Source organism: Harpia harpyja, chromosome 5, assembly GCF_026419915.1.
Source record: "Harpia harpyja isolate bHarHar1 chromosome 5, bHarHar1 primary haplotype, whole genome shotgun sequence".
Taxonomy (NCBI): Eukaryota; Metazoa; Chordata; class Aves; order Accipitriformes; family Accipitridae; genus Harpia; species Harpia harpyja.
The window spans coordinates 46,628,756-46,750,651 of NC_068944.1; the positions used below are offsets into that span (position 1 = coordinate 46,628,756).

The 121,896-nt window shown below is 38.4% G+C and overlaps 1 protein-coding gene across 3 annotated transcripts; it reads left to right on the plus strand.

Moving 5' to 3' along the window:
* Nucleotides 1–61,556: 61,556 nt before the first annotated feature.
* Nucleotides 61,557–107,692, plus strand: PKIA (cAMP-dependent protein kinase inhibitor alpha). Of its 3 annotated transcripts, none has more exons than XM_052787609.1 (4): nt 61,557–61,793; nt 79,736–79,841; nt 99,876–100,053; nt 105,158–107,692. In XM_052787609.1, exons 3-4 carry the CDS (start codon nt 99,903–99,905, stop codon nt 105,235–105,237), a joined length of 231 nt encoding a protein of 76 aa, XP_052643569.1. In that variant the 5' UTR covers nt 61,557–61,793; nt 79,736–79,841; nt 99,876–99,902; the 3' UTR covers nt 105,238–107,692. The 3 variants fall into 3 exon arrangements, with proteins under 3 accessions (XP_052643569.1, XP_052643570.1, XP_052643568.1); XM_052787610.1 differs by having other exon boundaries at nt 79,741–79,841; XM_052787608.1 differs by lacking the exon at nt 79,736–79,841 and having other exon boundaries at nt 61,560–61,793.
* The last annotated feature ends 14,204 nt before the right edge of the window (nt 107,693–121,896 follow it).

Below are 121,896 nucleotides of genomic sequence, written 5' to 3' on the forward strand. Positions count from 1 at the left end.
ATCAATAACATTAATTGACACTTATGACAATAGAGTTGGGGGTGTCCATGAATGGAGAAATGATTGTTTTCCATGTGTTGCCTCACAACTTTGCCTCACTTCCAAATACGAAAAATAATTTGTAATATAAAGAGCATAAAAAATTACCTGTGTTGTCCCACTATTGGTCATTTCTAATGAAACTGCCAAATAAAATTTAAAATAGTATTAGATGTGTTGGTGGGGCTTGTGGTGGTTTGGGTTTTTTCTTTTTTTTGTTTGTTTTGTGGGCACTGATGTGCCATGGAAGTGATTGAAAGCATCACCATGAGGAAAATATCAGCCATTAGTTACCTGTGATGTGGCGTTCAGCATGCCTAAGCAAAGTGTTAGTTTTCTTTAAGCACCTAATTATGAAACCAGTTACACAGCACAGTTCACTACACAAAACAAGTCAGGACACAGGTTTTAGCTCTGCTGCAGCAACATGTGCAAATGATCTATCTTGTCCTCTAAGTGTTTGTTTATTCTCACCCCTGCACCCACGTACATTTCCTTAAATATTTTAAACTCTCGGGTCTGTAGACTGCCCATCTCCAAGCACTTCTACAATATGTAGGAGAAAGCACCTCCAGAGGATATACAGTCATAGTTAGCACTATTCTTTTTTAAACTATTGCTTCAAAATACAGGAATTATCTAACACATTAAGTACAGCAAAAATATTGAGGAATTCTTATTTTTTCTTTCTTTCTGCCAATATATTTTTATATTATCTGTGACTGTTTCAATGATTTTATTTTATTCAGATGCTGTTGACACTATTCACCACTGGAAGACAGGTGAGCTTAGTTAAACTTCCATAACCAGCACAGAATTACTGGGCACAAGAGAGTCACATTAGATAAGGAAGCAGCATTTTGCAACATTTCTATTGTTTTAATAAGTTCAAGGCTGATAAAGTGTTAAATGAAATTTGTGACCCTTGAAATTCTGAGGTTATTTCAATGGTTGCTTTCTAATAAGTGAGGTAAGAGAATAACAGCAATATACCAACGTAGTTGCTTCCAGTTCAAGATCAAGATAATTCACTCACTGTTGAGAGATTGGAATAACAAATGCTTTTTGTGAATCAAATGGTTATTATTATTATTAGCATTGAAATATTTCAGTCATTCTGTACAAGAAGAAATGACTGGGGAAAAATTCACTAAATGAAAAAAGTACAATTTCTGGATAATGCCATGCAGTTTTATTTAATGCTCAGAAAGAATTTGCAACATACATGACCAAACAGATACGTAATGAAGGTAGCATTTTTAACAGGATGCAGCATCTGTTTGACATCTCTTTCTTTGACATCAGCATTGTAATCAGCCACCAATGCTGCCATTTCAGCAGACAGTACAAAATTACCAGTCAAGAGAGAACAAAAGGAGGCAGTTGATCTTTTTATAATGCTTTTAAATAATGTTACAATTCACAAAATGAATGCTCATGTGGTGCATCATGTAGTACAGCATAGTGCTGAGAAGCTTCCTTAACAAATAAAATATTTTTAAGCTAACTGCTCTTGAAGGTAGCATGATGTATAAACTGGCCATGGTCTGACTACAATGACAAGTCCTGGAGAAAAACAGTTTTCTTCTTTAGGTAGATCAGTTTGCTTTTGTTTTGGTTTCCATACCTATCTTTTCAGTGTAACTAAATACTTGACATCTAAAGCTGCAATACGAGGGTTTTTTCTGTCACAAAACCTTTCTGTGCAAAAAAAGTCTCTAACAGCTGCTTCTTCACCACGCATCTGGGTATGAGAATATGGTGCATATGATGCTGGGGTTTAATAAAAACCATCTATCACTATAACAGACATGATTCTGTAACAAAAACACTATCCTAGTACTTAAAATTTTGTATCCAAAGGTAGATCTTCCAATATTTTGCTACTTTGGGTAGGAAGAGAGTGAATCAAATAGAAAATAGAAACTACTCATGATCCAAGAGTTTCAAAAGAAAACAATAATTTTGAATACTTGATATTTTGTTGATTCCAATTGCTGTAATATAGAGGGAACTGAATTTCAGAAAGTACTGAGAGCTCTCTGCTGTACACAGTGTATTTTAATTGCAACGTGTTTAGGTAACATGTGCCATGATACATGCAGAAGCCGTTAAGACATTGTAAATATGCTGCTGTCATAGCCTTATTGGTCACAGTCACCACTGATGTCCTGAGTCACTGCAGTAGTAGAAAAATCTGCTAAGTGAAACCGGCCAGGCAATTCCATCGAGTGCACTCTAGCCCACAGTTAAAGTGAGAGGCAAAATCCAATATGTCTGTGTGAACTTGACCTTGCAAACATTCTTAAATCAAAATCTAGAGATCAGTTTAGCCCTAAATGACACGTATCAGTCAGACCTCTGAGAGTTTCTCAAATGCCAATAAGAACTTAAGCACTTCTTGCCCATGTTTCAACGTCTTGTGCTCCAGAAAAAGGTGGAAAACATAAAACCCACAAACCATACTGAACATCGGAAAGGTGGAAGAAAATCCTTCCTGGCCACTGCTGGTAGCCCTGAAATATATGTTACAAAAAAGGTATGAAATCCTCCTTCCATTCCTCTTGAAATAACAACTAAACTAACACCCAAATATTTCTGAAAGGCAAGTTCACGGTAGAGCAGTGATTTGGGAGCAAGCCAGACTGCTCAGTCTTTACAGGCTGGAGTCCAGACCCCTGAGCTGGGAGCATGCTGGTCACTCCTTTGGGGCTGAGGGCTGCTGAATTGAGCTCCTTACTAAGGAAGTGTACAGCACTATTCAGCTGAGAGGATGCTGATACTTGATTTAATGTCAGCTGAAAGAACCTTCAGGCTCTGCTGGTGATGTTGGCTAAATCTCCACTGATTACAGTGGCAGCTTAGACACCCAGTGCACATACAGACACTTGTATGAAGATACTTAAATGTAGGATTCCTAACTTTGAGTTTACTTCCATCTCTAGCTGTAAAGTTAGAAAGTGGGACTAAAAAAGTAGTGGCTTTTTTCTCAAAGAAAATACACTGTTGACACTAGACATATTCCATAATGCAAACATGACTTGAAGTCACTGAGCTTGCGGTTTGGTCATTAAGACACCACAAATAAAAAAGGACCAAGTGAACACGTGTCGCATAAGCGGCATCCACATGGACAACTCCCAAAAACACAACACAGAAACCACTCTCTTTACTTACTAAAAGGTTTTGCCAGTCTCAAGCTACAATGCATATAAAGTGTATTATTTCTTGTATCATTTGTGTCTCAGATATACCATATATTAATGTCATTATGTTTTCATAACGCCCTATGTTGTAATAATGCCCTTTTAATGCCTGGGAAATGGTGACTGCGGCATAGTCTGATAAGGAGGATAACCAAGCGATTGTATTGGCCATAAACAGCAGGGCACAATCTTGCAACCTGATATAGACTACCATAGCATATCTTCTCTGTGTCTAGCTTTTGCTTAGGAACACCCAAAGTATTTGTCTTTTTTCTTGAATACACAGTTTGCACAGGCTGGGACCCACCAATAAAGCTGACGAACAAGAGATAACCAATGAGGACACAGGCCCTCTGCCAATAAAAAGGCAAAGCATATTTATGAGTAAATGGTTTGCTGGATCTTTTTACTGCTTTAAGTTTTACTTGGGAGCTTTGTTGGGTTGACTCCTCACTAAACTTACAATATCAAGTAGAAAAACAAAGCTACTCACAGCTACTTAAGAAGCTGAACAACCACAAGTGGAAAAGGCCAAAACTTAAGCATCAGCAGTTAGGAAGCTAACCATTATTACCTTTAACACTGCTGGAAAAACTCATTCCAGACTGGTATCTGGATTCTTACTCATACAAGAAAAATGATTACATTAAGTTTTCTTAATATTGTAGTCTTTGTGTAAATGAAATGCGATGTTAAAATGTCACCTATTTGGAAAAAAATGACTTAGTGTATGTTAGACAAGCATATTGACAGAATGATATTTCCTGCCTGAAATCAAAAAGGGACCTATGTTCCCATGGGAATGTATAATACAACTGGAAGAAAATAAATAGTCAATTGTAAGTTAGGGTGTGTGGGGGTGAACTTTTCAATAAGGTAGTTATTATTTTATTATTTTTAGGTGAACTGTTTTCAATGATAAAATCTCATTTAAGGAGTTGATTGGCAAGAAAAAGTGAGTCATTACTTTGTGTATAAGGTTATTTCTAGCTTTTTGAATGATTTTTTTTTTCACTTTCCAGAATTTCCAACACAATTGAATTTTTATTTGTTTAAGACCTGGAATAGCTTTAAGAAGGCTAAAAATTGGGGCTGCTTACCATGAAGTAATCCCTGTTTTCCTGCAGGGATTGGATGGTTTCCTCTGAAGTCCAGAGAAAATTTCCTACCTTTGCCTGCTACCTAAGCTAGCTGTGTTTCACTTACAAAGGTAATTAAGTTTTCTACTAAATGTTCATCTAAAATATGTCATGTCTACAGAGCTCTAGAGCCCTCTAGTGCCTGTCATTCTGCTTCCTCTGTATCTCCTGAGGAATAATTCCATTGATTTTAATGGTGAGATTAATTCAGCCTGCCCATGCACAACTGTGTGCTGCTGCTTTCACCTAAGTTGGTCCCACAAGAAAAGCCAATATGAATCTGATGATAGGGAGATGGTAAGGCTGGAACTGCTGGAGCTTTAGGGTGCTGTAAGGGTGTTCTGTAAACAGTGCTAGAGACACCTGGATGCTAGTATACTGCCTTTTGGAGCTGTGCTGTCTGGGGAAGAACAAAAACTGCTTCTGTAAATTGTATATTGTATTGTATATGTATAGATTATTTACAGGGGGCTTTTCAAGGCTGTTTGCTCAGGAGTTTGAATAAACCTTATTTAAAATATAAGAACATTTGAAATAAAAATTGAGAAGGATGTGCTCAGTGAGATTTTTAAAAAAAGAAAGCAGGATGTTCAGATGAGAATATTACATATATACTGCAAGAAGCATTTCCTGGTGAGCAAGAATAATACCTTAATTCTGGAATATAGTGTTGACTACAGGAGTGATATATCCTAGTTACCTGCAGACCAGATTGCTCAGTCTGGAGCAAAAATATTCACTTTTGGAACACTGCAAATCTAGGAAACAATGCAGAAGGAAAGTGGAAGACCATTGTCATTTGTGATCTACAAATCCCTGACCAGACCCCAGACTCCCAAAGCACACTAGAGGGTTGATTCATCTCTCCAGGTCCTTAAAATGTTCCTAAGGGGCTGTCAAACAACACTGGACAATGGAGAAGCAAACCATTTCCCTGGTCAGAAGCTCCCCTCCAGCACATTGCCCATACTCGTGGAATCAAGATGGAAAGAGACTTCACTGGAACTATCAATCTTGCATTAATCAGAGACACCTTCTCAAGTATTCAAACATATACACACATATTCCAGTGGAATTTTTCAATGAACAGTTAAACAAGACCATGCATTATGCTTTGTCAATCGAAAATCACAAATTTTATATGCATATTTATAGTAGTCATATCCTTAACAAGAAAATAATGGGCTCCATTTGCTGTTTATGTTGCATTTAGAGGAATTCATTTCTAAGGAAAGCCCAAAAAGCAAAATTGTAGTTAGCATCTATGCACTACTAAAGCTACCTTCTTGGTGTAAGTCTGGATTCAGACATTTATAACTTGGAGAAATTCCAACCATTTGGACTTAATTTCTCAGGTCATATTCAAGCTAGTATTTTTTTAGAGGAGTAGGAACACAAGATATCAGCCATTTCTGATTACAAGATGAGAGGAATCATTCTCGGGGTATCATCAGCTGTAGGTACAGCAGCCATGCCCAGCCTTTTGGAAGTGGAGGGGAGGCAGACTCATGGAAACACTCAAGGTGGTTCATATGCCACGTCCCTTCTCCCCCACATTATGTCACTCAAACAAAATGAAAGGATTTTTTTTGTTGTGTGACCACAACACATTTTGTAACATCAGGGAGACAGGAGGATCACACATCAGGTCTCCTGATCAGGTGTTGTTCATGTATTGCATATGACATAGGAGGGAACACTTGGTAATGCATGAATGTACATCCAGAAGAGTGGAAGAGTCATGGAATGTTTGAATAAAAGGAGCTGAATTGCTCTCATGAGTTATAGCCAACCACCAGAAAACAGAGCATTCTTGGTACAGAATGTCCATAATCCAACTGTTGCAAGAGCTGAAAGAAGATTAAAGAGGAGACATTGAATGGTGTTTTGGAGGCTTGACTTCTAACCTTGAAATCCACTGAAAAATCTGCTGTTCACGTGTATTAGATTCACACTGCTTTGATTTTGAGAATGAATCCCCTGAAAATTTCCTTTACATTGGACAGACTTCCACCAAGGATGAAGCTGTAGCCAGTTGCAGGCCATGCTAGTTCACTTTTCTGGTATGTGTGTTCCTCCTGAGCCCAGAATCAGTTTTTTCCCCACTCTTTGCAACATAGAGAAATAAGCCACATGCTCTCAGTATAAAAGAGTCAGTCAAAGACACGGGAAAGAGAGAAGGAGAAGTGGCTATAGTAGATGAGAAGAGATTCTGGAGGGTGGAAGAGTGGGCTGCTACTTGAGGCTAGATGGTTATGGGAGTGGGAAACTAGGAGTACTGTTGGGCTAGGATTAGAGTGCCAGGCCTGGTAGAGTACTCTGGGACTGACTGAGCAAGTAGAGTTGTTTACACACGTATAACAGGAAATGGTAAAATAAAAGCAAGGAAGAATCAGGGCAAAGGGGCACAGAGAATTAGATACTGGAGCAAACTAGAAATTATTTAACAAGAAAACTGGGAAAAAATGGAAGATGGGACACAAGATGAGTATGAGTAACCTGGACAGTGGAGGCTACAACCTGGGAAACTGGGAAACTGTCTGCTATCTCTGCCTGTACCACAGAGTCCCTGCATATAAAAGGTGCAAATAATGAGCAGGAAATGAGAGATGTGGAGCCATGCATTATACTAAATAATGAAAATGCTTTTCTATCATTCTAGAAGCATAGTTTTAGAGTGTTGTTGACCATGGTAATCATTCAACAAAAGGCTTTTGACATAATAAAATTCAGTGCTGCAGTGCTTAAAAGTTATGCACTCAGCATATTCAAAAAAAGGAATTCACAAAGCTGAGTCAGACATCCAACTTTGTCTGGAGGAAAAATTAAGTTCCTAGATTGGGATTCAAAGCAGACAGTATGTGGAACATGAAGGTACATGGTCCCACTCTATCAGACAGCATCACTGTGCCTAAAATGTCGTGCCTGGATTTAAACACCTGTTTCATGGTCACCATTCAGTGTTCCAGGTTCTGAGTGCCTGAAATCACTTCCTGCATTTAGACATCAGTTTGCTCCCAGGGTAGTTTAAGTATTTGGTCTTTGATGAAAATGAGAAAAAAGAAGCTGTGCAGGACTAGAACCCATATGACCCTTCCTGGCCAAATGCCCAAACAACTATTTACAGGGCAAGGCTCCTACTATCTGGTCTGATCAGCTTTCCCTTTCTGGCTGTAATATATCTCAGTGATAATAGGAAGAGAAGCTAAGTCATGGTCAGATCACTCCAGGCACTGTCGGTACAGATGCTCTCCCAGAACACAAAAGCTGGATGTGAAAATCCTCTTACAGTGAGGAGCTAGATCAAAGAAGTCCTTTGGCAAACAGTTGAATTATTAGGCCATCATGCAAATGCGGACAGAAACATCAACTTCCCCCTGCACCCATGCAGTCAGATATGATCTCAGTGTTTCTAATTAGCTGTTCATCTCCAGGGTCTGTCATACACTTTTGCCTAACAACGTGTATATCTAGGGTATATCTCATACACCCCAGGACATAAGAATAAGATTTTTGTAAACTTAAACTCTCAATTCTAGCTAAAAAGTTCTCTGATCATGTGTTTAAATTGACCCTGTTGGTCTGACTGAACATCTAGAAAAAATATATGTGATCATGTCATTAAGTGAGTGCTTTATCCTACCTACACTGTCGGTACCAAAAAGTTGCACATGCAGCCTAAACTGCATTTTTAACTTTTGAGTGTTTGTCTCTTCTACAGCGAAAGAGGAGTATACTGTGATGCTTCTGTGCAGTAGGCTAGAGAGCTAAAAACATAGCAGCATTAATATCAATTACATTAATATCAAAGGGATATAAGAATAATTTTATACAGTACCTGTGCAGTGAGAATTAATAGAATGAAATAAAGAAAAAGAAAAATTAAAAGAAAAAGCACCCTGAGCATTAGAACTATTAGACTGCTGAATAATTTCCTATGGGAAGTAGTAGGTCTTCTGTTGCATTTTTATAAAAAGTCCAGTCAAATGCAAATGTTCTATATCAAATGTTCCTAAATGAAAGAAGAAGATGTACTACATCTTTTCCACATATGCATCTACTTCCTGTTTCAGTGTTTTGAGTAATAACTCAACTCACTTAACTTATTTATAGTGACATAAGTCTGTGGGATATCTATTGACTTTAGAAGATGCAGTACCCTATTTTGCAAGGTGCCAAGACCCTCTTCCCTAGCTCTAAGTTTGTACACATAGATTGCAAAAATACAGAAGTTTTTCTGTTCTTCGCTGCACTTAGGATTACAGTTCAAAGGTGGTTCAGTGCACAATTGTGTAATACTAATATTGATTTCCTAGCTCAGTGATAGCAAAAATGACATGGAAATACTACAAATGAAGCTTGAGTCAACACCATCTCTCTATTGGAGACACTACTTAATTAGCAGATATCACATTTCCTACAGTTTTCTGCAAATAAGAAAAAAGTTGTTAAGTAAATAAATGCAAAGATAGAACATAATCAGTGATATTCAGGACTATACATAAAGAGTTTGAGAAAGTTCAACTGGATCTAGACAACCACTGAAAATTGTGGAAGTCTCCACCAAATATCAGATTCTTTCAGATTAATTTTTCCAATAAAAATACTGATGAACAACCATTCCTGTTTGTTGATTGCAGATCTCATGAGATTCAGATCTCGACTGAAAAGTATATTTTCTGTGCATCCAGAGATTATTTGAGATAAAACATTTTTTCCATTAAAGGAATATTTAAGTCTCTAGGAAAGCAAAGGAATTATTGATTCTTCTGCATTGTTTCTTTATTTAAAAAAAGTGTCATGTGCGGTAGCCAAAGTCTGGGTGTAGAAACATAAAAGCCCCTGCCGGACTTCTCTTACAACAGTCTACATCATTGGAAATCCTGGTTTATGTCTATCAAGTCCCAATACATGCTGATAGAGCACACTGTTATACACAGTCCATTTTGATATTTACCTAGATCTATCGTTTGTGTAGATTGGCAAAATCAACTCAAAGAGTTGACTTAAAAATGGTAACACTTGATTTGGAATGAAATGGTTTCAAATCTGAGTGCATTCACTCAGTTGGCAGTGGGTGTAGTCAAATAATGACCCAAGACTGCTTGCAGCTAAGCTAGATCTCTGAGAGTTTGCAGCCAGCTACTTAAATTGGATATTTCATATCTGAAACATTTTTAGTTAGAACAAGTATTTGTAGGAAAGAATAGGTTAAATTCTTCTCCTGTACACACAGCCAGAATAAAAGTAGTTATACTGATACAAATCTGACTCAAAACATTAAAAATACCAAGCTTTTAAGCACAGTGGCTGTGCTATAAACTTAACATTTTGCAATAGGATTACTGAAGATACAAAAAATAAAACCCATCTTTCCAGTCATTGCTGTGTTTGGGTTTTTAAGCAGGCTCTTGAAAGTCAGAACACTGGCACAAGAGGTAGCTTCCCTGCATACTCTATACGTTGGACATAATTTTGCTGTTATTTCATTCAAGTGAACAGGATTACATGCAACAGTATGGCATACATATATTTGACAAGAGAAGTTGGGTCTTAGGGATAATCAACTGGACATGTAGATCATTTGAAAGTCCCATAACTTTTCTTATTTTGCCCTCTATTCTATATTGAAAACCAATGAGGGACTGGCTGGCACCATCTCAGAGTACATTGTGGTTTGTTTCCTCATTATGGAAATTTGTGGTTAACTTTGCATTTTGTTTTTTCTTTTCAACATTGTCTCATTGTTCTCTCCCCTTATGCTTAGAAGTATCTTGTTCAAAAAAGAAAAGATACTATTTCCCTGTAGAAATAAACCCAGGCCCACTCATGAAAAGAACTATTCATAATATAGGGTTAGAATTAATCTAAAAAATGCCCATCTGTGTTACAGAAAAGACCTCTGATTCATGAAACTATACTGAATGCCAGTTCAGCCTTCTGAAAGAGCTAATGTTTTACTGTTACAAAGTTTAGACAAACATTTGCTCTCTCTAAGCATTAGTTCAGATATTTAGAGGGGTACTCATACTACGGCAGCTAATTTAGGTACTTACACTATTCTGTTTATCAGTTTCCAAAGGTGGCCAGTCTAGTCAATGGGAAAAAATAGAGCCCTACAAGGGCTAAAGTCAACTATAGGGCTGCGTATCTCTCTCTTCTCACTGTTTGAAGAGTAGTTAACGGCACTGTTAGGGATGCTTGGAAACTAAAGAGAAGAATCACACTGTTGTACTACAATAATATTATTCATTCAAGCTTCTCTGCCTCTTGTCCAAATAAGTGTTTCTTTCATTCCTCTTTTGCCATCATATCAGAAGGAAACTCAGAAAGATTCATGGAGGGCAAGTGCTGTGTCATAAAGTGAAAGGAAACAGATGGTCACCCATGACCTGAACAGTAACATTGCAAATAAGCAGTCAGGGCTGAACATCTGCACTCTGGTTTCTATAAGCAATGGAAGAGACAGGGTTCTTTCCTCAGCTTCATCTGACAGTTTTTCATAGGTTTTACTTCATATTTTATTTATTTGTGGACTAACATATTTATTTATAGACTGAAAGGTAAACTTCAGCTTCCATTTTACAATTGTGTAACCCTACAAAGATTTGAATGGGGCTTTATCCATACAATAAAAGGCAGAATTTGGATCCTGGGAAGAACTCATGTGTGTGTGTGTGCTTGTTCTGAGTCTGTGTATAAATACACATGAAAATAGTCATCTAAACCATGAACTGAACCAGAATTAAAAAACAGAAGCTCACAATGCAAGCCAAAGATCATAAACTCTGTGTCTTATACTTGGGCCATGGTGTATCCCAGAGATACTCTCAGTAACACTGTGCTTCCATGAGGATAACAGGTCTATCCATCTCATCAGAATCTTCATTATACACCATTCCATTATTAATTCAGAGTTTCTGTGAGTCCTTTCCTTTGTATCTCTAGCAAGGAATATGCTGTTCCTCAAAGCGGCAAGTTCTGCTGATCAATATATAAAGTAGCTTACCTGAAGCTGGCAATTTGACTCAAACAGCAGAAATATCACATATCATAACAGTGATTCCTCTCTTAACAGTGCACCTTTTCACAGAGAAAGCAGTTTGGTTCTTTTGTTTGGTCTTTTATTTAAACAAAAAAGAAAAACATTACACTAAGAATGAAGATAAGAAACTAACTTTCAACAGAAGCTGCCAAAATATTAATCAGTAATTTTTTCTACTTCATTGGTCTCATTTTCAATTAATTGCTTTGTACTCGGTACTGTAATTGTACTCAAACTAGTTATCAATTGTTCATTGTCAAAATAGTGGAACATACTGTGTGAGTATCCATGGGGGTCTGCTCCAGTTCTGGTATCCATTGACCTGGATGAGAGAATAAAGAGTATACTTATTAAATGTGCAGATAATTGCATTTTCAGATAAGAAAGAAGACAGGAAGGACAGCCAGGACTTTGGAGTACAGGGTAAGAATTAAAACTCATCTTGAGAAACCGGAGATATGGTCTGAAAAACACTGTGTCAGTAACAATAGTATCAGAAAGAATCAACTTCACAAACTGTCCATGATGCTAGAATAACATTTAATCAGAAGTTCTATGGGAAAATAATACAGGTTTAGGGCTACCATAAGAATACTGAAAGTCTGGCACTATGAGATAATGTACAAATTAGCAGTCTTGTACATCAGGTAGACTCCAAACAAAAGTTATATGTCCATACAGTCGTTCTGTATGCTGGCTGTTTGCCTGTGCATCAGAAAAAAAAAAAGCATTGGTGGCTTTACAGTGAGTAACAGATTCAGCATGTGTCAATAACATCATCCTGCTGCAAAAAAGATAAGCACCATACTGGGATATATAAATAGAATTGCAACCTGCAAAAACTCAAAGAATCAGTCCTTTAACTCCATTCAGAACTGGTAAGTCTTAGCTGGTGTCTCTGCACTTCAAGGGAGGTGTGGACCAAGTGGAAACTGGAAGAAAAGGAGAAGAATCATCAGATATCTAGAAAATAGTACCTATGAGGAAAGATTGAATACATTTAGTTGTTTACAGTGAAGAACAGAAGATCAAAGTGAGAGTATGATAACACGGTCCCCACAATTTCAAAGATGAGAATAATCTGTTTTCTAAGCTTATGGTGGATTGTGTTTAAAGGGCAGAAAAGAAGATTTGGGTTAGATAATAGGAGTAAAAGCCTTTATAATAGTAAAAGAAAATGAAACATTGCAAGAGATTGGCTGGGGAAGTTGTGGAATCTTCCTAATTGGAGGTCTTTAATACTGTATAAACAAGGCACCTTCAGGAAGGATGTAAGTAAAATTGATTATGCTTGAGTTATTGATGAGGCGATCTGGCAACGTACCTTCTAGGACTACAGTTTTGTGAAACAACCTTTCATTCCCACCATTCTACTTAGGAAACATATTTTAATAGATGATTGAGACAGTATCTAAAACTAAATTGTTCAAGATATATATTTTTCTCAAAAAAAAATTAAGTCCTTCTCAATTATCCTTGTGGCTTTGTAGACCCAACCAGACTGTTCAATTCCAGCTCACCAGTAACTGTACAGCTAAAAGAGACATTAAGTAAACAGCAGGGTAATCGTGTACATCTTCCATTTTCCTGCAATGCAGTCATACTCTCAAAAAACCTAAATTAACCGTGTGGGTAGTTCTCATTTTCAGCCATAATTCTGATATTGAGATCAGTGAACACACATGGTGTTTTAAGTGCTGGTTGTCCAGTAATTTAAGTGAGGCCCAAGTCATTAAAATTAAGCTTTCTAAACTGTATTTGGTTGTGTCAAAGCTCAGACAAACTGATTTCCTTAACCTGTCTGCACTTACTATTACGATCAAAAGAGAATGGCTCTTACTGAACAAAACCACATTTTAAAATACTGAGGCAAGGATTAAGTATGAAAGCACTATAACCAGAAAGGTACCACAGTAACGTAGAGAATTAAACTGAAATGATAACATCAGCTGTAGTGTAATTTCATTCTGACACGCTATCAGAAAGTATGGAGCTTTGTCTGAAGTAGCTACTAATGCTGAATAGCACCTTCAGTAACCTCACCAGGAAATTTGGAAACTCTGCCCCAGGAAGTAACAAATCCCAGGTAACAGCGTTTCTGAAGGAATTGTTCAGGGAGATCTCAGGAGTCTGATGTGAACCACCAGTCTCCAGTCACTTGGAACCTGTACTCATCACCATGACAGATGCTACAAGGTCCTGAACCCTAATCCTTCCACTTAGCTCTCTATATATTCTTGATAGGAATGAAAATATATTTTGGGTTGACCTAGATATCTCTATATTACATCCGAAAAATGCTACTACACTTGAATAAAGAGCAATGATTTTTAATGAAGTATATAAATGAATAGGGATGGCTAAAGTGCTCATATATTATTGTGACAGAGGCCAATACAATATGTTAGACAAATGTATCAAATTTTACATCATCAGATTCATCATATTAATAAATTTGGAATTTGTCTTTTTTAATGCACAAACACCAAAAAGGGTGGAACATATGAAGAACCACAAATGCAATTTATCATACAAACAAACTGCAATCACACCAGATTGAACAAGGTTAGCCTTGGAAGGAAGAAGAAATGTATGACAGCAGGGGAGGATTCATCTGATCAAATGTAGACTCCTACAGTGCAAATCTGATCTAGCCAGCTGGATTACCCTTCTTGCTAGTGGAGAAAAACAAGTACACATAAGGTGTTATTCCTCACATCTTATTTAGGATAGGTCAGATTAATTATGTCCTGCAGTGCCTTTGTCTCTTTTAGACTGTAAATGGAGCCTAGGAAAAGTAGTTCAAATGTAGACAGCTAGACTGCAGACTTCTAAAGTGACGTGAGATGAATTCCACTCCTAACAACCAACCGGAAATTATGCAAAAAAAGGGGTTAAAAAGAAAAAAATAGATAAGCAAGAAGCCCATATTTTTTCTTGTAAAGTTTTCAGAGGAAACATTTGAAAAAAAAACATAAACCTGCAAGTAGCAAAATATTTTTCATTATCAGATTTTTAAAAATTAACTTGGTAAAAAATACTCCAATTTATTTTTCATCCCACTTTGGTTTTAACCACTAATTAAGTTGTCTTTTCCTCTCTTTCTCCAAGTGGCTTCAATGGAGATAAAAAACGAAGATTTGGTACTAATGAGAGGCTAAAAGTACAGCTATGGACTCAACTCCATCTTGGTGTGTGTCTTTGTTGACTTCAGTAGAATTCTGCAAAATGAATTTGACCTTGGATGTTTTCAATCAGTGTGTTCCAAATGAGAAAAAATTGTTGTTAGTAAAGACCAAAGAGGGAAATAAATCAAAGACACAAAGGGCAGCCAGTCATCCAATTCCCTCTGATTCTCAGTGGGAATTGGGTGCTTAACAGCCCTTAGTATCCTTGAAAATCTCCTCTTGGGATTTGAAAATGAAAAGAGAAATGGGTGACCTTTTTTACCTTCCAAAAATTGCTCCGTGAGAAGTTAGGCCTTTCTGTTGTTTTCTGGGGGAAGTGAGAGAGAGAGAAGGAAAGACTGAATAATTTTTTACAAATAAAATTTTCCTATTGTGGATTACTCTAGTAAGAAAGGTGTGGGGAAAGGTTGTCATTTGTTCGCTTCAGTTTTCAAAATGTGTGTTCTAGTCAGTTTGCTTTCCTTTGCGTAAAGGCAAGGTAATAAAAAAATCCATGTCTAGATCAAAATAGTTCATGTACTGAAAGGAACATGTAAGGTTCCTGCAAGAATGACAGTCATAGCTCTTAAAAAAATACAAGCATGGGAAGCATATACTTTTGCAGGATTATACAGGTATTAACTCAAAAGAGCTGATCAGTCTAGAGAGCTGTCCCTCTCCCTTCTCATTCATACACTAGATTCCCTGCCTCCTTTCACCAACCAAATTGAAATTAAAACAACAAACATATATCATTTTTCTTTGCACATGGTGTGGGAGGTAGGAGAGCAGAATCATTAATATATATGGACAAAAGTTTAAGATTAAAACATGAATCTCATTCCAGTTGTGATGATGAGTCGGGGTTGAAACAAATTCAAGTCTCTGGACCATTTTGCCTTAACCCAGTCATCCATACGGCAAATTACCTGGAATGATTAGATTGCAGAATTGTACCCATGGGCCCCTTACCCATTAAGCAGGGGGTGCTAGAAACTCTGCCGCTGCTTCAATAGGACTGAAAAGGGCAGCTAACATTATACAGGATGTTTCTGTTCTGCAGCGAGTGCCAGGAAGGCTGCAGTGTCTAATCCCTGCTAGGGAGTTCCCCTGTCCTTCCTCTTTTTTAAATGCATTTGATTGAAAGCTTTTTACTCATTCCTTGCACAAAAAGGAAGGTAAACACAGCTGTAGGATTTTAATGGCCTGAAGATAAGTGCACATATTTTTGTTGTTTTGGTATTGCAGGGTGTTGACTGAATTTCAAAGAAAGCAGTAACAACAGAACAGTGAGGAATTGTACCGACTCAGGAGATGCATTAATATTCAGACCATTCTACCAAATATGCCTGGGAATATTTTCAAGTATAATAAATTCACCACAAACTCCTGAACTGCTATACATTGCATGCTGCTATAGGCAGCTGGCGAAATCTAAGGTAACTGACCAAAAGCATGAATACATACTTTATAAATGATTCAGGCCTCAAGCTCCCCTTGACTAAGTGAGAAGATGCAGCCAGGTATAAAATGAATAGAGGGGCAATGGCCTTTGTTAAAAAAATATAAATGAACACAATCATGACTTGGTTATAGCATGTGACTGTACTCAGAGCATGTTGTACATATCTGATGTCATTACTTGTATTAAGCGCATTGTGTGGATGCTGACAAAGAGGAAAAGGAATTATTTGAGGTCTGTGAGTCTATTCTGTTTTAAAGATCATTTAGCTCCACGCAGTCAGATTACAGCTTGCAGCTAGCATTTCTATTTCTGGGTGATAGAAAGCTAAACTTGACAATATACAGACATTTGGAGGTGCTCTGGGACTCTGCCTATCCCCCCAAAAAAGCAGAAAAAGAAACAGGCTACCAAAATAGACTGTATAGAAGGCTGAATCGGAACTGAGCCATAATTCTCTACATATATGTACATGTACCTAGCATACATGATTTGTCTCTTAGTACAAGAATTTGCTATACATCTCTACTCTTCTCTTATAGATGTAAAACAAAGGATCTTCACTACAGCCACTGTACATCTAGCATGGTTCTGAATTATTACTACTTTATCTGGACCCTTTGCAACTCAGTATCCAAGAAATACCCATTTGCTGAAATTTTCTACAGACAGATGCGCAAAAATCTTGTTCACATCAGGTTCTCCTTTTCCTATTGGAATTCCATTTCAAAGGAGCTACTTGGCTCCTAGAGATAACGGATCCTTAAACATGCAGGAAAATACTTCTGTTTTCCTGGGAAGCATCCAGGTCTATTAGAGATGTCCTCCAATTGGAGCAAAATCAGGTGAAAACCTAACAGAGGTTGCATTTATTCCTTTGATCTGATTATGCCGTTAATCACCCTGTTCAACTCCCTAATCAGAATGAGCAAAAAAATATTTTACAAAAAGAATAAACAATAGGTGATATATTGCATGAGAACAAATAATTATAAACTACACAGGTGACTGAATTTCACAGCTCCCCAGTGAATTATAAAGTAGAAAACATTTACACCTTCTAATTTGAAGGAGAGTGTTCTTTCTGGCCAGTACAACTCTGTATGTTGCAATGTAAAGGGATCACTTATCCTGAAAAAATTGAACTTACAATGGTTGCTCACTCAGGGACTACCCACAGTTTCACTGACAATATTACTCCATATACAGCCACTTCCATATCTTGGACTGGCAAAATAATATACATACCAAGCAGAGCATGGACCGAAGCAATGAATAACTGAGTAAACCTCCATTCAGATGCAGCCCATCTGTATTACTGTCTGTTATGTGCAAAGTATATGTTTAATCTGCCAATTTGTAAATAAATGGAGTAACCATTCATACAAATGACTGATCAGACATATTTATGCATATAATTCTTAAATTCAGTGCCTGCATCTCTGTTTGCCTGAATTAGATGTCTCTGTGTTCAAATATTTTGCACATACAATTGCAAAAATAAAAAAGTATGAAAAAAGCAGGTTTAAAATGCAATAAGAGATAAAAAAAAACTGCTTTAAACACAAAACCAGCATTTCAGGACTGCATCATTCTAGTGTATTTAATTACAGGGAACACTGGAAGCAGTATCTGCTCATGATGAAATTTCTCATGATGTTTTCAGCAAAAGGGTTCACAAAAATCTACCATCGCCTGCATGGGCTGTAAACAGGAGGAAAAAAAAATCAAGCACAGAAATTCGAGCACTTTCAAAATAATAATCCTTGTATACAGGGCTTCAATATTCTCAAACAATTTGGAATGTGAAAATAAATCCTTATTCTGTGAAGCTGAAAATCTTCATGAAAATCTTAACTGCAGTCTTATGGCTACTTCAGCACAGCACAGAGTCAGGACCCAGAAAAAACTAGATGAATCAGCCCCTGATGCTCAGACTACTTTTGTAGCCCTGGCTCCGTTCTCTAGAATGAGATAGCTGCACTTATAAGGAATCCTCTCTTTGGCACACTCTCTTTCCTCCAAATGCTGAATGCAATTGCTTTGAAACACGAAATCTGTGATCAGTTTAATTACATGAAATCAATCAGATAGATACATTGGTTTTCCAGTGATGTCATGGTGACATCATAGCTGGAATTCCCAAATTCCATAGACATGAATAATCCAACAGTTTGTATTCCTAGTGTTATGCTTGATATGGATTTCACCATTAGACTCAGACAAGTGCCTGTAATATAAATAGGAAAGCCTGACTGAAAATACATCAGGCCCTTGGAGAAAATTTGGATTTTGACCCAGATTTTGTGTCTGGTCCCAATCTATACTGGGCTGAGTCAAATCATGACCCGACGTTTGGGCAAATTCCCAGCTGACTTTTACAGTGACAGTTCTGGCTGACCCCTAATCCATTTTCTAGCTTTGGAGATACAATATAGAGGTTGAGGGTTCTAGTTTTCAGTAACATTCTCTATTTCAGGCCCAGGCAAACAGAACTAAATTTAGATAGAACTATGCAGAAAAGTCTTTATCTTCCAAGTACATTTTAGCGTAAAGAAACATTGGAGATAATATCTTATCAAATTGGATATTATTTAACTCAAATTCCTTATAGTACACTCTCAAGACATAGCTAGCAGTATTATCTCTCCTAATGAAATGGCTTCCTGAGAGTTTGATATACAAAGGATTAGAAACACCAATTGCATTGATATCAGTGCATGAATGACAAGTAATGACAGTTAAAAAGTCTCTCATAATAATCACAGTAACTTCCATTGGAAAGCACTCCTATAACCTTAATTGCTTTGTAGTAGTTAGTTAAGAGATGTAAGTTCTGAGGAACAATGTGAATATGTCTTATAATTCTGAGTTTTAAAGGATCTACAGTTTGCTCTGAAGAGATCTTACGAATCTATGAAAGAGTTCATAAGCAGAATTTTTATTACAGTTTATATATTTGCAAAGATTAAGGTGTATAGTAACTACTTTATTTACCAAGTCTTCTACTAGAGGGGCAAACATAATAATAGCAATTAAAATGGAAAACAGCAGGAACACTGAGCACAGCAGTCTGGTTACAATGGAATTCCTGCTGGTAGGACAACAGAACACATCAAACAAGAAGCAGTACTGACGAGAGAAGAAGCCAGCAAAAATAATGAGCTTTTAAATTATAAACAGAAATGGACAACCTTCTCTTTAAACAATGTAAAATAGGTGAATATAAAATTCAGTTACATGAAATAGGCAGAAAGCAACTATGAATAGAAACACCTTAGACAAGTTATTATAGAATGAGGGCTGTTTGCTGCAAGGTTGTCAGTGAAAATGTATTGCTCTCATATTCCTTTCAAAATTAAAATGCTGCATCTGGGGACAGCTGTTGACTGATAAGGAAGGACTGCCTGGATTTCAGTGACATTATTTCTCTGTAACAGCATGTAGAAATTAATTTAGTTAAAGGGAAGACATGAAAATAAAACTGAGATAGAATGGATTTAAAGATGCTCTTCTCCAAAACTCGGAGTTTATTATTATTATTATTATTGGTGGTGGTGTTGTTTTTCTTATTATTTAGTCTTTATTTCCCTTCAGTTTCTGGTGCTGAAATATGTTTCTTTCAGATGATTCCCTCCTGTCTGCAAATCCAAATAACTGAGATGTAATGACAGTTGTGAGCATTAGGAAAAGTATTCTATACATTTTTTGATTGAACATTTTACATTGTGTACCCTATTTTTAAAGGCTTTATATTAGTTGAGTGAATATCAGCCAGTACAAGATTTGTCTGGAAATGGACCAATAGCTGCACTTTTGCTGTCATTTGTGCACAATGCCAAGGGATTTAATGGAATAGAATACCTGCTGTAAATAAAAATACTCATTTTACAACAAAATGAGATCAGGCTTTTTTTGCCACCTAGAATCAGAAAGAAAACCATAAACAAACCAATTCCCCACATGCTCTATTGGTTGACAGTCCTCATACATTCATATTTGGGGGTATTTTTCCTAGAAAAAAATTTGCTTTTGTATTTATCTCACTGAAACTCAGTATCTCTTGCTTGGGAATAATCTCATTAAATATTGCTTAACATTCTGTGGGAATAAGGGTTCCTTCACATCATTCCCAGTGGAAATCTTAATTATAGGTTGGCATGAAAAGCTGAGTTATTAAGACACGCATCACTTTACAGTTCTACAACTTTCCAATTTTAGTTATACTACAAAAGGTGGTTCTTCCAGATGCAGCAAATGCCTGAAAAAATATCCACAGACCAACAATTTAGTATTTAACAGAGGAGACAGTACACTTTTCTCCCACTCAGGAATGGAGCTCAAAAACATAGCTACTGTGATCCCTAGATGTTCTGATTCTGATAAAGTTTTATTGCTATGACAGTGCCCTACTCAAACACCAGTGTCTAGACTCATATGACACAGCATTAATAATTTACTCTTTTCTTTATAAAGCTCGTCCCCTTTCATGAATCAAGATGCTCTAAGCTAACGACCCAAGATGCTCAATCTGTTTTAAATGAGGTCACAATAACTTTTGATAACATGACAAAAGCTTTCAAATGGCAAAGAAATTTTAAAAGCATTAAGTTTGCAAAAGGAAGCACTCGCAAGAAAGGTACCACATAACCTTAACTCTGCCCTTTCTGTATGTCAATGTTGTCTTTCTCAGTACGTAACTACTAAAACAAAAGCGTCTTGCTTTCTCGCTCAGTGCCCAGGATGTATCATGCTCAGGGAACACAAGCTGTTTGAAACTCCATTTGACCTACAAAGTTTATTTACTGCACACCGTCAAAGCCCTTCTCCAGGCTCTTCAGCACAATTCAGTGTTCTTGGCCCTGTTCATTGTCTAGCAGGTACTGGGACAGTCTGATCATGAGCCCACTGAAATCAGCGGAGATCTTTCTACAAATTTCAGTGCACTTGAGTTTGACCTGAAGGAGGTGGAGGTCCCATGGAGGAGCAGAATGTGGTCCCTTAAGCAGGGGCAGTAGCAGGACACATAACAATGGGGCACAGCTGAGCGTGGAGTCATTCCTTAGCCAAATTTATTGTATAGTATAGATTTCCAGCGGAAAATAAAAGACTCCTCTCTGCCCAACAGAAAAGGAAAAGAATAAACAAAAAGCAATTTATCAGTCATTTGCTTTGAAAAGAAAAATGTTCTGATCTGAGTAAAATACATCTTTGTGAAATAACTCCATGTCTATATGCACTGTCATGAGTAGCATGTAAAGAAAAGAATTTTTCTTAAAACCTTGTATTTTTATGTATCTACCTTCATATGCATACATGGAGTCAAAGTAGAGAATCTGGTTCAGCAAAAAAAACATTTTACATGTGCATTATGATGCAGAGGAATAAAAAATTATTTTCCTGAAACTACTGAAAAACAAATCCCTGATGCAGTCCCAATCCAAATCTCAGCTCTCCCATTTACCACAAAAACATCAGATTGCTTCCCTCTTTTGAAAATTAAGGTCTTTTCAACAAAAAGTCCTTCCTCCTCTCCCCTTCTATTAACTCTTTCTCTCCTTGGGGATAGAAGCATACCAGCTTTTCTTGCTACAGTTTCCAGAGTAAAACTGTCTCTCTGGCATGAACCAAGCAAAAATCTTTTAAATGACTCATCAAAAAGGAACAAAAAAGCCTATGAAACTGTGAGATCAATTTAGTCTGTTTAAGATAATTCAGAGCTGCCCATCGAAAGGGATAATCCTCAGTTCCTCTCTACAAGCTGTTTGTATTTCTTCCTTTCTGCTGCGCTGGAATTTGTACACATGCAGGGTACAAGATCATTAGAAAATTAATCCAAGTGAAAATAAAAAAAAAATTAAAATCTGTTCTCTTTTCAGCTGAAGGCCTGGTCTGACATAACATTGCTCATTTGCTTAATATTTATTTTTAGATACTAAAAACCTAATCATACAAAAGAATCCTTATTAAAGGATAGTTGCTCCCTCACGATGTCAGTAAGGAGCAGCTGGCCTCACTTTCTTCTCAAGATCAGGACCTCAACATTATTCAGCCCAGGAAAATTTCCATCAATATAGCCAGGAATTTATATGAGTCAGGAATGAAGAAAACTTCAATAACTGTGTCAGGTTTTATCTGCGCAAACAGTGAAATTCAGAGTTAAACAAAACAAGAGAAATCTTATTAAAATCTATATTAACTATGGTACCTTGAAAAACAGTTTCAAACAAGTAGTTTAGATGTTATTTAATAATTTGAGATAAATATCCCAAAGAATTAAGTTTCACAACAAACAGAAAAGAATTTAAGATAATGTATTAGTCACATAAAATCAGTGAAGATTTTTGGCTTTGACTGTAACAAAACAAGGCTTTGACCTGTGTTTTTAAGGGGCATACTCAAAGTCAAGTTTTTGCCGAAGTCAATCTGTTATGAAACACTAGGCAGCTAACAGAGCATCTTATGTGCTTATTAAATACCCTGCACACCTATTGTTTCGGAAATCCTACAAGTAACAATAGATCAAAATACAGGTCCATGAAGCAGTGCAAATATTAGCTGTCTCTAACTAATATATTCACTGAGCTATCTTCAAACAGTGTCCTTGAAGAAAGCTGCAAAACCAGATGGGTTTGCTGTTGCTTTCTTAGGCTGGCATTGCACTTCTTTTTTCACAGCTAACGTTTCACAGCCTTCTTATAAACAAAAAAGTGTCTGACTCAGAAAAATTTTCTTTTCTCTGTAGAGGAAGAAGCAGCCAGGATTGCTTTCCAGCGTACATCTCTGCCTCTGCTGAGAACTCGGGGACCGACACGGGACCAAGGCACGGGAGTGATTTCTTAACCGACTGTGCCACCATGAGGCCAAAGTACATAAATGCACTAAAAACACACAAGTGTCCGTGGTATCAAATGTTTTTAAAATTAAGAGCCTTCATAAGCACATAGCTTACAAATGTTTGGTTTAGAAATTTTGAAATGCAAGAATTCATAGAGCCAACAGGAGAAAAGCACTATTTTTATTCCAAATTCATTACAAATGGTTTGACAAAGAATAAATTAGAATCAACACCAACTTTGTTTCTCTTTAGTTTCCTTTGTATTTACCTCTATGTGTAAGAGTTTAAGAAATTACAAAAAGTGATGGATAAGAATAAAGGTATTGAAGATTATATGAATTAACGATGGTTGCATTACTGTGAATTTCTTTCCAGTTCTTGCAAATTAAACCTATGTAGCTTCAGCATTTATTACATGCATCAGTACCCTGTGGGGCCCAGAAACTACACATTAACATGTGAGGATCCGGAAGGACTCAAACAGAAGCGCTCAGGTAACATTTAATACATAGTGATAGCATTAAGACAAGCACAAAGCACAGCAGCAGCCATGGCTTCTTGAGAGAGGGAACAGGAGTGAAGACAGAACTCTCATATCGTAACCAAGCAGTTAATGCATTTGCCTACAAATAGGAAGAGTTCCCAGCCCTCATGATCCACGAAGGGATCCAGATCCGCTGCCCAGGAGCGCATCTCTCCCACCATGTAGGGGCATGTAGTGAGGCTGAGGTATGGACTGTGCAGGGAGGAATGAAAGGGGAATAGCAGACAAGAAAGAGGGAGAAAGACTGTTTTCATATTGTATCTGGGGCCTGTTTAACAAAAAATGTAGAGTGGGGAGCAGAGAGCAGAACTCGGGTCTTCCCCTCCCAGCCAGCTGCTCTCGCCACCATGATATGGAGCCATACTGTTCAACAGGAGAAGAATGGTTCTTTCACCCCCAGCTAACAGCATTCCTTGGTGTACATGGTAATCTCTTGGGCAACATAGATTTGAGCCCCTTCAATTCAAAAGAAGCCATAAAACTTGACAGTGGAGCCTGCCCCCCAGGGATGAAGGTGAAGATGAGAAGTAGGAAGATGAGAAAGGTGGTATGCCGTCTCAGGGGCTGGCAGAGTGACTTGTAGATTTAGCTCCCCCCCCTGCAGCATTAGGTGCACCGACCTGCGACATCCTTAGCTAAGCTGATTCAGACCCCAGCTCTTAGCCCCATCTCCTAAGCCTCCAGAGCATCTGCAAGGAGTGAGGTGAGAAGACAGAGAGCAAGATTTACCCTACTCCTACTTCAAATCCCATATGCATTTTTTAAAAGCATGGGCAGTAAAAAGACCATATAAGGAATACATTTCAGACAGATCACTAGGAAGGACATTCAGTTCAAAGCAAAGACAAAGTCACTCACTGTCATTGCCTATGTGCAAGATAAGTATCTACTTTGGGGACAGTCACTTTCCAGGTTCCACCAACAATATGGACAAAAAGGCTCAATTCAGAGGCCTGAACATAGGTATGTAGTGACTTTTGAGACACCACAGGATTTCTGAAACACCTGCATGATGCTGGTAAATGTAACACAAACCTACAGGGAACCTATAGCTGAATCAAAAGGTCTGTGTGGGAATTCTGGTAACGCCCACATTTGGCCAACAGAATTGTGCCCTAAATCTCAGTTGGCTATACTGAGACCTTAGATGTTGAGGATGCATGTAGACAAGGACCTATAGAAAACTACATTTCAGTCTGTTAGTCCAGAACTAATTCCCATATTTAAGGTTTGATCCAGACCTTGCAACTTGGCAGATCATCCAGAGAGCCAGCTAGAGGTATTTAGTGCCTTTTGAGGTGCCTTCAGATACCTCACCTGGATCTTAGCTGCCTCTCCAGAAGAGCTGGAGGTTCCCACAGATTCTCTGTCATCTCTGCCAGTCCATGCAGAAACCTTGAATACCCCAGTGTGCCTCAGAGGGCAGCGAATACCTTTGTGTAGGCAACTAAATAAAGATTCTAATAAACTTAACTCATCCCAGTTGAGATGAATGTCTGCTCATGAAGGCAGCAGCAGTAAACTTGCCAGACCAGAGACTGGACTCAAAGGTAGTCTTCACATAAGATGTAAACATAGCTGAAACATCCACCTCCCTGAGTGAGGGCTCTAACTCTTATCTGTGGTTTTCAGCCTGGAAGACCTGTGATCAATTCTTAAGAGTCAAAAAAAAATATAGCTAGGAATAATAGGCTCATATATAGCAAACTACATAAAAACCTACTTATAAGAGATTTATTTTATGTTGTAGGCCTCATACCTCTAATGAAAATTATTTAGGTGTCCACAAACCAAAACAAATTGAATGCCATTTTCCTGAACCGTCATAAAGAAAGTGAGATCTTCAGCTGCTATTCTCGCCTGAATAAGAAAGCTGGAGGAGACTGTAAGCCAAATGTCTGAATCTTAGCCTAACTGATACCCACAGGGAGACACTCGTGCACTGCTTCTCTGCAAAATCCTTACTGACTGGGTTAGCTGACCCCTTGCTCAGGGGCACCAGTTGTTATGAATCCTACCACAGACATCTGATGCTTCCTATGCATTGTACAAGTAACTTTGGTATCTAGGATGGAATGGTAAAAAGTTTGAGTGATGATTCTCAGTAGAAACCTTTTTTTTGCCTGTTTACATTTCGCAAATGGCCACAAGACTGGCAAATGAGTAAGCTACAAAACTAAATAATTAACTTTTAATTTTCTAAATTTTCATATTCCTTAGTCATAAATTAACAAAGAAAAGAATCTTTGCTTTAATCATTACAGGGCTGTAATGTATCCATTAACTTTAATAAGTTAAAGGACACATTAATTGAGAGGTTGTTCTAGGAAACACGGAAGGTTTTCTATAGGGAAGGGTAGCATTTTAAATTGTATTCAAAGAAGTCACTAATTTTATTCGTTATTGTTGTTTTCATGCAATGTTTTGTAACTAACAACGCACAGCATGCTCATACACACATACACACACACACACAAGGCCTCTGCCTGGAAGTTCTGCTTTAAAAACCAGAGCCAGTATCTTCAAATTTCTCAACTTCTGCTCACTCAGATGGGTTCCTGCCTCCCCATTCTCTGCTGCCTAATGTTTTTGCAGCCCATCTTGGGATCTCTCTTCCTTTGCCAGGCTTTACGTACAGCCTTTTACATGGAATCTCAAAAGACCAAGCCCAAACGCTGAGAAGGCAGAAGAAGCCAGGAGGGTGGCAGGGGACCATGCACCATCCTGGCAGCAACCGTACAGTAGCTGTGGTGCAGTAGCGTGCCCCCCTGTGCGTGCAGCCATGATGTGGGGAGGACTGAGAATTTAGTATGTTGCCACTGGAAAATGGACAAGAAACTAAAGTGGCCCAAATTTTTTCTTTTCTAACAAAAAGATCCTTGAGCAAAGACCTTCTTCTTTATTACATAACTAAAGACAGGAGTCAAAAATAGACTTTTCCTTTTTTTAAAAAAATGGCCCAAAAATCTAGTTTGACTGATTTAACTTTTAATTCTGAATCCCATGTTTAACAGGGATAGCAGACACAGCGCAGCACTATGAAAAGCAATAGCTAGGTATTCTAATGGAAGGAAGCTAAAGGTAAATCTTATCCTCAGAACTGCAGATAAAATCAGAATGATTTTTTAGAAAAAATAGTTGTAGGGAATTCATGTGTATCCATCCACCCCTGTGCAATTCTATCAGAGCTTTTGTTACATAATATTTTTTTTCCCCAGTTTATTTGAATATTCCTTCAATTCTTCAGACTGCCTCAGAAAAGTGCCATTATTTGAGATTACTGCCTCATTTTAATACATCACATTATCTGCATTAGGAATAATGCACAGGACTTTGTGTGGCCATGGTTTATTTTCCAGTAAGATGTTTTTTATAATACATTGGTCTTGACAGCTTTCTGGAGTTTAAGCAAATAAGTTTGTCAGAATTTGGGAAAGACACATCAGGAAAATCTATCATATATGTTACAGCTATGGCCTTTGTTTTTCAGTAAAGGGTACTTTTTCTCACACAGCAGACAGAAATGGATGCAGCAGACTGATGTGTGCACATTGTGATGTGTAAAGAGGTACTTTCCTGCTCGGGTATGTTGGAAGCTTATTAACATTTTATAGTCTTTCTTTCCAAGGACATATCATGAAATAGGCTGTAATTAATTCAGCATGAACATTCAGAAATGAAGCTATCCAAAGTCAGGAAATGCAAGTTAAAAAAGGCTAAAAAGCTTTTTTGTTTTCATCTTGATACCAGTAGAAAGATATATTAGGACCCAGATTGCTCAGTTTATTTTTGCACTTAGTTTCATTGAACGTAATTGAAATTCTCATGAGAGAAAGGCAAATGGATTTGGCCCAGTGTGTTTCTGAACAGACTATTGTGAGAAAATGATACAGACACTTAAATGCATCTCCAACTTCTTTATAAAGATATTATTTTCCACATATATCAAATTTCACGCATACTGATTGTCTCTAGACAATTTAGAGAAAGCCAGTTAGATTTAGTACACTTTGACTTTCTGTTCCCTTTTAAGATTTGACTCAATAGAAGAAAGGCTCTTTGGGAACCATTACTTCTATGGCTAGATCATCCTAACTTTTACAGCCCATGTGGTCAAGCCTACACAGCCTATACTTTACCATTACAACATCATAATTAGCATTATGAAAAATCGCTTGCATCATTGTGTTGAATTGCCCCAGCAGGAGCATGCAAATGAGTCCACCTCAGCCAAGGCTACTTCAGTCATTCTAAGATTCTGAAGACTTTAAAAGGATTTTGGTTTCTTTCTTTAACTCAAAATGGAAGATAAATGTGTTTTTTCTGTCTCGTTTCCACACATAGAATTTCTGTCCAAAAACTATCCTCGCCATCATCCAGAATGGACAGCATTTAGCTCTGACTTCACACCAAGTCATAAATCAGATATTTTATGCCTTGCAAGGGATAGAAATGAGAATTACCAGATTTTTTTCAGCTACCAGGGAGAATACAAAGGTTTACAGTCCAAATCAATATACAGCTATTAATATTAATTATTGATGTGATTAATACTAACATTAGTCATTATGAAGGGCTGTTTGAGTAATTTTTAGATGTCTCTAACAATTATGAATTCCACTCTTTGTCCTTCATGCCTTTTTATAACTAGACCCTTAGCATTCAAGCAGACTTATCGAAGAGGCAGAAGATACTATCTTCAAAAGTTAAAATTAGCTGTAGATCAATTTTCCTGAACATAATGGTATAAGGTGATCCTAAATTGATTTTCCATCCATTTGGGATGACTGCACTTTGCATTTTCCAGCTCCTGTCTAATTTTACATGAATCTGGCATGGTCTTTCAGGGACTGAAGATCCAAGTATTGCCTTTGATTCACTAGGAAGATACTGGATCTAACTCACCATGCATCAGCTACTTTATGTTTTCTGTCTGTGTATAGTCTGTTCCCTTTATCAGTTTAATTTACTTTGAAGCAGGCTCCTAATCAGTTAAAAAAGCTACCTCAGATTGACTGTGGATAGACAGCATGCAGACAAACCACTGCGCAGGACTTGTTAATTCAGACATGCATCCAAGATATTACAGGCAAACAGGGTCACCCTTCACCTTCCCATGGGAATTGCCCTTCCATCATCTCTTGCGAAAAAACTTCAGGCAGCTTAGGCGTCTAGAAAGTGCTAAGTGCTCTAGACTGAGAAGATGTGGCTGAAGGTCCAGTAGGGAAAATAATTGTTGCAAAAGGAGAAAGAAATAGGAACTACCATACAAAACCATTTCTGCCCCGAAACTATTTGTGCCCATGAAAAATGAGACAGTGATAGCAATTTTGGTAACTGAACAGTATTTGTCTGCTTGGGTTATATAGTTATAAGGGAAAACTGCAGTTACTGCAAAATGTTATTTGCAGTTGTAGCTTGACGTTTGAATAGGTAGAAAAGAAAAATGTATATCATGCATTATACAACTGGTCAAAATATTGCTCAGATGTTCTCATTAGAGAAAATTCTCGAATTGTATGGTTAAAGCAGATCTTACTTTGCCTATAAATTCCTAATATTACTTCAGATGCATAATTTCTTTAAATAAGGAATATTTAGTCGCATACAGTCCTCATCCTAAACAAGTACCGACAAAAAGAAACTTGTGACTTTACCTCCCAGCCTCACTCCCATATACACACAGACAAAACTCCTCTTTCCAAATGACAAGAAGAAAGGCAATTAAAAGTTGCACATCAGTATGCATTATTTATATCTCACCTCACAAAGACACACTGTATCATTACCACAACTGCTGTACTCCCCAGACTACTCAGCACCAGTGTAAATCCCAGCCTCCTAATGTGCCCTGCCTGAATTTTCTGTTCTCTTTGCTATTAACCATGGATCATAGCTTAACAGCAGATCACAGCAGCTCCAGAATGAGGGAATGAAGAAGCCATAGCGGGATACACTTAATAAGTTTCTCACTAGCTTTTTGTTTGCTTGCTTTTCGGGGTTTCAAATCTGCCTGGATGAAGTACTCCAGTTCTGAGAATAGGGCTGAAGTGCAGTTACAGTTGGAAGATTATTTTTCTTCAACAGCATAAAGCCTTTGCTATTGTAGAAGAAAATCTGATTGAAAAGAGAAAAAGATTCTAATGTTACCTTCCTGCTCTGAATTTCCCTTGATAACAAACAGTATGGAGGAAAATCCAAAGTCACATATTTACATTTTTAAAAGATCTGTTTTCTATCGGTATTCATTTCTTAATCAATCTTAGAGGGTTTTTTACAGTTCTTAATCATTTCATTCATCAGCAATTTTAAAACACCTGAATAAACTGTATGAAAGGAAACAAAACTACACAGAACCGTAACCTGCCAGAGTGAGAAACAGCAGCTTTTACAGACAACCCGCCCATTCAGAAATGCATGCCCATTCACCTCTCTTCAAAAGGAAGTTTAGCTGTCAGTCCCTGACTAATGCTGTAATTTCAATCATCGGATCCTTGCTACTAATAAAAATTTGTTTGGAGCAGATGAATATAGACATACCACAAGTGGTATTACTATCATTTTGCCACTTGAGGGCAGTCATTTCGTGTCCTCTAATAAAATGCAATTTCTCATGTTTGCAGTTAGGCTGTTCTGAGCCAAACTGTGTCACTGATATACAGAAACAGAAAAAAACCACAAACTATCTCTTCTGAATAGCCAAACTGATCTGAAATTCATCTCGGTCAACCTTTGGGAGAGAAAGTTAATAAGCTATGACAAAATCAGCTCTCAAGGGGTAAGTGCTCAAATGAGAATTCAGAAAGAACAGCTTAAAGGATACTGAGAAAAATTAGATGTTTTCAATCAGATAGGCCTGAAGGATTTGCCCTGAAGTATGTGAGGCACTTTTGCTGAAGCAACCTCAGCATTTTTAGCAGTTGTAGTTGAACAAAATGAAGAGAGGATGGGTGATGTTCCCAAAAAAACAAGAGAAAAGTGAAAAACATGGGAGACCTTGAAAGTAGGGCAGAATTAGGAGAAGCCAGAACATTATGGATTAGCCACCTCACTTCAGAACTGTAAAATACTGAAATAATAAAGAAATTTGTAAGCCCTTGAAAGGTACAAAGGAAATGAGAAAATGCCAACCTGGGCTGCCAAGATAAAAACCTTGTCACACCATCTTGTCTTCTATGATAGAACACAGGGTCTCAGGCAAAATGAAGAAGTGGATGTCAAATATCTTGGCTTTTGTCACATCTTGACAATAGCTCAGATAGCTTTAGTGAAAGAAAGTTAGGAAATCATGGTTTAGCTAAAGCCACAGTCTAGACAAAACATGCTTGAAAAAGTGTACATAAAGAGTAGTTATCAAAGAATTTATAATTTGAACAGTTGGACAGAGGGAGCCCTTATTAAATTTGCAGAGGATGTGAGGCTTAAGGTGAGGTGAAAGGTTTGTGTATCGCAGTCAGAAGTTCATTCAAAACACATTATAGGTCTTTTCCTCTTTAATAAACTTCATATTTTGGATTTCCCATTGATTCTGGCACTCCATTCAACCAACACTCCTACTCTGCTCTCATTCAAAAGTCTCCTCCAGCCACTGCCTCATGGAGTTAATTCAACCACATGATCTTCCTGAAGTACTCTGCAAGGCCCACACTCTACACTTCCAGCTTCTTTTTCAAAATTAATTTCTGCTTTACTGTTAGACTCATTCATTCACAGAAAAAAACAAACCTCCTTTTCCCCTAGCCACTCCTGCTGTCTCTGTATTACAATCTCCACAAATTTTCTTGCCTATCTTGACAGTGAGTTGAACAAATGTCATTTGCTATGAACCCATGTTACTTATCTTAAACTGCGTATACTTTTACATTGCGATTCTTATCTTAATTAAAGGTTTTTTTCCTGTTTTCTAATTATTTGAAATTTTCAGTAGAAAGATACATTAATTTGCAAGATAGCCAAAGTAATTTTTTAAGCAAACTCAAGTTTTGCAGCAATTAAAGGACTACTCTCCTTGTTCATACTTCACACCATGAGTGGGAAACAGTTGTATGCACTCTGTGATAAATGTAAGCTATGCATATACAACGAGGGTAGTCCTTGGATTTCATCAGTCATTTTCTGTATATAGAAGCTAGTGTAAAGGTCCTATTGACACTAGGCAAGAAGGCGGCAATAGGAGGTGAATGGATGGTAGAGACCCCTTAATTTCAGTGACAATAACTGCCCTGAACTTTGATCCTGTACTGTAGCTGAAAAAGTGTGAATTCAGTTCCACTAATGGAAATAAACTTGGAAAGATTATTATTTTGAATTAAGGATAGTAATAAATTTTACTAAAATACTAATATTGTAATGAAAAAAGAAGGCAAATGTTTTTCTTCCTTCAGAGATACCAGATTCTATAATATGAAGCATCAGAGGTTAGAGAAGATGGTCAGATTTTTTACTTTCATAGTTCCTTAAATGACCTTCAGACAATCTATTGAAGAGATTTCCTTTCTCTTGAAGGGACAAAGGAAAGCTTGTGACAGTGTGAGTGCCATCAAGTCTCTGGAAGGCTGGGCAGCTCTTGATTGAAGGCAGCATCACATTTATTGACACTGCAGATATCTACTGTTCAAAAGGATTCAAGGATCTGAAATGCTGGTCAGGTTAATAAGGTTTCATATTGTATTTAGAGCTGCCACTTAATATGAAGTAAGGATATTAATAAAATCTGTATTGTATTTGCAGTGGTAGACTATCAAGGTTACCCAGAACACTGGGAGGGTGGGAGGGCAAAGAGAGGAATTGTTTGCTTTTCATGTTGTTATCCCACACCAAAATGAACTGCAAAATAGTTTCAGGTAATCTATCTGTAAGACTGAAGGCTACACAGTTTTAATAGGACACCAGACAGGCCAACCAACCCAGCAAAGACCGGACATTATTGCCTTACCCAGGAAAGACTTTAGCACTGTGATTTTAAAGAATCACACTTTCTGAGCTGACCCAGTTGTGCTGATTCATTGCTAAAAGAAGAGCTCAGTGGCTCAAAGAGTTTTTAATATAGTTTGCAATCTTCCTTGAGATGAAGGAGAGTGACTGCTAAACTTAGAAACGTGCCTTCTGAAAGCCCTGAAAATAGGTGGGAAAGCTTTTTGAACAGAGATAATCAGCTTGGCCATAGTGTAGTCTATATCGTTTAGATACTCTGGAGTTCATCCACAGCAATGGTGCAGCTAACTACTGTTGCAAGAAAAGTGTTTTAAAAGGTGTTTATATAGTACTGAGAATAATATAGTTTATATCGCATTATAAATAAGCACTCGCTAACAGATAATTATTCTTAAAAACTCCAAATCACAAAACCACATTGCCCCAAAATACATTTCCCCTTCCTTATAACTTATTAATCTTATTCTCCTATACTTGGTCAAATAAACCTATTACTGAAATCTTTCCCAGGCAGAACTATGGTCCTTTGTAACATGCAGAAACATGTTTCATGACTGGTTTAATCTACTGGGTGACTCGATTTAATTCCATTTAGTTTGTGAAATATTAAATGATATGCCTCCCAAAGTATTATATCTCATTAGTGTTAAACTTGGAAAAAAAAAATTCAAAGGAATAGTCAGAACAGGTGTTCAAAATTTTGGCACTAATAATGTTTCCACAGTATTATAAAGGGCTATTTCATCACCTTTATAATTTTTGTTAAGATTTAATTTACAGCTATTTTTGATGCAAATTATGATGCTTTTTGACATTTTAAAGGAATGTCATCAAATACTTATTCACAAGTTCTTACTGTATTTTGGGTTATTGGCAGCATGTATATTCTCATGTATCTATTTGGGAGAAATAGAGCTAGCTGTATGTCATGTGATAGAAATGTATCACCGTTTTTAGTAAAACGGATGTATTAGCATTAATAATTTGAAAGCATTCTTCCCTCTCCAGGATATTTCAAGAAATATTGTATGACTGGTTTAGATCATTAGCTAATGTAAGCCTATACTGTCTTAGGATGGATTCAATAATTCTGAAGTGGAGGCGTGCCTTATCTAATATCAAGCAAACGTGGGCCAATTATACATTGCTCAAAGAAAAGTGTAGTTTATGCTATCTATCTGAATAAGACCACATGCTTCCTATAGAAAGTCAATCAAAACACAGATTTCAGAGAGAAAAAAATATTTGCATTACTAATAAGTCTAATAATTCAATAATTAAGAACTTCATACAAAATAATGAACAAAAGAAGAAATAAATTATTGCATTCATTATGCTGAAGTGGGAGGAAAATTATAGGTCATTATATACTGCAAGAGACACTAGTTCTTAGGTTTAAAATGTGCTTTAGTGAAAAACTAGTGGGTTTTGGATAAAAGCAGAACTTGGTGAAAGAATGCAAAAACCCATTAGCCTCAATTTATAAATCATTCTCTTTTATATTTGAATATACCAACACTGACCATATTTAAAAGTGCATTTGCCCTGAACAGTGGAATTCATGCTGTTTGGAACACATCATCCTGAGACATCTGTTGTCCCTTTATTGTGGATTAAGGGAAGTGGTGAGGGAGGTGGTCAGATGTAACCACTGTGCTGTGGCAAGTGTTATCAGCAGTGGTAGAAAACAGTTTTGAAAGAGTAATCAGTAGCTGGATTTTCCATACCTGAAAATTAAATTCCTGTCAAATCTACCAGCATCTCAGGCTTTATAATACTTATTTTTATCTTTACCTTAACTGACATAAAACATGCAACAAAATACATCTAAGTGACTTTTGCCCTTGTGAAGAGTAAGGCTGGATACAGCCAGATATTATGGTCTTCATTTTTGTCACCAAAGGATAGCTCTTGCAGACTTGCCCCAACTCTAAATAGGAAAGGATGGTCTTAGTTGTGAAAGCTACCTCATCCTCCCCATCCACCCAAGACCTTCACTGGTGCTAAATCAGAAACACCACATGTTGCTACACAATGCCCATCTTTGAGCTCAGAGTGCTGCTGCCAACTGCTCACGAGACAAGCTTCACTGTCTTTGATGCTTCAGATGCACAGCTGTACAATGGGCTCCACACCATTTTCTTTAGTCAGCCTTTGCCTGTCTTGATTATTCAGATTGGTAAGCATTTTGGGCAAGAAAGCAGCCCATTCAATGTCAAGCTGGCTATTGAAAACTCAGTATTACAAAGGCACAGCTTTGACACTGCTCTGCCATAGCCCACAGTGCCCAGCTGCTAGCATGCTCCCCGGCATGAATTTGGCTGGAACCAACTAGCTTTTTCACAGACAGTGCCCACACTTAGTTTAGAGGACAGTATGAACCAGGCTGGCAGAGTACATGACACTAGCCTGCTTGGGGAGAAGAGGAGGAAGAGTTCACCCACACAGAGCAATGTGCAGTGAAAAAGCCTCGAAACCCCAACTTGATTTTGTTTCTACCACAGATGTAAACAACTGGATTCTTTCAGTCTTGCTTCTTCCAACTCAGCAGAAAAAAAAAATTAAAATGTTAAAAGTTGACAGAATCTTTTCTCTATTTTAAAACTGAAAGCAGGCATTTTCTTGAAGAAATGGAATAATAAAAATAAATGTACACAGAACATGCGAAATAAATGAAAGCATATCCAAATCCACATTATCAGTCTCATTGTGAGCTATTCCTAAACATCAGAGTTTGAGAATAGCGGATGGAATGCAGAATTTTTTCTATCACTCCCATCTGGTAAGTATTTTAAAAAGAAGGAGCTTGAAAGGAGAAAATTATAACATTTTTTCATGACACTGAAATAAAATTGTTTAAAAATTTGAGACAAAATTTTGCCTCAAGTTATTTTTTATTACCGATTTTAACTTTTTCTTGGCAAGAACAATTTTGTGTATAGAGTGCATGAACAGTTTTGTACATGTTTGCACAGAAACTGTTAGAGGAAAATATATCATGCCGACTCCAACTGCCCAAGAGAGGGGAGGCTGCTGCAGTTCCATGTCCCCAGGTCCAGCCAGTAGGGATGCTGAAGATGTATTTCCAGTAGGCACACACACATTTACCATGTACACACATACACACACACATACACACACACATACATACATACATACATGGCCTGCCAGCCACACAGATCACAGACTGTCAGAGCACTCACATGAACACAGATGGTGCCAACAGTTCCATCCTGTCCCTGTCTCTGGCTGAGCAGGACAGAAGTTCTGTTGAATCAAGGTTCACCAAGGCCAAGTGCCAGGTCCTGCACTTGGGTCACAACAACCCCACACAGCGCTACAGGCTTGGGGAAGAGTGGCTGGAAAGCTGCCCAGAGGAAAAAGACCTGGGTGTGCTGGTTGACAGCCAGCTGAATATGAGCCAGCAGTGTGCCCAGGTGGCCAAGGCGGCCAACGGCATCCTGGCCTGCATCAGAAATAGTGTGGCCAGCAGGAGCAGGGAGGTGATCGTTCCCCTGTACTGGGCGCTGGTGAGTCTGCACCTCGAGTACTGTGTTCAGTTTTGGGCCCCTCACTACAGGAAAGACATTGAGGTGCTGGAGTGTGTCCAGAGAAGGGCAACCAAATTGTTGAGAGACCTGGAGCACAAGTCTTATGAGGAGCGGCTGAGGGAACTGGGGTTGTTTAGCCTGGAGAAGAGGAGGCTGAGGGGAGACCTTATCGCTCTCTACAACTACCTGAAAGAGGTTGTAGTAAAGTGGGTGTTGGTCTTTTCTCCCAAGTAGCAAGTGATAGGATGAGAGGAAATGGTCTCAAGTTGCATGAGGGGAGGTTTAGATTGGATATCAGGAAAAGTTTCTCTGCTGAAAGGTTTGTCAAGCATTGGAACAGGCTGCCCAGGGAAGTGGTGGTGTGACCATCCCTGAAGGTATTCAAAAAACGCATAGACAAGGCACTTCATGACATGGTTTAGAGGGCATGGTGGTGTTGGGTTGACGGTTGGACTCGATGACCTTAAAGGTCTTTTCCAACCTAAATGATTCTATAATTCTATGATTCTAAGTTCACTAGTGAAAATACATATATGCATATGTACAAGGTGGATCCCTGCAGCAACTGGGCTCAGACAGTGTCCTGGTTTCGACTGGGATGGAGTTAATTTTCTTTCTAGTAGCTGGCATAGTGTCATGCCTTGGATTCTGTATGAGAAGAATGTTGATAACACACTGATGTTTTCAGTGGTTGCTAAGTAGTGTTTATATTAAGTCAAGGATTTTTCAGCTTCTGATGCCCAGCCAGCAAGAAGGCTGGAGGGGCACAAGGAGTTGGGAGGGGACACAGCCAGGGCAGCTGACCCAAACTGGCCAAAGGGGTATTCCATACCGTGTGACATCATGTCTAGTATATAAACTGGGGGGAGTTGGCCTGGGGGAATTGCTGCATGCGGACTAACTGGGCATCAGTCAGCGAGTAGTAAGTAACTGCATTGTCCATCACTTGTTTTGTATATTCCAATCCTTTTATTATTATTGTCATTTTATTATTGTTATTATTATCATTACTAGTTTCTTCCGTTCTGTCCCATTAAACTGTTCTTATCTCAACCCATGAGTTTTAACTTTTTCCTTCCGATTATCTCCCCCATCCCACTGGGTGGGGGAGAGTGAGTGAGCAGCTGCGTGGTGCTTAGTTGCTGCCTGGGCTTAAACCAGGACAGACAGTCTGCCCAGTAGCTTCCCCTGTATTCCAGTCTCCCCAGTTGCTGGCAGCTGGGCATACAAGCCCCTGAGGCTGCAGCCCCACTCCAGTTGCTAGTACAGACCACCACACTCTCGCACACACACATGCACAGAGCTGGCCAGGACTGCCCCTGGTCCCATAGCTGACCCCCTGTGCTCTCTGACCTAGTGGCACACAGGCACTCTCATGCTCACAGCTCGCCCTTACAGACCCACTCACCCCCTTGCTCCCAGACTACTTCACCTACCGACCAGCTCATCTGGCTTGATCTTCACTAGCGATCACACACTCATTCACATATGCACACTCGCTCCAGTCACTGCAGCATGGACACACGGGACCTCCAACCCATAGCCTGACTCCAGTTGCTGCACTCGTACACAGAGGGATATAATAAGAAGACAGGACAGACTGCACTGATAAGGCACAGGGCATGGCTGAGCAACTGTGCCAACTAGCCAAATATTTACATTTTACTGGCTTTTTTTATTCCCTTATCCCTCTATTTCCCACACTTGCTCCCCCCAAGTCACCTAAATCCCTCCCTTTTTCACCTTTGTTTCCTCCCTGAAATCCCATAAAGACTCGTGTAAGTCCAAGATGCTCTTTCCCTGCATCCCATCATGTGTCCCACCACCAGGCAGCAACCCCCCTTAGTCTGAAAGGTGAGCTGGAGACCTGCTCCCAAGGACTCACGGTGTTGAGTTTCACGTGTGGATACTGGGGCTGAGGGTCTCCTAGGGCAGTCCTCGCAGGGGCCCAGACAAGGCGTTTGCTCCTCCAGAGTCCTTAATCTGGGTTCCTGCCTCCGTTGTGCCTCCGTGCTTCTCTAGGCTTGTGAGGATGAGTCTTTGATGGGCTGATGGCTCCTGCGATGGGCCTGTGAGTAGCCCAGCAGGGTATTATTTGGGCTCCCCTGACCTGCTATAGTCTCTCTGTGCTCCTTTGCGAGTGTGCAGATGAGTGCCTACCACGTAACCTGACATAAACCAGCACAATGGGACATCAAACCTCTTGGACCCCGCAGCTGGTGCATAATAACAGCTTTTGAGTGTCTCAGTACAAAAGACTGTGACTGAAAATCTTATCACCTTAATTGTATTTCCCCCACAAACATATACACAGTGCTGTTTGCATGCTAATACTGTTTGTCTTGTTTCAGTGTTGAGATTACTGCAAACTAGATTTAGTGTAATTTTGACTGAATCATTTCTTAATTACTAACTGATGCTTCTGCAAGGTGTTCTGATGGTATTAGAAATAATATAAATGCACTGAATCCTGAAGCTTTACTTTTTGTTGTTGAAGGTGAGGGAAGGTCCAGAAAGACTAACATTTGCCATATATCTGTGCTGTTCAACCATTAGAGACAAGGAAAGCCCACAAAACAGCTTATGCCAGTTTCAAATACAGGTATATTTTACAATGATTGGCTGATAAGAGGAATATGAAGCAAAAATAAATTAATAGATAGTTTATTAAATGGAATGCACTATCTATTGAAGCATTACTATCTGCTTGGAATCTGTTCATTTATCTAGATCTTGCAGCATCATTATTTTTTCTCATGCTTCTACCTTATTTGTGTTGCTCAGCAGTCACAACAAGCCGGAGCAGCCGAGAGCTCTGCTCCACTTTTTGTCCACATTGTAAATTATGAGCTTTATTTAACATACACTTCAGCAAACCATAACAACAATTTTTTAATTGGCTTATGGCACATAAACTTAAATAATGGTTCCTCCCAGCTTTCCTTACCTGCTGATTTAAATTCACGTAAGGCCCGTAAATTCAGTAGGGCCTGTTGCAATAGGACAAGTGGTAATGGTTTTAAACTAAAAGAGGGTAGATTCAGACTAGATATAAGAAAGAAATTTTTTACGATGAGGGTGGTAAAACACTGGAACAAGTTGCCCAGAGAGGTGGTGAATGCCCTATCCCTGGAAACATTCAAGGCCAGGTTGGACGGGCCTCTGAGCAACCTGACCTGTTTGAAGATGTCCCTGCTCATTGCAGGGGGGTTGGACTAGATGGCCTTTAAAGGTCCCTTCCAACCTAAACCATTCTCTGATTCTGTGATTCTATGAATTAACAAAACCAAATAACAAATGTTTATGACCATACCGTTAGCTGAATTAAAGTGTTGTGTGCTACAGCAGGGCTTGCAAAGTGCCATAACTATCCACCCTTTGTTTGAAGGACTCACCCTTATTTCAAGAGACCACCTGTATATCCTTTGTTGGTAGCATGAGGAAAGGAAGACTGAAAAAAAATTACAGTTTTGCAAGGTAGCACTATACACTATAACAGTTAGAGGAAATCAGACTGAGGAAACCTAGTTCCTTAATAAAAATCGACCACAAAGCTCTAAAAAATGTCCTCCTTTTATGCTGTCTTAAATCTGTACCTAAAATAAAAATCATTGATCTGGCTCCCTGGTTTGAGACTCTGCATGTTAGAACTTGATTTTGCCCCCAGGTTCTGTTTTTTTTATGTTTATAACCAAGGTAACAAAACTGGCATATAAAAAGAAAAATCTGGAAAGTTCAATTAATCACTGTGTAAAGAGCTAATATGAGCAATCGTACATTTTACTACAAATGTTTAGTGAGTATCACATATAGGGTAAAGCTTTGAAGAGGCCACAGTTAAAAGAGGACTTAAGCCTCCTGGGACAGCCTCCACTGTCTTGTACAAAACTAATGAAGAACCAAAGGACTCCAAAACCAGGCACTGGAGCCGGATAAGAGATGATGCCCCTTTGGGCTCACAGCTAAGACTAGGTGTGCATTACAAGAGATTTTTAGAAGAGAATTTGAGCTGGAAGACTACTTCCCTCCCACTCTCCACTGTCACAACTGGTCGAGAACTGAAGCAAAGAACTAGGGATGAATGATGTTGTGCATCTTTAGTGAGCCAGAGGTCCGTCTGACAGGCTGCATCTAGGCTATCTTAGCCAGTGACTACTTCATCACCCAAGTATGGTGCTCAATATCAAGTGCTATCTGCTTGATATTGATATTGAATAATATTTCATGTGCATACATCTCTAAATGACAGGGAACCTTCAATTTCTTTAGGATTTTTTTTACAGAAATTATTAAAATCATCATTTTAAAAGATTCTTTTAAAAATACCTTTCCAGAATACAAAGCTGCCTACAAAGCTGTAGATGGGATAACCCGATACATTCAGCTAGTTAGTGAATAAAGATTTCTTTCTTTGTATTTTTCATAGGGTAAATGCTATCTATTATAGACTACACTATCTGTGGACTATCTCTCTAATATCAATCAATTACAGAGATTGACATGGCAATAATAATCAAGGTAGAGCCAGGTATGACTTATTTTTATGTGCTTAAGTTACACCATCCCATGGATCATGAATGTGACATTACTAAAATGTTATGAAGTCATGCCTTAAAGAGAAGATATACTTTGAGGAGAATATGCTTTGCTCTTTCAGTAATGACAAACATTTTGTGATATGTATGGCTATAGTTTTTGCTATACTTTATGCAGCAGTTTCTCAATTGCTCACGGGGACTGTTTGGAGTAGGACAGCATGCAGGCAATGCAAATCCTCCAAATAATTCTAACATAGCATCTAGGAAAAAAGCTCTTGGTTTTGTGTTTTTGTTGGTTATTGCTAACAAATGTGAAAATGCAGAAGCTCACAAGGTGGCTGCTGCAAAAGCAACTCAGTATACTGCCATATCATTTGGAGTCATTCACATGAATAATTTGATTCTAATAATAAAGTAGCATGGTTTTCTAAGAGCACCCTTGTCTAAAATACTACCTCTTCATATCACAGGACTTTGTTATTGCCAGTTTTCTTTTAACTAAGAAACTCATTAAGAATAGTTGAAAAAAACTATTTTTCTTTGTGGCTATTGGTATATACACGGCCATATAGCCACTTCAAACAATAAATATATCAAAATAATTTCTGATAGTCCTTCATTATTAATACTTAAAGAAAAAAAAATCCACTATTTGATGGATTACTTTTTAAAAAAACAGTGAAACTGCAGCTGAAATTTTGAAAAAATAAAAATCATACTGCATTCAACTGGTCTGCACTTTGACAGAGAATTGTCATCTCCAGCTGATACTGTTAACATCAACTCTGTGAGATATTACTCTGTCTGCAAATTAATGGAGAATAAAAACAACTATTCACTTCCAGCTAATCGCCCATTTCCTACAGAGCAAAATACACTATAAGTCATAAAATGATCCTGCCAATGATGTAATAATACACTTCATCTTCCTTTCTTATCTTCCAAAATTTCAGGATAATGGGAGCTATGTCATTTTGTTAGTTGTAGATACTAAGAAATGTTGTGCATGTCCCTTTATCTCTACAGCTGAAAGCAGATTAAAATGTTTTGTCACTTTCCAATATTGCATTTGTACCAAGAGAACTGCAATTTTTAGTCTCCCTAAAGATGAAGATGGATTGGAAGAAACTTTCCATGACTGAGAACTATTCCTATTTCTTTAATGACATAATGCATTAATTGATGGTTAAGTACCAAAGGAAAGTTGATGACAAATTATTTTTTCACAAATTTATTATACCTTAAAAAACATATAGTAAACAACAACAAAAAATACCAAAAAGTAAAGAAACTTATTTTAGCAATATACAGTAGCTCTCAAACTTAACATTCAGGAGTCAGAAAACAAAACAAAACAAAACAAAAACAAACTCTAATACAATGTAACCATTTTATCTAAAAAGTATTTGTTATTTATTTTATTTTTCATGAAATTATTAGAATTATTATAGGGCTGGAGCCTGACAAAACACTTACTATGGATTGTTTTCATAAGGAATATTTCAACTGAGATTCAGTAGATTCAATGAAAATTAGGAAATTAATAATTTTTCTATCTTGAAATCAGATTTCCTCAAGTACTTAAAAAGTATAAAATTTACTATGTCTACTCCTACCTCAAATGCAGTGCTCAAAACAATTATTTTCCTAATAAATAGCCTTGGAAAAATTGCAGAAACTTGCTAAATATTAATTCTGTTAAGTTTGAACATCAAACTAATTTCAGCTACATATATAAGTTATTAAATATTTTGTGGTTTTAAAGTTTTGAAATGTATTAAAACTGGAAATTATTTTAAATAGCAATTTGTGACATGTTGACTTATATATATACGAGCAAGAAAAAATAGGTATGAGGAAAAGTCTTAATACGCTGGAGGAAATGTTTTTTTTTCCATAATGTCCTTTTAAATATAATCTATTCTTCAATTTTCCTTGTATCTCATCACTTTTTTCCCATCTCCCTACAAGTGTTCCTGAGACCTCTGCAAGATCCCAGTAGCTCTGACAGCAATTCCTAACCATGCAGACACTGATTTTTCAGTGTTCTGTGAATTAAGAATCAGTCAATGATGCATCATTACTACTATATTGCAACTTAGCAAAGTTAATTATAGATCAAGATTCTGTTTTACACCTTTTTTTCTTCTTTAATACCAGTGTCTACCAGCTCACTAGATTATAGGTATGAGGATTTTACCACAAAGGCAAGTTCATTGCTCCTTTCAGCCAACACAAACCAACCAATTCAAGTCCTGTTTTTCCCAAGGTGCCATCAGTATCAGCTCCTGACTTTGCCTCAGGTTTTGGCATATGCCTTTAACAGCTACTGTAGTACCGCTGTTCATTTGATGTCACAACAGAAATACTATGAATATTATACTTTTCAATCTTCAAGAAAGTTACAGGAATATAATCTCATGTACTTTTCTATAACAGTGTAGGGGTCTCCAGGCTTGCACTTTTCAACAAAGTTGCTGATGATATAAAGAGCTTAAAATATCAATATGGGCTGAGACCATGCTGAGTGCTTTTGGGTTTATACGTAGACAGCTTTGTCTTGTTTCTGACATTACCTAGGGAGTGTACTAATTCTTTCATTTTTTTACTCTTTCTTTGAATATCAAAGAAGGCAGACTATCACATCTATCCATTAGTTTCTGCATTACAAAAAGAGAAACCCTCCTGAGAGCATGAACTGGGGAATGGGTAGATTCCATCAGCTACACTCTGTACAAACAGCATATTCACAGCGAGTCAGCTACAGTGCTCTTGCTAAGTCTTTTTGCAAAAATTATGACCAAATACTAACTAAGGTTTTGAGAGTCGAGCTAAATCTTTGTTACTTCCTGTTACAAACATACAAGCATATGGACTATGAACGTAATAGTAAAGTTAGTATATGAGGATATATTTTACCATAAAAGAATTCATTTTTTCTTATTAATGAACAAAAAAACCCAATTAATACTATGGTGTATTAGGTTTATAACATTTTTAAATATTTAGTACATTTATAAGCTAACCACTAAGAATGTTTTAGCATCAATTTTCCATGTTAATGAAGTTTGGATGTATTTTCTATAATTTTCAGAAGGTATATGTTTGAAAATACCACATGCATATTGACAAAGGAGACATAAAACTGCAGTTTATCAACAGATTAAGGATTACTAAACATGGCGCAAGATACATAACCAGTGACTTTATTTTACAAATATATACATCAATGAATTGCCTGGGAATAAATTGGTATTTTAAGGGCTTAGTCAGAGAAGAAGGTGGTTTAAAAAGAGGCATTTTAAAAAGAGGTTGCCATATTTTAATTCTAAAAGTTGGGTTTCTCTACTTCTCTCCACCACAGAACTACTTCATCATTATTTTTCCTTATGTTTTGGACATTATATTTATCCATATATTTCATTTAAATGCTCCAACAATAGGTGTAACTCTACCACAATAACAGGCGTAACTTCACCACAGTAAACTAAAAATGTATATCTGTGTGGGTTTTTTTTTCTTTTACTGAACAGATTATATCTTTCTGAGGAAAATGGGATTTTTCTAGCAACATGGGCCCATTAATTAAATATAATTTTTTTTAAAGCTAGTTTTCGAATTGTCTTTTGCTGCACTGGTGCTATTCCTTCCAAGGTCTCTTCTGAGCTGGAAGATTCTCTTTTGTCTATGGTATATACATTCTGCTGACTCTTGCAGTTGGTGCAATCCTTTGTAGTTATGCTACCATTTTACAGACACCAACATTCGCTGATCTTATGCTAGGTGGTGTGATTTTGGCAACACGATTTTCATGGACTCCAAATTTGAGCTTTGCTTCCCCTTTTTGTTTCAGATTCTCTTTTCTGTGGGATTTTTTTTTCTTTTTCTTTTTTTTTTATTCTCTCATACGCATGCTATCCAAGAACTTAAGTTTCTTCAGTAAGTTTTCATGTGGGCTGACAAATTTCCTTTGCTTGGCAATTTTAATTACTTCAACAAAGATTAGTTCTTTGTGTTTGAGATCTGGGACAAGTCACAACCTGATCTTTTATAAAACCCCCAGCATTCTTGTGTCATTAGGTCAGCTGTATCCTCTTTTTCTATCTTGCTTTTATACAGACTTTAAAAAGGTTCGTTTTTATGTATACTGTTCTAGTCTTCCAATTTACTAAAAAAAAAAAAAAGAAAAAAACAAAAACCCAAGGGCATATAAACTGTTTTGCCATGTTCATATATGGCATTCCTAGAGGAGTCAACGACCCAAAGTATGGTAGCTTTGAAGTAGAAACATGTCACAAATACCACTCTGTACCTTTCTCAGCTGCTGCCTGCGCCTTGTGCTTTTTTACACTGTGGGTTGGTGTGACGGCCGCACCACTGCGTGAGTGAACCGCGCTGTGGTTTGGGCATCACCACCAAGCGGGCTTGACTGAAACCAGCCCTGCTGTGCAAACCGTCAGAACTGCGCGGGGCCACATCTTCTCGGGAACTAAGGAGTTCAGGCCGTCTCTTATCAGGAGATAAGAGCCTAGGCTTATCCCAGCCTGAGCTGGGACCAGCCAGAACTAAAACTGCTACACCTGCACACCTGCACATACGCCAAAGTGGGGGTTTGCCTATGAGTCAGTCACTTTACACTATAAAAATGGGTCGTCCCTGGGAGCCCACTGACCTCTCCGGCGTTACCCCTCAAGGCTGAGAGACCCCTTACCCGGCATCTGATATCTATAATGAGGTAAGCAACATTTTACATTAGGCCTAAAAGTATATTGTATGCTAGTGACACTTATATATATACCCAGCTATAGCTTAATTATTACAAGTGTAGTAAGTAGTAGAGTGTTTGCTGTCTAAATCGTTGTCTAAATCATCATCTAATCACCATCTAAATTATCATTTAAATCATTGTCAAATCATTCCCAAATAATTGTTAAATCACTGTTTAGTTAACATGAAATTATTGCTTAACCACCATTTGATTACTATTTGATTTTCATTCAATCATCAATTAATTATCATTTGATCATCATCTGATTATTAATAAAACCCTTTTAGTTAACCCCACAATGATGACTTCTCTTAATAATTCATCTGTGACAGTTAGACATTTTATTGGAACAGACTGATAATTCATCTTTTCTTACTTTACTAGATGTCCCAGGAAAAAAAAAAATCTTTAGCCAAAATATGAATTTATAGTGCATGTTGCTACCAGACAGCAAGGTCTGGTTTTCATGATTATTTTGCTCCTTTTCCTGAGGCTTACAGAGGTTAGCAGTAAAATATAGATTCTGATGCACATAAAACCTTCAGAATAATAAAGCACTGGATCTACAGAGTTCAAGACAGACAAGGCATCCACTGTAAAAATACTCATGCAAAGTGTTCAGACAATACATATATTGTAAATGAAACAAGGGAGGAAAGACATAGAGCTGCCCAGTCCATTCTAAGAGAAAAAACATGCTATTGTTTTCCCATGGCATTGTTAGAGACAAAGAATGCCGAATAAGTGATGAACTTAGCTTTTTTGTGATTGAGTGCACCAGCTGTATTTCCGAATTTTAACAGTCAACTGGATGATTTTCAGTAACCTTTGTAATTAAACATTTGCCTTAATTCTTCCATTATGTTCTTTCACATAATGTAAATTTGAATAGCCACATACATCAGCTACCTATTCTAGAACAAGTGAGAGGTTTTTAATGTCGTGCTCCTTCAAATCAACATCATTTGAGATATCAGGCATCACTGAAATTATGCTTATGGAATATGACACTTCATAAATTAATGCTAAGCAGCCTAAAAAATACCAGTGTTCTGAGTCTCTTTATTACGTGTTACTGGCATTATCAAAATAGGCTAGGACTTTCCTATAAAATCAGGAGAAACAGCCCTTCCCAAAAGACCATTTCTCTGAACAGTAAATAAACAGAGGCTACACAGGAGAAATAATTTCGTCAGGGAATGTTCCCTACATAAATAGGGTTTACAAATTATTCACATATACATGCACACAAATATTGCATAATATTAATTCTACCAAGACTATTTTTTTACTTGCTCAGTTTTAGTTTCCTCAGTATTCTCTCACAAAGGAAAGAGAGAACACCATAAAGCTCCCTGGTAACTTGCAGGGAGAAACATCTTGTCTTCAAAGGGAAGAATGACTACATTCAATTCACTGAAGACATGCTGGTTCCAAGGCCTGATTTTCATATGTAGGATTAGGATAGAGATGCTTCCACTGTAACCCTTTTATATAAATGTTTCCTTTCCTGAGGCTGTATTCAGTTTAGAACTGGAATAATGAAGATTCGATAGAGGCCTGACAGGGACAGACACATACGGATAAAATTTTGCCCTGTCATTATTTTATTTTTGGTGAAGCTTTTGAGAAAACTTTAGGAAAAGCTTTAAATTCACACCCAGCCATCATATCTACCTAGAATGGCAAGCTGAAGCAGACTTTTTCAGCAGATTCCAAACCTTTAGTGGCTGAACTCCTATCAAAAACACAGAAGCAATGTGAATGCCAGTTACCTTCTGCAAAAATAAAGATTGATTCAGGCTTGTCTCTGCTTCCTGGGACAGCCTGAATATCTATGCCAATGCTGAAGTGATGCATGTGTTGAAAAAAGTCTTTGAATTATGGAAGACACTTCATTAGCAAAACCAACCATTTGGAGGGGTAAAGTGAGGACCTTCCTTCTGATTTGCTGTGCCTTGAAATAACAGCCATAACAAGTTTTATCAGAAGTTCATTACTTTGAATAAAATCAGAAAATTATCTAATTCCTAAGATTTACTAACTAAAATTAAAGATCTTCATACATAATTGGATGACGTAAGCTAAGTAAAATGGAAGAACCTATTCAGGTTTGGTTGCTTTTTCCTTAAAGTTGATATAAACCTATTCTGCTACTTAATCATATACTACAAGAGGGGATCTTGTTCACAGCGGAAGTCTCACCAATAGAAAAATTTGATGTGTGTTGAAAAAAGTGATTACAGGAGCCACAAAATTGGGGTTTTAGTAGAAGATAATAGAGTTCATAATTCTTCCTTCTTTTTGTGAATTGTTAGAAACTTGAGATGAGATTGGTTCAATACATTATAAATTTCCTCTATAAAAACCACCTCTCAGAGCTATCACCTCTCTCTCAGAATGGTGTTTGAACAGCTTTGTATGTCATAAGGAACAAGCATTCCACAATCTTTTGATAACTGCTCTCCATCTGGAAATGAAGACCAGCTCCACAATATTGTCTTTCATTGCTGCAAAAATAGCAGCTGTTGAAAAACTCAAATTTAAACAGTAATGCAAACAGAATTTAGGCTGAAGGAAAAAAAAAAAACCAGTAATCTTCTGATAAGCATTAGAGTGGGGAAAAACACCACACACTTAACAGAAATGAGAGTGGTTAGGGCACTCAAAATTCTCAGTTCAACTTCCAGCTTTGTCACAGACTTCTTATTTGACCTTGCTCAAATTTCAATGTGCTCCAGTTCTCCTTTTGTAAAGAAGAAATGAAAGATTCATTTTTCCTTTCTTCTATCCCTCTGTGCATTAATGATTAAGACTGTAAGATATCCAAGATATACATATACACCTATATGTACACCATATATACACTAATCACTTTGTATAGCTGCGTGAGGTGAGTACCATAATATGCTTTTTAGTGACGCCAGTGCTGTAAACCAGTTAGCTGTTCTCCAGGCTGTAAGACAGAATTACTTTAAGGCTTAAGTAAGCAGACACAAACCCTAGACTGAGCAGGGCTTAGGCAAAAGCCAAGGATCTCTATGCTCAGTCAGTGGTTTTCCCGAGTATTCCCAAGCCCTAATTTTAGGTATACAAGGAATTCTAAGGACAATCAAGGAGGCTAAGTAGTCTCTGGAGAGCCACTCCAGCTTGGACTTGAGCAAAATTTAGATACTGAGGGTCAAGGTAAGGCAGAATCCAGGTGACATAGATCTTGGCTTTATTATTAAGTATATGTACAACATCCAAGACATTGTGGGGTCCAGACTTCTTTTGAGAACTCCTCATGCTGCAAGTTAATCATTCTCACTGCCAAAGATTATCAATGTACCTTTACTTTCTGGTGCATATTTTACCTTACATCATGAAGGGGGGGGGGGGGGGGGGGGTGGTTATAGCACACCAGGGAATGAAATTTATAGGTTTTGTTTTATAGATTCAATAGAGACATTGCCTACTCTGAGTTTTAGACAGTATCTCAAAGTCTGCCCAACAGAGTTCTCTCTCAGTGAAGATTGCAGCAATAATGATAAATCTCTTGGTCTACCAATTCCGTCTCTTTTAAGGTTAAAAGTACAACTAACCATCTAGCTTAATGAAGATTGTTGTAGCTGCAAAATTAACAAAAGGACATTATCTGTGCAAAACATTCACAGGTAACCAGCATTAAACACTTAAGTTGTAGAAATGTTGCTGTAGCTGTTTGTAAAAGGATTTTCTTTAATGTCTCATTTTCTGATAAATTTCTTTGACACGTCATAATTAAGTATCGCCAAGCCCATAATACAAAGATATGTTCCATTTTGGATGTAGTTTTAATTTAGAAAATGTTTTCTACAATAATTAAATGGAAGATCATAACCCAAAGTCTCTTAGAGACATTTGAAATAAAATAACTGTAAAATTTGAGAGTCTATTCCCCATCTAAAGACAACTTTCAGCCGAAAAGCCCTGCAATATAGTGGCAGTATACCTGCTAAATCCCTGAAAACTCAGATTCTAGAGCAAGCTAAAAAATGAATGGTATTATCGATATATGCAGTAGCTGTTTTAAGGAACCAAAGGAAGGGAATTTTTAGGGGAAAAAAAAAAACCCTAGGAAAGACTAAGCTTCTCCTCTGTCCTCCCACCACTCTACCAAACTCAGAACCAGGAGTACTTCCTACTCCCCACTGACTTTTAACCTGGTGACTGCACAATCTTGTCCTTTCTTCATTTTTGTGAAGCTGTGTTCCTGGTCTCTTCCCGCTTCTTTTAGCATGGCCTTTAAAGTAGCTTTCTTAACTCCTGTCTTTACCTTGCTGGAGTTCTGTCCTCACTCTCCTTCTGTTGTCCTTCTATATCTTATTTCAACCATGGCTCTATGGTCTCTCTTCAAAACATTTCTAAAACATTTGGGGTAGGTTTTTTTCCTATTTAGCCATGCAATCAAAAATCTCATTTATGTTCTTATGAATTACCACAACGTCCTTTTTTGGCTTTGGCACATGCCCTGCTTGTACAAAGTCAGAGCATTGTTACAACAGTGAACTTTCTATCCCATCACTTTGATTGCAATATTAATTTCTGTGCATTCCTATATCTGCAGTTTCACATGCAAAGCTTCTAGACCTGAGACAGGACATCTTCACAAGGGTTGTGGTTTAAGCCCAGCCAGCAACTAAGCACCACGCAGCCACTCACTCACTCTCCCCACCCAGTGGGATGGGGGAAAGAATCAGAAGGAAAAAGGTAAAACTCATGGGTTGAGATAAGAACAGTTTAACAGAACAGAAAGGAAGAAACTAATAATGATAATAATAACAATAATAAAATGACAATAATAATAAAAGGATTGGAATATACAAAACAAGTGATGCACAATGCTCACCACTCGCCAACCGATGCCCAGTTAGTGCCTGAGCGGCAATCCACCCCCCACAGCCAACTGCCCCCAGTTTATGTACTGGGCATGACGTCACATGGTATGGAATACCCCTTTGGCCAGTTTGGGTCAGCTGCCCTGGCTGTGTCGCCTCCCAACTCCTTGTGCCCCTCCAGCCTTCTTGCTGGCTGGGCATCAGAAGCTGAAAAATCCTTGACTTAGTATAAACACTACTTAGCAACAACTGAAAACATCAGTGTGTTATCCACATTCCTCTCATACTAAATCCAAAACATAACACTATGCCAGCTACTAGAAAGAAAATTAACTCTATCCAATCCAAAAACAGGACTCATCTCATTACCCTCCCTATTCCCTTTCTTTTTAAGATGTCTTTAAAAAATGAGTACTTAGGCTGCTCCTCTGTTATGATTCTTGCATATTGGGGAAGACCAGGACTGAAGTACCCAACTGTATCCTAATATCCAGTGTCTTGATCCTGTGAATGTAAGCTACACAGGAAAACATCTTGTTTTGTGGCTGTTTTCGTACTATGCCTAGCCTAATCAGATCCTGATCTAGGATCAAAACTTTTTTATGCTATGGTAATTCAAATAATATTTTTTTATTGACATTTCTAGCAAAATTCCAATTTCAAAAAGGAGGTAGTTTGGTATATGTGTACTGATTATATTCTGTTCAAAGAATGATAAAAATTGTAGTTGCTTATGAAACTGAAGTGAATAAACTGTAACTTTGGGCATCAGCTTCAAAGGTCTGATTTAGCAAAACTAGAAGGAAGATACATTTGGCCTACAAATTGCAAGTTACAAGTCTGTGCTATTCAGCTACTTACCTACTTAATTAAACTCTTATTGCCTTGAGATAGCTAGTATACACTGTCCAAAGGCTCTTTGCTGATGGAGCATGCTCTGCTGCTCCACTGCCATGTAATTCGATACTACCTCTGGAAGATACTGCCTGTGTGGATATTCAAGACATTTTATGCAATTTTATCTGTCTGAGTGTTCATATCTCTACAAGTACAATGAAATTCCACACATCCTAAAATGTCAATGTTCAACCTATTGTACAATTTTATTCCCCTGTTTATCACAATAATATCTAAGCTCATTCAAACAGCAACTAAATCTCTTACAAGCTCTTCCCCGGTAATGCTTTCTTCAACTGGACAAAAAATGTTTGCAGAAGGATTTTGTGAAAGTTGTACCTTCCATTCAGCTCTTGCTGAAATTTGTAGTATTTTTCCAGTCTCCTTTTCCTTCCCATCCTACAAAACAATATCCCATTAACCTATTGTTGAGAAAGTCATCTCCAAAAGATTATTGTTTCTTCTGTTTCATGACTGACACAAGTTTGCTCTTGCAACATAAACAGACTAAAAGAAGTCCACAGTCACAACAGAAGATTGACTTGAAAGTGGGATTCATATGGAGGCACTGAGCTTGTGAGTGGGCGTGCGCAAGGAGCACTTACAGAATTTTCCAATATACACTCAGAAATGAAACAGCAAAATTAAACAAAAAAAATTACAAGTCAATTATTACTTTTTATAAAACTATGTTTTTGAGGAAAAGATTCACTAGCATTGATACAGAATCACTAAAGTACTTAGCTTGGGAAATAATTATTTTTAAGCTGAAAGCCCCAACACCCCAACCCCATTAATCAAAACCACTGACCAGCTTTGGGCACAGCACTTATGAGTAATGAATTTGCTTCTTTTATTCTGTTGGGGAAAAAAAATCATGAAATATACACACCTGTACAACAATGAAAAGATTTCTCAAGAAACAGGCAGATGTCTTAACCAATAAAAAAATATTCCTAACTCGAAATCCAGATGTCCAGTGTTATCCTGACTGCATTAAAGTCAGGAAGAATTACACTTGTACAGGAAAAGGCAGAAGCAGGGACCTAAATGAAAGTTTAAGTAGATAGTACCCAAAGAAACAACTGAGAATTGCAAATGCCTTGAAAAACAGGAGAGCTGCATATGTTTAACTGCCACCTACTCACCAACATTTAAAAAACTACAAGCAACCCACAAGCTTCTGTTATTTAGAAAACTAAGATTAGCCACTATCCAAAATTGAATTTTTTTTTAATTCTGAACTGAAAATTTTTGCCCAAGAATACTGAACAGAAAGGGATACAGAAAGGGAAACAGGAAGCAAAGCTAATACACAGAATCAAAACAGGCATTCTTCAGTTTTAGAAATTGCTTTAGACAAAGTTTTAGAGGTGCTGGCATGTTACTGAGAAACCTGCCTAAAACCTGACTCATGGGTTGTGCTAGATTTGGGATTAGGAAACATGTATTTTCTCTGGTCAGACAGACAGGGTTCTCATGTTTCTTGGCTGGTTTTAACTGTTTTGGCAGTGACTGATAACCTAAAGTATACAGGATCACTGTGGCACATTTTTGCTGTCAAATTCTCTGCATCTGCAAAGGCACCAGGTTTTGGCAGCTCTCATGGTCTTTGCTTCCCTCTTCCCTGTTATGCACTGCAACTTTTGGTAGTAATAAAAAAAAAAAATTTAAATTAAAGATCTTATCTGTGTTGCAAGATGTTCTCTGCTGCACTGCAAAATGAAGAACGGAGAGGACAATCTTTTTGACAAATCTCTTTTTAAGGGCTTGAACATAACAATAAGCACTTGGACTCACTGACTCCAGTCTTAAATGGGTTCCTCCACTAAAACAAACAGGCTTAAGGAAAGAAATCTGAAAGAAAATCAGGATTAAAACTTTACAAAATTTTAAATCTGTATCAATGACAGTCAAAGAAATACAGGCTGTATATTAAATGCCAAATATGACTGCAGGCTGAACTCCTGGGAGTAAGACAGAAAGGCATCAAACTAAAAATGAAATGTGGACACTGCACACAAATATATATAGGAGTTACTCACCACTTTGGACTGGACTCTTTTACTCTTGATTATAACTTTACCAATTTTAACCATTTGACCTACGAATTTCAGAATTGTGCGAGCTTCAAAATGTACTTTAATGTCACAAGAAATTTTTTTTTTTTCCCAAAAAAATTGTCAGGGTAACTCCAACCAGAACAAAAATAAATCTGATGATCTCTCTTTAGTCCACATGCTTTGGATGAGGAACTGAACTAACCACTCAGATTCAAACATATCCAAATCCTTAAAAGTCTGAAAACTACACATGCTCAGAGAGAACTGGGGAGTTTTAGCAACAACCACTTCTAAGATCCCACTCTCACAAAGCACATTCCAGAGCAGAGTCAGTAGGACTTTTCATTAACTACTTACCCGGTACCAGCTCTGGAAACCTGAAGTTTTCACCTCTTGTTCTCTGACAGCCAACTCTATCTATCTAGCACCAGACTGCATGGAAGAGGAACATGCAAAGTTCAAATGTAAAGGAGATATGAGCAAGGAAAGGGTTCTGCTAAGAGGAGTACATCGGCTCAGGCTTTTCAGAAGGAGGTGAAGTGATAAGGTGACAAGCCAAAATGACACTTGGCAGTTGTGAAGACGTGAAGAGGAAGTGAGACTGAACTACAGAGCCTCCAATTTCTTTGTTCCACCACATATTATTAGGAAGTGGAAAATCCCACGATCTGGAGAGGAGCTATGTTGAATACTAGCAGAAAGAATGAAGAACAACTAACATCTGTGGGGACTAGTATGAGAAACCTGAAGATAGGAATTGGGTTGAAGATCCAAGAGGATGAAAAGATGGAGTTAGAAGAGGGCGTGAACAACATATGTCAAGATTCTCCAGTTTTTGCTTTTCCACTGTTGACAATTAGTTGTGGAATCAAGAGATAAAGTGCTACATCTCACTTTAATATCATAGAATCATAGAATGGTTTGGGTTGGAATGGACTTTTACAGATAATCTAGTCCAACCCCCCTGCCATGAGCAGGGACAACTTTCACTAGATCACTAGATATCCATTCACATAAGTAAACATACTGAAGACCTACATAAGTATCAGAATTGTCACATGACAGTACTTTTTTTCTTTAAAAAGAACAGATTCCACATACTACATCTAAAAATGTGAAAAACCTAAGATTGACAATTCAAGTGCTCAGAAAACATTATGGCTAATGCCAGAATTGAAAATGCTAGTACAATATTAATTTCTCCCCTTATGGCATATGCATTATAACAGCATTATATTATTATAAGCTATTTTTCCCATTTGGAAGGATGCTTTATATTACAACATTACCAATGTATTTTTAAGCACAGAAAATGCTATGGGACTATTATTCCTACAAAGTTTAGAAAATGTATAAGCAAGCAATGAAGCTGACAGTGGAAAATGAGAAAACCCAAGCAGGTTGCTATTAAACCGTTAAGAAAATCAGACTCCTTTGTATTGAGACAATGCTGGAAGCCCCAAGGGGAAAAAAAGGAGAACACATCTGTTCCTATTGACATCAGGAGGCTAAGGGCCAGGCTCTACCCCTGTACGTGCACAACTTCCATTACCTTCAGCTGAAACAACTTGTAACTTAGAGTGGAACTGGGTCTTGTGCATAGAAGTCAAAACACTGTAGTAGAGACACAAGTGTCATAAATTATCATCAGTGCATTTTGCAAATGCCTAACAACGTTGTACAAACTGAAACACTGACAGTCCCTGCCTTGAAAACTTGAGTATCCTAGTCTAAGAAATATGCAACCAGCATTAAGAGGATGATACTGAGAAACACTGGCAGAGGCTGTCTGCATCCAGAGTTTGGTTATTCTAAATTGTTTACAACCAGATCATATTACTTGAAAATTCCTGTTGCTGAAGATTAGAAACTAATGTACTGAATGCAGCATTGTTTGCTTTTTAATTCGTATTATTTTGATAGTTATCAAGTAATCAATCTGAGTTTAATAATTATTCCCTCCCAAATGGTTTGGAAATGATTGCAGATATATATCACTACTTTAAATGTGTTTTCTTGATGATCATTTTAGTTACAAGAAAGTCTATTTGGGTATTGTTGACATTGCAGTTCCTCTTGCAATGTTCTTCTTCATTATCATACTACTTTTGGGTCACTATTTCTGCCATACACATTACACCTCATAAACACAACCAATTGAACAAAGTGTGTTCATTTACTCAATTTACTTAAAGGCATATCTATACATAACAAGTTATAATGGCAATGAAAGAATAAAGAAAGAAAGAGTAAGGAATTGAAACAGTGGTCATGGAGAGAGAGTTTCGTCTATTTGCTTTAAAAAAATATCTACTGAAAAAATACTTCCAACATCAACATTTTTAAGTGCTGTTTCTACTTAGTAGAAAGCCTATAGCAATTTTCATTTTGTGCGTTATTTTATTTGTGGGACCTGAAATTATTCCATCTAAACAGTGTCAGAGGGATCAGATGGACATTAATTTATTAAGAGGGATAACTAAGGGTTCTTATGATGCATTCTCACATTATGTTTCAACATCAATAAGACTGCTTTGATATCCAGTAGGGACTGCACTTGCTATATTATTCATGGGAATTGCAAAATAATGTTTAATATCTTACATTGCACTGCTGGTGACACGTGGCAATTGTTTTTTCTGTCATTTTTTGAATGCTTATGTAAAATTTTTGCCCAGATCTGCCACAAAAACTGGTAAAATTTCATAAGAACTGTTTATTCATTGTCTTGCTTTCATTTAAATGCACTCCGAAGAAATCCAGAAAAAAACCCTGTTATTAAAGTGTACATTAGTACTTTGTTTAATATTAAAAGAAAAAAAAAAAGCGCTTATGGCAAACTATGATAAATAAACTGGTTATAATGGAATGATCTATTGTTCTCCAGAAAATAGCACATTGGCTTGTGCTGCAGAGACTCCAAAAGCATTAGAATTTTGGAACACATGAAAAGAACCTAATGTAGGTAACTGCCACATAAGCAGGTCCATAGGAGGTAGGCTATTTAGGCAGAAAAAAGTCGAAGGGAGATCAGAGTTCTTTTTTATACTCAGTACAACCAGTTTTCCTAGTTTCAGGAATACAGACTTTAAAGAAGCCTATGTGCAGTGGTCCTCGTATCTTCTTATGTTCTTGTACTGCTTCTGGCTGGGGTAGAGTTAATTTTCTTCATAATAGCTTGGTCTATGGTTTGGATTTGTGCTGAAAAGAGTGTTGATAACACAGGGTTGTTTTCGTTACTGCTGAGCAGTGCTTACACAGAGCCAAGGCCTTTTCTGCTTCTCACCCCACCCCACCAGCGAGGAGGCTGGGGGGGCACAAGAAGTTGGGAGGGGACACAGCTGGGACAGCTGACCCCAACTGACCAAAGGGATATTCCAGACCATATGACTGTCATGCTCAGCAATAAAAGCTGGGGGAAAGAAGGAGGAAGGGAGGATGTCCGGAGTTATGGCATTTGTCTTCCCAAGTAATTGTTACATGTGATGAAGCCCTGCTTTCCTGGAGATGGCTGAACACCTGCCTGTCAATGGGAAGTAGTGAATGAATTCCTTGTTTCGCTTTGCTTGTGCACACGGCTTTTGCTTTACTTAGTAAACTGTCTTTATCTCAACCCTCAAGCTGCCTCACTTTTACCCTTTCAATTCTCTTCCCCATCCCATTGCGGGGGGGTCACGAGCCAGCGGCTGTGTGGGGCTGAGATGCCTACCTGGGCTAAACCACAACAGTTCTCCACATAATATATGCCTTCATTAGTAACACATCTTGTAAATCAGATCCACTTTTACCAACCCTCATGGTCTATACCGTTTTTATCACTGGTAAAAGCTAAGTCAGCTCCAGGAGACTTCTTTTTATTAGGAACTTCCTGAAGGCCCTAGTACTCATGAAAACTCTGATATACTTTCTACATAAGTATATGCTCACATATGTGTATGTGAGCAAGGCTGTGATGAAGTATTTCCTAAGAAGAGAGCTTCAGAAAGCTCCCATAAGTTATTAAATACTGTTATACAATCTATGGCATAGATTTTTGATGCATTAAATGCCTAGGTAAAATTGAAATTAAAAGCAGGCCCATGGGAGTTTGCCTTACTCTGCCTCTGAACATAGACCAAGAACTCAGAAAAAATACACACAGTCCCTCAGTTACAGAGACACTGAAGTCAAACCCGGGGGCAATGTATGAAGTGATCTTCTCCCTCTTACTGTTATAATTCACAGCTTCTGTATACATGCATACTTGTCCTATTGACACGCTTCCTACAAGTTATTCTGTGGATGGACTTGATTCTTGCCCTTTGTTCTTATTTTTCAAATTAGTGTATGGCTGGGCACACACTTACTAACTGGTCACTTGATCTAAGTGTTTGCAAGTCACTGGTTAATGGCAAAGCAGAAACAGCTTTCTGTAAAGCTATTTGTTAATTGTAACACACTTTCTACCAAGAAGTGTCACCGCAGCGAACTCAAACAGGTAAGCAGAGATACAGCCAGGTCAACAAAATTCCGTATCTATACTAGCCTCAGTTGATATGTGATAAAAATACATTTTCCTTTCTCAAAACTTCTGACACCGCTAGCTCAGAGTCATCCTATGATCATCTAATAGTTAAGAATTTTTCTTTCTTTTCCTTTCTGGTTTCCAGCTCATGAGTCTCTAGTGTATAGTTAAAATTTTGGGCTTTTTTTCCATTAAAACTTCATCCCAGTTCTGTGATTTTACTCCTCATCTGGTTAGTAAGTTATTCCAAACATCCTGTATATTAATAGTGTTTCTTATCCAAATTTAGTTCATTTGTACTTACTTGCCAAGGCCACTACTGAAAATGCTAAATAAAATCAAATCCAAGAATACTCTTTTTGAAATGCTACCCCTAACTTTTCTCCAGAATGATGTTTGCCTTAACAGGACAACTTTTTGCCATCCTTCATATTCCCAGTCTCTTGCACGTACACCTATCCCTATATTCTGCAGTTTATCAAATGGGTTCCATAGTAGAAACATCCCTGAATTTCAGTGTTGCGTGCTACCACCAACTATCTCATGTAACTGAAATTTCCTAGGTCTCTTCTCATTTCTTAAATACTAGAACTGTCTGACAATCTCCAGGAATAGGGTACCACCTTTGACTTAACAAAGATTTCTTGAGATTTTATACCACATTTTTTTCCATTACATTTAGATGGAGATTCACTCCTCTGACTTGAACACACCCTTCTGATTTTAATTTCACTGTGAAAACAGTAACATCCATTTGTAGACATTTATGCATTCCCCTTCATTGTTTTTCCTTCACTCCACCCTTTACTCCAGCCAGCAATTATCAGGAAAGCAAAGTACTCAGTTTGAGGGGGAAAGCCTAGATTTTTCACCCCATCCTCATAAAAAAGAGCTCAACTTCTTCATTTCAGGCTTTCTTTACATTTTTACAAGTGAGCACATTTTACTATTTATTATTTATTTTCACAATCTAATTTAATTTGAATGTTGGCAAATCTCACCTCAACCTTACTATTTCTAACCTCTAAGCCACAACTTTCTCTTCACTTGTTGGTTGACAGCCTACTTCTAATATCTTGTTTGAAGTCACCCCCCTTGCAGTTAAGTCTGGAGTTCTTCCTTATACATTATTCTCTCACTTATTAAAGACATTTCCAAGCTTTCCACATATTCAGCTGTTCAACTGATTTCACTAACTAGTTCCTTCCATTTTCCCTTCGGTGTACACTTTTAAAGCTGAAATGCTTAGATTTCATTTTGTATTTATATTTGCACTTATTTTAAACTGATTGAACCCATGATTACTAAATTGAAGATTATATTTACTGAGTAGAATTGGCTGTCTGAATGTTGCTAAATTATGCACACCTATATTGTTTCTCTACTAAAATAAAATTCTATAGGTGTCTCGCCCATGTGTCCTTCTTTTTTTTGTAATTATGTATATCAAATAGTACTAATTAATACTTTTGGGCCAGGAGCATTTACTTCTCTTGACTGTGGAATTTACTGCTATCAAAGAAGAAATAATAATAATAATAATAATAACTTTTGCACAGATCAAGGATTTTCTAGTACACTAATCACTTAGTGGATTTTGTTAGGAGTTGCTGAACCAGGTAGCCCAATAGAAGAGAGGCTGCCATGGCTCCATTTTCCTAGGTCTAGTCAGTAGCAAGCCTGAGCCCATATTCCTAAGTGGCACACACACACTATGTATACACAAATATATATATAAATATGCACATGGCCAACCACACAGATCAACATAGACACAAACACTCAAGCAAACACAAGATGGCATGAACAGTGTAATCCTGTCCTCCTCTCTGGCATGGGTCCCTATGACCTGAGGTGTGACTCTTGCTGCTGGCACTTACACACACGCACCCCCCCCCCCCCCCCCCCCCATGCACACAGTCCTGTCACCCAGTAAAAGAGTTAGAAATAGAGTTTCATGAGAAGACAGGAGAGACTGCGCTGATCAGGAGCAGGGCATAGCCAGACACCCGTATTCAGCAGCAGCCTGTTTACACAGGACTAGCCCTATTTACGTCCTCATCCCACTATTCTCCCACACTCGCTTATTCCCATAGCACCTTGATCCCTTCCTTTCCCCACCTTTGTTTCTTGCCCTAAACATCCCATAATAAGCCTTGTACAATCCCCAAATGCTCTCCCTATTATGCACCCCATAATATGTCCTGTACCCCTAGGCAGCAACCCCCTCAATCTGTGAGGCGACGCATAGAGCTTTTTGGTTGGCTGCTGGGTGTCCCCCCCAGCCCCATGGGGCTGAGGGTCCCCTGGGACAGCCCTGGGAGGAGTTGGGCAGGAGTTCTCTTTCTCTGACCCCTTTATTGAGGCTGCCCCGCCTGCCCACATGCCCCTGAGCTCCTCTGTGTACAAGGAGATGAGCCTTTAATCACCTAACCTAACACACTGTAAACAGAGATTAAGTATCCCTGTTGAAATGCTGCCAGTGCTGCACATTCTGGTCTGCAATGCCAATCAATAGAAGAGGCTCAAGGCAGGGAGTAAACAGGAGCAGCCCCAAATTAGCGCAACTGTAGGACTGCACAGGTACAGGGAATCAAATCAAAGACACTGGCACAGTTAAAAGCCTTACCATAACCACTATAGAAATAAACACAATGAATTTCCAAAAGGGAACTCAGGCTCAGAGTTTTTATATTTCATCTGAGAGATGGAGATTAAGATCCTTACCTTAATGCAACTCATCTCCCCTTTTCTGCTTTGCCCTACCGCTACAGACAACCTTCCTATCTACACCCAGGCTGTTGAAGCAGCTCTTCTCCTGTTTCAGACCTCACCACCATGGAAAACATCAACATTTCCAATTTGGGTCTACTCCAAAACCTTGCTGAGGAACCACTTGGCCACCTGGTCAGCAGAGCAGGCGCAGCGCCTTGGAAACACCTGTGCTCGCAGCAGTTGTGTTTTCCTGGGAGCTTGTCCGGCAGGCCTTTTCTTGACCAGACACAACCCTGCCTTGCGCGTGAAATATGAAGAGCTCTGACTATGGCGATTTGGCAACACGTGTTATCTATCAGAACCAGACTGCCTGGTGTTACTTATGCAGCAACATAGCCGTGCTTGTCCTGCACACGGGATGGGTTTGCGGGATTGTAAACTGTGACAGGAATCTAGCCTTCTTTATGAGCCTGCCAGTTACCCAGTATGTGCACTGCACTCTGTAACTAACAAAAATAGACATGCTGCCTACTGGTGGATCTTAAAAATATCAGGACGCCCTTGGTAAGGGAGAAGTGTGTCCTGGTGACCTTGAACACAGTCCCTTTCCTCTGCTCTCCCCTCCCCAGTACCGAGCAACAGCCACTGGCAAAGAAACTCCCCTCCACCCCAGAAAGAGCTGCATTTTTTTAGGGGCACAGGCTGCGGAGCGCTTGCGTGCCCTGAGGCCGGGAGGGGAGGGGGGAGAGCTGGGCGCCCACACACAGCCACGAGGATTACAGCGGATTTTCCTTCAAAACAGAGACACGCACGCACACACACACACACAGAGCTCTCCCGGAGGGAGGCTCTCCCTTGGCTCCGGCCTTGCAGCGCTGCGGGAGCCCGCCCTCCCCCGTTCCTCGCCGCTTAGCCCGGTACGACCGGGTTGGGCAGGGCGGCGAGGCCTGGGTGACGGACACGAGGGCGGCGGTGGGAGCGGGGAGCTGGCCGCCGGCCTTTGGGCGGGAGCACCGCGCTCCCCAGAGCCCGCTGAGGGGGACTCCCGAGAGGGGAAGGCTGGCGCGGGGCGGAACGGCCCATCCTGCAGCCGTGCCCAGGAGGGAGCCCCGGCCCGCAGCCGTGCCGTCCGGGAACCGTGCCGCCCCAGCCAGCCTCCGGGGCAGCGGGGTGCGTGTAGAGTCGCCGGAGTGCTGGCCCCTCGGGTGGGGGTGGAGCGCCAGGGCCCCGCGGGGCTCGGGCGGAGGGGCCGTCTCCCCCTCCGCGGCGGGAGCGGAGTGCGGCGGCCCGGGGAGGGGGCGGGGAGGATGACTTCATGCCGCCGGAGCGCCGTGAATTTAGAAGGAGCAGCAGCTGCCGCCGCCGCCGCCGGCGGGATGTGGGGGTGAAGTGACAGCGGGAGCTGCCGCCGGCTGAGGGAGGGGCAGCACCAGGCACCCCGCTCCACCGAGCCCAGGGGCTCCGGGCCTCCAGGAGCAGCCGCTGCGGGAGGGAGGAAGATGCGCTGAGCCGGTCGCTGGAAAGGTGAGCGGGGGTGTGTGCGGGGGCGGGCGGCGAGCGCTGTGGCGCTGCCCGGCTGGGGAGCCGCGACGCTGCCGCTGCGAGCCGCCCGCCTCGGCTCGCCCAGCTGCCGGGGCCGCTGCCTGCCCGCGGCGAGCGCGGGGAAGGCCGGGCTGGCGGCCCGGGAAGCAGGCGCCGTGCTGCGTGCGCGCAAGGCAGGGTCTGGAGCTGCGCTCAGGCGGGTAGCTCCCTTCTCCTTCCTTCTGTGGCTCCCTCCAAAAGCAGAAGGGCTGCTCTCTCAGAAGCGCCACAGCGTTGCGTTTTATCTTTTATGGCCGGGATGTGCGGTGGCTCGGTGCCAGCTCTCTGCTCAGCAGCCCGGGCTGCCTTCTTTACCCTTGCCCGAAGGGATTCGCTGGCGTGGAGGGGGCATTTTGTCGGTGGCGTAGCAGCGGACGGGCGCGAAAGCGGGAAGAACTGTGGAGCACTGCGACAGGTGCAGGACCGCGCTCCGGGTTTCCTTCCTCCTGCTCGCTCCGGTCCGATGTGGGTTCCTCAAGTGGCGGGGAGGACATCTTAGGGCAGAAGGGTTTCAGGGGAACAGAAGCAAAAAAGGAATGTCGTCTTATTTGCATTCCTGGATTTGGAAGTCGCTTCGCAGGAAACTAAAGGGAGAACCAGCCATTATGCCAAAATGGATTCTGTTGACTTTTTCGGGGACTTCTGTCTGTGGGTTTGGTTTTTTTTTTTCCTTTTTCCATTTTTGTCATCTAGCACAAGGTTTGAGACAAACTAAATAGCAGCTAAATTCAAATGCCTTTGTTTGCTAAATGGAAGAATTAGTGAGTTGCTCTTCCTTCGTATCACCTGTAGAAGTGGAAAAACAAGAGTACCTGCAGCATTGTAGCTTGGCCGCTGACGTTGCACACTGTTTGTGGTACGTACGCAGGTCTTAGCGCTAGGTGAATGGCCTTTTGGAATTGAGTAGGAGGGAAAAATCTGCCTGGGCTATGTCTCTGTCTGATACGCTGGTGATTTTTGGTTATGTTTTTCCTTTGTTCCGCTCTGAAAAAGGTTGCTCTAAAGCAGGCATGTCAATACAGGAGGCTAGGGTTGGTGTGCAGAGGCAGATCATTAGAATGAGCACTATCTGCTTGTAGTAATGGCTAATGGCTCTATGTGGTTTGGTTTGGAAGCAAAAACAATGCTTGTGCCTCTGGGAAGAAAAGGATAGGGTATTAATCTGTTCCTGCTGAAAAAAAGGAAGCAGGATATTGGAAGCTGAAGGTTATTTTATTCAATGTCTCTTTACTTGTACGTTCATCTTAAAGGGTCCTGTTATCCTATGTGTTCACAGAGCAGCTCACACAGTTGTGGGATGCCCAGTTGTGGTTGAAGCCTCTGGTCACGTGCTAGAGTGATAGAAGTAATACTTAGGGAGGTAACAGGCAGTTGATTGGCCTGTTGTCATTATTTCAGGGAATTAATTAAATACATGTCTTTGCCTCAGTACTGTTGCTGGGTACGCAGAAGGCAAACGATGGCTACAGGAAATGTGTATAGAAGACAGTTGAGGCTTCATAAGGCTGAAACAAAGAGTGACTGGTGAATTGCAGACAAATCATTGCTCTGGAACAGTCATTCAACTATGACCCAGTGTAAGCTTGTTGCTTTTAAGCACTCCATGGCACATCCAATGTATGCATTTCAAGCTAGAAAAAAATTCCCATTCCATCAAACCTGTATCTTTCGTTTACCAAACGTTTATTTTGTTCCTGTAAAACACTTGGGAGTCTGAGTTATGACATCTCTACTGTTTTTTCCTTTCTAAAATAGAGGATGGATGGCTGTCTCAGTGGTTGCAATATTGTAGTCATTTGCTGATTTCTCCTCTAATTGCCTCTGGCTGGAAGAAGAAACTATGTAGCTAATTTCAGATACTTCTCCTATTAGTCCACCCATTGTATATAAAGTCAATTTCTTCACTGAAGAGGGCATCAAGTAATGGTCTCCCATTCTGTTGTTGCAAATACAAAGTAGTATGAGTACTTGCTAATGCCGATGCAACATTAGCACAGTAAATTTAGCCATTTGTGCTTCCAGGCAAACCTAAATAATGTTTCAAAAGACTGTTAGCTAACATTTTTTAAAACAGTGTGGTGGCAGGGATGGAGTTCGTTGACCAAGAGCCGTACATTATCGTAGATGTGAATGTGCATCTGATTAGTTTGACTCTGAAAACTTGAATTGCTTTTGTTTTTATCTTATGTGTACTCCAAAGACAGATGGTGTAATCATGTAAAATGCAAGAGTGCATGTGCATGTGTCCACAGAAAAAAATGGGTATCTAATTATCAGTGTGAATTTAATTCAATGGTGTAACTCATGTAAATCCACTTCCTACAGACTTCTCTCCCAGAACTCCTCTTCCTCCTTCTGTTACAGTAACTTCCATACCTCTGCCAAGCAAAGAAAAGCATCTTTATTGTGGTTAATCTGGGGGCGACAGCCCCGCTGACTAGAAGAACAGCCTAGTTGGCCAGCTGGTTGATGCCAGACAGACTGGGTAGTAGCTGAGATTTAGCTGCCTTTTCCTCAGAGGGTCTGCTATTTTGAAACTCTTCATCTGGGTTAGTTCTGCAAATTTATAAGAGCTTAATTATCTTTGAGATTTCTAGGCCGCAGACAGCCTTTGAACCGGCAGGTTCATTTGACCAAATTTATGAGTAGGGGCCAGATGGGTCTGTTTGTGTAAGACTTGTTTCTGTAGGAGAACAAACTGGAAAACCCAGTAACCTTGAATGCACTTGAAGTTGCAGAGGTTTGATTTCACTTGTGGTCCTTTCCAAGAGCTGAAATGAAACAGTTCAGTTAATATATTTTCTATTATTATGAGCATGTTTAAAGCTGATGTTTCTAAGTGCTGTTTGAACTAGCTGAAATAACCACATTCCAGAGCAAGCATGTAATTTTTCAGTTATGTTGTCACTAGGCTTTGAGTTGGATTATTTTCCCCAAATTAAGAATTCCTTAAAGAAAGGCTTGAGCAGGGTGTGAGTGGACAGATATTATAAAGTGAATTTAAGACCATGTACTTTAGCATGTGCAAACAATCAAGAGTATTTTAACAGTAGTGATACCATTTTTTCTTCTGAAGAACAAATGTATTGACACTTTCCAAATGCATGCCCTTTATATGCAGTAGTTAACATTTCTAGGTGAGAAAAAATTTCCATCTGAGAAATAAATTCCAGGCATAGACTTAAACTTTGTCTCCTACTATGCAGATGGATTTCATGTTGGACTCTTTAATTATTGTCAATAGAAGATCTTTATGTGAGTGGCCAGTCAACTGCAAAGGTAGCAATTGTTAAGGAGAACTAAGAGTTTCATCCATTTATAATATATTAGTGGTGGGAACAAGACAGGCATTAATCATCTTTTTATCTTGAATTTGACCTAATCAAGTAAGTCAGCACTTCACAACCCGGATAATGAGCCCCTGAGTTTAATATCTGAAATATGGAGATAGAAGTGCAGAGTTCATGTATGCTTCTTGCAAAACCAAGCTGATTTAAGCCTCTCTCTTGAAGAGGACTGCATGTGACAGCAACACCAGCATGAATCCATTTATATGTATTAGTTTCATGATGCATTGAGGACTATTTTCAAGAAAGTCTTCATATTGTATGCTCTAACAAAATGACTCTCTTAAAACAACATTATAAAAGAAAGGATCTGATTGTACAAGAAGTGTGCACTTCCAGTATATATTCCTGTCTTTAAATATAAACATATCAGAGGAGAAAGTAACACAAAATGGACTCTCTCGTAGGAGAGTTGATGCAAATGTCCCAGCCAAATGCCAGATCAAATAATTTCATTTTTCTTCCTTTAATTCTTATGGTAGAACCAATAAGATATGATAGTGGTTTTTGTCCTCCCTAACATACCAAAGATACGCTGCATTTCTGAGCTGGTCGCATTTCTGCGGTGGTAAAATGATTCCAGGGTATCTCTGCCCTTCTTCTCTGGGTGAACCAAGTATAAAACATGAACTCTGCAGAAGAGCTGCAGTGGAAGAATTTCCATGTCAGCCAGGGTGTAGTTCTCTCTAGCAGAATGTGTTTTGTTTTCTAACCTTTATTCAAATTAATTTTAAAATTGGCTACACTGCTGTTCTTCAGCTTTATAGGACTCATGGGCAGCAATTTAACCTGCACTGTGTTCAGAAATACGTTAAAGCAACTGGCTGGTCTTTGCACAATTATGCATACCTTTATGCACTAATGTCTCAGTAATTTATCAGATGCAGTAGGCAAATAGGTCTAACTCCAACATACAATTTTAGTTGCTCTTAATTTGACTGCTTTTTTTGTCACATCTTTGTTCTAGCAACTGTTCCAAAAGACCCAAAGGTATATCAAAGTTATCTTGGCAGCTGTTAGCTAGCCTGTAAAATGTGCTGCAGCTTTAATGAGATCATATACATCTTAATATATCTATATAATTATATATATTATATAATATATATATTTGCTAACTATTCACTCATTTGCCTTCTACCTCCTACAGAATTTCCACTTACACATATGGTGAGTACATAACTGTGGTGAAACGATCTCACCACCTGTTGTTTTAAAATAGCACAGATACTTATTAATGGTCCTTCCATGATACTGTTTATAGTACATGTTAAACCTCACTTAAAATACTGTGGATCATATTGGTAAAGGATATTATTACTTCAGCAGCAGCCTTATTGGTTCCTGTTTAGCATCTCTACTTACTGACTGTTTGTAGGTAGGAGAGAGGTAAACTTCATAGGACAGTCAAAGCTATGATGCTTAATGAGAAAGCTGTCAGTGAATCTTGTACAAGGTGTTCTGTGAAAACGACCACTGCTATTTGGGTAGCTGATCAACCCAAAGAACTGTAAAAAGTGTGAGTGCATAGATTCTCTACACTCAGAAGTCTTGAGCACAGCTGATGTGAACTCCTTCAGGCCAAGGCTCAAAAGCAGAGTTTTCACACTTCAAAGCTAGGGAAAGTAAATAAAGCTGAACTTGAGTCTTGATCAAGAATGTCTCCTAATATATTTTTTTCGATGGAAAAGTCAGTTCTAAACTGAAAATTAGGTAAACAAATATTCCATTAATTCCCTGTTTTCTTTGTCCAATATAATGAGTCACTTGGATTCTCAACTTTGCTTTCAAAGAATTTCTAGAGTTCTGCTGAATATTTCTGGTCTGTAACTCTCTAGATTTGTCTTTACTTGGGTTTGGTTTTTTTTTTGTCTAATCTCATCAAAGTAGAAATTAAAAATTTATTTCTACTTTGAAATCATCTATCCACAAGTGGACCGAGAAAAATTCTTGATGTTAAATGGCAGTTCACTATCATTCTCACTTCACTGAGATGTAAATTTAAAAGGGCAATCAGGATAAACAGACTCTGCTGCTTTCAAACTTCCCAAGGTGCTTGCTTGAGGCACAGAAAGTTCTTGATGTCTGCATGTTGCCAGTGAATTCCAAGAAAACACTATTATACACTGCAAAATATATATAACAAAAAAAGGAATGAAAGACGTGTTGTATTTAAGTTTAGCAAATGCTCTTAAGAACTATTAGGGTAAGTGTCTTTTTTGTTTGTTTTGTGATTTTTTTTTTTTTAAATGAAATACATATGGAGACTTTTTTTTTTCCTGTGGTGCATGACAGATGGCATTGGTTGGGTTTAGAATAGCTAGTAAATTAAATAATAGTTGTGCATGCTAGAACGGTGACTGTCAGATGCCTGTTCAAACTGTATAGGATGGACAAAACCCTCTTCTTACTAGAAAAGCTGTGTGGCATATCATTATAGATGTAGCCTGTAAGAATATAAATCTGCTATTAAAATAAGACCACTGGCAAAATTCCAGTAAAGGATGCTTAGAGAAGTAATGCATAAATTAAATGGAGTAATCATCTTTTGATACAGTCTCCCAGTGTTTGGTGCCCAGCATTGATTAGGAGTTCCATGAGCATAAAGTAATGTTTGCACTATTACGTTTAATTGCAGAGGGTATCGTGTCCTCACTATATGTGTTTGGTTGATCTGATTTAGATTCTCAGCCTCTACAGTATCTTTGGCAGTTATATGATTCAGTGCATGTAGAGCGTTAAGGAAGTAAGTATCTTTGTTTTGCCTCAAAATTTGTTGCCTAATGATTTAGTTGGGGCCCCTTTTAATTGTCATGATGTGAAAAATGTTAAACAATTGTTTCCTTTTCAGTTTCTCATTAAATCAGTCATGACTTCGCACATCTATCACATTCTCTTTTTCCTCAAGAACAGTCATTTTGGTCTATTTACTCTTTCTGTATATAGAGATTCTATTCCATATCTGATTCATTCTTTGTCACATTTTTATATACTTGCTGCAAATATATTTCTGATGTGCAATGGTCAGAACTTAGGAACTCTGTTTAGTAGCATGATAATTTCTATTTCTGTTCCATTCCTTTCCCATTTTTTTTTTTACTGAGCATATTTTTTCCAGTTACTAATTACATGTTTCATTTGGGCTGATCTCTTGTGTCCCTGTTAGGTTCATTTTCATTGTAGGCTCAGTACAACAATATGTTTGTATGCCTGGAAGGAACTGGTGCCATTAGCAGGAGACATAAAAGTTGATAGCTGGATATCAAAAATGTGTATTTTAAATGTAAGAAAGAGCAAACTGTAGTGTGTAGCCTTATAGAGCAAGGGAGATTCAGTCATAAACCCTTTGTTTTGTGTTACTCTTGCTTTAAAATAGTGGGATGATGGCAGCTTAACTGATTTGGGCTAATGTTTGTGAGCTCAGACATGGCAAGCAGAAAATAAAAAAGAATAGGATTTCTTAATGCATGTAAGAATTGGAGCATGTGAAAAAATTTCAGACTCTAAGAGGCAGGCATAATGTGAAACACTTTATTTAAAAAAAAAAAAAAAACCCAACCTAAAAATAGACTGCTGCATTTTAAGTAATTGTTATTTGTAAGGTCTCATGGAGTCAAAGCGTGATAAGAGATGTGAATGGAGTATGCATGAATATAGAAGCTGCATGACTTGAAAAAGAGACATAGCTTATCAAAATTGATTACGGCATGCCTTAAAAGCCTAAGGAAACCACAGCTTTTTGTCAGTCAAGTAAGCCCATTTTATCATACTTTTTTTTATATACAGGCGACTAATGTTTACATTCAGTTCTTAGACAAACACCAAAGCCTTTTCCAAGCAGAATATTTATCCTGAATAGGGAGTCCTTTAAGTTATTCTGAATAGCTAGAGGTCTTGTTGAACACCTCCCCCCCCGCCCCCCCCCCCCGTGTTTATTTGCCTGCAGGGGGTTCAGATGTTAATCTGTTGAATGACAGCTATAATATTATAAGGTAGTAAAGAATTGTATAATGCCAGTGTCATTTGCTCTGAGCGACAATGTGCAAAAATAATGCCACCACTGCTACGTGTCCTTTTAGAGTGTAATTTTTGTATCTATGCCTAATGTGGTACTACTAGGGCCTGACAGGGAAATGGCTATATTCTCTTGAATTTTACAAAAGCAAAACCACTGATAAATGGTGAAACACATGTGCAAAGCCTTCACTCATCCCCAATGCATGCACAGAGCATCTCCAGAACAAATAAAGTTTGAATGGGTATTTATAGAAGATGAACATGATAGCTGTGCACCCAGAGGAACATAGATACTGTATAAGAAACTTAAGCATGTAACATCACTTCTTCACTGATGCTTGAGTATTCATTATATGTTCATGTAACAATAGGCTTTTAATATATAGAATGCTAATAATGGGGAATGTTTTCATTAGCACATAAGCAAGTGCATGGAAATATTTTGCATGGTATGATGCATTAGCTAATTGTCACTCTAGAAGAAGACAGTTCTCAATTGTACACTCTGCACATTTATGCAATTGCTGTACTGACCAAAGAGCAAGAGGAAGCATTTCTGTTATTCTCTTTTTCTCAGATACTGGGGAAATATATTATTTATGTAGGACCTTTCATCATGGAAGACCTCAAAACACTTTGCAGCACTTCCATTTTCATTGACATCATTTGCAAGTAAGGGCTGAAAGCTGTTACTTAAACATTGTTTTCCCACTGTGGTATAGCTGATAAGACTGCGGATCAGGGAGTTATTTATGCTAATCTCCAGAAAAAGGTACTGATTTCTGATGACTGCTGCAGCATGCTGAACCATGCTATTTCCTTCCAAGCAGAAAATTCTCTTTCCTATCACTTTTGTGCCTCATAGAAGCAATTTTTGAAGGTCATTCATCCGTTACAGACTGCGGTTCTGCTTCTTAAGCAGCGTTTCTAGTCGGACAACACACTATGCAAATGTTTTTTGTGTAAGTTTACTAGATTCTCCAAGTCCACTCTTTGTTAACATTTCTGTTCTTCCATCTCCTCTAGCCTTCTTGGTCTGTCTAAGCCAGGCACTGGTACTCATTTTGCAAGTATATTTTTTTACTGATTTTTGTCAGTAAGTAAAATTTTTCAGTATATAGTTGGGTCTCTATTGGTAGCACGGTATTTTATTGTCGTGGTTTAACCTCAGCCAGCAACTAAGCACCATGCAGCTGCTCACTCACTTCCCCCCCACCCAGTGGGATGGGGGAGAGAATCAGAAGGAAAAAGGGTAAACTCGTGGGTTGAGGTAAGAACAGTTTAACAGAACAGAAAGGAAGAAACTAATAATGATAATAATAACAATAATAAAATGACAATAATAATAAAAGGATTGGAATATACAAAACAAGTGATGTACAATGCAATTGCTCACCGCTCACCGACCGATGCCCAGTTAGTGCCCGAGCAGCAATCCACCCCCACAGCCAACTCCCCCCAGTTTATATACTGGGCATGATGTCACATGGCATGGAATACCCTTTTGGCCAGTTTGGGTCAGCTGCCCTGGCTGTGTCCCCTCCCAACTCCTTGTGCCCCTCCAGCCTTCTTGCTGGCTGGGCATCAGAAGCTGAAAAATCCTTGACTTAGTATAAACACTACTTAGCAACCACTGAAAACATCAGTGTGTTATCCACATTCTTCTCATACTGAATCCAAAACATAACACTATGCCAGCTACTAGGAAGAAAATTAACTCTATCCCAGCTGAGATCAGGACATTTATAAATATGTTTATACATTTATTTGGAGACTAAGAGTGCATACCTTAAACAAATGCATATGATTTCTTAAGCAAACTACAAGGCAGAATTCTAGAAAAAAGAAAATTTTAGCATTGTTCTGGGGTCAGCATCCAAGTGACTGCCTATCTTCTTGTGGTGGTATGTTGCATTAATTTCCTACCACAGTGGGAGGAAAAAGTGCCAAAAACATTGCAAGTTTCCCCTGCTTTCCAGGCTGTGTGATCTGAGCCAATTACTGAATGTCGTGTGTTCTTTGAGCCTCAGGCAGCACCTGAGCACCTCGTTTTGGTGTCCAGGCATGCTTTTGGCAAGCTCTTCTGTACAGCTCCTGAGAGGAGCAGTTGCTGGTGTTTCTGTGCTTAGTAGTGATTCATTACACTCTCCTCTCAGGGCTGGTCTTCAGCATGTCCTTTTGTAATTCTTTCCTTGTATGAATTTTGGTGACAAGTATGGGGGTTTTGAGGGGTTTTGTTTGTATCGGCAGGATCAGAGTTGCAATCTTTGCTTTAAGTTAAACAGTGTCTGTGAATACTGCTGGGCACTAGAACAGTTTCATATATGAGTGTTAAACTGTTGCCAAGTATTTTGGTACATTTTTGGCTTGTGTCAACTTGTTCTTCTGAACAAGTCTAAAACTTGGTCTGGGAATTGGTGTGGGTTACCTGCCATTTCCCATTAGGTAATGTGAATGTTGTTTAGAAAATAAATTCTCTTGTTAGAAGCCTTATAGTTTACCTGACTTTCCCTTGATGTGGTTGCTGTTGAGGCAGACCAGATTTTCAGCCAATTTGTCTGGCTTTTCTCTGTTCAAACTGATTAAAAGAGTGGAAGCTTTCTATGCATCCTGCAAGATCTGTCTTTCAACTGATGTTCCTTCTGTGACACTCTTCTTGAACACTTACTTGCTTCATATCTGCCGATAGTTCTGTTGAAGAACTTCAACTTCCCATCCCCCTTTCTGAAGTGTTCCTGTTCTGCTCAGAGAGCAGTAATTCCAGTGAAGTGTTCTAATTTATCTCTATTCTCTGAGCACATTTGAAGGCCTTGTCAGGGAAGGCAGATATACAGAAATAATTTGGAGTACGATGGCTTTCATATTAACATTGTAGAGGCTTTCAATAGTTTTACTCTCTTCATGTGTTTATTCTGTGTTAAGGTGTGATGTGAAAATCCAAGAGAAGTTATAGTTTAGCATCTCAATTTTGTTGATTCTCCCTATGTAGTGGTAATTTATGTAAGTAATTAACATTCTGATAACAGTGGCCAAAATACTAGGCTTTTATTTTCACCAAGGGTTGTCTCTCTTAAGAGATTCTTGTGTAAGGACATAGATGTGAACAAGTTGGAAAGGATAACATAAATAGGAGTTAACTGTCACCAGAAGAATGGGAGGGTGAATCTAGTGAGGGTCTTTCTGGATAAGTCAATTATAGAACTTAAAACTTATTATTTGTATATGCATACTAATGTTGATGTGTCAGTTTTTTGTCCTGTGAGTAAGTTTTTCCCTCCTCATCCATACAAAGTGCCTTCTCTGTGGAACTAATGAGTGCGAGACCAATATGAGGGAAGAAGTCATTCCTTTTATAAAGATTAGTAATAGCAAAATTTGATTAACCAAAAGTAAAGGTAGCTGTGATCTCTACCCTGAACTTTTCCTATCCTTTTTCTTTTCTGCCTGTATATGTATTTGGGTGGTAGTCAGGTGCTTCTGTTTTATAGTTTGGGCATAAAGACTTCTTATAAACTGAGGAACAAAGGCTTCTGTGTTGGGTTTTTTGTTTTGCTTTTCTTTTAGGTTCCTACTTTTCTCTCCAACGAGCCAGCTCATTTAAAGCTAAAATCTTACACTTGGCATGGAGGCTGTTTATATTCAATCCAGCTGATGTATCACTAAATGAAAAAGTATTCAGGGAAGCATGAAAAGATTCTGTAGGATTAAATAGCAAAGCATACAGGTTTATTCCATGCAGGAGCAGCCTTTGAAAGCTAAAAGCAAGCTAAAGAAAGAGGCATTAATTGTGGGAAGTTAACATGTAAAATGGGGATCAGAAGAGAAGATTCTTAAAATCCTTTCAGCTACTGAAAGCATTGAATCGGAGGTCATCAGTTTACAAACAATCAAGTATAAAGAGAGATAGAAAAGAAGCCTATTAAGGCTAAAGAAAAATTGTTGAAGTGGCTGTTATGTACCTCCCCATAATCAGTTGTCTGTGAAAAGGGTCTCTCCTCTCCTACCCTTGAGTGTGGTTTTAGACATATTTGACCAGAATTGTTGGTTATTTAAGGTGGCATGGATGACATCTGAGAGTGAGACAGACATGAAGTCAGTATCCATGTGCTTCTATAAATAAGGAAGATTGCAAGCAAGGCCTTGCTGAATGCTGGCTTGTCTGTTAACTGAAAGGGCTAAATATTCACAAGTTTAATTCAAGTCGTCTTCCTTCAAGTGCTTTATTGTTCAAAACCTAACCAAAGCAGAACATAGGTCGCTTTATCTTTATGTCTCTCCTTCCCTATTTACTGACTGCTTCAAGAGCTTCACCTAGAACTTAAGGAAAACACATTCTGGCTTTTGTAGTCATTTGCTTGGTTTCACCTGGGAAATCTGCACACAACTATATCTGACAATAACCTGTTGTTCCTGAAGGATCCTTTGTCATCCTCTGAAAATCCTTTTGTCTCTGAACACAAGAGGAATAAACCAAGACTGGAATAAGCTCTAAAATGCCAAGCTGAGTGCCTCACCATCTGCACTTGGATCATACACAGCACACCTACTTGGACTGTGCACAAGTACATGTCCTTTCCATGGAAACTGGAATGGTGATGCAGAGAATGGGAATGCCTAGGTCTCATCCTGACATTTAATCATGACAAGTCTGCAAAGCACTCATGAAACATGCAACTTGAACGTAACCAGGATCTCTTTTTTGGTCTCACTGACTGGCATGTTTTGCTGCTTTTTCTACAGGCAAGCATTTTGGGGAGCTGCTTCGCATCTCAAAATGACAGAAGCTACTCTACTACCTGCACTGAGCAATACTCTAGCCCTTTTATTTGCTGGAGCAGCTCCAGCAGGATCTATCAGACAATATGCCTTAGCCCTAGCCTTCTGCTGAAAATACCTGTTTTTGCAAGTAATTTCTATTTTCACAATTGCTTGGAAGAGGATGTGCTTGGTGTTTTTTCATCTATCTGAAGCAGAAGGAAAAGTACATACTTACACATATGAAGCTTGTCTCAACATGCAAATTTTTTGCCAGGTGCTGTGAGGGAGCTAAAATGGCTTTACTTCAAATAACCCAATTCAGAAAGAAAGTAGTGTACCAGCTTGTCATTTGTAGTCTTCACCATTTGAAGTACCTTTCTGACAAGATATTTCACATAACAACAGAAATAATTTTGACTCCTTCCTCAAGCTTCTTTGGAGAAGACATAGGCAAGAAAGAATTTTTATCTCCAAGGGAGATTTTTCTACAAGCCTTTGATGAAGTCCATTTATTTCTGTAGCCCTTCTATGGCATCCTTATCTTCTAATGACATCTGTGACACATCTGCTAGTCTGTTTCTGTTGCTATGCTTACATAAGCTACTAAAAAGGGTGGAGTTTGTTCCACATTGTTGGGTACAACTTGCTCAAAAAAAACCCCAACAGTGCCACCCAAATTTAAAGTAAACTGTTCACCATTCCTTCTTCCATGCTCCTGTACTCTTCACTGAATATTTTGGAATAGCAAGGAAATTACAGGAGTCAAAAGAAAGCTAATATAATATATTTTATAAAAAAGGATAAATATAATAACTTAGTTACCAAGGTCTATTGATCTGATATGAATCCCGGGCAAAACAGTAGAAAAAACAATATACTTTTCACTTATAGCTTTGAAGGACAGCTTTATAATGAATGCAAATCACTGATGGTTAATGAAAAAAAGATCCTGTCAAAGAGACCCTGACGTGCTGGCTTTATACATTTTGGAGGTTATAAGTTTGTCTAAAGGAAATCGGCTTAATAGTGTATTTTACTCAGTGAAAACTGAAGTTAATGCTATTTGATGTCTGCCAACTCAAACACCTCTTGTATGTTACCTGCCACGTTTGCTAGTTAGTTCTAGATGCCAGGCAACACGGTGGTAGAGAGTTACAGCAGAACATATGATGTGTTAAGTTCATACCTATGTCTTACCCACTGGAACTTCTTTGTACCTGTCACATAGGTGTGATGAATGTCTTCCCAACAAGTTCATGGTGGTGTTCAGATCAGTACCGGCCCAGACTGTAAGCAGCTGCTTCTAGATTCACTGTGAAAAGGTTTCTAAAAGATGGAGTAGTTACAAAAGTCTTACCTGCTCAGAAAATACAGATATGTATCTCTCTGATGATGAGTATCTGGTTTTCCCTTTCTTGCTCAGTCTCTGCAATGGTTTGCAGTATTTGTGGGTGTTCTCTTACCTTTCTCTCTCCTCCCTGACCTCCCCTGACACCAAGAAAGAAAAGCAAGGGGGAAACTTTTCCTACAGTAGAAAGTGGAAACAGAATTCAGAAGTGCTCTAAAGAACTGTGAATATCTGGAGAGCTACGTGATTTCATACAGCTTCCATATTTTACCAATGGAAAAATTTGTTTTCCTGTTGATAACTTAGCTTGACACACAAACTTTCAATCTTTCTCTTAAAATAAAACTGTGAAACCAAAGAAATACAAATTAAGTTTACTTGTTCAAAAGTGTCTGTAGTCAGAATGTTGTTTAAATATAGCACATTTGTCAACAATACTGTAAAATACCTCTTCATAAGGCTCACTAAGCATGTTTGTTAGATGAATTCAAAGACAGCACAAAGAGGATTAAGAGTTCTCCCAGGCCATCTTAAAGACCTGTATGACTATTGCTTTTTTGGCTGTTCATATGTAATGCATCTGTCTTCATGTTCATTGCAAACTTACCTATTAAATCTTCCAAAATGATCATTTTTTTGCTGGAAATCTGTGAAACTGTTGAAATGCTGAAACTGTGCATTTCTGTTTCTTTCCATATGACTCATCACTTTGCCTCATTTAAATGTTTTACACCTCATTAATTCCTTGTGATTACATTGTGCGTCTTGGTTCTTTCTACTTTGTTTGTACTGGACGATATGAACTTTGTTTTATTTGGTTTTGGGTTTTGGTTTGTTTTGTTGGTTTTTTTTTTTTTTATCTTTCATTTTGAACTTCGGTACAGTCTGTTCTGTTACAGCTCCTTGTTCCATCTACAACAGGGTAAGATTCTTCCAGACATCAGCATGTTGCCTAAAAATCAAGAGGGGGGCTTAATGTCACATTATCTTCCCTACTTCTCTTGTAGTAGATATAATGAAGACTTGACTGCTGTGAAAACAGAAGACTGCCAGCTGTGCCATATGCATGTTATCTATTAGCATGAAGAGAACCTCTTGTATAAGTTGCAGTCAGAGGATGCTGACTGGGTCTTTCAAATTAATTATTGAAAATGGCATGAGAAACACAAGATGAAGAAATGCAAAAAAAGGTCACCAATTATAATGAGTAAGATCTTTTGAGGAGTCTCTGAGAAGCAGCTTTTAAAGGTATAAAACAACAACAACACAACAAAAAAATCCCTAATTTATAAACTACTTGTTTTTCAGTGCTGTAGCCAGAACTCCATATGAGTTGCCTTTGTAGAATCCTTTGTCTTCAGCCTCTAGCAGTTCCAGCTTGCTCTGTTCTTGTACCCCTCCCCTTTCTTTTTGTTTTCTCTCAAAGGACAGATGTGAAGGTCAGCTCTGTGCTCTGGACCATATGTCTGAGTGATTGCTTCATACTATACATCTATTGCTTTTTTTCCTAGCTTCTTTTACAAATTCATAGTTTAAAAACAAACTCACTCAAAGGCTTTAAAAGTTCATAATTGCAATATACTAATGAGGAAACCTCACTGCAAAAATGCATTATGGTGTAGTTTTTTCCAGATGCTGCTAACAGATGGAATTTCTTACTATTTTTTTACTTTACTACTTCAAAAATTGATTTTAAGATAAGATCTTATTTCAATGCCTGCTGACCCTGTGTATTCCTATCTTTTGTGTGCCGGTTTATAATGGAGATCATTGTTCTGCCTCCTGTAGTATGCTGCCCAGCTTGTAGATAAGATGTACATGTAAGACTTTATTAGATAGAGTAAGTATATGTGTTAGTAGCAAAATACATAGCACTGTTTCTCTTTCAGCTATCATCAAGCTCAAGGCCAAAGAATGTGTGTTCTTGCAAATGTAGGAGTTAATATGCAAATCTTCATCTTCTCTTGAGAAATTAAATATTTTTGACTGTGTAGGTAGAATCTGATGAGAATTCAACCAGTGAAAATTCTCCAGTAAAGTTAATTAAAGCTGGTATCCTGAGAACGCTTTGCATTAATTTTGTATCACATTATACTTCTACTTTCTGCAACCTTAATTAATCAAATCTTAATGGTTACTCAATCTGTAGCACTGTTTTGGGCTTAAAAAATAGCAAGGGGCTTGTTCCTAATTGAATATTGGTATCTGGGGAGTGGAGGAGTAGATATGGTCCACTTTTCCAAAGGGGAAATAGACTCTGAAGTCTGAGCAGGGGGAAGAGAAGGAGGTAAAGGGCGGCTTGTCCTTCAGGACAAGAAATGGCAGCAGAAGGCAGACAGCAAAGTAATTAACAGGTCTTTCTCCAGAAGAGAAGGTGGCTTTCACTATGCCTAATTACACAGTCTGTAATTTAAAACATGCTGTCATGGTTTAACCCCAGCCAGCAACTAAACACCACGCAGCCGCTCACTCACTCCCCCCCACCCAGTGGGATGGGGGAGAAAATCGGGAAAAACAGAAGTAAAACTTGTGGGTTGAGATAAGAACGGTTTAATAGAATATAAATAGAAGAAACTAATAATAATAATGATAACACTAATAAAGTGACAGCAGTAATAATGAAAGGATTGGAATGTACAAATGATGCACACTGCAATTGCTCACCACCCGCCGACCGACACCCAGCCAGTCCCCCGAGCCGGCGAATCCCTGCCCCCACTTCCCAGTTCCTATACTAGATGGGATGTCACATGGTATGGAATACACCATTGGCCAGTTTGGGTCAGGTGCCCTGGCTGTGTCCTGTGCCAACTTCTTGTGCCCCTCCAGCTTTCTCGCTGGCTGGGCATGAGAAGCTGAAAAATCCTTGACTTTAGTCTAAACACTACTGAGCAACAACTGAAAACATCAGTGTTATCAACATTCTTCGCATACTGAACTCAAAACATAGCACTGTACCAGCTACTAGGAAGACAGTTAACTCTATCCCAGCTGAAACCAGGACATGTGCTGTCTTGATCTCACAGTTGGATCTTTCGGTGCCTGGTTCATGCAGGCAGTCTGCTTAAGTTTTAGGCCTGTGAGCAGCTATCTAGGTAGTCCTTGCCTGAGACCACAAGCTGAAAGGACAGATTGCCTTGTGAAGAGTTAAAACTCTCATCCTTTGTGGATTAGTGTTGTAGATTAATCCTTTATAGATTAATCGCTTTGGCCTGTAATGTCAACGTTTTGAATTGTACCAGGATACGAAGGAGTATCAACTTTAGTCTAAACCTGTGCTGTTATCCTCCAGCAAGTAGAGAGCTAAAATCTGATTTTATAAACTCTGTGCATGTGTGATTAAAAGGAAAACATCTAGTTACTTGTATTTAATATATCAGTTACAAGCAAGTCTAGAGTAGGCCAAACTAATGTCAGGTAATCATCTTGTCAGGACTCAGTTGTGTGTGTAAGTTGAGGGCTGTATTTCACCTATGACATGGTGATAGCGACAACTTTTAAAACGCACTAGTCACGGCTTAAACAATGTTTCTGTCATCCAGTACCCTTTGGTTCTACAGTGCTTTTAATGAAACTGGGCTCTTGAGCCAAGACAATATCTGGGAACTACATGTACCTTTTAGGAGACTGAATTCAAGACTGTTAATCTTTCCTATTTTACTTAGAAACTATAAGCATCTAGAACTGCTGGCCAGACTCTTTCTACGTGCATACCATCTGTCTCTCACCTAAGACTGTTTATGATCTGGTAACTAGGACTCTCTGATCCTAAACTCACTAAGAATGAGGCAGCAGTGTGCCATTGCAGTCATTGGGACCGATGGGTACAAAAGGGATATTGACACACTAGCTCAAGTTTAGTGGAGGCTACCAAAACCATTATGAGGCTGGAGCACATGATGTACAAGCAGGGACTGAAGGAACTGGGTTTGTTCAGTATAGAGAAGACACTACAAGGAGATTTAACTGCACTACCCAAGGAGGGTTATGGAGATGACATAGACTTTTCTTGGAGGTGTACAACAAAAGGGTAGGTGGCAATGGTCACAAGTTGCAATGAGAGAAATTCAAACTACATGAAAGGGAAATCTTTCACTGCAAGAATGGAATAGCACTGGTACAGGTTGTCCAAAGTGCCTGGGGAACCTCCATCCTTGGAGATACTCAAAATTGATCTGGAGTTCCTGAGTAGCCAGACTGAAGGTTAAAGATAGCCTAGCTTTGAGCAAGTGGTTGTTGGACTTGATAGCCTCCAGATGTCCCTTCCAGCCAAAGTTTTTCTATGATTCAAAGAGATCTGTTGATTTACTAGGTGTGCCTGTACAGACCTATCAGTCCTGACTCAGGGTCAGAGTTTAACTTAATACCTTCTGTGTGGAGATGGGGAAGAAGAGAATCTCATTGCTCATCTTCCATAGAATAGCCTCATGTCAAGGAAGGAGGAGACCTGGACTCCAAACTGTCCTCGACCTCAAGGAACCTAAAACCATGTCCAAGCAGAGGACAGAACCACCAGTATAAAAGGTATGTTGAAACTGGTTTATTGTGTACAAGCATAACTGCTTTCCTTCTGGTCCTGTGCCTTTTTGCTGACAAGAGGATGCCTGACTCTAGTCTTATGATTTGTGTGCTGAAAAATAGGAAGCCTCCACTCCTGGATCATGCTCCTTAGATTATTTTTGTTGTTTTTAATTGACTCTGGAGTAAAACATATGAGCAGTTCTGGAAGTCCTAGCTGTCAGTGTTATGCACAAGACAAGCTTTTCTGTCACTCAGTGCTTATTTAACACGAATAAGCTGATCTAAGATCATGCAATAGACAGAGCTTCAGTTAGACCTGCCCCACAGAAAGTGTCCAATTGCAGCAGAATAATACTCAAGTGCCAAGACGATATGGTTCTCAAACTTCTACGTGAGGAACAGAGCTATGGCAAGCTGGTATTTTCCTGAACCTGTAAGACATGACCACAGTGTTCTCTGTGAAGAAATTGCTTCTGTTTTCTGTACGCTGCCACACAAAGTGAAATTCTCACTAAGAAAATGAAATGCAAACCAAACAAGCAATTCCATATTTAGGTGTTAATGAGTTTGTCATTGTTTAATGTACCTTACTCTGGTGCAGAAAAACACAGATATGTGACAACAGGCATTGCAAACTAAACCTATGCTTCTAGCAAATCCACCCACGTAAAAAATTATTCAAGAAAAGCTCCATCACATGCTGAAATCTGTGAAATCTAAAGCAACCCTGGGAAGTATATTAATTTAAATTAATAACTGTATATCATTCAAATTGTACTGGTATGGGACAAGAAACAACAGAAATCAAGCAAAGAGTGTAGAAGTTAATGATTTTGTTGGGGTTTCTGTGGTTCTTTTTATTGTGAATGTTGTCAACACTGCTCCTGGAGACCTGGTAGCTTCCTCTACTGAAATATATTTACTTTCAACAACTGCTGAAGTCTTTCTGTACAGGCTTGTTAAGGAGAGCTAGTGAAAAATATTTGTTCCAGATAGAGAAAACACTTTTTTTTTTTTTCTTTTTTCTTTTTTCCGCCTGAGAATCAGAAAAGAAGGTATATTTGCTGGTATTGTTCCTAGTGTCATAACATGAAGTAATCTCTTTATATAGAGCACAGGTTTTTTTGTCTAATCATCCTGCACTACTATAGTTTAACTTTGCTTTTGCCTATTTATAATTCTTGCTTTCTTACAACAAAACTAGCATAGTATTATAGCTGCTAAATTCTATGCTGATCAATTTGGTATTAACCATGATCAACACAATATTTTTGAGACTTCTTCACAGCAAATAAAAATAGCCTTGCAACATAGCATGTTTTTGTCTTTGCGTGTTTTAAGGAAAAAGATATTCAGCCTTATAATAGTATACTGAGAGTAATTTTCTTAATGAAGCACGTGAAGCTACTTATTCTTCTAGATGTACCTCATCAGCCTTTTGTTTCTAAGAAAGAACCTTCTCCTTATCTAGTATCAGGCATGGTTCTGTCTCTGGAGCGCCTCTGCCCTATTATTGTTGTTTTAGAGTGCCCAAGATTAATAGGAAGAATGTGGAAGAACGAACCTAATATGAAGCTGAACAGAGCAAAAATTGTCTTGAGTCGTAAGGTTTAACTCTGAAATATTTGATGGTTACTGTTGTAACATCTAAAAGACATAACGCTATGCAGCTTCATAAAAACTTTGTGCAGTAACATTAGAGCTCACTGGGGTATTTGATTACATGCTTAATAATCAGACTAAAACAGTTTGCCTTTGTTGGCAATGTAATCACCATCTGTATTTAATCAAATTAGAGGTGATGGATTGTTTTGTTCAGTTTATCTGGGGTTTGGGGGGGGCGGTTTGTGTGTGTGGTGGTCTTTTGGGGTTTGTTTCTTTTTTCTTCAAGTTATCATTTAACCAGAAAGTTGGCTGAAAATGTTTCAAATAAGCTTCATTGGGTAAGAAGCATTCGTTTGGTGTTGTGTGTGATGAGTGGGGGAGGTGTGGTTGTGTTTTTCCTGTGAGTGTGGGGGTTTTGTTTGTTTGTTTTTTAAAAATAAACAAACCCCCTTCTTTCTGCTTATATTCCTAAGGTGAATATAGTGGCTGCCTTTTCCTGTGCTACTGTTTTTGTCATGAGGATGGCATAGCTCTTCATTTTAATCCTGTCTTCAAATAATATTGTCTTTCAATTGTCAGACTTGGAGAATCTGCATACCTTTACACCCTCTCTGGAGTCCAGTGTTGTTTAAGAAAAGGAAAAAAAAAAAACCCTTCCGTATTTATTTTTTTGTGGGGAAAACTTGAATAAGTTTGGGTTTACTTTCTGTTGAACCCATTAGCTTTGGTAGTCTCTTAAATGGTATACTGAGGTATGCCAAACAGGGGAATAATTTACTTAAAAATAGCTTTAATGGACCTAAAAATCATCATGTTATGTAATGTGATGTATGTGGAGTTTCAGGCAAATAGCCAAATTCCCTTTGACTTTACAGATAAGTTTGCCTCATTTGGCATACAAGTCAAATGGCTAAAGGACTTGTAGTGATTCCCAAAAAACATCTTGGCACATGTAGATCACTGCTGTCTGGATACAAATGTGTTATTCCAGTAATGACATCATGCAAAATAGCTCTGTGGAAAGGAGGGGACATGTGTCAAGACATGTGGATTCAGCAGTGCTTCACACAAGTGAAGTGCCCAGAGTGTGTGAGTCTTCATCCAAAGGTCAGCTCTGGGGAAATAGTTTTCCATTTCAATTAGCCTTTCAGATTCTTGTTTTGTTTTTTTTTTTCCTTTCAGTGTTTTGCATGTTTAAACTTTTTAAAAAGTTTATATCTAATAATTAATAATAGAATTAAATATTTAAAATTTTAATTGATTTTAATATTCAAGTATTAATATTTGAATAATCCCTGTAGGGTATTAAGCAAGAAGAGTGGAAAAATACAAAAGGGGGCAAATACTGCTTGATTCTGAAAGTCATACTTAAAGGTATTCCTGACAAAGGGTTAACAAGCAATTTGCTTAGGGGGAAGAGGAGCATTTTGGAAAGAAAGATTTAGAACAGAAAGACACTGAGGCTGAGCAGGGTATGGTTAAGATCTCTCTTATCTGAATGTTATTTCACTCAGACTGTGCTGAAAAGCTTTTCTGAAATGACGATACTTCTTGTCTTTCCATTTTTAGTTCAGCTCTGATTTCACTGGAGTCTGTGATGAACACAAATATGGAATATTTTCTGTTATGCAAATATGAGTACTATTTGTTTGAAAATACTGGTGCTGTTTCTATTGAATCATGAGGAGGTTGTAGGAATAAGGTATGTAATAGCAATGGAAAATTTTGTTCAAGGGAAGGGTAGAAAAGATCAGTTTTCATGATTGGGGTGGTAAATTTCAAAGATACTGCACTAAAAGTTAAAATTTACTAACCTGAAGGTTGCCTATGAAGCATATGTTCAGTGAAGCTTTTAATCCATTGTAAATAGTCATGTTAGAAAATGTGGGCATTAATTGCTTAGTAGTAGAAAGAAAAATGTCTTTATCTTCTCCCCCCCCCCGCTTTCTTCCCTTAATGTTTTTTACAGTATGGGTGAATTTCTGACTCAGCTGAAATCACAGGGGTTTTTTCATCAACTTAAGTCTTGAAGTTTGCACTATATCTTCAAATTTCATGGGTGGTGTCCTACATTTCAACATTACATTAAGTCAACTTTTCAGAAGTGATAAGAGGCTTGGGTTTGTTAGTTTATTTCATTACTTATCCCAAGATACTTTTTAAAAAGGTTAGTTCTTAGTAATTTCTGAAGCATGAGGTCCTTTGTAGTATCTCATGTTGGTCACCTGAAGCTAAAAATATGAGTTTCTACATACTGTGTTCATTCACCCAAACTTGGCATGTTACTTGCATATGGGCAAGTGTCTTAGTTTTACCTACTGTTCTTGTGGAGTACTTACTTTTTAAAGAAGCTAATCAATGCTTAGAGTAAACCCACAAACAAACATGTCACCTCTTGCAACGTGCTTGCATCCTTGGCACTTCTTGCTCTTCTGAGAGGCATTAATTCAGCTGCATAATGTGGTGTGATCTTGAAAAAACTCATAATTTTGTTTCTATAGTGAATGCTTTCTTGGAAGTAGCCTATAGGCTCAAAAAGCTGGAATGTACTTCTCCTCTGCCTTTCTCGGTACAGAAACCTAAAAATGTCAAAGCTAATCTCATGTTTAAGTTACTTAAAATAACAGAGAAAGGATTCCTTGTCCTCTCTCATGTAAAACAAGGGCTTCAGTCTTGGGGAAGAAGATACTGCTTCTGGTGTCTATAAAAGTCATGGCTACAGTGATCATGATCTTTGAGACCGCTGAGATTTTTTTGGTCTGTGATAGTAAAGACTGGTGAGTAGAGAATAGTGCCTTATTATCTCTCTCTCGTGGTTTTAACACACTTGTCACATAGCCTTTGCTTGGAAAGAGACTGCCTCATATCAGCTGTGAGGTATCAGGGACATGTAACGGATGAGATCATCACGTGCCTGTGATATCCCAGTCTTAAGTGAAAGAAGGGCAGTCTCAGCAATTACTGAAGTTTAAGGAAGACACTGGAAAGCATAGTAAGTGCTTCTCGTGGCCATTTATGTCCACTTAGTATCTTACGATGAATATGAGTTTTATTGGTGGGTATACCGGGTGCCGGTGCCCAGGTGTCGGCAGTGAGATGGCTGCAGGGCGGCCTCTGTGAGGAGAGGCCGGGGCTGCCCCATGCCAGACACAGCCGGTTCCAGCCGGCACCACGGACCCACCGCAGGGCGGCATGGCTGAGCCCCGCAGCCAGGATGGTGGTCCCTCAGGGAAAACATGTAAGAAAAGGACTAAAACCTGCCACACAGGTAGAGGAGGAGGAAACAAAAGAGTGAGAAACAGCAGAGGGAACACAAAGGTTGAAGAAGGAGGAGGAGGAAGAGGAGGAGGTGCTCCAGGTACTGGAGAAGAGATTCCCCTGCAGCCTGTGGAGGAGACCGCAGTGGAGCAGGTATTTGCCTGCCAGTACGTGCCACACCGGAGCTGCCTGGTATACCCTGAAAGAACTGCAGCCTGGGGAGAGCCCATGGGAAGGACCAATGCTGGAGCAGGGGAAAAGTGTGAGGAGGAAGGAGCAGCAGAGAGGAACTGTTATGGACTGACCCGACTGCACCCTCCCATTCCCCATCCCCCAGGCTGCTGGGTGGTGGGGAGGAGGTAGAGCAGTCAGGAACTGAAGGAGTGAAGCTGAGCCTGGGAAAAAGAGGGGGGGTGGAGGGAAGGTGTTGTTTTAACTTGTCTTTGTTTCTCACAGTAAATTAATTTTCCCCAAGTTGAGTCTGTTTTGCCTGTGCTGATAATTGGTAACAGATCTCCCTGTCTTTATCTTGACCCACTGGCTCTTTCATCTTATTTTCTCCCCCTGTCCTGTTAAGGGGGAGTGAGAGCAGCTGGGTGGGCATCTGGCAGCCAGCCAAGGTCAACCCACCACAGGTGGTTCTTTAAAGCTAATCATTTTAGGTACCAAAAGATATTTTTTTTAAAATAGACAAATATTTGGAATATGAGGCAGTTCTTGTACAGCTTATAGAAAATCTAATAGGGTCCCAGACTCTACTGGTAAGCATGTCTAGATGCAAGTAGTAATGCAGATGGAGCGAATATTTAATGGTATTCATCTCGGCAGGTATACCTACGTATATTTACATGGATAGATGAGGTCATTTTCGAAGTTCCCTGACCCTGAACACTCAAACTGTTGTATAGGAAACCTTCCTGATATCTACTAATTTTCTCTGGTGTTATGGTCCTTTCCATGTTCATCGAGGTCCAAAAGTGGACAGTTTTAGTTGAGAAAGGGTAGAGGCTTACAACTAGCTGTCAGCATCTCAAGATCTTTGTGAGGAGGAATAATGGTTATAAAGGAGGTTTCTTTCCCTTCTTTGCCAGGAGGCACTTAATATTGATTGTTTCTTCCTGCTCAGTCTTAGAGTCCACTTGGGTTTATTTTGATGCACTTTCTTACCGTGGTCTGCCTGTATGTCTTTTCATTTGTTCTCAATTATGTAATTCTTTTATTCTCTTTATTTCTAAAGTTTAGTTTTTACTTGAACAAGGCATTTCTGTAGTGACTATGAGATATGTGTGTGTTTTTTCTGTTGCTTTAGATTTAGAGCAACATCTTTTATATAGTTATCTTCTTCCTCTTTGAGGTTATAGCTGCAGTTTGCGTTTTATGGAAAAATGGTAAAACTCACATCTGTGGGTTATTCTTATTCTTGAGAGGTTTTTACCTTTGCCAGAATTTCAGAATTGGAAGTCTTAGGAAATATTCTGCCCACATATGCATTCTTACTGAAGCAGACAGCTGGTACTTCCTTTTGTTATCCACAATACACCAGCAGATAGAAAAAAAAGGACGGATTCTGTGCTTTGCACGGCCTCTGAAGGGTCAGGTAAGCTATTCAAGTCAAGTATGGAAGTACTCATGTAGTTTGACGACATGAATTCCTTTCAGGAACTTTGTACCGTAGTAAGGGTTTCTGTACGTTCTTCTGTTTCTGCTCATACCTGTGTGTATGCTCATATCCAGAAAACATGGCTTGCACTTTATTGCATTTTGTTGGTTTTATGCACGTAGGAAGAACTGTATGTTCAGATTCTTCTTATGCTCTTCTAACATTTCTTAGTACTCAGCAGCTGCTGTGAAAAGGAGAATTGTGAGCCAGAATTAAGAGCTTGAGCTGCAGAAAATATGTGTTAGTCTCATTGGATAACTTTTCCTGGCATGAGTATAAAATGCCTACTGTATGCTTTTTTAATAGGCCATCTCTTAAAGTGATTGAGCAATTTGTTATGGTTGGCTGAAATCAATGAGCTCTGTGAGAGTCAAGGAAATTCTACTTTGTTTATATGCTTCCACCACCCCCTCTTGTAAGTTGCCACCCTGTTATCTTCCTCCGTTTGGCCCTTTCTTCTTTTAGATAAAGAATTGGGACATTAGAGGGATAGGAATTAAGTATTTCAGCTTTAGTTTGGCTTGAAATTGGGCATAAAAGCAGTATTTAACTCTCACTTTTAAAGCTGTAACTAGCACTGATTTTAAGTAGCTGTGGTTTGCAGAGCCTGTATCTTCCTCAGTTGCTGTTGGGTATCATATTCATCAGGGTACCTGGGTTTGCATCTAGAAATGCATCTTAAATCTGAGTTTCATGAACAGATTGTGTAATGCAGCACAACTGCTAATTAAATATTAGTATATGCAAGCCATTTTTTTTAGTTTCCATCTGGTAGCAGCACATGGAAACTTGTCAGCATTGTTAAGGACAGCTTTCTAAAGTACAGATTTTTCAATCCGAAGTGTTCAAAATGATCCTAGGTCACAAACAATTATTCAGGAAGACGGGTTGTTGTTTGTTTTGCTTTTTTCCTCTTTGCTTAATTAGATTCTTTTTTAAATGTGGACATGCAAAAGAGGTCGGTAGGGTTCCCATCTTCAAATTTACCTGGCTAATATGAGGGCTTTCTTTTTGTCTTTTTATGTTAGAAATTATTTGACCTGTCTTTTAAATGCCCATAAATACTGCAAAATGTAAAATGCAAACTGAACACACTAAAGGATTTCCCCATTATAAAAGATTTCCTTATTAGTGCTTTTCTCTCCTCCAGCTGATCATGCATCATTTCCAGGTTTCAGACTGTTGGCTTACTGTAAAGATCCTTCCAAAGGTTGCTGCTCTTCAGGTCTTGACCTCTTTGCTTTCAAAACAGTAGTGATACTGATTTGAGTCTGAGCTGTACTTTTGATGCGGTTTTAAAGAATAGAGACTTGAAATGCATCACTCTGGGAGAGTCACACTCACTAAACCTTTCTGAATCATATTGTTGGATAGCTTGGCTACTATGCATGTATGTGGCTACACAGATGGATACAGAAAATTACCCCTTTATACCACCTCATGCACTTGTTTTTGAGATTCCCATTCCTGTGCCTACCACAGTCTACTCTTTTTCTTAAAAAGTAATCTTTAAGACTTAGGATCTTGCAAACAATATGGAATTGCTGCTCTCTTCGCCACCTTTTAAAAGACTGCAGGTGGACTTGCCTCTGCAAGGGCCTTAATTTAAAACCTGTTCCTATTTTCTCTGGGTCTGGGAAACATCCTTTCTCTCTCTACCTCAATTCTGGACTGACACATCTCCCCATAGACACGACTGCTGCTGAGCATGCTAAGGTGGAAAAGGAAAAGAAAAGAATATGAGGTAAAATATTTCCTTTCATTAAAATCTCTTTTGTAGTATTAAACCTCCTTCCTTTGATCCTTTAGCCTGGTGCATAGTAAGGCATTTGGCCCTTTAGAGTTGATTGATACTTTAACAAGAACCCTGTGTTTATATTGCTCTACATATTGTTACAGAAATGTATTAACTTAAGGTTCCAAAATAAGCGGGCAATAAGAAAACAAAAAACATTGGTCCACCCTTGCAGCAGCAGCACTAGAAGTTTGTAACAAGAAAAATGCTGTTTGAGGCTGGAAACATTGAATGTTTCACAGGACAGTTTCTCAAGGGCTGCGCAAAGGTACCTCAAAAAGCAAATGCAGCCCCAGTTCATGGCATCTGTAATATGATTTTAAAAATGTGGAACCATATTCTAAAGAATTCTGAAATCAACTTATTTTATAATGAATTGCAACTTGGAGTATTTGCATATATGTTCCTTCTGTTGAGCTGATTAAATTTATAATAGACTTCATATAAAGAGGGTTTATTTTTTCCTGACTTGTGGCATATTCTACATTAAATAGAGAACTTTTTTTCCCCTTGAATGACATAGAGTAAGACAACAGTTAAGATTTTTTTTTTTTTCCTTGTAAGTATATGGCTCTCGTATACCTGGAGAACATCTTGCAAACACAGCAATATTTTAGATATTTACCTTCAGGTGCTAATGCAGGAGGTATGTCCTGAATTTTGCAAGCAGTAACATTGTTTGTCATCTTAAGTAGCTACCAAAACTTTCCAGGTGACCACTGTCTACTATTGTGGTAATAATATTAGTGGTCCATTATAAAGAAACAGTAAAGTATTCTTGCTGGAAACAAGTCTTTGAAAAAAAGCACATTTGAGACGATTATTTCAGGAAGCCCTAAGTAGGCTATGCTGTTGCGTAGCAACAGAGCCAGGCAGTCCTTAGACTCTAAAGTAGTCAGTGTACACATGGGAACAGAATGCAAAAATGATGGAAACCTTGAAAAATGTAAGGCTGAGACTGAGAGAAACCAAAGTGAAATGATATGCAATATAAAATGTGAATTTATCATGTGAGGTATAATAAATTGAACTGCTTTTAAGTTACAAAAACTGAAATACTGTTAGCCAAATTGTGCTTGTTTTGTAGCTTCTAGATAGTAATTAAAAGAAAGACAGAATGTCTGGTGGCTGGGAAAACTAATTCAAATGTAAAGTAGATGTTAAATGCCTGCCACAGGAAAAAATTGCACGGAAAAGTTAATTTATTATTGACGAGCCAAAAAGTTGTCCAAATATACCATGAATGAAATACTGATTAATGTATTGAGGTACAAAGAGGTTCAAATACTTACATTATTAAAAAGCTGCTTGTCTCATGTTCACAGGTCTCCAGGCTGGCCCAGAGGTATTTATCTTTGCAAATACTGAAAAGTATGGTGTCATTGGGTATATTCTTGGCAAACCCCAAGCTTGCATGTGAAATGTGACATCTTAACAGAAGCACGCTATACTATAGAAGCTTTGGTTTTGCAAGAGGTAATTGATTTCATTAAAAGCAAATGTAGGAACCAATATTTAGTATTTGGTAACATACAGTTGTGGATGATCTTGCTATCCAAAAAGGCAAATCCCTTCCTTCCAGCACTGTTTTTGCCACCGCCTGAGAAGAAACAGTAATAAGCTCAAACTCTTCTGTTCTGGGTGCTGCAACACATACTTTCATGATGAGTCATGGCTGCATCATTTCAAAAGGTAGTCACATGCAGACACTTGAGCTATTCCACCAGAAACTGCTGAATTTGTTGCATCTGTCTAGTAGCTTTCGATGTCTTAAGAATTTGAGGAAAGTGTCTTGGAAGCTGGACAGTTGTTTTTTAAATACTAAGGAATAGTTTAAGGATAGCTAAACTGTGGAGCATTTAGATATCTTGAATACTTGGTAGCTAGGCTACATGTTGTACTGAAACATTGAAGAATCCTAGCAAATAGGTCTGGAAGAAAGCTTATGAAAATGCTGGTGCATCCTTCTGTCCACAGAGGATAATGTATAGGCTAAGTTTTAAATGCTGTCATGATGCTGTTATCTAGACATTTTCTTTTTGCTGTTCTGACTGCATGCTTTCCCTTTGAAATGCTTTTGTTATCTACAAACTGCTGTTGTAGATGCTGTAAACATATCAATCAAATTGTCAGAATGCAGAACATCACAAAATGCAAACTTTAGTTACCTTGGGAATGGGAGCAGTGTAGTAGGAAGGATTATTCTATTAAGCCAAATCTCTTGCAGTGAGATAAGACAGGTCTTCTAAGACAACTTCATGCATTGCATTTTCAGATGAAAATGGGTATTGTAATGATATGAGTATTGCCTGGAAACAATGTATAAAATCATAGAATCGTTTAGGTTGGAAAAGACCTTTAAGATCGAGTCCAACTGTCAACCATGCCCACTAAACCATGTCCATGGTTTATGTTATGCACCATAATTGTGTTAGATCTTGGTTCAGCAGTAAGCGGTGGAAATACTCTGTATTCTAAGGATGGAAAATTAAAATATTTAAGATGGAATCCTCCAGGAGGAGGAAAGTGATACCCGTTTTCTTAGTAAATAGGCTCTGCAATGTTAAAAGCAGTCTTTTTAGTGACTAGTAAATACAAAGATGCCATACAAAGAATTAGTATAAAATGTTGTCAAGCACCTGACCAGGTTATCATTCCATTGTAAGATGTCTGAGGTTTCCCCCTGCCCCATAAAATGTGTTTTCAGTGAGCCAAACCCCTCATTCAAATCAATGGCCCTGTGTGAAGTCCTTGAGTCAAGTTAGCCCACCCGGTACCTCTTGGTAGAGCAGCTGGAGGGGTCTACCACACTAGAAGCTATCTTTCTGCTTGTACAAGCTTAACTGGTTTCTCCAACTTAACTCTCGGTTCTCTAAGGCAATTGCTGCTTCCTCCTGTCCTGGTTTCAGCTGGGATAGAGTTAATTGTCTTCCTAGTAGCTTGTACAGTGGTGTGTTTTTGAGTTAGGTATGAGAAGATTGTTGATAACACTGATGTTTTCAGTTGTTGCTAAGTAATGTTTAGACTAAAAGTCAAGGATTTTTCAGCTTCTCATGCCCAGCCAACAGGAAGGCTGGAGGGGCACAAGGAGTTGGGAGGGGACACAGCCAGGGCAGCTGACCCAAACTGGCCAAAGGGGTATTCCACACCATGTGACATCAGGGCCAGTATGTAAACTGGGGGGGAGTGGGGGTGAGGGGATTGCCACTCAGGAACTAACTGGGCATTGGTTGGGGAGTGGTGAGCAATTGCGTTGTGCATCGCTTGTATATTCCAATCCTTTTATTATTATTATTGTCATTTTATTAGTAGTATTATTATTAGTTTCTTCTTTTCTGTTCAATTAAACCTTTCTTATCTCAACCCACGAGTTCTAGTTCTTCTCTCAGTTCTCTCCCCCACCCCACTGGGTTGGGGGGGAAGTGAGTGAGCGGCTGCGTGGTGCTTAGTTGCTGGCTGGGGTTAAACCATGACACTCCCCATCTCCATCTGCTTTTTTTCTTCCTGGTCTTGTCCTCCAGACAGACTACCCTTTTGGATGCTGTCTCCCTACCTGAAATCTGATTCTTCACGCCCATATCGTGGTTTTGTAATTCCATCATATTCTACCAACCCAGTACATGCATAGATAAATCTTGGCAGTGCTAGCTAATACTTCTTGCTAGCCATTACCTTTACTGACATTTTAAAACAATGAAGAGCAAGACTCACATTAGTTCTTACCCTAGCATAAAAAAGCTATGTATTTTATCAGATTGGACATATATTAATATGGAAGAGATGGTCTAAGTTTCTTGGCTTGTAACTAGCTAAAGATTGTGAATCTTCGTGTTAGTTTTATGGTTCACTGTTAGGAATTGCAGCAACTATAATAAATTACTTAGGGATATTTAGCCATTCAAATCTATAGTTCAGCTGAGTATTTCCGCCTTTATAAATGAATGGAGGAGCTATTTCTTAAAAAACACAGCTGGTTCCCATTTAACTGGAAAAGTACACAACAATGTACTGCATACTGTCTGTGTGCCACCTTTTGGGTTGTTTATTTTATGAGAATGAAGTCTTTTTTTGCTTTGACCTTGAAAGCATTAATACTAGTAAAGTAATATCTAGCAAGATGTGTATCTCCAGGGGAAAAAAAAAACCAAAACCAAAAAAAACATCTTGAAGGGAATAGGTCTTATGTGGATAAGCATTTTATATATGCTGAATTTAAAAATTCAATGGACCAGAATCCTTTTAGGTCATCTAGAGTAGGACTAATGTCACCTAACTTAATGCATGTATAACAAAGATGTCTGCTCACTGTCTAGACTTTTTTTTCTATTCAGTAGGAAGAGATAAGCACATTGAAGGTACTAGTTGCATTCATTCTAAAACGCTTAATATGGATCAGATGAATCACCTCATATAGGTACCTACCTACATATGTGTATAGAGGCATTTAAAATTAGTCCAATTAATCTCATTCTTAGCCCCTTCCATAGCATTAAGCTTCTGCCCAAAATTGGAAATCTGTTTAATAGAAAACCCTTTATCTGAGTGGCTTCCACATTATCGTCTTTGTACTGCTGATTGTTTAGAAGGCTCATACTGGTCTGCAGGTAATTCACAGAACTATTTTGCTATTAGACCTTCGGTTAAAAGTTGGCTAAACCTATAATTTTTTTCAGTTGAAAGTTGTCTATAAGGATTACAGTGGCTCACAGCAGTTTGGCCCAAAAAGTTTGCAGACTACTGATCATGACGGTTCAGTGTTTTGTTCTTTTTTTTCCCATAAAGCCATATACATGCTGTTGTATGTAGCAATGAATAGAGGAGACATAGCTGTTACAAAAATAGTCACTACAGTGCTTATAAAAAGTTCTCTAAAGAATAGACGTTAGAGACTCAGCTATGTTTTCTAATGAGAATTATGTTGATCAATACCTTTAAAGCGCTGGCTGTGCAGGGTGGCACTTGTTGACAGAGTGTCTGAGAGAGAAGAAAATTGCTTGTATGAATCAGAATTCAGTATGAATCCTGAATTAAGGGCAAGGTTAGGAAGATACAGAGATGTGTCATGAGCAAAGCCCACAAAACTTCCCCCCCCTCCTCTCTACTAAACATCCTGATGCTAAGCAGACATCTACTCTACACTTCTGCAGAAAGTCTTGTCTTTTTTGTGCAAAACATTTCCAAGCTGCTAGTCTGTTGTGAATCCTCAATAGACTGGGCTTTTCCAGCAATCCAGCAGTTGAGGAAGAGCTCCTCTTTCCTGTTGAGGGGTGTATTTTGTGCCTTCAGACTCTTCTCTGGACTTGCCTCTCATGTTATCCCTCTGTTCTGAAAGGAGTGCTGCTGGATTGCCATATAGAGGCCCAGTGGACAGGCTTTCCCCAAAGGCTCAAAGTATTCCTTTTGAACAAAACATTGTGTTTGTTCAGTATTGTGTTAACCCTGCTCCTTGATTTGGAGCACCATGCCATTCTAAGCAAATAAACTGCAGTGCTGCATAGCTGGCCGCATCCTCCCAGAACCCTGTAACATCAACCTTCCCAGAACTCAGATGGATGTGGGAATGCTCAGCAGAGCTGCCAGATGTGTGTCACATGATGAGCTTGACAGCTCCCATCTTGCTTGAGGCCCTTATCCATCTTTACGGTTATGAGGTGTTATAGCAATGGATGTAGTTGTTCATAAAGAGTATCAGAGCATCTTGAAAAGTGATGCTTTAACTCCCCCCTTCCCTTCAGAATCCAAGAGGTCCATTCACCAACTGCAAGTAAAAAAGTCACACAGCAATAGATGCCTCTTTTCTCAAACACGTTTGGTTTGTCATTGGTATTCTCTTTAGGATGAGCAGCGACTAGTGGTGGTAGATAGTAGCTCACCCTCTTCCGTACCCTAACATAAGAATCCCCATGTGGATACTTAAATGTTGTGATTTGTTTCCTGCATAGGGTGTTAATTTCAAAATATCAAAACATTTATTGTTATTTATAATTAATTCCAATAACCTCAATAGTTGTCTGTGGGAATGACAAAGAACCAAGGTCCCTGTAGTATTACTTCATGGATTATGTTTGCTTTTTTTTATTTGCTGCTGTTATTTCACTGCCTGTTTTTATGGAATAGTGGAAGATAAAACTGAATTTGTGAACTGAAATTAAGTGGTAGATGAGAGACCAAATCCTTATGGACACGGGCATAATGAAATTTGCCTGAGCAAGGACATAGTAAGAATTTAACTATTTGGCTTTTAGTTCTGTAGATGTCTTTAGGTAAAATATAACTTAGATAACGCAGAAGGAAAACCTATTAACTGTCTTAGTGAATGATCTCTTTGTATAGGTTATGAGCTGAAGGATATCCAACACCATAGTGCTTTTTTATGCAGATTTAAAACAGCTTCTTAATTTTTTTCTGGTTTAAAAAAAAAAAAAATGTCAGGTAGTCATTTTCTTTGTTCTGTTTCATTGTTTAACCAGTTGAATTGCCCACTAATTTCCATTAAGATCTTATTAGTACTAGGAGTACTACGTATACTATGTTCATAGTAAAAACAAGTTAACTGACAAAAAGGTAAGTGACCTGTTCTACGTTACTATTTTATAGAGGTAGTCACTACAGAAACATCACACAGACAAGACTATGTAAGGGATTTCCAAAGAGCAGGTTGAAATACTGTCCAGCTCGCTAGCTGGCATGGACAGTTTTATTTCCTTTAATTGGCTTTGAAGAGTTAATGCTATTTTCTTGCTCATCTGTGTCTGTGCAAAAGCAATACTGTTGTACAGCACAACAGATATAATCTCTTGTGGAAGAAGTATACTTTTGTTAAATTGTTCCTCTGTTTCTGCTTTCAGTATAGCATTCCATGCATGAAGTGGGAATCTAGGTACAGGTTGCTGTGGAATAGAGCTATCTCCTCACTGGAAAGAGCCCTATCTCTAAGCTAAGGCTAGATTTGGAATGAAAATTTATTTTAAAAGCATAATTATACACCATCTTTAAAACAGACATGCTATTAAATGACAAGTTCTCTTTTTTTTTTTGTTCCCTTATGAAAGCTGAATATAGATAATTATATTTAAATAATGTGCTGATCGTGATACAACATTTAGCAGCCAAAGCCTGGGAGAGTTTTATTTGAAAATCCCTTATTCAATGCCATCATTAAGCATATATGGAGAAAGAGGGGGAGTAAACGTTGAAGGATCATACCTTTTAGTCTTACACTGCAGGTTTGCCAAGAAAATGGCAGCTCTCCTGTGCTAGCCAACAACATATGCCAAATCCCACAGGCAAGCCATGTGTCAAGTGCCCATTCTTATCCTGTCTTCCTTTTAAAGTAATAATAAATACCAATTAGTGAAGGTACTTTAAATGTGTTTGGGCTTCTTTTAGGTAGCTAATCCTTCAAACAGGCTAAATTCAACAACCCTAGGTACTTCTAGCCCATAAACTCTATAGACACTGATTTTTAATTCATGCTGGTATGCCACATAATTTATATACATTCACTTCCAAGCTCTTGAGAACAATGGCACTGTGTAACACTTGTTACTAAATGATTATGGAATCATAATCACTAAGTGATTATGGAATGCAGTCAAATTGGTATTTTATTTGTGAAGCCATCACTAACTTTTTAGGGTTTTTTTAAGAGCTCTTTCAATAAAACTGAAGTACGTAGAAGAAGGAAAACAGTTGTAGAAATTTGACAGTTACTTTCAGAAACTTGAGGGATAAGATTTGTTATATATAGCATGGAAATGGAAAATTTAACACAGAAATTTGATTATGGAGATCAAGGAGTATTCCAGGAACTTTCTGAAAACAGAAATACTGATTCTTTCTGTACCTATTAAATTACACTGTTCTTGTCATCCTTTTCTCCTCCTGCATTCTCTGGATACTAATTCTGCTCCTTATGATGCTTACCTGTAAAACTTCTTCATTTGCATAGAATATAGAAGTAGGCCTTTTGCAGGTGTAGCGGTATATATTATCCAGAATATTAATTAATAATACAGAGATGTCTTGTGACACTGGCTAAAATCCAAGATAGCAACTATGCCTATCTACCTTCCTCATCCTCCATAATTTTTTAAGTGCTTTCAACTGATTTTCAGCACAGCTTTCTTTGGGAGGAAGGAGTTGGGAGGTGAAAGAGACAGAAATCTAAGATACCCACATTTCTAGAGGTTTTATGAAACTAAGAAGCTGAGGAAAGGAAAGATGCCATATGAAAATCCCCAGGGCTGTATTGCAAACTCTAACCCATTACCAGGCAAAGTGACTCTACATGGGGGGGAAAGACAAAGCACAGCTGGGAGGAGACTTCAGATGGGATAGTATCTTAGCAGTTACCAAGGGATCCAATCCTGTGACACCAGGTTTCATTAGTCCTTACGCTCACAGAACTGCTTTCTTTAGTTTGCTGGTTCAGTTGGCAGAAGCAGTGAGGTTTGCAGCCACCTTCTTTCGGTTTAATACCATGTAGCAGAGTACTAGTTTTGCAACTATAAAAAAAAAAAAAGTTAGTAGAACTAGAGGGATTGCAACCACAATCTTTAACACAGGAATATCTGTTAATACAATTAGTTAGGAAATTCAAATTATATTTCACAGAATTATTAGCAAATTCCACTCTTTCCAGAAAGACTGAAGGAAAAAAGGTTTTTTGGAGTGAATGGTAATTCCTTAATGACTGGTTCAGTGAATAAGTACAGACTGCTGGGCACTGAGCCATTCATTGGAAGGGGAGCTCTCGGGTGATGTCAGTGGAGTTCCATATTTATGCAGTAATGTCTCAAGATAATGCCAATACAAAACAGAATGGTGTTTGATATTTAGGAGAAGATGCAGACAGGAAAACTTAGAAGTGTTAATAAATGTGTGTTTGGTAACATTCTTTTTTGATCAGAATGTTGTTAGTAATGCCATATTGAGCCTATAGAAAATGAACATTTAAAATAAAGTTCTCCATAAGCACATTTTCCTATGGCTTTATAGCTTGTTTCATAGCTAAAATTAAATAAGCTTGAGATTTCCCCTGGTGCTCTCCATGTTTTATGGAATGTTTTAAGAACAGTATAATCTTACAGAAGAGTATTCTGTGGAGTGCAGTTTGTACAGTCCAGGGAATTGCTCATGGAGTACAACATTGCTCATTTTGCCAGCCTTACAGCCCCATAGCTTGTTCCACCTCAGTCATAGTCTTCTCTGCTTATTCTGTTCCTGAGGCACTGATACGCAGCTTCCAAAGAAACAAAAGACTATTCTTCTCTGTGGTGTTTTTTCTATGCTAAAACAAAGTTAGTGTCTTCGCAGGTGTGATAGCTATGATGACTTTGGACTGGTGCTACACTAATGACAAAATCCAAGCCTGTACATTGATTACTTTCAGGTTTTGCACTTCCTTTTCTACAGGCCAGTTGCAATAACAGGCATGAACAAATAGAACTCACGTAAGTTTCACTTAAAATCTTTTATTTTCTGATCTTGCTGGATGATACTCTTCAGTGAACAGGTCAGATAAGTCTGAAAACTTGTGCTGTATCACAACTGTCCTCACTGTTCCCCTTCACCTTTCAAGTTACATGCTTCATTACTACATGGTTGATATATTTGGCATTGTGATATCTGCACCTTGGGCAAAGAACAAATGGTAGACTTCTCATTTGCTTCAATATTCTTGCAGTGTTTCAAGAAGTGGGCACTTCACGGGAAGAAATGCACATGCTTTCATGCTCATGAAACCATTTGTTAATTGAGAGGCACTACAGTATTTTATGTCAGGCAGGCTTTCAGTCAATGCTGACCTCTTTCCATTCCGTAGGTGTTTGCTGTTAGGCTTTGTGGTTGTTTTTTTGGTTTGGGGGTGGGAGGGTGTTGTGTTGTATTTTGTTTTGTTTTGGTTTGGTTTTTGGGTTTTCTTAAAAGCAGTTTCCTGTTTCACAGTGGTTGTTCATAGGAGTAAAATTATCCTGTCAGCCATTCAGCATTTGGCATGGGACACCGAAGCTTGTAGCAATGAACTTCTTTTTAAGTCAGTCAGTCTTGCAATGATACTTGATATAGTTATATTTAGACTAAATAAAATATGGCGTAGAACTCTTTTCTTGGCTTCTCAGACACATCATATGTACACCCTCATACAGCTGACTGAAGTTGGGGAGGTGAGGGCTAGAATGAAGATGAAGAATGGACAGGACTTGTGAAGTTATTCAGAGTTGAGGGTGGGGAAGGGTTGGCTGTTGTCTTTAATGTATCTGTGTTTAAAATAAAAAGTGTATACAAAAAATGAGGGGGGTTTTCTTTTTATTTAAAGAGAGAAAGCTGAATTTTTTGCTGCTGTTAGTGTTTGTGATGACTTTAGAGGCTTCTTCAGTGTCCAGCAACTGCAGTAGGAACTGATTAAAAAGATTTGTAAGCTCTATGGAAATGTGAAGTTTCAAGTTTCAGCTACTTTAGTAAAAATAGCTAAAGCTTCTCGCTGTATGCAACTGTGCAATGTTGCTCTTATGGCCATGTCCTCTCTCTGCAGTATGCTAAACCACAGAAATAATGCTCAGAAATGAAAGAAGCATACAACTGTGGGGGTGCTGGTTTTGTTTAGTGGTTCCCCAGGGCTGCTTTTCTTTGGAGTACCGCTCTAGCAGAAAGCTTCCCTGATTCCCCTACTACATCCAAACATAAAGCATGAGGGAAGCTACATTTGAAGCGTGGTAGCCTAGCTTTTTGCAGGAGACCTTAGAGGAGTACAAATGGAACTACAGTAAAAGCAGTGTGATCAGCAAGAGAAAGTGCTTCCCCCTGTCTCTGGTTACAATTCTATAACTTAAGAAAAAGAAAAAAAAAAAATCTAACGCGTTCGATCTATAGCAGATACAGCAGATACTCCAGCAGGGATGCAAATCTTTCTTTTACTGAGGTTGAAATAGGAGTCTCCTTGTATCTTTGACAGATCTTACATTAATGCACATCATCACATTATTCCATAATAACAGGATAAATAATTATTTTCTAATGAAAATAAGTTCTGAGTTTATATCTAGCTTACAGAGCACTGCTTTCTAACCTCTGCATTATCGTTTAGCTATTCTGCTTGCTCTTTAGCATGTCTCCACTTGTTTCAGTGACTTGATGGTAATGTATTCTCTTTGGTGCAACTACCACACCAAAATAAATTAGTTGAGTCTGAAGACATCTATATACAATGCCAAAACTAATCATACTAACAGAAAGGAAAATACAGAAAACATAGTTGTGCCTGTGTATGAGCACAGTGTTCTGCATGCAAAAGCATTATTGATTTGTACTTTCTTATTCCTTACGCTCTGCTTTTTATGCAGAAAAGAACTTTGTTCCACCCCCTACCTACCTCCTACTTCCCAACTAATATTAAAAGCAGAGACATCTCTATAAAGAAATTATGTTGCTGAGGTCATTGCTTTTATAAAGTACTCACTAGCACTTTATGAAGTATGAAAAATGAAGTTGTTTAAAATACTGTTGAATACAGATTGCATAAAATCCACACACCCTTTTTGCTTTCTACTCTGTTTCTTCCCTAATTTCTCCAAATTTTGAGACTGAGGCATCTTCTTTTGCTGCTCTACTGCTTAGCCAATCTACTCCACAATGAGACCCCTCTAGTTCTTCTATTCCTGTTCCATAATGTCATCTGTTTTTCTGGTAGTCTAAGTGTTGTTTTTTTTCTCCCATCCAGGTACTGCTATGTGGATATTTGTTAGCAATGACTGATGTGGAATCTACATATGCAGACTTTATTGCTTCAGGAAGAACAGGTAGAAGAAATGCATTACATGACATACTTGTGTCCTCTCCGGGTGGGAACTCTAGTGAATTAGCCTTAAAGTTATCAGAGCTTGATATAAACAAAGCAGGTGAGTACATTTTGGTCTTTTATTATATTTATTTAAAACTAAAATGAAAAGAGTAGTACACAAAACGTGGTTTATGTGCACACATTATTCCCTTGTCCTGCAGCAACAAAAATATTTTTTTCTGATCAGTGGGGGTTGTCTGCAATGAGAAGCCCAGATTTCATAAATGGGAAGGGTGGTTATTTGCAAGTACAACATATTATTTGAAAAAAAAAAAAAAAAAGTAATTCTGCAGTGAATGCCTAGTGGCAGGGTCCATATCAGGATAAATTTTATGGAAAATCGAGTATAAGGAAGAAAAAAAGGAAGTCTTCCACCTCTTCATAATATCCTTTAATGGAAGCTCTCTGTTTTGAAGCCTGTAGGAGAAGCCATGTGTCTGCTTGAAAGGTTATTGTGGAGATTAATTTTGTTTTCATCTGCCAGAGGACAGAGCAATAGCAATGCATTGTTGTTTGTTTTACTTGGCTCTTTGTTTCTGGGTAAATAAATTGTTTCTTTCCCCTTTCTGCTGATACTTTGTCCTTCTTTTAAGGTGATTAGCACTAATGCAATCCTAAATCTTACTTCACCTCTAATATTACCAAAATTTTTAGCTGGTTGTGCACCTTCAGTTGAGAGGAAGGAGGGACAGTGTAGGCTGAAGGGCCTTACATTAAATAAAAATAGTAATATGGCTGTGTAATTATTTTCATGTTATGGGGGGGGCAGTTAATGAATGGATCTTACAGATATTTGACAGCCCTTTTCATATCTTAGGAAAGAGGTCTTGTGCTTATTTTAATAATAGCAGAAGAAAACAAACGTGGCAAAGAACAAACTGTTGATAAGCAGCTGCCCTGTTTGTGCACATATTTTTCTTGGAGCCAATGGCAAGAGTTCTGAGAGGCAGTCTCATCACTGGACAATCAGACGTGGGCAGTGTGACATTTGGATGGCTGTAGTGCTGTTTGGAAGGGGGGATTCTTTTTTTGGCTTTCAGACAAATGTACATCCTAAGTCATTCCTTCTGCAGTTGCCAATTTGGGGCCTATAGCTTCTAGATGCATGCAATTCTAGCTGGGCAGGACCTTTAATTTTTTTTCTATTTAAAAAGAAAAGTTTTATTAGTATGTGTGTAGGTGTGTCTATTTATTTTAATATGGGGATACGTATAAAATGTTGGAAAAATATAAAGTAGGTGGCATTTGAAATGCATAATGCCAACCTTCCTTCTTGCTCTAATTTTCTTCAGTCTCAAATTTACACTTACCAAAATTGTCTTTGATCTTGTCCATTTAGAAAATATAAACAATCCCTATTTTTTAAGTTAAGCTGTTGGAGTGATTGTAAGCCAGAACTGTGTTCTTTTGTGAGCTACAAAAAGAATGTGACTTTGTGTGTGTAATATATGTTGGTATGCATTTTGTACACTCAGTTAGCTCTGTAGTGATGAAAGTGGTTTAAATAACTGTTAGCCTAATTTTACATGCATAATTCAGGAGTCTATTTAGTTTTTCTTGGAGACCTCTTTTGCAGCTTGGGTAACTTAATCATTGCAGAAAAGCATACAGAGTTGCTCATAAAATTACCTTAGGTAGTAGATACACAAAAATGCCTGCATACTTCTTCAGGAGGTTACACAGTTTGAATTAGATACCATGAAAATATACTTAAATTTTGCATTATTAGTACACCTAGGTGCCGGATAAAAGTCTCCAAACCACAAATATTGGAAAATGTATTGTATTATCATTCGTACAAGTATTAGTGTATTATCCTGTCATGTATTTCCAAACCAAATAGAGGCTAAAAATACTTTGCATTCCAAATCCCAGTTCAGAATATACTAGTCCTTGCAGGATGCATATATGCATCACACCTGACAGGCTTAAGAGGAGAACACATTTGGGGGTTATATCTTATTTCTTTCAAGGTGCATGTGAAACAACTTATGCTAAGTACTACCTAATTATACAAATATAGACATCAAGTTTTGATTCTGTTTTTCTTTTTCTTTTATTCTTATTACAGCTATATGCATTTTCTTGCAAAAGTGCAAGTACATTTGCTTTCAACTGCATGGATTAATGGCAGAGTAGGATAATGCAGATTAAAAAAAAAAAAGAGGTTATTATAAAACATATGTAAATTAAGCTATCCAAGCATATTTAGTACATTCACTTTGAAAAGCCTGCAGATACATTTCCTGTAAAGAACAGGAACAGCTTTGAACAGCACTAAGCAGTAAGGCCTTGTTCAAAGACCACATATTTTCTGTTATGCACTGCTTGGTACCTGAAGAGAGTGCTGGTTCATCTCCTCATTGATGAGCCAAAAACAGATAATCAAGAGTTTACTGCATAATTATGTATAATACATGTAATTACTGTATAATACTCTCCCTTCAAAACAACTGTTCCAGTATTCTTAGTCCATAATAAGCTAACAACCTGCTAATATCTATGGAATGGATTTATTTACCAAACTTCAAAATATAGGTTCCATGTACTCTGTGGCAACCCATTTTATCTAAATTTAGTAAAAGCAACACTGTGTACATCTGACAAGTAGAAAACTGCAACAGAAATCATAAGACAGAAGGCAAAAGAAAGATTTTAGTAGAGAAATTGGCAGGTAGCTCACCTGCTCAACTCTCTCTCAAGGTAACCAATGCAATTCTAAGAAATTTTATATTCAGATCATCTTACAGGTGATTGTAGCTAAATAAAGTAGTAGGGAAAAAGTACAATGAAGAACAAGGACCAGTCTCTGCAAGTCTAATCTCTAAAACAAGCTGCTGGTTTTCTAGCTGTCTGCAGATACGCCACAGAACGCAGATTCAGTGCAGAAGCGGAAAGGAGACCTCCTTGTAAAAGTTGTAACGGTCCAACCATCTACAAAAAACTGGGGATAGTAGAGGCGTTGAAGTCATACAAAACTGGAATGAAGGACTGATTGTAGAAATTGTGATTAAAAGTGATTTTAGTTCATGGTAGAAATGTTTTATGTGTAAGCATTGGGAACATGGATAGACACTGAAGAGTCAGTAATGTTACAGGAAGAAAAATGAGTTAAAAGCTACACGTTAGCAGAACTAGTAACTGTTGCTAGTTTACCAACTAACAACTTTATTATGGCTTATGGTATATTACTTGGTTTGGGGCTTTTTAATATTGCCTCTTGGTTTCAAAATGCTGTGTAAGAATTGCAACTCTTACTTTTAAGAGCTTATAGCCATCAGGTTTTGAAGGAAGAATAGTTCAAGAGCGTGCTTGGGCAATTTGGGGATTCTCAGAACTTAGAAGCAAAATTATTTACATAAATGTATTTTAAGGCCTTTGGTAGGAGAGCTCTGCCAGCAGAAAGACAGTCTGTAGTACCGTGACAATGTATTGTAGATTAAATGGATTTCAACTAGTGAGTTTTTTCAGTGAGTTGAGAAAATCTTTTAAGTGGTGGTATATTAGAAACTTAGTGCTCTTTCTCTGAATCTTTGTGCACTATGTTTAACATTTAGGTAGTGAAATGTTCGGGCTTTGTGTCCAGGATGATTCTTCTTTTAAACACAAAAACCTTGCAAGGGTTTTTTTCCTCTCTTCAGTTTTGTCTTTTAAAAAAAAAAAAAAATTCTTTCACAAAAGCTTGACGTGCCCAGATAGTATGAGCGATATTAAAGACTTCCTAGTAGTCAGAATAAATGGAGTACGGAGCAGGGGAAAAAAGGAATAAAAAAAATCAGATTCCACTCATCTGGACTTTTGCAGTATCAGAACAAACGTAGGAGGCTTTGTGGAAAGTGTTTGGACAACTTGGGCAAAAGGGATTTCTGTCCAATAGGAAATAATTGCATGTAGATCCATCCTGATGTAATCCTTTGTAATGTGGGGGATAAAACTGAGAAATAAAAAGTTTTCTGAGAAAGTGCCTTGCAAAACAAACCTTTATTTATTACTCAACCCCTAATGAACAGGACAAACCTCACTGTTTAATAGGTTAAATCAGCCTTCCATACAACTTTTCATCAGGGTTGAATTTGATAATTAGCAATAACCTCTAAGGCATTTTGCTGCCTAAATACTCAGTGCATGCACAAAACGCAGCTATCATGTCTGAGCTTTTTGCAATGTCCTTTGCAATGCAAAGAACTTTTTTTTCCATTAGCAATGTGCCGTTTCTTCTATATAGAAAAGAGAAGGTGTTTATGATGCTTATTTCTATAAACAGAAATAAAGCTGCAGAAGTACAATATGATTTGAAATGGAGAAACGATAAATATCTGTATTGAGAACCCTGTCATTATTCTAAGGATCTATAGAGTTAAGAGGCACTACTGTCTCTACTTAGGCCTCTTTACAACTTAGTCCATGGAATTTTCTTCTCTTAACTACTGTATTAAGCCAGTTCAATACAAATTACTCAGAATCCTTGCAAGATACAAGAGAGAACTTATGTCTTAACATTATTCCTTACCTAACATTATTTCTTATTATGTACCTATAGCTAACTAGTCCACTGTTCAGGGACTTCCGTCTTACTTGCACTTAGCTTCAAGCTGTCTAAACCTGTTAGGTCTTTAGTAGTTAGGTGAAATACAATGCTTTGCATATAGGTACTAATAGAGCACTTGTCAATGCACTTCTTAGCCTTCTTTAGACAGGCTTTATGAGTTGTCTGTTCCCTGTGCCACTGTAAGATCTTTTCTGTTCCTCAGATCGTGCTGTGGTTTTCAGTGAGACGGCTAGACTGAACGCCATGGGGCATGGTACTGAAAATGGACACAGAACAAACACAGCTTTAACACAATATTCCTTTTATTGAAGTTGCATCTCTTTATATTAAACTCTGTTCAGACTTGGTGTAATTAGGTTTTTTTTCTCTTATATTGTCATAGTATTACAGTGAACAAATAGTCGTGATTGCAGCTAGGAATTTGTTTTTGAAGGTGTCTCTTGAGATGCAACGTATAGCTATCTTAGTAGTAAAAGGTTTCATATTTAATGCAAGATTTCAGTTTCAATTTCTTTTTACTTTGTTTTTGAGGCTGGTGGATGAACAGTTGGGGTTCTGGGAGGAAGACCTCTGGTTTAGGGTGGATCACTTGTCCTTTTCTTGTATGTTACAGAAGGAGAAGGAGATGCACAACGAAATCCAAGTGAGCAAACCGGTGAGGCCCAAGGGGAGGCAGCAAAGCAAGAAAGCTGACATCTGACTTTGACCGACTGGAGCAGCTGCTGGATGTTTTCAGACTACAAGAGCATGCTGGAACAAATTTGTTTCCATGAGCAAGCTGGTGGAAAAGAAAGTGCGTGTGTCTTCACTGCTGGAACCCACTCAACACAATGCTAAAAATGGGGGTACAAGCTGTGGCAGAAGACAGAATTTTCTCTACCTCTGTCATTAGCAATGGTTGAACATGTATTGATTTCCTGGGATAGTGTCATCAGATGGATCCCTTCATAATGACTACTTGATGGGAACACTTTTAGAAAGTAGAACAGGTAAATCTTGTAGCAAATGGCCTTTGAAACGTCAGAGGATCGAATTGTGTATCTTAAGCAAAGGCTTGTGTGATCCTCAGAGGTTAAAATTCTCTGGCCAAAGTGTTCACCCATTAAAAGAACTGTAAAGAAAGCACTGTTTTTAGAACTTTGCGTCTGTTTTAAAGCTCTGTTATTTACAATGGTTTTTGTATTGTATGACTTAGATGCTCCACACTGCCCCTTCTCAACTGCTTATGAAGAATATTTCTGTTACTGTGAATTTTTCTACCACGCGTTTTGAAAGGGCTGGTTTTTTGCATAATGTGGTGATGTGCACATGATAGATTTAAAACGTCAACCGCTAAATTGATTATGCCTAAACCTAAATGACTCAGCAACACTCTAATTTGTTACTAGATGAGCCTTCAAAACGATTTGTTAATGTGAATACTTCAGCGTGTTTTGTGTCCTTGGTACAGTTTTACCACTTGCCTGTAGTTAGTTGCATATCAGAGACTCAAATTAAATCTTCTATGTTATTCTTCCCCATTTTTCTAATTTTACTCAAATTTCTTAATCTTTCTCCAAGATATTTTTTTAAAATGTTAGTCCAAGTATTTTATTGTTATGGTAGTTTTAAGAATACATTTATAACCTTATATGGGTTAAAATTCAAACGAATTCCGTGGTGCTAGAGATTTTCCTGGTTCACATTGTTAACGATGGGCCTTGTTTACACATGGGGAAAATAACTGGCATAGGTTATTGCCAATTATGTATTCTGGAATGAGTTTTAGATTGCAGGATAGTCCAGCTAGTGGATCATGGGCTGGATCCAGCCAGGGGGACTATTTTTTCTATTCCTTGCCTCTGCCTCAGTTGATCAGGCTGTTGATTTTGCACAGACAGTAGCCTGTTACTGATGCACCAGGTACAGCCAAGTGCTAGAAGCTGCTACAGCAGCCTTTTGGTTAGGAGGTGGAAAGGGAAGTGAGAGACTTGGCATCTAGCACCCAAAAGACTGGATTTTTCCCATTTCAGCTATTCCAAAATGACAGTCCGAACTGGACCTTCATTGAAATACCAGGATAGCTTGTCCATCCAGGGGATTACTTAAAATATCTACAAATTAATAAACTATTCTGCAGTAGCTATGATGATTGATTTCCTTCCCCGCATCCTGCCCCAATAGACAAGGCCATACATGAGGCTGAATACTGCAAAATGGGGCAGCCACACCTCTGTGTGACTAAGGTGAGTAAAGAGAGTGACTGACTAGTAAACCATGGCAATCACATAAGCACCAGTCACAAAGTCAGAAGATTTGTTTTCTTTTATTAACAGGAGGTGACGTCACTTTCTTTATATATAGTATATATATTATATATATTTTTGTGTTGTTGGTGGTTTCAAATGTTATGCACTTTTTAATGTTTGTAAACTTTTACTAATAAATAGTGTGATTGCTTCCTGAATATATTAATCATCAGTTAACAAAACATCTTTGTGGCCACAGCTGTTTGTTTCTACCATATGTATCGTAGTACTTGTCACCTGAAATTCTTTTGTGAGATGTGTGGAGGAAAAAAAACCCCACTTCTGAACAGTATTATGAGCTCATTTATTAGTGTTAATAAAAAACAAGCCAGCAGTATGCTTGTGGCTCATTAGTGTAATATTAACTCTCACCTTTTATTGTTTGGAAGCTGAATGCCTCGCTGTCTTACTAGCTGTCAACTGCCCTATCTTCTTGGTAACAGAAGTACTCAATTTGCTTTGAAAATACTGTTACCCTTAAACTAATTATTTATTCATTTGTTTCACTTGGTGTTCCTTTCAAAGTTAATACATTATTATTGAACTTTTAAAAATTATTTTCCCCCCCCCTTGCTCTTGCATCAAGTCTTCAAGCTGAACTGGTTGCCTCTTTGTCATTGACTACTGTCAATCTAGCACAAACAACAGAAGGAATTAAGATTCTAGGGCTTTTTATAGTGTTACTTTATTGATGATCCATGAAACATCATCAATAAAATGTCACAGAAACAGGCAATAGTGGAATAAGTAATTACAGTACATTAAAGTGTTGGTTTTCCTTCAGCGCTTTTCTTTATTTCAGTACACTTTCCTTAATTATTCTGTGTTGTGAAATAAAATTCCTTTCAGCCTTTCCTCTCTATTGTGTACCTGTTTCTTCTATTTCTCCTCTTGTTTTCTTTTGGTTTTAAAACAATTATGGAGGCCTTTGCAGGGTTTTGAAACACATCTCTTTGTGATGGAAAATAGCGCTATTAATTTCAGTAGAGTAAAAGGCTGTTTATGTTCCTCATCCCCCAAAAGTGTATGAGTGCTTGCTTTATCACTTGAACTCTGCTTGCTCTCTTTATCTGGGGTATTTCTGTAGCATCTATAAGCAGGCCTTGCTTTACGTAAACGTGTGGTTAGTCTGTGCCAAATCACAGCACTGTATCTTCAGTACTATTATTACCCAAGCAATTACAAAAGAGCTAGTTCAAGTATAGTCACACCTTTACTTCTGTGTAATTGCATCATATAACAGGGACATGGATGGCAGAATTGGACTTTGACTGCGTTATTTTTCCCCTTTGCTAGTTAACTTTTTCAGTAAGCCTGCCACTCTGGCTTCTGTTCCACTATCATCCTTATATTTTATTGTTCTCATGATAGGTAAAATATTGAAGTTTGTTTAATTCAGGATTATCTTAGAAAGACCTCTCCAAAAGCTATATAAACTCAACAAAGTTAGGTCTGGACTATGAGCTTAATAGAATACAACTTAAAGGTTTGGCTTTGGTCGGTTTTTGTGGTGGTGGTGGTGGTTTTTTGTTTGTTTTACTGTCTCTTTAGTTGGTACGTTTTCAGTGCTTCCTTTACCCTGCCGGCCCTGTCACTTCAAAAAATTGTCTCTGTACTCATGTTCATGTTGCCCATAATAAAGTCGATGACTATATCACAGGCATTGCATTTGCAGGGTTTAGATTCTCCATCCACTTGAAACACAAAGAATATAAAACTAGAATTGAACAGAGATACTGGCATTTCTTTCTTCTGCTTATTTCCGTTAATGTTGCCCATGTGCTTCAGAAAGCCGCTATTAAAAGACGGCAGCAAGTATGCACATACTATTATTTCATCAAACTGTCATTTTAAGCCAAAAGTTCACTGTGACCTTCCATACAACAATTATTAAATAAATATGAAAAAAAGTCAGTATACCTACTACCCATCCCTGCCATTTCCCTTGCCATTTTTTTCCAGTTTTAAAGTGGGAAAAAGTGTATCCTGGTATGAGTTGACAGGTCCTGAGGAGTTAGATTTCCTGCAAATGGATAATGAAATTATCTGGTGCCCAGAAGGAGGGGAGCAACTGCCAAAGTGGTTAAGCTGGAACTTCTACAGTATGAATGTCTTCCTCAGCTAAACTGTGAAGAATTCCAGGTGTGCTTAATGTTTATATTTTATGTTTCAGAAACATCAATGACTTTTGTACAAAGGAAAGACTTGAGAGGTGGTGTTGAGACTGAGCACAGTCATGTAACCTCAACTTTGACAAAGTTTGCCTTACCTCAGCAGTATTCTTACGTTAAACTGCTGTATTTTTGCCCAGACTTGTTTCTTTGTTTTGCTCTGCCTCTCTTCCTCGCTGGTTCATTTTCTGTCCTGTGCTTACCTCGTGTAAAACAATACCCTAGAAATATATGGATATGGAGTGCTGTACTGGATTTCTGTATATTTAACTGACTAAAGTCTTGTAGTGGAAAGGTTGTTTCTCTTCATCTTTTTGATCAATGCACAAAGAGGGATCTGCTTCAAAGTTCTTGGCACAAGAGGAGCAATAGAGCCAGGAAAGAAGCATGAATTCAAGAAGATAGGCCAGCAATATAAGGAGGATATCTTTTCTTAATAGTAAGGCAGGTGGAGCCCAATGCAGAATACAGCTTCCTCCACCATATGATGGACAGTCACGATGTGTTGGTCATGGCTAAAAAGAAGATAAATTGTTCAACTTAGGTGATATTTTGACTTCAGAAAGAATTTCACTGGTGCTGATCCATGAGTGTAGTGTAATAGGTGATAGCCTGATACAGGCTTGACCAAGGCAGATCCTCAAGTGCTCCCAAAATGTCTGAGACAAAAATGTTTGCAAAAAATCCACACTACCTTCTTGCACTAGCAAAGACAGATGATAAGTGTTTTGTATTTGTTAAATAATAAACCTATTGTATCAATGGTTAATCAGTTAATGCTTAGATCTACTTCCATGAAAAGAACACCTTTAGATCCTGAAAAATTAATCCGTTTTTAACATACAAAAGGATGAGGGATGAGAGATGAAATAAAAAAAAGTAACTTGGCAGTAATTTATAGAAAATAGTGACATGTCATCTGAGAGATGGGTGGGAGATATTTGTAGGGAGATCAAATCTTGAGCAGCTCTGCAAACCAGTATCAGGGAATTAAAGCTACCTGTCATTCAATCAGTACTAGTGTGGCCCAAATAATGCATGTGTTAGCAGGTGAGTTGATCTATTCTGCGTCTGTTTTGTTGTATTAGCATGTAAATTAAGTCTCATTGTGTTCATCAAACATGGATATTGCAAACAGATAGACAGAAGCAGATTTTAAGTATGAATACATATCCTCAGTGAAATGTGACTACTAAATGAGATTTGGCAAATTTATAAATCTCTTAACATTTTAAGAAGTTTGGCCATAACCCATACAACACGCCATTGTATTTGGAAATCTCTTTCAGGCTGATGATTTCTCCTTGGCAAGGATGGCATGTGTTTTAACAAAACACATTGATTGCAAGATGCAATAGGAAGCAGAAGTAGTCAATCTGACTGTACAGCCATGAAAAAAGTGTTACTCCTGCACATTGCCCTCCCTCACATATAGCATCTGCAGGTAGTGCTTGTGACTGTTGCAACACACTGAATTTTAATTTGGTTGGAACAGGATTTTCAAGAGACCCTGTGGAATTACATCTGAACCATACATTATATCACCAGGCAGGGCTGATCATATTTTGTCAACCAACTATTTTTTCCTATCTGATATTCAAATGAAATCAGATTTACTATTCACTCTAATGAATGCTTCTGAATATCCATGTGGTAATAAATATGGCACTACTTTAGGCTTTAGTGTAGTAGGATGTCTTGTAATCATTTGTAATGTCCTATGGATGACTATGGATCTGTACATATTTTATGCCTATATTTACGCTGAAAATACACTAGATATTTTCCAATTAAATATCACAGACCAAATGGGAATATGCAACATAAAAATACTGTGTGATATTTAGCATTTTGTAGTATACACTCATCTCTTTTTACTAGTCCTGGAAGTTATACACAAGTGCAAATAGGACACAATTTACGTGTTTCAGTAAAAGATCTTCATTTCCACAGCCTCATCTTTGATCCTGCAATGCAGTCAAAATGTAGCTGTGTAACATCTGATTATAGTCATCATTTCCCTAGCAACAGACTGATATCCTCAATACATTATACAGTATACTTCAGAGAACAGGGCATGCTGTAAGGGAAGAACATGGATGACTTAACAGGTCTTTTTCATCTTTAATTCTTCTCATCCAGGGAAAGAATTAAGAACTCTCTCGACACAAACACAACATCCTCATTTGTTCGGAAGTGCAAACACCAACGCTATATAACAATAATGATCCTATAGAAATTGCTACCACTGTGGTGGTGTTATGGAGCCCCCTCCCCCTCCGGAAAAATTAAAAAATGCAAGCACCCCGGAAAGTAACCGATAAATAGCACACGGACACCTCCTGGTGGCACTGGGTAGTATTTTAAATAGAAGGATTAGAAATAAAGCTGACCTATAGAAACAAAGGTCCAAACAGCCACAGTGGATTTGGGATGATTAAGGCGTTGAGAAAATTCTTTGGAAATCACGAGAGCAAAGTATTGTAAATGGATCTTTTACATGACCAAATTACAGGCTTGGCTTTTGTCCTTAATCTCTTAAAATGCCTATCATTTTTCAGAGCTTCCCCAGGATCTGCATCCATACCCCACAAATAAGTTCTCCATAACTGCGGGAAATAAAACTGCGGTTTTAAAGTTGGCCTTGCAAATGATTTCAGTAGATGAACTGAAATCAGAATTGCATTATTCCCTTGTCTTCATACAAACTCCGCTTGCTAAGAGGATAGCCCACAGAATCCCAGCCTGCATTCACCAGTCTGATAGTACAGACAAAACAGCATACCTTCCTAGTGACCTTTACTATCAGGAAATTAAGAACCTGAGTATATCAAATAGGCTTTAAATTAAAATAAGTCATGATAGCAGAAACAAAGAATACCCTTCTGATATTTGTGGGAAGTTTGTGCTTACTGAAATTCCTGACAAAAAGCAAAAAAACCCCAAACAAACAAAAAAACCACAGAAAAAAACCCAACAACAAACAGAATGTCATCAAGGCAAATTCGGAAGAACAAGAAGGGACATTCCAAAGCATTACAGGGTGCTTATGACAGACCTCTCTTTCCTGGTGCTAATCCCATGATCAGGGCCAAGTGACTAGATGTTAGAGACCAGTAATGAAGGGATTTGGTGGCTATTACCATAAGTAGCCCAAGATGTTTCAAAAAGAAAAGGAACACAAAAGAGCAGCTTTTTAGTGCAGAAAAAAAGGCATCATATGGGAAGGTGGATGAGAAGCCACTTCATTTCAGTAATCTTTTAAACAAGCCTGTCTGCCATTTCCTTACAGAGAGGCTTAGTGTTGGATATGAAAAAACGCAATGTGCTCCTAAACTGTATCACTAATCCCAGGCACGACACCAGGAAAGGCTGGTAAAACATACTTAGGTGTTACTATGCTATAGAAGTGCAGAAGTCTCAGAAAGCTGCTTTTCTGAAGATAAGCAATACCACACAGCAATTAGAGTCCTTCCACCTCACCTGCCAAATTGTGTCTTGTTGCTGTCAGTCTCACATCAAGGCTTTAGTTTTTTCTTTCTTCAAAGAAATACAACTTTTCAACATGTTTTTACAAAAGACCAGAAGAGTCCTGAAATAGGATGTCAATCTCAAATGCCTAAAACAGATCAGACACTTAAAAAATCTCAGAGAGAACCTCCTTCACTCCACCAACATTGGTACATGTTTATATACATACAGCTAAGACGACAGAAGCTTTCTACTGTCTCCAGTCCAAAATAGCTCTCTAGGGGATCATGCTTAATCCATGATATTCTGTTTCTGCTTCTCTCTGTTTCAGTGTTAATTCCACCACATTTCAAGAAGGTCTGGGAGGTGTTAGAAGCTCTGGAAAAGTCCACAATCTAAAATACTTGCCTTTCTAAAGGCAATACTTGCCAAAATAAAGGATTGTCCATTCACCTCAACCACATAATGTTTGCTTATGATAACACATAATCAATATTGCCACAACTCTGATGACTGAACCTAGTTTCTACCTTCTTTCCTGAGGTCTAAAAAGTGACCTAGTGCTACAGTGGTTTCCATTTTATGTATATGTCTCTCTATAATAGGTTCCTTCTTCAAAATCAAGTCTTTAGACCAATCATTTTTAGGATTATGAAATAGTTCTGCATGAGACAAAAGCCACACAGAGAAATTACAGTCCCTTTAAAGTAGGCTATCTATGCTTTCACAAATTCAGGGTCCACAGAATATTGTAATATTATGAATTATGACAGTGACGGTAAGTTCTTCTGCAATGGTACTCCCAAACATAGCAAAAATGTTATGCTTGTATCACTCAAAAAATAGAAATTGCTATTTAACTATTCCAAACACAGTTCTGCCACGTGCATGGCTTTCTCCAATGGAGTTACTGGTATACCTAAATGTATGTAGCCACCTGTGAACCTCATCAATTGTGGATTCTGTTTCTTTTGTTTGGGAACACATTCTTCCCTAATCCCTGATGAAGACTATGTACTTTCTTGAGATAGGTAGGTAGATAGATAGATAGATAGATATGTGAATATTCAAGGACTGGAAAAATTAGGCAGATATTCCTTTCTTTGGTGTGCTTTGTCCTAGTTACTGGCCTATGAAAGTCAAAGCACAACAAGTTCCCATATTTAATATTACAGAAAAATCCACACTCTTTACTAAATAGCATTCTTATACCAAATTTTGGCCATAAAATATCTGATGTTAATGTCAGCTCATTGTATTGTCACCGTATTGCCCTGGAGACACTGTTGTTTCAAAAGACAAAGTACCTTATTTATTCTACCATGGTGGTTTTACCATTAATTACGTTGATGCAAAGCTTGTACACAGATTCATCAACATAATATTTGTACCACCGTTTGACCTGCAACGGTGACCTGCTTTCATGTCAGCGACCCACAAGGCCAGTCGACATCTTCCTAAGTGCTCACAACCTCTTTTTGGTCCCTCCCTGCTGTCTCTGTTCTCTGATATTCAGGCTCTGTTCTCTGAAGCATTATTCTGTTTCTCTAAAATACTTCAGTGATTGTTATTCATGTGTTGTGAAGTCAGAAAACATTTAGAACTTACTAGTTTTATCTCCCATATTAAAACTGATGATTGTTATTTTTTCTCTGCTGTTTTTATTTCTTTAGGGCAAGTGAGACTATTCAGCAGATATTTCAGTTTCCTAAACATTTTCACAGTAATACTGAATCTAAGTGAATGTAAAGAACTGAGCAGTTAATTTCAAGCTAGAAAAGAAGGAAGAGAGTTTTACACCACATTACATATACACAAATAATAAGTAGACTGTGCTCAGTACATTCTGCAAAAATAGCACATTTTTTTAAAAGGGGGGGATCTGATTTATACAGATTATAGAGCAATCTCATAAAAACTCCCTTCCCTGAAGACAATAGACTTGGACTAGTGTAAAACTCATGTAGAGGTACACTCTGACTACCAGAAGCAGATTCAGCTGATAAACTTTTGGTGAAGGCTTCAATCAAAAGGAGAATTAATGGAGTGGGTTTTGCCCTGAGGTTTCACTAAATAAATTACCCCAATTTAAAGCCAATGATTCCTATCCCTCATCTAACCATGTATACTGGTTTTGGCTGAGATAGAGTTAGTTTTCTATGTGCATAGTTAACAGAGGGAATAAGCAGCACAATCTAGTTTAGGTTCTTTGAACTGCCCTCTACAAAAAGTGTTTGGGGAGACTACCTGGCTTAGTTACACAGGCAATTCCCTTCAGTTTCTAGCATGAATATTTCCTTACACCTATACACTGGAGAATCAGGACTCACAAACTTGTCTTTTCATCTTCATTTTCTGCTCATTCTGCCCTTTCTCATGAAAACAGATAGCAAGGGCTCATATCCAACGTGGAACAGCTATTCCAAAAATATGTACCAGTTTCACTGTAGTCATCATTACGTTTCAGGAACCACTTTAACTGGGTGAATGCAGCTTTGCAGATTTACACACAAGACGATTCACAATGAGGTTGCAGTTGGTAAACACACTGATACTACTACTCAACATATGATAATCTACTGAGCTGAAAAAAAACAAACCGTGGAAACAGTAATCAAAGCAATACCCCAAAAGACAGTGATTTGACCATCCATGCAAGGTTCTAAAAAAAGGATATTTACCCCAGTAACAGGCATCTGGAGTTTGTTCACTTTAGCAACCGTATTGCATACAAAAGTGCATGACAGAGCTGACAAACGCCTTCAGTGGTAAGAGACAGCCACAAGTCTCTGCTTTTAAACCTTCAGTGATATTTGATATGAATTTGAAAATTGTTCTTACATGAAAAACTTGAAAACTTTTTCATATATGAAAAAGCTGTGGATTGGGTTGTGTCAGTGTTTTTATTTTAAAGGGACAGGATGACACTACTGTATTTCATATTATCATATTTCTTTGCACTTAATGGTAGAAGGAGGAGGGAGATATATGTCACCTTGAAAAATATTTCCTTTCCATCTACTACCATGTTCTTTTTTATTTTAAGATTTGAATAGTGCTGCAAAGTGAATATAACAGAAGAATTATCATAACAAATTAGACCAGTGGTGATGTCTAGAACTGAACATGATATTTGATAGAATTCAATATAATTACATATAATCTATTACTTTTTTACCAGTATATGTCTTGTACATATTAGTAAACTGATTTCCTTTTTTACTGTTTATGTACCATATACTGACATTTCTCTCTGTACTTTGTTTTGCCACTTTCTGAAGACTGAATACATTGCTTGTTTGAGCCTGAGACATCTACTTTGAATACTTTAAAGATTAGCCCATTTTGGCCTCTCTGAGTAAAATAAAAAGGCTTTTTGAACATTTTTACACAGGAAACGTACAGCTTCAGAGAAGCATGTGCACTCTGCAGCTAACAGCTTCGAGATGAAAATTCAGGTTTTTTTATTCTGCTGTTTCGTCTACAGCCTAGAGAACACTTAGGAAGGGTTTCAGAAAGATCCCAATGAGTTTTTTTCATAATATGGAGGCATACTGACTAAGAAAATCAATCTATTCCACTACTCAGCCAGGAGTAATATGTTTTGCCCACTTAAGATCTGAATGAGTTCAGACCAGTGAAAGGCTCCCTTTCTTACTACTTGTTTCTTGAACCATGCAGTTCAATAAAATATCTGTATCTATATCTATACCTATATATCTTTATTTATAGCTATATCTACATCTCTAGCTCCATTTAATCATATGAATTAGATATAGCTATATGGAGATATACTAACTACCTTTATACAGATATAATCATATATATAGATATTATAGATATATATTGCATATTACATATCTCTATAATCTATAATGAGTAGAACAGTACTATTTCCCCAAGCAGAAAAATCGTTTGGCTCACCAACTACAATCACATAGCAATTCAGTCATTATTTTTTCAGTTTCAGCAATAGGAAAAGCAGAAGACATTTTTCATGAGCATTATAATACCTAACTAGTCCAGGCAGGCTGAGATTATTTTTGTCTTTGTTCAAATGGATGAACTATTTAATTCAAAGCTGTATGCCTGATCACATGTACATTATGGAGATCTAATGGCATGTTAGCATTTATATTCCAGTAAAGAAAGTACACCAAGCCTTTGCAGATGCATTACAGGAAAAGTAAGCAATTTTATCTTAAAAGCTTTCGTGCTGTAGTTTGACAGCTTGGGCTTTGAAATCTGTGATTTCTATGAACCAGTCTGTCAGGCTGCATCACAAGGAAGTACAAATGCACTGTATATGAAGTGAAGGTGCAGCATATAACCTTGAAGCTTCGCACATGAAAAAGGTTAGCCCTTTCTTTCACCTTTTAGCTGTAAGCTGATACACTCACTCATCCTTACCAGAAAGCTGAAATAAATGTGGGAGGGAAGGGTTCTCCTGCAGAGATTATTTTTGACTAAGCTCATTTAGTGGCTCTGAGTATGACAGACACTGAGTATGAGACTACCGAGGCCAGAACTGCCTCCTAAAACCTTCATTCTTCCAGAAAGTTGGTTTCCTTCTCTTTTAGACAGCTATGTATCACTTTTGCCAGCTGATCTTTTAAAGTTAAAACTCAAAACCTTAAATAAGGGACCTAAATATAGCTCAAGGTCTAGATGCTCTGTCCCTTTGTGGCTGAAGGTAAGATCTCTTCCCCTTTCCTGTTGAAAGCCCCAGAAAATTTGGGGCACTTTATTCTTTAAAGAAAGTACCTCAAGCATACATGAAACAAAACAAGGGCCAAATGATCATGACAGTACACTCTGTCTTAGTCTAACATTCAGTCTTCCTAGGACACCACTTTATCAAAGAATGTAGCAACAGTGCCTGTTCCCACAACAGTTTCAAGATTAAAGCTTTGATCCCTGACATCAAAGGTTCAGAATAAATCCCATCCTTTGTCTGAGGCTTTGAATCTCCATCATCTACCTTCTAGGCAAGAAAGTATTCTGGTGCTCAGACTCTCAAGCCTTCCTTTTAAAGCATTTCCCCACTGTGTAAAAAGAAATTAAAGGCCTTACCTTCTCCCAGGTGAATGCCCCAACCACTAGACTACCTGACAATGGGTCCAAAACTATGCTGATTGTTTTCTTTAAGGAAAAAGAGTAGGATTGATAAACTCATCTTCAAAGGAAATTACTCACAAGAGATTTACAAGCTTAATAAGAGCAGTCAAGCCAAAGAAGAGAAAGGCACCCCAAGCCCAAAGGGAGAGATTTACATCCTTTACAAGCAGGTCTTAAACAGCACCTTGTGCTATTCTTTACAGGCTTATCTACAGGCACATGACTTCCGTACATCCCATTTCTATGCCCATAACCCAGAGTCAGTCTAGGCATCCTCAAAGGACAGAGAATTGCAATAGTTGCATCCTCCTCATGAATGCAATCCAACATTTATTAACTCTCTTCAGCTCTCACAGGAGAGATCACACACCACTACTGATCTGAAATCTAGATATAACCAACATATTCCCTCCAACAACAAGAATAATAAAACCTCTTTAAACTATAACTATTCAACCAATCAGTGGCATCTAGGAGCAGACTTCATTCTGCCATTAATATTCCAGGCTAATTTTGGGAGAGGCTAGTAACAAACAGCTGCTTTTGAAGCTTTCAGTTAACCACTGCTTCCCCATCCGAGGGTCTTTGCCTTTATAACACAATCTGCCTTTTTCATTTATGATACGTTGCTAGCTCACAAAAAATCCCAAAATATCCTTTATCAAGAGAAATGTACAACCAGATGAATACAATTTGGGGGTGGAGGGAGAAAAAAAATCTACAAACATGGGAGTTAGTCCTTTCCTGACCTGGGGAGTTGGTTTTACAGTATTCTGAACAAATATTTTGGCTAGACTTTTATAAATAAAGACCTATTCTTCAGTAAGAAAATATACTTCAGACAAATAGAAAAAATCAATAGAGCTTATACAGCTGTGTTTAACAGAAAGGTATATCTGGTATGCATAGAAATAGGAGTGTATATGACAGAAAAGTATACCATAAATCTGTAACTATGACTAGAGAAATTTATGAAGTCAGACACTGAAATTGAGTGGTCATCTGAAAAAAAACTTACAAGTGGGAGTCTTCCCTTGACTCCATCTCTCTATAATACATTGTCCCTGAGTAGATGTGAGACTGCTGGGGCAAATTCAGTTCCTATGATGTAAATCTGGAGTAATAGTGCTGAAGTGAATATTACATTTATTTATTGACTTTGAGAGCAGAAATCAACTGTACCCTGTAATTTCTGCATCAAGCCCATTCTGTAAATCAGCTTCATTATTTTAGCAGGATTTAAATCTGTGTATAGATGTATTTATTGCTGGGGTGTTTGCTGCATAATTGCTAGTTCAGGTCCACCAGAGGGGGTTCCACCATTGGACTGGAGTTCCTTTTATGCAAAATGTCTTTATCCTAAAAATTATCCTTAAGAGAATCTGGCAAAGATATTTCAGAGCTCAGTTCTTTGCCTGAACATATGAATACAATATTGTTACTGCTTACAGTGTTAGAGCCGTATGGCAGCATATGAGAATAGCATATTGTTCTGAAAGTTCAGAAGACCAAACAATAAATTTGAAACGCAAACAAAACCCAAACCCTTTAAACAAAACCTTGATTACTTTTATCCCCCTCATATTTATTTGCCATTCAGCTTTGAGACTTTGAGGAGTTACGAGAAGGGATGATGATGATGATGACGATTATTATTATTATGACTATTACTAGGTATAAAAATAAAATACTGAGTTCATTTTTTTCATCATAGCTTGACACTGCAAGACTTTCTCACAAAACAGTCACCCAAATAGAAGCATGGTGTCATCCATATAAGGGTAAAAAATAAAACCATTGCATGCATATATTTAATACATGGCAAGTAATTAAGTGAATATAATGGTATGTAACAGCAACAGACATCTTCTACATGCCTCCAAGTTTTATCCTTAGGACATACCCACCCTGGTGACTGACATCCCCATGAACCTGGGTGATGCCACTTCCCTACTTCACCCTCACTTCACCCACACACTGGGAGAGGAAAAAGGGAAGGTCTCATACGCTAAATCCTCTTTACCTGAGACATGGTGCTTTTTGGAACTTATATTTGCTGAGGTCAAGTGCTGTCTTCAGTACACGTGACTTTTTCTCATTGTCCAAAACAGAGGCTTTTTAGGCCAGCAGATGCAATTTCCTTTTAATGGAAACCATTACAGTGAGTGGGAACAGGGAGCTGATACACACAAAATTTTTACATCCCTGTGGGGCTGAGGGGCACAAGGGCACAAGCCTGGGTCCTCCAATTTAGATGTTCAGTGCTGTACTCTAGGAGGGTTCATCCCATGCTTGCTAGACCCTACAGACCAGATCCTTTCTAAGATAGGACATCTGGTACATTGTGGAACATTTTTTCTTCACTCAAAGTATGTACAGAGGAAGGTAACTTTGTCAACACCATACACTGCTCAGTTAAACATAATTACAGTAATACACGTGAGATCTGTTGGAGGAATTCTTCATGGTTTGAATGCTTTCAGAGAGATGACAGAGGACATTTGGAAATTAAAACATTTACAAGGCCAGAGAACACAGTAGACAGCCAGACAGCGTGCACAGAGATTGCAAAAACCTGATGCACACCACGCTTCTGGTTCAATTTCTGGCTTACAGCAGTATTTTTAAGAATAAGGTAGGACAGTTAGATTTCTCCTGCAAGGACATATCTTATTCACCACTCCTGTGAATACCTTTCCTCAGACTTACCCAGCCTGGTTCTTCTTTTTGAAGCGTGTCATTAGCAACTCCGGTTCTAGAAATGCTGAGCTTTATCTCCAGTCCTGCTGGTCACAGAATGTGTTACGTTTCTGCTCCAGCTGGGACTGGTCCTCTCCAACAGCACACAGGCTTTTGGCTTTCTGTTGCAGCCCCCTGGGAGGCGTGAGGCAGCCACACATCCCAGACTGAAGCATCTTCCAAGAATTGTACAGTCACATTGGGATTTTGTTTTCCTGAATAATCACAGATTAATTTTCCCTCCTTCACACTTCACCTTGTCCCATGTAATGTTTTAAGTCCTGCAACGCTGACTTATGGAGTGGGGTACTTTTCTTTAAGGGTTTCAGAAAGCCATTTGTAGTCATCTTTTACGTAGTCACATAGCAGATGGATGCAGCATAGCATAGCAAGCTATGAAGTCACATAGCAGATGGATGCCTATTAAGGCAACCACAGATCAGGACAGTCTCTTCTTCTTTTTTAAGAAAAGCATTTTTCAAGGTTTTCAAGCATTTTGCTTGACTGTATTGCACTAAGGAAAGAACACTTACAAAGCTTGTCCTGTAAGCCAGTGCTCCGTACCCAAAACAAACAAGACTTACACTTCTGGGGACCCGAGTAGAAAGCAGAGGTAGCACTGCTGGTCAGGGAGAATGTCCTCACTGGGCAGAGGCTCTCAGACACCAGAGCACTCCACAGGCACTGTGGCGGCACAGGCTTTACTGTTATCACTTTTGTAAAGTCTCATTCGGAAGAGGCTACTGCAGAGAGACGTCTGTTCTCCTCACACTTCCTGACCAAGTCACAGGCTAACAAATTTGGAAGGACTAACTAATGAAAAAGCTATAAAAAATTATTACAGTTATGGTAATTGTACTTGGCGACATGCTTTTCAGCACCCTTTAGTGAGATTTTGACAGAGAATGATAAACCTTACTAAGTAATTAAGTCTTACTAGTTAATTAAACAATGTAGAAACAGGAGAAGACTATGTAGCAATCCCTTCATGCAATACTGAAAAACTCTGGGAGTGAATGCCTTTGTTGTTTAACATAATATTATAACAGCTTGCATAAGAAGGAAAAGGAGTACTGTATCAGGGCCTGTCTAGAATTTTAGGAGGGTTGTTAGGTAAACAGCATTACTATTTTCGAAATGGCATTTGACAACATCACTGCGTTTCACTCTCTACTCCTACTTACAAGTTTCCTAACTGAGCTGAACCTTCACAACTTTAGGAATTCATCTTTGAATAAAGCATAGGGAAATTTTTGCACAACTCCTTCAGGCAAAATCCTCTTTGAAATGAAGGAGAGGTTTGCACAGTAACTATAAGAAGAAAGAATAATGCAAGAAACTGTAAGAATGTGAGGTCAGATCTCAGGCTGATGTTTTGGAAGCACATATTGAACACATGAAAGGATAAAAGAGAGCTTTAGCACCTACTAATAACAAAGGGTCACATTTTTTCTACACCACTTATGTGGGCGTAACCTCCTTTAGTCAGAAACCAAAGCACTGAGGTCAACACCTTTTAAAAACCAATACCACTCTTTCAGTTATTATTAAGTAAGGAAAAAAAC

What these genes read in the sequence shown, in the direction of transcription:
- PKIA (XM_052787609.1), top strand. Translation starts at nt 99,903, where the DNA reads ATGACTGATGTGGAATCTACATATGCAGACTTTATTGCTTCAGGAAGA. An exon ending in GCTTGATATAAACAAAGCAG is followed by an intron (nt 100,054 to 105,157) that starts GTGAGTACATTT and finishes TGTATGTTACAG; the next exon opens with AAGGAGAAGGAGATGCACAA.